The sequence below is a fragment of the Amblyomma mixtum genome, chromosome 5 (genome assembly GCF_055824585.1).
Source record: "Amblyomma mixtum isolate Tamu chromosome 5, ASM5582458v1, whole genome shotgun sequence".
Classification (NCBI taxonomy): domain Eukaryota; kingdom Metazoa; phylum Arthropoda; class Arachnida; order Ixodida; family Ixodidae; genus Amblyomma; species Amblyomma mixtum.
Window position 1 is genome coordinate 92263421 of NC_143016.1, and position 121429 is coordinate 92384849.

Here is a 121429-nt window from a genome sequence, read left to right on the forward strand (position 1 = left end):
CCAGGTTCGATAATATTACTATTCTCGCCAAGCATTTCTGAAACAGCCTGACGTATACCTAACTAATCATTATCATCAGCCTGGTTAAGTCCAACGCAAGACAAAAGTCTCTTCTCCACCAGCGGCAGCCATGCTATCGGCGCAAATTTCTGATCTCATCTGCCCACCTGACTGCCTCCCCATCCCTCTCCTGAGTTCTCCCTCACCGCTAACTCTTTAATGCGTTTCTTTCCCGCTACTTTTCTTCGCTTCATTTCTATATCTAGGCTAATTACTGTATCTCCATCATCGTATGGCCGCTACATCTCGCCTTGCCTTGCCCCGGTACCTGCATCATGCCGGGAGCTCATTATGGAGTTTATTTTACTTTTACTCCCAAATTCGGTTTCTATGCCCATTTACGGTTCTCGCATTGCGGAAAAGGGGTATCCACAATTTCTATATAATTTCTTTCTGAAAATTTTTTCATTGGTTCTTCCCTTCCATTCGTGGCACCTATTCTATCGATTCTTAGTGTCTGCTTACCTGCCTGCGCAGTTAGAAATGAAGGAGCGCTGAGAGCACCTTTGGGTAGTGCAAATACTTCTTCGACATTCCACTCCTTTTTCTAGAGTCGTCGAACTCCTACAAAGTGCACGGCCTCTGCAGTACAAGATATGATCTATCTGTTATGAAACTCCAGAGGGGGGGGGGGGGGGGGGGGGGGGGGAGCTGTAGCTAAACAAGTAATTGAGCCGCTGAACTTTGTGTCACGAAGCAGGTGCGCTACCTCTTGACTACCGCTGGAAAAAGCGTCATTGCTTTAGAACAAATACACGCATATATGCCTCATTTTGAGGCCCACGGTACATTTTTTTTTTTTTTATTCAGTTACCCTAAAGGCCCGTGTGGGCATTACATAGGGGGGTGGGGGGGGTACAATAAAAGTTTAGAATACGGAGAAAATACACAAACAGGCGAGTGCACACAAAATTCGAACATGAAGCAAACAGGTAGATGTATGCGGCTCATACAACATTCACAGCCCCAGGAAGCACTTCAGATTGTCGACAAATGTGACGTGGTCAGTGATGGATGCCACGTTTTCCGGGAGCTGATTCCAGTTGCGAATGGCAACAAGAAGCGGTGACTGAAAAAACAGATTTGTGCGGGCGAAAATGGGCTGTACTTTGTGTTGGTGATCCAGTCGCGGAAATACTTGGTTAGCTGGTACTACGTGTAGCGCAGAAAATGGTGAATGACTATGGTAAAGTTTGTGAAAGAAGGACATGAGCTGAAGCAACCTGCGTTTCTCGAGCAGAGATAAGTTAAGGGACTTTTTCATTTCAGATACGCTTGCTGTGCGTGAGTAGTTCTTTACGATGAACCGGGCAGCTTTGTTTTGAAGAGATTCAACTTTATTTATTAGATAGGTCTGATGTGGATTCCATATAAGCGACGCGTATTCGAGTTTTGAGCGGATTAATGCAGTGTATGCCGTAAGTTTTGTAGACGAGTTGGCCAGATGCAAGTTGCGCCTAATGAAGCCAAGCGCTTTGGATGCCTTGCTGAGCGTCATATCTATATGAAGGTTCCATGACAGGTTGGATGATAAATGAACGCCTAAATACTTTATGTTGGACACTGATTCCAGCTGGGCATCGTTTATACTATAAGTATAGGACTCCGGCTTGATCGTCGTGAACGTGATGGCTTTCGTTTTTGACACATTAATCTCCATTTGCCAGTCTCTGCACCAATTACCGAGATTTATAGGTCCCCTTGTAAACAATAAGCATCCGTAGGGTTATTGATTTGTCTATATACCACGCAATCATCTGCAAATAAACGGACTGTAGAGCACAGGTTATTACTGATGTCATTTATGTAGACTAAAAACAAGATTGGTCCGAGCACAGAACCCTGTGGCACTCCAGATTTCACGGAGGCAAGTGGAGATGAATGGTCATTAACGAAAACGGACTGGGTGCGGTTTGATAGAAAATTAGATATCCACTTGACAACCTTCGTGTTTATATTTAAGCATGCAAGTTTTCTAATGAGGCGCTGATGTGGAACCTTATCAAAGGCTTTTCTGAAGTCGATAAATATCGCATCTATTTGGCACAAAGAGTGGACGGCATGATGAACATCGGTAATTAATTCAAATAGCTGTGTTTCGCAAGATTTACCGCGCAAAAATCCGCGAACATCTCGCGGAAATTTCGCGAACATCTGCGCAGCTCCACAGATCGCTGCCGAGTTACAGTTCGCACAGCTCAGTAAATGGTGGAACAGACTAAGTAATAGCGGCACACCGCGGAAAATCTTCTCTCTGGAAGCAATTCCATGGTGCATGGTATACTGAAGATTATCCCTTCGTTGACGAGATAAATGGTACCCTGTTGCATGATTAGTTGCAATAAAAACAATGTCTAGCTTCACGTGCGCTCTCGTCGAACATACACACCGTAGTAGCCCTGCAATAAGAAGTGTTCATGCTTGTGTTCCGCGGCGAATCGCGAACGTTTACGAGGGTATGACAGAAATGTTTTCTTTGAAAAGAAGCGCCGCTCTTCCTGCGAAGCATTTTTCCTTGGGAGATGGCTGTTTTGAAGCAGATTTACGCAGTTGTGAACGGCTCCTTGGGAAGGAATAAAATATTTTCACTTAGCGATAGACCTATAATTTTTTCTGGGAAATTCCGACAGTTACAAGACTGTCTCTTCTCGTGTATGGAAGTGCATGCTTTCACTCAATGGTACTTGTTTAGAACCTTCGCTCAGGCATATCCTTTTTTCCAGCCACACAAAAGAAAGCTGTCTCTTTACATTCATTTCAATAATAATAATAATCACACCCGAGATTTATTAATCGTAAGGATGAATTGGGCCGGGGAAAAAAAAGTCTTAAGGGCTTGACGAGCCCTCGGCCCCTGCATGTACAAAGGCATCTGGGTAACATTGAGTAGAAACGAGACGACAACATCACAATGACATCAAACTTGTGATGCCCACATTATAATAATATCAATAATAAAACAACGTACAACCAGACTATTCGTTGAAACGCAGGAATTACTTCAAAAGCACCTGTATCGGCGTACTAATTACATCAATATTTTTATGATGTAGCGTATTTAGGTGTGTCGGCAACTGGTAAGCGATCATTTGTAGTCCATAATTTGTCCTAGGTGTTTTAACCTGCCACTGGGCGTAATACCTCGTGTGATACCGTTTTTCGGTAGGCGCTTGGCTTAAATAATCATCGTGACTAAGTCTCTCCTTTTTATACCGGAAAAGCACTTAAAAACTATAGGTATCAAAAACCTTTACAATGCATACGTCGTCAAAGTACTGCTTTGAACTCTGTTTAAGATTAAAACAGAGCATAATTCTTCAGATTTTATTTTGAAGCAGGTAAATTCATTTAAGACTGTTAGAGTAGTCCGTCTGCAGACAAGATGACAATAGTTAAGATGGGAAGAAAACAGCAATTTACATATATACAAGCTCTTTAATCCTCGCTGGAAGTGCCGTTTTGACGCGATATAAGTGGCCTACGACTCGAGCGAGTTCAACAAGATACTATAAACATGATGATCCCATGGTACTGTTTCGTTGAAGACAACGTTAGGGGTTTTAAATTTGTCATCTATCTCAGTTTCTTTTGCATCGACTAGTTGCTCTTTCTTCGTGTGCAGAAGTTTGTCTTTTGGTCACACCTAAAAGCCTTGCTTTTCTTTGTATTTATTATTAACCAATTTTGTTCTGTCCAGGTGTTTAATTGAGATAAAGCAATGTTTTCTTTGTCTGTCAGTGTACCGCAGTCGCTAGACGAAAGGAATATACTTGTGTCGCTTGTATAAATAAGAAATGATGTTTCGCGGGTGATGTTTGCAAGGTCGTTATTGCATTGGTTAAAGAGCGGAGGTCCAAATATTCTGCACAGCGGCACTCCACATTTAATATTCTTTGAGAGCTGGACTAAAAGCTGCTAATACTTGTATACTGTGAACGATTCGAAATACAGGATTTTAATAGTGGCAGTGGAAGGCCTTTAATATTGTACGTCCTCAACTTTCTGATTAGCAAGTGATGGTTTCAAGAGTCAAAGGCGTTCCAATACTATTAAAATACCAAGTACATTATGCTCCTTTTCAAAACTATTTAAGATGTACTCTTTTCATGGGGAAGCGCCAGTTCAGCTGATTTATTTTTCCAGAACCCAAACTGCGACCTTGTTGCTATGTCATTTTTTCTATGCATTTGTCTAGTCGCGAGGAACTAAGTTTTCCTAAGCCCCTGGAGGAGACAGGAAAATGATAAATAACTCTGTAATTTCGGAGGGAATCCTTATCACCTTCATTAAAACTTCTTTTTGGGTGAGTTGGTGCAAAATGATTTCCTAAAAGGTTATACCGCAAACATAGACAACCACTGGGGGACTGAACACATGCACGGGCGCTTGTGGATGCGCTACTCCTCCCTGTGGTTGTCCATGTTTGCCCCATAGCTTTTTGCGACTATTTTAGCCACTATATAAGCCTTTAACTGCGACTATTTTAGCCACGTGCATTTTATTTCCAAATACACTACTTAAAAATACAGGTCAAATAAATAAGTGGCGATAATAATATGTCTATTATAAAGTTGACTACCGTAATCTATTATTAAGTCAAAGGTACTTTTGTTTCCTTGTTTTGCCACGCCTCTATTGCAATATCATCATCATTCACCGACTGCTGGGCACTCTCTGCAAATCTTTTGGCTTGGGTAAACCTGTCCTAAAAATGTAAATATGTTTTCTGGAAAATACAGGAGTTTATTATTATTATCTGAAAATCATCCGCATCATAGGCCAAACGCCTAGTTTGGTTTATTAGGGTTTAACGTCCCAAAGCGACTCAGGCTATGAGGCTAAAATTTCGCCTCGATCGAAATTCAGCCGCCACGGCCGGGATCGAACCCGCGTCTTTCGGGCCAGTAATCGAGCGCCATAACCACTGAGCCACTGCGGCGTGGCCCCAACGCTTGGAGAGACCCATAAACGTTAGTATAACCTAAGCTTCAGAAACAGAATACCTCAGGTTAGCCCAGTAGGTTAGCCCAAGTCAGCGCAAAAAAAAAACGGACGAGGGACTTCTGACTTCGCTGACTTCTTCATTACATGCAACATCAACTAGCCCGGTAGGTTGCTGTCTTGAAGCTACTTTGTATGCGATCATTGATGTGTGGATAGGCAGTATAGTCACAAGGCATGAATGTCACGTCTCTAAAGAAGCTGTTAAGAGCATTCGACATCGTGGTCCCCATCCAACACGAGTGCACTCCAAAGGAGACGTGTCGGATTCCCGAGCAATGGCGTCAGAAGCTCTGGGTCCCTCCACTCCAGCGCAACATGGACACACATGCATGCGAAGGCAGACGAGAGGCGCGCGCTCGGGCCCTCGAACACCAACACGGATCCAAACAGGGTGTATACTACGTTGACGTGGCAGGTCCGTCGCCCACTGGATTCTACACGGCCGCAGTAGTTCACCAGGACCAATGCGTTAACGGCCTGTCCTTTCGAGCTCGAAATTCAGCGCAGGCCGAGGAAGTAGCCATTGCGCTTGCCACCTCGGAATTGAATTCGAAGGTAATCGTGACAGATTCGCGTCGAGCCTGTCCACACTACCTGGCTGGCGAGGTTTCACTTTTAGCCTGTTGTATATTAAAGCGCACAGTGAGAGAATCAGACCCTTCGCCCAAACGCATAGTTTGGACTCCGGGCCATCAGGGCATTAGAGGTAATCAGGCTGCGGACGCGGCTGCCCGAGCGCTTACCTACCGGGCACCTCATCCAGGCTCTTCCGGCTCAGAGATTGTGCAACCGCTTCTGCGGTTCAGGGAAATTCTGGACGACTATTGCGAACGCCATCGGCTTTTCGCGGTCCCTGCTAAGGGCCTGAGTAAAGCCGATGAGTGAACACTGAGACGCCTGCAGACCAACACTCTGTTGTGTCCTGCAATAGAGAAACATTTCGACCCCGAAATTGATGGGCGCTGCCCTCACTGTGGGGAAGTATCCGATACCTACCACATTGTTTGGGCCTGTCAAAAGAATCTTTCCCCTTTCCGAGAGGAATGGTAGGCAGCCCGACTCAACTGCTCGGGGCTGGAGTCTCAACGGGCTCTAGTCCAACGGGCGCGAGTAGCGGCCTCGTCCAGCGGGGTCTCGGACTAAGGATTCCACCTATGTAAAGGGCCAATTTTGGCCTGCAAACTCTCCTTTAGTTTATTAAAAAGCTGTCACCACCACTACCGTGAGCACACTGTCGCCACTTGTTACGCTTTCACAGGCGCTCCTTTCTCGAGGCATTCAACAGGAAAATACGTTATTCCATAACATTATTCTTACTTCCTTAAAGTATTCAAAGAAATACCGATCTTCAGCAGACATGAGACCTTTGTTGAGCTAATTCGGTTAGGCACTAAATTAAATGAACAATTGAGGGTCCCTGCATTTACTGCACGTGTTGTTTATTTGGTTCCCTTCCTTAATTTTGTTTAATAAATCATGTGTAATCAATGGCTTTCTTATACCTTCCGGTAGCCATTTGGTTATATAGGAAACATGTTGTGCACACACGTTTTTCAAAATGCCGACAAGCGATCCGTAGGGAACATTGAAGTCTTCCGCAGAATAAAAATCAGAGAAATCTGTCCTGCGAATATCATCTCGGAACGCGTCAAACCTGGAGTACCCGGGTTCGAATCCGACCCCGGCGGCCGCGTTTCGATGCAGGCGAAACGCAAGAGGCGCCCGTGTGCTGTGCGATGTCAGTGCACGTTAAAGATCCCCAGGTGGGCTAAATTAATCCGGAGACCTCCGCTACGGGACCTTTTGCTCTCTTTTTTCTTTCACTCCCACCTTCATCCCTTCCCTTACGGCGCGGTTCAGGTGACCGCCGATATATGGGAGACAGATACTGCGCCACTTCCTTTCCTGAAAAAACAATTTACCTCTTTTCACAGTAAATCTGGGTAGCATGGAATGCCCTTGATTTTTTACAGCATTTCGGCTTTTCAGCCAAGTGAATTATACATAAGTGGTCGCTAATCTTCCAAAGAACTACTGCTTATCGAAGATATGAAACATTAAGAATTCTAATAAAAAGATCAATGAGTGTTTTTGAAGGACAAATAATAAAATAATACGAGTAGGTTTCGACATGACAATTTTAAAGTTCTTGCTTTCAATCACAACAATAAAACGCCGAGTATAGCCAATGCTACACATTGTGCCGAGATTCAGATCACCTTCAAGATCTTTCAATTTTTAGAGCGCAGATCTTTAGCGCATAAGCGGATATTGGGGTATCTGTTGTTTCAGCCAGCGTCTTCGCTTTGGCGGACGCGGTTGTTATGACGCGCGTCTCTTCATTTACACGTTCCACTTATCTGTTAACCCTGAAGGAATATGTGTGAAAAATAACAAGTTGTTCGTAATTGTACACACATGTCTTGCTCGAATTGTTTGCCTCAATCTATCGAAAAGCTGGTGGTTAAATATTTTAATGAAATAGTTTAGGAGGTTGTAGCGGCGGTTGGAGCTCTCAGCTCGGAACCCCATTGGTGTAGGCTGCTGTCCGGGCTCTTTCGATGAGTTGCTGAAACAGCTGGTGCGCTCAAATTTTGCATTAGGAAGTAACGTAATCGTCGGCAATTTTTTTTTTTCGTTTATAAATAGAAGAAACTGATCAGTAAAATAAGTAAAGATAAAAATATTCTCATCGGGGGTCGGAAGATTACAGTAAGAACCATGACGCCATGACCTTTAATATTTCATAGTCATCACTAAAAACACAAAATTGGGCGAGAATGTCACATTTCAGTGCGTTATTGACGAGCAAAAACCCGCCGCAAGAAAATGGCTTTGGTAACGTCGAAAAATGAACGCGTCATTATCACTCATCCAAGTTTCTGTGAATATAACAGCATCATTGTTTAAGACAAATGAAGACAACAGTAGAAGCTCTATTTCTGAATGTTTGGTATTTAGCGGCCATGTGTTTATATTAAAGCATTTAAGTAGTGCATAAACAGTGACTTCGAACCATGAACGTGTTTCAGTTTCTTAGGAAGCAAGTGAGAATAATTCATTGTTTGTTTTCCGCATGTTTTAAGAGTACTGCGTCAGTAACAGCCTAGGTTGAAATCTTGTCAAGGTCACCCTCATCTTTGATTAGATAGGCGGTTTTGCGCTTTCCTTCCTGACATAAATTCTTCCATGTCTGTAGCATGCAAAGCAGAATGCATGCAGAGCAAAATCCACCACGTTGCATGCTGCAATAACTGCGGGTTCCGCTTTGTCAGATTCTCGTTCAGATAAACAGTGCACTTCTTGTCTGTTCATAGTTCGTTCCTATTCTTGAGCCACTTACCAGGCGTATCTTTCATGTCAAAACGAACCAAGGTTATGAGGATATTAGCACCCTTTGTTAGCAGTGCGTGCAAGGCATTAACGCCGTATTGGATCAGCACTGCTTCCTTTATCTTTATATTTATCTTAGATAGCACGTTCTCTTCGGGCGAATTTTCAGCTTCATGAATTTCTATGTTGTCGGAACGGTTGTGCTGCTCTATGGCATTCAAGTCTCCTTTTACCTGACGTATCTTTGTCTGCTGACCACCTTTCACCCTCTCGATTCAAAAGAATGTTGGAAACAGCTTGGAAAAAAAGCCGCATATCGAGACCAGACGTCACATCGATGACCACTAGTGGCAGCATTGCTCAGCTGTTAGAGCATATACTAAAGCAGGTTACTTGAAGAATCGTGGTCACCGTTCCTTATGCAAGCCAACTATGAACAGCATTCACGGCATTCGCAGCTCCGGAGAGCTGTAGAGAAGAGGAATATTTTTGCTTATTGCATTCTGATTTAAAAGGAAACTCCATCATAGCCTTGTTTATCATTTTCACAAAAAGCAGATGCGATCTAAGATCCTAAGGTAATTTTTACTTGTTTTTATACAAGCACATTGCTTCCAGTCGCTTATTTCCTCTTGTTTAGGGCCGTCTGGTCTTTCTTACGTTAACAGCAGTAGTGACAAACTGTACTTGATGTTCAGCTACAGGCGAACGACACTAGTTTTTCGGGACGCATGATCAATGCCGATGCATGTATCACTTGGGCCTTGGATGACATACGGTTCATATGTATCCGACGTGCGCATCTAGCAATATCTTCCAGGTGTAACCTCGAGCATGATATACGAAACGTATTTCATGGAAGTCCAAGGTGATACGTGCGTCAGCAATTCATTCGCCCATCTGATCGGCAAAAACATCTCGTTGAATAGGCACTAGTGTACACGCGCACATTCTTTATCTGGCGCCTGATGTCACCAAGCGAGCCTTTTATTTTTAATTGGCCTTTTTTTCCCCTCTTATATCTCTCGCGCTCTCTCAGTTTACATTTCCCCTTCATGCACAATAAAACATCAGTCGTAGTTCATCCCAGGGGTGCCTACAAAGAGTTTATGTTCGTCTTTTAACTAGCGCTGTTCGCACTGACACGAAGCAGTTAGCTCATCTCAACACATTGGAGATGATCAGCGTTAACGGTGTTCACCAAAAGCAAACAGTCAGATTTTTCATTCCAAAAATAGTCGCTCTTCATTAAAGATGAAACCGCCAGGCTGGCTCAGTGGCTGTAGCGTTCGGCTGATTAGCGCAAAGAATTACACGCGCTAAGAACGAACTAAAACGAGAACGAAATAACTCACACACAGCTCTTATTTTGTCCGATTTTGGTGCATGGTTCAATATGTACCACCTAGTAGGGCAATCTATCCCTCTTTGAGCGATAAAAAGCACCCCGTGTTCTTAGACTTCACTGCACGTCAAGGAACCCCAGATGGTCGAAATGAATTCGCTTTTCCTTACTGCAATGCACGGAATAGCTGACAGTGTTGCTTTGAAATGTAAATCTCTCTAACCTGTAACCGAGTAATCGATAGTTTCAACTTTATTTCGGCCAACCTCTCGCAGTCAACCAGTTTTCCTCAGGGTCACACCAGAAATCGCTCTGTGAACCGCTGTTTAGTAGCGCCGTAACAGTGCAAAAAACAAACAGGCGCGTCTCACATACCTTGAGGAGCGTTTACAAGAAGGAGGACTGCACATATAACGACGATAATATTCGATCTTCACAGCGGTCAAGACGTACATGACAGACTTCGGCACGCAGTTGATGCGCACAACAGATACTGGTACTCGTTCCGACTTTTCTTTGTTTCATGCTGAATTCCACTCCCAACTACGCGATAAGGTTTCAGTTTTAGTTGCTCGCAAAAGAAATAGCTTTGTGGTCCCACCAAGGACCCCGAGCGCTGTTAATGAGACTTTACAGGAAAATATTTCGTAGTTACTTCGTTGCAACCATGGCTATCACCTTGTTGCGAGTGAAATCAACTCGAAAGTAAAAATATCTTTGGAATATTAGGGCATGCTTCCCCATGCTTGGTGCCATTCGACGCATACATCATTGTAATGTTCCATCAAGCTAATTAACACATGCGTCGAAATATGCGAAAATATGGGCTACAATAAAATCGCTAATTCGCCTACTGCGCAAACTCGAATACTTTGTGACACGGCCTTCTCCCCATATAAACAAATCATAATTTTAACAACTATTACTTACACGCTGGACACTGATTTATTTTCAAGTATGGCTGCTCCATGTGAACCTTCGCTGACTAATTATAACGAATTGAGTTCCGATTTTATACGCAAAAGTTGTGATGACGTAATCTGTATACTTAGGTTGTTCAGGCTATTAATGCCTCGGTCCTAGACGGCATTCCGCTGTCCACAGCGAAAAATAAAGTGGTTTCTTATCTACTACCTCACTCTCACTGTTTAATAAAGCCTTCTGTAGAGTACCTAACCATATAGTTAAAAGCTTGTCAGTGTGGTTTATATTGTAACGTGGCGGCCAGCCGAAGAATGAGGCGTGGTGAACGATGGCTATGAGATGATTTAATGGCCGCTGGCCTAGCGCGGGCGCTCCGTCCCGCGCCACTGCCAGCTTCGTCTTCGTCACACTACCCGGGGCCTCCGAGCGATCGTCCCGATCGGTGACGAACAGACGGCGAAATGGCGATAGTCTTGAGTGGAGGATCGAACAATATGTAGAAGATGGTGCAGTGCTGGCCGCCACGATGAGAAAGATGAGAGAATGATCCCGGTCCACGAAGCATCCGCGCCGTAGGGTGCCAGGAGCTGACGGCCGAGGTCTCTGGACGCACCGAACGGCAGGGGCAGGGGGGGCGGTGTCTTCATGTTTGGGTCTTGGGTCAGTGGGGTCTTGGGTCGGTGGGGTCTTGGGTCGGTGGTGTCTTGGGTCGGTGGGGTCTTGGGTGCGTCGGGTCTTGGGTCCGTCAGGTCTTGGGTCGTCGTGTCGTGTGGTCTGGGCGGGGGACGGGGCTGGGGTGAGCGTCGAGGTCGGTTCAGGTCGGGCGGGCTGGGGCACGGCCGTGCGGCGCTGACCAGGTACTCACAGCCGACGTCCAAGGCAGGCCCAGGACGCCGAAGCTCCGTGACCAGGATGGCGATGAAAGGACCCCAGCACCTCACACCAAATGTAACGTGTCGGCCAGCCGAAGAATGAGGCGTGGTGAACGATGGCTATGAGATGATTTAATGGCCGCTGGCCTAGCGCGGGCGCTCCGTCCCGCGCCACTGCCAGCTTCGTCTTCGTCACAATATCTACGAAATTAGAATTCCTAACGAATTTGGAAACTATATGTCCAATCCAATCTTCATCTGTATTAACGTTCTTTTCTAAAAAGCCCTGACTCGTAGAATTACATAATTCGTCAGCAAAAATAACATTCTGCCATCATTCCACCTTGACTTCCAGAATAGTGTATCGACAACTACGGCCGGGCTTTCCGTGGCAGGGAAAATTAATGAAGCACTCAGCAATAACAATATTTCTTTAGGTGTATTTCTGGATATTAAAAAGGCATTCGGCGCAGTGGTTTTCAGAATTAATTGCGAAGAAATTAGAACTATAAGGGTTTAGGGGAGTGTCACTTGTTTTCTGCGAAGGCTATCTGAACGGGCTACCGCATTGTGCTATCACTGGCCAACACGCTTCAAGTTCGCGGTTTATTGTACGTATTGCGTATGGTTCAGTCCTGGGACCTATACTTTTCGCGCATTCCATAAAGAATCTCTCTGATTACCTAATACCCATGCCACTATGTTGGCTCACTGTACCACTCTGGTGGCTGCTGCAGAGTCCGTTGAAACTGCCGCGCAAAATTTAAACCCAGACCTTCAGCGTGTGAGTGAATGGTAGACGTGTGCGAATCTTCGAAAGTTTCTAATAGCGAATCGATTGCTCTCTTCCCCAATTTGTCGAACGAAAAACATAATGCATTTAACAGAACACCACACTAGCATCATGGATCGGATCCATATTGTTTCGCACGACAATTTGTTACTTTTATGAATATTCGAGTAAGTAGTGAATATTCTTCACAATATTCCATTCGTACTCGATTATGTTTGGGAAAAGAAGTACTGGCACATCCCTAGTATATGGTTCTCAACACACCCTCTTGCCAGCTGTTTGTGAGTAATGAATTATTGATGGTATGCAGCCTCGAGATATCGATGTTACGCTACTTCTGCCAAAAAAACTCTCCGGTGTCTCCCTTTTTCATTCGAAACGATTTCATGCAGTGACGACTAGCAGTCGCTCACCACCACATGAAAAATTCCTTGTTCACATATCTCCCATTGACACGACCAGCGTAGCCGCCACAAGGTAGAGGAGAAATTGTGGAAAAAGGTGCTTTGCGCTCACGCAGAAACAAGTAATCCTTCGGTTTCGTTAAAAGTAACTGAAGTACAGTACCAATTGCTTACAGCTTTTTTCCAACCGAAATTGTTTTTATTGCCAATACTGGGTTAGTTACAGGAACTTATAAACGACTGTTTTAAGAGGCACGTTCTTTCTTGTGTAATTAATGATTCTCTTTTATGAGACCTTTCTTTATATTGTGTCATTCGCCCTGGTTTACTTCCATAGCTTTACTACCGCTTCTTACTCGGTTTAACCAAAGCTAAAGCACCGTTAATTTTTTCCGTGAGTTTAACGGGCTGTGATCCTAAACCGGAATATTCCGTTCAATTTTTCAACTGCAGTTCAACCTTGAATTCATGTCCGCAGTTCGTAGGGCGGCACACGTTCTTCAAAAGATTAGCACAGGCCCAGCCAACCGTTCGCAGAAATAATGCGTTAAGAGTGCGCGATTGCCCAACGATAGGAGAGGAGAAACCCCAGAAGAAAAACAGCCTTTCTAGAATGCGTTTCTTTTTATTCAGACAAAAGTCGCCCAGAAGCCACTGCAGTCTTCCACTGATGACCTAACCCTCAATCCGTCCGGTCTCCTTTTTACATAAAAATGTTTATTTTCTCTCTAACCCCAGTTATAGTGAACAAAAACTAAGGCGGAGACATGTGTGCATAGCTATCGGGATAACTATTAAGCCAACACCGCAGGAAAGCTGGACATGCCAAGCACAGTCATTCTTCTGTTGGCGTGCGACAAATCACGAAGATTCCTAGTACGAATAGTTATGTTCTGTATATACGCTTTCCTGTTGCTTTAATACATAACTTCCCATTTTTTCAACGCACTTTCAAAACTTATCACTGAAGGAAGTTAAGATTTCAACTAAAGGCTACGGTTTGAAAGGAAGCCAATGTGCTTTGAAGCGAAAAGTAGGAGAGCAGTTCATTAACACTGAGCCACTTTGTTTACGAGATTCGCGTACTAGTCAACAAATAGCGCAACTCTTAAAAGTTTGCAAAAGCAACAACTTCCGTAAGAGATGCGGCGTCAATGTCACGTGTATTGACTTTGCGTTGACGAACTGCACTACACATGAAAGGGCGCATTAAGGAACACTCCACCTTTTATTTGTGTCTCTAAGAATGCGTGACAGTAGATTTCAGTTTCTTTGTCTTCGCTCATTATGCAAAAGTTGTCCATTTCTTGAAACTTTTGGTGACTTGGTTACCATTTATCGGGGCCGTGGGCTCTGAAAGTATAGAACAATAAAGATGGCATTAGGTAAATCCGCCGGCGTTGTATCGAAAACACAAAATATATCACCTCTTCCAACGGTGCTATTTTCCCCATCCTTCATATATTAAGCAGCACAGGGTAACACGTATTGCGGCCTTTCTCATTGAAGACACAGTTTTAAAAGTAAAAGGGCGTCCTTGCATTTTTTTTGTGGGTTTTGTTGTGTTTGTAAAGTCATTGTGCGTTAAGAAATTTGTTAGTGAAATTGTTGTCGCAGCTTTAATCTCGGTATCTTTGTTGCAGCATTCGCATTGAGCTCCTTCATGCAACCTACTATTTTATAATTCAATTAAAATGCCTATTTTGGATCAAATTCACATTAGTAGGTGAGCAAAGCAAGTTGCTGAAGTCTCTCTGTAACCACCGCAGCAATCTACAAACATGTTCGCATATTTATTTATATATGTTTTGCCGAAGAAATGAACTTCGGTGCCGCCTCGGTGGCTCAGTGGTTATGGCGCCCGGCTCCTGACCCGAAAGACGCGGGTTCGGTACCGGCCGCGGCGGTCGCATTTCGATTAAGGCGAAATGCTAGAGGCCCGCGTGCTGTGCGATATCAGTGCCCGTTAAAGAACCTAAGGTGGACGAAATTGTCCGGAGCCGTTGACTGGTGGTGGTGGTAGTAAAACTTTATTTCCCACAGTAGGGGTCCTGAAGGACACTCGGCTAGGCGCCAGGTGTAGAGGGCAGCTCCCACGTAGGCACAGAGAGCCCGAAGCTCTCCGCCGCCGCGCGGGCCTCCTCGACAGCCCGAACCTGGTCGTGAAGTGAAGCACTCTTTAGTACTTTGTCCCAATGTTCCTTGTTCTGGGCGTAGGCGTCACTTGATGCACAACCACACAGCATATGGGTCAAGTCTACACGTTCACTGCACTGGTCACACACATGTTGTCCGTCGTAGTCTGGGTCGATGTGCTTCATGAGCCGTTGACTACGGCGTCCCTTAGAGGCTGAGTCACTTTGGAACGTTAACCTACCCCCCCCCCCCCCCCCCCCCGCCCAACCATAAAACTTAAAAATGAACTTCGATAAAAATTCTTGCTCAGCAAATCTCTCCTTGGTGATTTCCCGAGTAAGGCTGAGTCGGACATAGTGCGCCGTTGCTTCTGCTTAGCAGTTTGGCGTTGCAACACAAGGAGTTATTCCCTGATTTCACCCGGCGCTAGTTGTGAAGGTAACCACTCCTACAATTTGTGTATTTCCCGTCCTAAAGGGTAGGCCTGGCAGACTGCCTTTTTACGCGGTTCGTTTGCTTGTTTGTTTTTTTCTTTGTTTAAAGCCTTTCTGCTCTAGAGCCTTTCGTTTACTATTGCGCATAACCATACGTACTTCACTACTTCGATGCAGAGGGCTGATCAAATTGTGTAGCTCCCTACGCGTGAGAGCCATTGTGGTGGTGTTTTAAAGCGAGTGCACTCACAGAAGGCTTTCTAGACATAAATGGTTGATAGCGCTTCAATGTATCTGTTGCGAGAATTAATGTACGAATGGGAGATGTAACGAACGCTTTTTCAGACAGCCTGAAACTGGTTGTACACCGCATCGCTGCCGTACAATTCACAGAAAATTCAATATAATTTATGTGCGCGAAAGAGCAACACATATCGCTAGAGCTCCAGACTGAAGTTCTAAAATAAATTTTCGCTCTCTCTTTTTCTCAATACCTTTCTACTCCTGCACACGCGATGTCTAGAACTTGGAGCTTATAGAAGAGCAAGCGCACCTTTCGCGTTTCATCCTCGGAGATGTGCATGTAGATGGGGCGATAATGCCTCATTGCTTTCCACGCCGCTGTCACCATGGGGTAGATCTCTCTTTTACACAAACCCGAGTAATCGTCCTCGTCCAACGACCATATGAAGATGCCGCCCAGCCAGTGCTTCCGGAACCACGTTGCCTTAGAGCACAAGGAAAAAGAAAATTGAAGTGTGAATAGCTGGCTACTTCAATCCAAGTACTGCATTCTGACGAAAGGAACAGCTATTATAGGAGAGGCAACAGTAATGAGTAACATTTCTTGAAGGTTACCGTGGACGCCGCCGCGGTGGCTCGTGGTTATACGTTCGGCTGCTGACCCGCAAGACGCGAGTTTGATCCCGGACGCGACGGTAGAATTTCGATGTAAGCGAAATTCTAGAGGCCCGTGTATTGTTGGAAGTCAGTTCACGTTAAAAAGCCCCAAGTGGTCGCAATTTCCGGAGCCCTTCACTACGGCGCCCCTCGTAGCCTTTGTAGCTTTGGGACGTTAAACTCTAAGAGGGTTAACGGCTGAGCTAGTTGGTTTTCAGACATAATAAATTATTTTTAGCGCAACGGGGACACTATAAAGACGACAACAGGGGCGCCCGTGTTGTTGTCTTTCTTGTGTTGTGTCCCCGTTGCGCTAAAAATCATTTATTACGACGTTAAACTCCCACACACAAATCATAAACCAAGATTACTATGCGAGCATTATTAAAGCTCACCCAACACTTGGATTGATCGTTTATAGAATTAAGGACAAAAGATGGAGCAGATTTACTGAAGGGAATAGGGGAGGGAACGAAAGCTGTGGGGTTTGTAACAGGGGGATAAATACGTTCTCCCCCGGTTAACCGCGCCTTGCTGTTCAAAACTGCGCGGACCCCACCCGGTGATCGCGCACACACCGAGCGCGCGCCGACCACGGCGGGCCTTGCTCTCAGGGAACAAAGGAACGACATTCTGTCTTGCACGAACAAGACATGTATTGCTACAACAACAATAACCCCAGCTAGCTACAGAATACGCTAAGGAATCGAGGACGCCCGACTCCCCAGCAAGGTTACGAGCGAATGTTTGCCACGCTACCGCGGCGGGTGGGACAAGATGCGGGAGAACGTTCCTCCCCACGAGGCCTCGTCACTTTGGAACAACTACTGACGTCTTATGTAAAAAAAATGAATGGGCTAGAAAACGCATGTTAGGTAACATGGGCAGCGAGCTCCCATGCGGTTCTTCCTTTTTGTAAACATTTTTCTGCTGCAGTGACTGTGCAATAGTCCCAGCGCTCTTGCAAAACAACGAATTTGTGTGTTTAGCCAGCCCTTTCTGGTGTTCGCTTTAAAAAAAGACAGAAGGCATACCTTCACGTCGACGCTGTCTTTGTCGTCGTAGCTGACCCACTGGTCCTTGTAGTAGATGTAGGGCGTCGCCGCGTACTTCACCCATTCTCGCTTCCAGTGGTAGTGGTTCACCCGCTGGCAAGTCTGGGAGCAAGTCGTAACTTTGTGCAATTGAAATTCAGCTAAGACCTCAGGCGTAAATTGACGAGCTTCGCTTCCAAGAAAGTGAAAATGAAAGTGTGTTGCGTTCTCATTTACCGCACGGAGGAGCAATGAGATGTAATTAAGTATTTTTGAATGCTCTAAGCAATAATCGTACATTGAGATCCAGCAAGTTTACAATCTTCGAAATATTTGTCCGGAATGAATACCTATGAAATCCCTCGCCGTTTTCCTTCTTCTGTGTAAGATTTTCTGCTAAACAAGTTAAACAGCATTAAAAAATCCTCACAGATAGGCACTTAAGCCTTCGCCTATCTGAAGAATTATGAAAACTGTGCTGCCCCTTGCAAACTTCATTCCTTCAAGTGAGCCCACTGCGAAGACACATTTGCGGAGCTCGCACCTGAATGGTGATACCATATTCAATGGCTCATTGTAAGTGAACAGCAGGGTTAAGTTGTTCCCCAGGTGTCTGACCTCTGCAATTGTTTATTTTAATCGGCGTCGTCATAGTATTAGTATTATAACGGAAACGCTTTTTGGTAGAGCTGTCCATACAAAAACGCTCTTGTAAGGGATTATTATTGACTGGCAGTAAGTGGATAATTTCAGGTTAAAGATCAATCGGGTGGCAGAACATATGCACAGAACCAGGACGTGCAAATGAATCAGGAGCCTTCAGCTAAGGCAAAAAAAATAGCAGTGTTTCGTTTTGAACGTAAGATTCACTAAGTCGAGAATTTAATTAAACCAGCTGTTGTCAAATCGGCTTTCAAAGCACATGTAAAAGAAAAAAACGTAAATATGCCACCACAGCTATTCAACCTACATACTAACACAGAAACCAAATTTTGAGAAGCCTTTGAGTTGTGTTCATAGTAATGAGGCCTACGACAGCAAGCCCCTTTCCAATGTATGCTGCGGCACGTGCACCTGTATTTTACATTGCACTGAGAACTCCTGAACGTGTACAGTAAGCAGAACGAGTCGTCGATATAAAGAAATGTTTTAGCCCCATACGGCAGAAAAGCGTACTAAACATCAACCAATTATTAAAGGAAGTTTTGTGTAGAAAATTTTTTCGGAACACCGATTCAGTGCTCTCACTACGAGATAAGACTGACTGTTATACAAAAGTAGAAATCTTCTGACTCAATTTAGGCTTTGTTGCACGTCAGGGAAATACTATGCATACAAGCTCAACATTCTCTAAAAGAAATTTTGAACATTGTAAGACACTCTTATAAAAAAATTGAAGGTAATGGTCCATTCTTCCGGTGTGTAACAAAATCTTTATTTTAACCTGTTTTCATCGATATTATCGAGCAGTTAAGACTGTCATGGGAAGCAAATGGGGAACGCTTCTCAGACCGCAGAAATGTTAGTAGAAAAAAAGTTTCACTGCCATGGGGTGGTCTGCGGTTATACCGATTGTTGTGCTGATATCTTGCATTACATTAACAAATGGCGTTCATAAACTGTTTCCCGCACAATGTTTTTGTCCAGAATTGTTGGGTATGCGGTGCCACTCTGTACGCAACACCTCGGATCGATTAGTAGTTAATATGTCCTCAGTGTCATGTGTAACCTTTCATATTGGCCCTATTTCTCCGAACTCCTTTCACTCTCATTCCGAAACGCAGCATCAGCAGAAAGGAGCGGCGCATCCCCGTCCTGCCCGTCATCCCTTCCCACGACCGGTGTCCCTTCCCCACCTTCACCTGACCCACTGAAGTGTTCAGATAAAGTTCTTCAAAACCAGCCGATCAACCTCCTCTCACCTCGACGTAGTTCATGTAGCCGTCCGTCTTGGTCAAGTTCGCGCCGTAACCTAGCGGGTGGTTTTTGTTGAGCTTCGCATTGACGCTGTTGTTTGCCGGGTCACTCAATGTAAAGCTCCGGCCATAAGAGGCGATTCCTGGTATGATCTTGTATTTTGGCACCCCTGCATTTATCCACCGGCCTAAGCATGACTCCTGCGGAAGGGAGATAAATGTTGTCTTTAAAGCAATGCTGAATATCACTTGAGTAGAGAATGGAAAAAAACTTGGTGGGGCTGGGTCCATCGACTTAATTTTATCACACATGCTACGAGTCTAACGTGGTGCTAGTGCTCAAATTATTGCATGAGCTTGTCGGTTATTCATGATGAACATCGACACAAAGGGCCCAAGCATGAAACGACCTCCGCAAGAACCGTGCTTGGGGAGTCTGTTGCATCTCTGTCCTGTCTGTCTATCGCATAGCTCTTTCCAAATTGTTTCTGTAGGCTCTTGTTTGAGTTTTGCGGTCAAATAGAAGGGCCACCTATATGACATCGGCGCCCGCAGTCATTAAGGCGCCGCGGGAGCACTGCTTCAAGATCTTGAAAAAATGTGGTTGATGTGGGCAGTAACCACGAGCCGAATTGTTGATACACGGGACCTGCTCTCGCATGCTTAGATTGAGAGAAAGCAGAAAAAAAATGAAGTTCAGGGATGTAGCGAAAATCTAAATATTTTCTGCTTTGCTTACCCGTGCTTAGGAAGAAATTTATTCGAAACATCACCCAGACACTGTGCTGGTTTCAAGGTGTTTCTTGGGAAGGAGGAAGACGAACCTCAGCGCCTGTCAACTAATCAATGTAAAACAAAGCATGCAGGTGACACCAGGGCGCTATTAATGCGAAAACGCTATATTTCCCATTAGCACAAAAGTCGACTGCTGCCGCCTATGGCCCAAATTTCGGATTATGCAGTACGCCGGTATACGATGCCGCAACACACGTAAGCGAACATGTACAGTCGTGAAAGATGAAACATAACGTACTATGACCTGTAGAAGTCAAGACTCGTAGTCATAGTCATTCATGACTCATAGTCATTCTGCAACCTCTCATGGCTCAGCACTTCTGCAGCGTAGCATCACTCAATAATTTAAGGTAACGTAATACAAAGTGTATAAAGTTTGTACAAAGTATGCGTGGCCATGCCTCGTAGTCGCAGTTATGACTCATGACCATTCTACAACGTAGCATGACTCAGCGCTTAACAAGTAGCGTAATGTGAAGGATACGGAGCTTGAACAATGTATGCATAGCCACGCCTCGTAGTCATAGTCATTCTACAATTCAGCATTTTAATGATATCGCATTCTCAAATTGAAAAGTCTTAAGTGTCCCTGCCGAATTTCTTTACATCTGAGTGATCGAGTTTCATAGGTTAACACGTACTACATATCTGAGCTCAAACTGCAAGTTCGTTCTGATATTTGTCGCGTTAGTAAATGTCCCATGTGATTCTGCTCCGTGACGCGTACGGATGCGCGAAATATTGCATCTTGTGCGATACACTCGTTTGCTCATAGCGGTGGCTAGCTTGACCTCAGATATCACAGCGGCAAGTTAACGTCTTTCAACAGAAGGTATCCATGAGCCATGAAAGGGGGAGGTAGACTGCTTATTACCGCACTGCGACTGCCTATCTCGATCGATCGGATGATCGGTCGGAACATCGGTCGGATGGGTGAGGAGTAAATAGAAAAATAGGGAGAAATGCAGGAGGTGAGAACTGCCAGCAGTTGCATGTATGAAAGCAGAGTTCAGCTATGACACAACGTCCGTGGCGTAGTGCACGAATTCTCAAAATGCTGAGCCGACCGTTGCCCCGCGGTAGCGACTGTCCCGGCGACACATCACCTGCTCTGTAGCACAGTTTCACTGCTGTGGAACTATAGGCAGTCGAGGGTTTCTACTTAGCTTCGGCAGCGCCACACACATTATTTATTTACCCCCCGAGGCGCAACAACAGCAGCGCCGCGAAGACGGAGCATCTTCATTTCGCACATAACGCGGTGTCGAGTACTCGCCTTGTCCAACGTCGCTGGAACCGCTGCACGATCGAGGTTCTAAAACGAGTGGTCGGTCTCGAAAAACGAAGGCCGCATTCCCTTCTTCATGGCTACACAGTGTATCAAAGCAGAGACGTGCAAGACATTTGCACCATGCATTTTCTGTGCTTGCTTAGAGAAAACAATGGGATGCAGGGTGAATTTTCTTTAGCTTAACAGCCCTCCCCAAGCCTTTTAGTGAGAAAGCACTATTCGCCTCATAACCTGGGAAATGTCAGTGTGTGATGAAGCCTCTCAAGTTAGTCGCGTGTTGCAGGAAATGGCGAGAAATAAACTGGACTTTAATGAGGATTACCTTGGCCAACCTGGAGAAATAAAGTAAAAATTTACGGGACTGGGTTGCAAGCCCGAGGCGGATCAGATAAGCTTCGCTGGCCACTGCACAAGAGCTCTATCACGCCTCGTGTTAAACCCCAGCACATTGTCTGCAGGCTCTGCATTCCACGTCGTCGTCAAGGTAGATGTACTATGGTAGCGTAGGCTGCATAGAAGCCCATACGTTCAAAACATGGCGGCTCATGGTGCGCAGCCAGCGCCGTCTTCGAAATGCGTGGACAACTAAAAAGTGACGTCATAATTAAAACAAAAACGCGACGTTGAAGTCACGTGTTTTAGTGACGTCATATTCGTGACGTCAGCGTCACGTGCCGCTTGGCGGGAAAAATAAACTGCTGAACGCCGCGACGCTTCAGCGCGACACCCGACACGAGAACGAAGAAAGAAGACACGACGAGTGCCGACCACCAACGCTATTTTAGGTAGTCAGTTCTCGGTGTGCCCTTTTCCTTCGTCCTCGCCTCAGGTGTCGCGCTGAACCTTCTCCACGTCCTTGGGAAAGCGATGAAATATGACGCCGCCAGACAGGTTATCGCTCGCACATCGTGCAACCGCACACCTCTTTTTTGCGTACGGGGGCCCCATGGCCACAGACGATGCCCTTTTGGGGCAAAAGCGACAGAACCGCACCCAACCGAACGAAACTACACAGAAGCGCTGGCAAAAGGGAAAAGCGGAAACTGTACACGAACGATGCGCACCAAGAACTCGAGCAACAAGCAACGAGGAAAAATTAGGGCTAGCAGAATCGAGTTTCAAACAAAAGCAAGCAGAATGGTCAAAAGATATGACAAGGGTATGACATCAGAGCACCGTCAACCTTGGCATCGACCCCCTGGCATTGCCGCTGTTCTGAGCGAACGCTGTCATAACAATTTTTACAAAGCAAGCGCTATACTTTCTAACAAAATGCACACAACTAAAACATTTTAAAAAGGAATCACTGCAATTGTTTTCGATTGCTTTTGAAACACAAAATATGTCCTAATTATTTTCCTCTTCTAGTCGTGTTTGTCCACTCATCTCATTTTGGCGCTTTAGTTCCACCACTAATTTGATGTCGCTAGCACTTGGTTCTGGACCGCATACAGGCTCCGGCTTCGCGACCTATTTCAATTGACCTTGTCGTCGTCTTCATCGACTTCAATCTGTGCGCAAATCAAGAATGGAAAGTAAACGCTTTTCAAGTATGTAGCGTTGCTGTCCACCTGCAAAAAAACCTGTTTCTGCACAATATTTCGTGGTTATAAATGTTAAACTACCAGCAATTTTTTTCGCTTAAATTCGGATCGGCAGACAACAACGGCGGTACACATCTCCTGCAGCCCGTCTCGTGGCTATCGGCCGGCTTTTCTTCAAAAATCAACATGCATCGCCTGCTTTTGAAACCGCTGAACTGTGGCATGCTCCATGAGCTCGTTCGTCGGTGCAGCCAGAGTTATCGGCCAAAACATAATAAGCTACCTGAGCCCAGGCTCGAGGGTCACCTCATAGTGGCTGTGCGTCATGCATCTGGTGCGCTCACTTTTCCAGAGATAGTGAGGTAAATAAGGTGTTTCCGTTTTGCACTTGAAAACAGCATTTTAGAAACGGATGTTTTCGTGCGTGCTCAGACGCTGCATGTGTTTAGAGGAGGTGTATCAATCAAAGTAATATAGGCTCAGATGAATGACTGAACTGCTAACTGAGAATATCCATAGCTATCGAAAAACGATTTCCTCTCTCATCTGGGCTACTCCAAAGAGAACGAAAAAAGAGATTAAAGCTGGAAGGCGCGAAAGGACGGACTTTGAAATAAGCCGAGGGTTTTGCTGCCTATATCGTGAGCGCCCGTGTGTTGCGACCATGCTGCTTCTTTACTCCTGCGCCTTTGCCCAAATTATGTGAAGAGTCCCTGGCCATTCTAGTTACGTTCCGTCTCTGTCTCAAAGTGTTTGTTGCCACTACCTTCTCGAACTGACACAGGCAGTCACGCTTTCTCTGGGGAGCCGCGCGTCTGTCAAAAGAATACGGTAGGCAGCTCTATGTTCCAGTGTTTCAGACGCCGTACCAGACTAAGGTTGATGCTTATGAGAATATGGCAGTGTCATCAAAGGTGTAAAATTTAGACACGCGAGCAATATCTTACGTGATGAGAACAAATGGCTGCATCACCAGGTGTCATCCGACGGGGAAGAACTGTGCTCTCTGCGTGGTTTTGCTAGCAAATTTTCCACTTTTAGTACGTACACTTTTCGCATTCCTTCTAATCAAAAGACGGGTTATCATGTGATACTGTTCCAAAAAAAGTCACTATTTTATTCGCAATACTTTTGGCCGGTGACTGCTTTTGAGTTTTCAGGGATAAAAGCATTTTCTTGTGCCTTCAAGAACCTCCCACGAAGTCTTTATTTTGCGCATAAATTTTTTTAGTCAAGACAGCTAAATCTTACACAAAACATGAATTAAACCCAATGCCAGAACTCTGTATAGAATCTTATTTTAATAGTAATAATGTGACTATATAAGAGCAATTGAATAGGCAAACACAGAACAAAACACATTTGGTTTGTAATCGAAATCACGCAGTGCGATCAATAATGTCAAAGTGGCTTACCGACTCGGTGGTGGTACGGTTGTCTCCTCCATGGTAATACAACCCGCTAGTGAGCTTCGTTTTAGATAGATCATCCAGCTTGTAATCGAAAGTCATTAGGAAAAAATAGTCGAAGTGCCTGCGGTGGAATTTAAAAATACAAGGTGTCCTTCCTAGTCCATGTGCTGCTCCGGGACTTCAAACACCGCATATCAATATTACCGGCCTGTTTACGCTCTGAACAAATTTAGATTTTCCAAACATTTGCCCTGAATTTCGTCTTTGTGGTCAGTGTACATATTTGAGCTGGACTTTAAGCTTTTTCTTCCGGGAGCCTTTAGCACTAACAGACTCCAGTTTTTACTTTCTGGATCCTGTGCTCGGAGTGGCACGGCGGGCGGCGCATTGGAGGGGGGGGGGAGGGGGGGGGGGTCGCGGTTGTGGTGCTGTCCTGCATGCGCGGTCGAACTTCACTTGCAGTATAACACTTCGACATAAAGTCATATTGCGATGAAGAAGACGAAGCTGGTAGTGGTGCGGGACGGTGTTCTTGCGCTAGAACAGCGGTCATTAAGTCACCTCACTGCCATCAGTCATCTCTTCTCATTCTTCGGCTGGCCGCCACGTGTCCAAAACATTCCCGCCACCAACTTCTTCCTTCGCATAAAGCTTATTCAGGCTGCTCAACAAATTTGCGAAGAGACCTTCGGCTTCTTTAATTATCTTACATAATGTTAACGACATTGCCCTCTTTAACTCTTACGGATTACACCTAATTTTTGCCAATGAGTAGCCACTTCTTGACCGCTCTTAGGCCAACTTCCTGCTTTAGAGCCTGCTCTATCCTCTCCATGTTAAGCTTCCTTATATTATTTGTTATACGCTTATTGATTATCTTCGATAGTTCTCCCAGCGATATCCTTTCTATGGGGTTAAAGAATTTTACTTCAACGTTTTTAATATGTTTCTTTTTTTTTACCGAGGGAACTACCCCGTAGCTTGTCGAGCCACGCGACCTCCTACTTATTTTTGAGACTGTAATTCATCTCCTTAGTACAGAGGTCATCATCCTCCGATAAAACGGACTGTCTGTTCTCCAGCGACGTCTTGAGTTCCTCTACTTTCCCTATTGCGCCTAACTCGTTGATGTACTTGTTATCATTGTCAGATTCCTCTACTTTCTGCTGAGACCTCACAATCCTACGGTCAATACATCTCACTTCGCCTAGCTCCTCCACATGCTGTACTACGCCAGGATTTGCCCACAGTATGAAATCTATTTCAGTTATGGTCCCGTAGTTTGGGCTCTTACAAGTCTATTTCCTGTCCTTCCGTTTGCGGAAGACGGTATTCGTGATTCATAAACTATTTCTTTCTGCGAACTCTACTAATAATTTCCCCCTGCTATTCCTAGAACTCAAGTCCAGGCGGCCGTCAGGAATGTGTACGGCGTGTTTCCTCTAAAGAAGAAGGGTGTAGAGCTAGGAGAGTTGGTAACAGTTCATTGTGGGCGGTACACCACGAAGCATACGAAATAACGAAAGAAACAGACCACTGACAGCGCTAGTATGTGATGTCTCTTTCTTTCGTTCTATCGTCTTTTTTTGCATTGCACCACCAACAATGTGTTTACTATGCTTATTGCAGATTCCGCGTGTTCAAGTACCTTGAAACTATCTTATCATTGTGACTGAATATAGGCGCTTAGGCCTGTACTACATTCAATTTGGAGCTCTTATTAACCCTAATCACGATAGCTGCCGCCTGCTCGTTACTGCTATAGAATTTCTCATTGACGTGGAATCCCACGACTACCTCTCGTCTGACCGCTAAACTCAGGTAGAATAGTACGTGCCCGCTCTATAGCACTCTATACGCTTCGTATGCCCTCCTAATTTCAATAATCCCTAAGACAGCCCACTTATTACTCGCTAGTTCCTCGAACAACACTGCTAGACTAACATTACTGATAAGGTTCTAGCGTCAAACGTTGGCAGGTTCAGTTCGCTGTGGAGGCCTGTACCGAGTCAGAGATTACTGGCGCACTCTGCTACGCCCCAGGTATGACCGCAGCTTTGCTTTGACGTCCCCCTATGGACTGAGGGCCGGAGCTTAATTGGTGTATTTGTACACCTGGAGGTGGCCAAATACTACACCAGAGGGGCTGAATCCTGCTCTGGCAAGAGGGTGCGGTGTCGGCTTAGAGTACCGTGATCTGGCTGCGCCCCTGGTCACCTTATAAAACGCCATCGACATTCATTTTTTTTTTTTGTAATCTGGTGGAGAATCGTGCAGGACCGGGATTAGAACCGCGGTTCTCTTGCCTGTGAGGAAGATGAACTACCCCCACTCCGTTGATGCATCGGTGCTTTCAATAGGGGCGAAAGGCAAGCAGGTATTGCAATGGCCTTGCCCTGTGTGAGCAGGCTGTTAACTCGAGAGTGTAATACAAAGGCTTAGCTGAGTAGCGCGCCTGTGGTGACATACAGGGAAATCGGCACCGCCTGCGTTATTATTTATGCAGAAGTTTACAAGAAGTTTGGAGGAAGCTAAACTAGGATGCAGCGATAAACTACTTTGGGAAGGGTAGATCTTGCTGAGTGGTGGAGTTGTAGTTAGTACTTAGTAGATTTGACGAAAGGAAATAGCACAATAACTCTATGACTGCTCGCTGAACACCTCAACCACGCCGTGAAAGAAAGGAGCAAAGTGGAAATTAAACAAAACGTAGAGAAAGGCGTACTGTAGTGGAGGGCTCTGGAATAATTTCCACCACCTGGGATTATTTAACCTGCACTGACGTCGGACAGCACACGGGCGCCTTTTCTGCTTCGCCTCCGTCGAAATGCGGCCGCCCCGGCCGCATTCTAAGCCGCGTACCACGGCTCAGTAGCCGAGCGCTCTAGCCACTGAGCCACCGCGGCGGGCGAGCGGTCAAGGGGCCCAGTTCTCTAGCATCTAGAGAACCATGCCTCTCAACAGTATGGCTGCAAGTTCGAATAGTTTTGGGAGCTAAAAGCATGCATGCTTTTGTCGCCTTTATGATGGTGTTGTGAATCACTCAGCACAGACAGTTGATCACATAGCAGCTACGGTTGCAAGCTCGTATGAGCCTGCACTAAACACGATTACAGTGATGAAAACTTAAGGTGAATTTAAGCTCATGAAAGTAGCATGGATTTTATCGCCGAGGGGTGCTCATCTGCAATATTTTTGTGCGCCAGCTAGACGGCTTATCTACAGAATTTCTCCAGCTTTCAGAAAAGCACACTGAAGCCGCAAAAAAAGAACCCCAAGTGTTCATATTACTAAGTATTTTCCTAGTGTCTTCCTTCGGTGCTCTCTGCACCGCAATAGATTACTCTTAAGCTCCCAGTATTAAGTGATCCAATTTAGCGTTCCAGTGAGCTTGTGTCTTGTTTGTTTCCCATCCACGGATACTTAGATGACACGTTTTGAATTAAAGGAAGGTAAAATTTTATGAAATTGTCCGATTAGAAGCCCACCACTCATGCCACAACAAAATTTATTAGCCAGTTAATGACGTTTGATGGCAGAAAGACTGGGTTGTACAGTAAATATTTTTGTACACCTGTATCGGTAACTGCTACTACCATAAACTAAAATCGGCACCCTTACCTGCGTGCTCGCTTTTGCAAAAATCTCTGTACTCTTCGCCCGCAAGTGCCTACCTTGTGATCCGTCGGCTCATCAGCCCGTTGCACTCAGGATTGCGGCATGCAGGAAGCTGAAGTGTGATGAGGGTATCATTGAGAACCGCTTTCCGCAGCTTCTGCATAGTTCGCAAAAAGAAATGCGCCAGAAAGCAGCTTGAGATAACTAGGCTTATGAGAGCTTCATCCTCCCACATGACATTTTCCTTTCCGTTCGAAGGCCTTCTTGTGAGCGAGTTTTCATTGCGCGCGCCCCAGCCCTTCGCGGATATTGGTGTACGTGCCTATTTTTGTTCGTCGTGCGTGACTGTTTATATTTTCTATGTACAAATAGTCGAAATTCATTAGGCCCACCTAAGCCTTCATTTATTTATGCTTCATGCTTGTAATAAGTCAATTTCTGTGCTGATTTCTGGCTGCTCAAAAGTGCATTGCTCTCATATGGATTTCATTTCAGATGCATGATCTACTTATTTCTTATACGTTCCACCATACTCGGCTAGAAGTTATGGCGTCCCTTGCTAGCTTCATATAAGACATGGAGCGCTTTGAAATCAGCCTGATTACAACTGAGAATATTTCGGTTAATAATCACCTGAAGTGAAGGCTGAAAGAGCGGTGCATATTGACCCCTTTCAACCCCGCTGAACGCCAACATTAGGCCTGTCAGAGTTTGTGACACGAAACTAAAAATTGTACGGCAAAATTCACGAAAAATAATCTTAGACGAGGCGCGCACCTCTTCTAGCAAATATTAACTAATTCTATGAGGCATCTGTTCGCTAGTAAAAAAAAAAAAATGCCAGTTCGGAGGAAGCAAGAAATAAAAGCTTTATCGTATTATCAGTTCATTTGAAATTGCATGCTTCAAATCTTCACACTACACATTGCGTTCGGCAGTTTCAAACAAAGCTGCTGCGAGCCAACGCACCCACCGTGAATGAGAAGCGGGTTTTCGGCTTTAGTCAAAGATGTTATTGCTGCTTCTCCGTATACAATTCTAAAATATGACGTTTATTTTGCATGTTACGCTCCTTTATCGTCGATCTTTGTTCACGAAATATTCTGGTTACTGCATAAAAGCTGGCGCACATAATGCAATCTAGTGCGTAGAGGAAAGGTTTTTTGCGAAATTTTGAATTGGTCTTTGCAGTAGCGATAAACGCTAGCAGCTCCCAGCGGACACCAGCTTCTAGAATCCTTCAAAATATCCTCGCCAGAAGGATGCAACTTGTACAAGCAGCGTTAAACGGCAACATCAGCGCGTACATGTGTCATCGTACTGATACCTCAGATAACGCTTTTTCGTGAAGCCCAGTATTTTCGTTCCAACATCGCGACTGGGCATTGTCACTTGTAGCTCCCTTTTTGTCTGTCATGGTACCTGTCGTTATGTGTCCGCGGACACACGTTCGAAATGCTACTGTGGTCGCTTTGATGCAGATCACATTCAGTACAGACAAATATGTGCCTGTATTTGATCTAAAGGCGGTGGGAGCTGCTGCTCAACCACCGTGACTCGAGACGGAGGTGGCATTTGCAGTAATTTGGAGCAAGAGAGCGCACCCACTTCCAGCCGCGTCATTTCGTACGTGTCCACTTCGCAGATGCTTAGTGGCCTCAAGTCAACACTGCTGCAAGGACAATACGAACGACCCTGTGTGTCACCTCGATGAAGTTGAGTATTGCCTTGATCTCTGCAGGCTTGCAGACGGGAGGTCCTGGTCCCTCCAGGTGAAAGTTGATGCCGTCGATGCGCAGTTCCTTCAGCCAGAACTTGATCTCGTTGATCAGATGCTCAGCCTTAGCGTCATCGCGAATCCGATTCAGCAGGCTATGCACGTGCGCGCCACCGCCGTAACTGACGAGATTGCGCAGGTGATTTCTGCCCGTAGCGAGCTTCAGATTGCCCATTTCCTTAAGTATGTCTGCAAAGCAAAAATAACAACTAATATTAAACTCCATTCTGCAATTACTTCACGGATGAGGTATTCAAGGGCGCAATGACAACACATCTAAGGTTACGGTCCCACAAAATAGTTCGCGTATTTTGCTGAGTTGCATGTTCGAATGCCACGAACAAACTATCCTAAACATCCTACTCAATCTTTTTGCGTATGTACAGGACGGACTGATGTATGTCATAATTTTTTTTATGAACAGCACCCTTAACTAAATCCAATTATTGCGGCAGAAACAATTCGCGGAAGCTAGCAAAAGCCTTCAATATCTCCTCTTACGCACTAGAAGTGCTTGGAATGCGCTTCCAGGGTTGCTGCAGGCCCGTGATGAGTAAAATGTCAAGACTGACGCCTAAAAAATAAACCTGTGTCCTCTCTGCTGTCATGAGCTTGGTGCTAATTTATCAGAGCGACTCATTACACTGTCAAACACAACGCGTACTGCAGGCCTTAGTGATGTCACACTGGTGCCCTATCAGCGAAACCGCACTTGTTCATTGCAAGCTACGGCGTCAAGCAGCGTGTCACGCTCTTATGTAGTAATCAGCTCGGCTTTTCGTGTAGCATCAAAGAATGCATTAACTGACTGGAAGAAAACAACGGAGTTGAAGGGAAGCAAATAAATAGCAGCGTCGGCTAACCAAAATCTAGTGTTAGGTAAAAGTGGCCTATAGAGTTGCGAGGCAGCATGCCGAAATTTGCGCGCGCTTAGTACCACGCAGACTGCTAGCCTTCTGCTTGAACAAGGAATCATAGTCCTTGTCTACACCCTCTGCAGACACTGGTTACATAGAATCAGAAATTTCACCTGCAAAACTTCCCAGCGCATGGCACCCGTCATTGTCTTGAGCGCAGACGTAGCGGCCACAGATGCTCGCTAGTTTTGCTAGTTATAATGTCGAAGATGAATCTCGGTTACTTCCAAAGAGCTTCCACGGGTGAAATAACGATATAATTTCACGCGTACCTGTGCAGCCAAAGTGCGGCAACATGCACTTAGCCCTAAGAGCTTTTGCAAAAACGTTGCGGGTTAATTCCAGGCGGTCCCGCCGTTAGAAACCGTAAGGGCAGAGGAGACATCTAGTAAAAAAACCTGCTTCCACAAAAGAATCGAGAAATGAGGTCGCTTCACACCATTATGATAGCTGGCCCGGGGGGCATCTTCTATAACATAAACCACTACGCTTCACGCCGTCCCACTTGGTATAACAGACTAGCATGCGCTCATGTTTTTCCTTGTACTCTTCACCGCTGGTATAACTAACTTAACACTGTCAATTTTGTTCGCGTTCAGCTGAGAGAAACCGCACATATCCGCGCCAGCCCTAGCACCTTTTCAGTTCTCATAAACAAATTTTTCAGATGTCATGGTAAGACGACGGCTCCATTCTCTGTATCCCCGTATTAGTAAGCATACAAGATACAGCAATGTCTCGTAAATCGTTTGCAAAACATTCACGCTTAAATTTCTGCCAGGTAATTCTTGCCGCGAATGAAGGACACAGGACTAGCATACTCTTCTCTCCCTTGGAGCCTCTCTTGCGGAACAAGAACTTCCCCGTCTTGTTGTCCGTCTCCAGGTAGGAGTAGACGAAGTGCGTGCACTTGTCCACTGGCAGACTTTTCAGACTGAAGGTCCTTGTGCCCGGTCGCTGAAAACGCTCGCCACGGATGAAGCACACGACGGGCGCTGGTGCGCTCAGCTCGACATCTTCGCTGCTTGTGTGCTCAGTCGTCCCTTTTTCACCCGTTCTATCTGAAGCCTGTAACGAGACAAATTAGCAGGTAAGGGGAGGTCTTTAGACTTTACGGTCTGCTTTTGAGTCACGTAGTGGGCCATTCATGACACCCGCGAAACTCAAAACGGCTGAAAGGTGAGCAAAAGCCTTTTTTTCACCTCTAAGGACTTCGGTGGCTTCGTAGACACCGGAAGAGCCCGACAGCAATGTACAAAATCTTACCCTGTGCAGCGAGTTATGGAAAGGAAAATGATAGGTGTAATGTTGAGAGACAGGAAGAGGGCAGATAGGGTCAAGGAAAAAACGCAGATTAGTGATATGCTGTTCCAAGTAAAGAGGAAGAAATGGGCTTAAGCAGAGTACTGGCCTACACTCCTTTTTGTCTCCTATATTCCATTCCCCCTTTCTCTTTTTCAAATAGGCTGCCGCCCTTCCCCGGCCACGGAGCAGGTCTTGGTCCTCGAGATGCGAGCGTGCCTGAGACGCCTCAGACATCTCTGACCTTGTCTGACAAATGCGTATTAATTTACGATTGTGCCCGCAGGCCAAGTCCACTAGAATTCAGATGTCGCCCCAGAAGTGACATTCCCGGTAGAAGGAGTCCGGATCTATGGCTTGTCACTTGAATATATATGGGAATGTCCGTGTTTGCAGGCGTCGAAGGTGTGCTCCCTATGCTTTAACGAGGTCTTAGCCGGAAGAAAATAGTTCCGACGTACTAGTTTATATTATACTGTTATATTCATGTAGGTAGTGACCACATTACAGTGGGTGTGTTCGTTAGGACGACATGGTGATGGTTCCAGGAATACTTTTTATGCGAAGCATACTACTTTAGCTACCACTTCAGCCCTTCACCGTGGTTATGCGCCTCCAAATCACGTGATACATGACGTCACACCACGTGACACGACGACGTCACGACAGTAGAGAAACGGGGGCCCACCTCGCGCCGTCGCTGTGGTTGTGCGCCTCCAAATCACGTGATACATGACGTCACACCACGTGACACGATGACGTCACGACAGTGGAGAAACGGGGGACCACCTCGCGCCGTCGCTGTGGTTGTGCGCCTCCAAATCACGTGATGCATGACGTCACACCACGTGACACGATGACGTCACGACAGGGGAGAAACGGGGGCCCACCTCGCGCCGTCGCTGTGGTTGTGCGCCTCCAAATCACGTGATACATGACGTCACACCACGTGACTTGATGACGTCACGACAGTGGAGAAACGGGGGCCCACCTCGCGCCGTCGCTGTGGTTGTGCGCCTCCAAATTACGCGACACGATGATGCTTCGCATTCTCCAGGCTTACCCAAGTTAAGCCTCAGCCATCATTTTTTACTTGTGGCCATGACACAAGGTTCAATTCTATTCATCTTCAAGCGAACCCGTGGCCCTCAACACTGTGGCCATCCTTACAAAAATGACGAGCAGTTTTGTGAAGCTTTACCTTCTTCAAGAATGGTCAAATCGTGGCTACACAAGAGATAAAATCTGATTGATTAGTCCGAATAGTGAGACTGCTGGGTGGGAGCGAAGGATGATTGTTTATTTTTAAAATTAGAAGCTCTGCAAAGTAATTGCGACGCTTCTGTGCATTTTAAATGTAAAGACTACATTTGTAGCTTCTGAAAAAGAGATGGTTAACGCCAGCCTTCCTCGCTTTTTATATAAGATGATTACTGTAGTCCGTAATGCGCAATTTGAGCGCAGCTCTTCATGCTGCTTGCCATCACTGGCAGGGGTCGTGTTACGGTGCTACCCAGACTCCGAGATCTTGCCTTGGAAGCCACCTTTCCGGTGGCGTTTTGCTCTGCTACTTGGGCAAACGGATACGCCAACAACGCCGACGACTGCACCAAGGCCAACAACTACGAAGACTACAATGACTACGACGGGGAAGGCAGGAATGGGCGAACGAGAGCTGCGCTCTAAAATACACCTCGAAGAAAGTACACAGCGAATTCCTATCAGCGCTGACGCGGGATTTCCCCTGTCACCTGCAAATAACCGGGGTACATTATTAATTCACACTCAGTAATTAAGAAAAACTCCGAAATCTTTCAAGGCCCTAAATACTAAACTAAGCCTCTATAGTTTGTTTTTGTTCTTTGCGACGGTTGTCGAGTGGTCTTCAGCGAAAAGGTATATTCAAATTCAGCTTGTGTGTGCCAGCCGTCACAAGTTTACTGGGAACGAGAGTCATAAAAACGGAAAAGTTCACCCCAGCCACTTCATTTTAGTGCGCGCTTGTGCCCACTAACCTGATCAAGCCTCTTCGTTAGTGCCGGAACACGGTGTATCACCTGCCATTTCCGGAAATTGTCTTCCTCAGCTATTTGCGCGCCCCGTAAACATTTGACGCCAGGTGCGCATTTCCACCACAAGCATTTTACTTCAAAGCTATATTTCCCAACTCGGTTATCGGTGAGTGCTTCACCTTGCGAGCATCAGTGCCGTTGTTGTATGGACGATATCCCTGCAGAGCCTTCCATGCCGTGTCCACCATAGGAAAGACGTCACCGACGCAGTCACCCGAGTAGTCATCCTGGTCCACAGACCAAATGAAGACACCAGCCAATCGTTCCGACCGGAACCACCTCACCTGCAGTAGAACCGGTTGAGCAGAGGGTCTGAAACTACAGCAGATTGTTATGACCACTAAATTTCTCTAAGCAACAAGGACAAAAGTAAACCACGTGTTCAAGATAACCTTCACTAGTAAGCGAACCGAATTTTCCTGCATTTCAGCAGTGCCCGATCGAAGAAAAGTTTGTTACAATAATCAACGCGTATTACACAGAATGGAAATATAGGGTACATACTGAGCGCCGCGGCCACGCATGAGGTAAGAACTGTTTTGTCAGCCTAGCTACTGCGCTCGGACTAGACACTGTCCTGACCTTGAAGTGCGATTTGCCATCAAAAGCTATTTCATTCCAAGATTTCGCGCACTTGAGCTGACGCAGCCCAGGTCCAGCAGCAGCATCAGCGTCCTCATTGCTGATACTATGAAAAGCGGCAATTAAGACAGAGCAGCAGCTATGCGCCACATTATCTAATTTTTTACGCCACATCTTCGTGCCTTCAAAGAACTGCGTACGCACTCGATTCATGTGCGCCGTTAGCGCCCCGACGGAAGCGGCGCATGGCATACTGTAACGCTGTTCAAACATCTCAAATGCACTAATAGTTCCCGCGTCCATGCTCCAGGATCTAAACAACCCGGATGTGGAATAAGTTTCTTGCTGCCCTGAGCATCGGTACATGCCCAGCTTACATGCGTATAAATACAGGATGGATGAGGGATGGCTCCACCAGTAGTGACCCGCAGAGTCAAGAAAGAGTCGTGTTGTATTTGCCATCTCGAAAAGGCACTGTGCAGTAAAATATGTAAGAAAGCCTAGTATTCAATGTCTGTAAACCCATGTGCGGTTTGGTTCTTTTGGTAGATTCATAAATGCCCAGCGTTAGTAGAGTAATGACTGGGTCAGAAGAGTCCAGGACGTGCAGCCGCGGCTCAGATGCATCGCTTCGTCCCCAGCGCCACCCTGTGATCTCAGAACGAAGCGTCCATTTTCACACCAGGAGGGCGTGTGCTATGCCTCTCTTGGGCTTGGTGCGAAAAGCAGCCCACTTGGTGGGTCGGCAAGCTGGCGCGCTTTCCCGCTTGCGCCGCTACTCTGGTAGGGTGTGGGTAACCTGCATTTGTTTTAGTGCGCTAACACTAAAGGCCCCCCTCCCACCCCTCGCCGATTTCACCGTTGTCGGTTGTCCGGTCCATTCAAGCAGAACAAACTGCCCAGCATAGCAGGTGGCACTTGAATTATTGATTGGCCGCGAGGCGACCAATCAGTAATTTGGTCCATGACCTAATTTGGGCGAGATTCCCAGAATCTCACCCGAATTAGGACATGGACCAAATATCTCATGGGCCCAAGAATCTAACCCGAATTAGGTCATGGACCAAATATCTCATGGGACCAAGAATCTAACCTCAGAAGAGCCGAACACCAGGCCAGGGGAAACCTTGTACCCATTAGAAAAGCGGTGAGTACCCGGCGGCGCTGATAATCGAACCCAGCACCTCCCGAATGCAAGGTGGGTGCTGTACCACAAGGCCACCGCTTTCACAATCCTGAGCGCGCCTCACAAGCACCAACAGCGTCGCATTCCAGTTCAACGCAAAGCCGGTGAGCGCTGCGCAAAGGCAAGCAAAATGTGACCTGTGGCCGTGTTTCCTAAAGCTACCTGTAATTTTAATATGATACGGCCGTGAATTCATTTGGAACGAAAGTAACAGAATGAAGGAGAGCCAACTACCAATCACAAGCACAGCAGGCTTCGATGCGGCGCGGCCGCATCGCCAAGTCATAAGGACCGTGATGCGCCAACATGTCGCACAACCACGCAACCACAGCGCAGGGTTTTTCCCCGAGGCAAGAATAACTGCGACCAAGTTCATCAGGTGCGCGAAGGGCATCTTCGTGCGCTGGTATTCGTCAGCTCAAGCGTCGGTCCGTCAGTGCAGCGTGGGCATGTCATGTGTTTATGCATGTAGGTAGCATTATGGCCGCACTTCCGCCAAACCAGCGTGAACTCACCCCCACAGCCTAAGTTACTGAGAGCAGCGAGCAATGGCAGAGGAGCAGATGAAAAGAAAACAAAACAAAACATTACAAAATATCGCATCCTGCTTTTAGTTAGCAGCTACTCCCTCGGGAGGCTGCAGTGATTTGCTCTTCCATTTCCGATTAAGAGGAAAGTGTAGGAAGAATGCGGTGAGGAGCAGCCAGACGTACTTTCGCATCAGCGCTTTCCTTGTCGTCGTAGCTTATCCACTGGTCCTTGTAAGTTATGTACGACATCCCCGCCTCCTTCACCCATTGCCGTTTCCAATGGTAGTAGTTGAACCGGCGGCATGTCTGGAGAGATACGTAACATACGCAATGTTTAGTAGAACGAACGAGCATACAAGGTGTTCTGTGTGCTCGAGTTTGATCTTTAGTAAATATTTCTCCTCTCTCTGCACGTAGCAGTAACAAGCCTGAGACTTCAGAATGCACATAACTAAAGAACTTAGTCTGTCAATTTATTCAGTCAGCCCTTACTTTTATCATTTCCGTCCTCAGTTCATAATTTTGGCATGGATTTTTGTTTTTATTCTACAAGCGTCAAACTATTTAATAATATTAAACTCGGACACACAGGCTTTACTACATTGTTGCACCTGATTTCAGCCTCGCATACCCAGTTACACTTGCAAGCCTCAAATGTGGGAAAGGAGCTGTTTTTTTTTTGCAACAGGGCCGGATAAAACACGTTCCTTTTAAAGTCACAAGACGAAGAATGGAGCCCACCTCTACGTAGTTCATGTAACCGTCCGTTCTGGTAAAGTTGGCACCGTAGCCCAACGGATGCTTTCCCTTGAGCTTTGAGCCGACGCCGTTGTGAGCCGCGTTGTCGAGCGTGAAGGTGCGTCCGTAAGTGGGGATTCCGGGAACAATCCTGGATTTGGGCGTGCCAGCTAAGATCCAATGTTGCAGGCACGATGCCTGCATGAGCCGGTGGAATCAGAACGAGATGCCTTGTATGTACCGCGGGGTACAAAGGTAAATGCAAAAACGCAGTAAATGTCCGCCGCGGTGGCTCAGTGATTATGGTGCTCGCCTGCTGACCCAGAAAACTCACGTTCTATCACGGTTGCGGCGGTCGAATTTCTATGGAGTCAAAATTCTACAGGCCCGTGTACTGTGCGATGTCAGTGGACGTTAAAGAACCCCAGGTGGTCGAAATTTCCGGAGCCCTTCACTACGGCGTCTCTCATAGCCAGAGTCCCTTTGGGACGTTGAACCCCATAAACCATAAACCAAACCAGCAAAATGCAGTAAAAATGCAGAAGTGTTGCGGTTTTCATAGGCTGCGAAAAAGGAAGGCACCTTGAATCTAATCGTTACTCTATACTGAACCAGAAAGCATGCTATAACAAACCGCCTTGCGCTCAGATCGGTGACCTGCTAGATCCACAGCTGTTTTAGCTCTGCGCCCAGCAATATCAATGCACATAACGAGATGCAAGCGTCTTTGTGATGCCTGGTGTCCTGATGTATCAAGGGTAATAACGCAGCGCTCTGCGCGTAATTTACTTAATGTGGGAAAGCCTGCAGCCATGCAAGCGGCAGCGTCAACACTGCAGACTCTAATTCTATAGATCTCTCGTGACAAGCACTGAAAAAGGAACATCGAAAACGCCGTACATGTCGTACATCTGCCCCTTCCCCTCCCCTCCCCCTTAATAGGCGCCATTGTACTGCCACCCCTACTCTTACAGAAGCCTATTCATTCAAATTTTTACTTGTTCCCGCGTTTGAGTTTCTTATTAAATACTCTAGAGCTTGTTCTATTAACGCAATTTATATATTATTCTGATTTTTTGCTCGCGTCAGCGTCAGTGCGTGTTCTTTTTTGTACAGTCCTCATCCTTTATATTTTCTAGAATCGAATGAACACGACAGCTTGTCCCTGTTTAGGTCAAACGCCAATGGAATAAACGCGATGAGCATGACACGTTAAGTTACTCTAAAACCAAAGGCCACTCTCTTGTTTAATTTTATAATATGCATTAGCACCCGACGGTTATAATTTTCTGTTTACTAAAATAATTCATTTCATTGCACTGCCACATCAGCAATGCGCTGTTCAGCCAACAGCTTACGGTGTCTGAAGATGGGCAGCAATTTTTGCTGCTGGTGTTCTTGCCTCTGAAGGAATTATTCCCAAGTTTTATCCCACTGGTGAGCTTCGTCTTCGAGAGGTCGTCCAGATTGTAGTCGAACGTCATCAGAAAAATGTAGTCGACGTATCTGCATTGATAGAAACAAAACGGGCGCTGGATATATTCAGGCCGCACTAAATAATTTCACTTAAGTGTTGCCGACCATATCGATGAAAGGGAACGAACAAAAAAATCAACGCCTATCCTTTTGCTCACACGAAGCAACGACGAGGTAACTGTTCGTATACATAAATTTACAGACTTCAAGTTTATATTTAATTAAGCCTGCATTCGGTAATAAAACAAACAGGCAGTATACGTAAACATGACTTCGGCCATAGCCTCCTGTATTATTCATGCCTGTTCGTTCACTCCGAATCCTCTGTCGCACTTTCCTTCTCTACCATTCTGGGATGCAAGTGCAGGAGAGAACGTTTCGCCATGCACCTATTGGCTCTTGCTGTGCTGCTTGTTCGCGCATTCCAAACGTTTTGTCCTGGCCTACGGTGCAAGGTAATTACCAAGTAGTAATTACCAGCATACTGCCTTCATAAAATTGCAAAATGACTGAATAGGTTTATATGGGTACGGGAGGACTATGGGAGAATAAGTTACAGACTGTGCCACCATTACGTTGAGCGGTCGAGAAGTGCCCACCAACGAATGAAAACTGAAATCAGACAGTAGCCGATGGCCTTCCGGTGAAGTACTAGTAAAGTATTATTCCGTAAGGCAATATCCCAGCTCCGTTGAAGCGTCGCGGAACCCATAAAAGCTGACAACGCCACGCGAAACCAAGTGCAAAGGGCGGAGCGAGTAGTCTTCGATGATAGCGCCTTATCGCTCTCAGCGCCTTATTTAATACGATGAACTCCTATTTTAAGTGCAAAAGCACTACTTCAGACTTACCAAGCTCGAGCAATACTCCTGCTTTTTCTTGTGCTCCGAATTAACCCAAGTATACCCGAATAAGCTCAGGTAAGCTCGGAAGAGCGCCACGCAAGCGGCAGACAATAGGAAGAAGCTCGGGTAAGTTCGGAGGACCACCGCGCCATCTGTACCCAATGGGAGGAGGGCGTCCCGCCGCCTCGATCACGCAACCTTGTGGCGTCATCAAAACCTGCCCTGGCAGGAGGTAGTTAAATTAATGATTAGTCGCGAGAGGTTCCTCGGGAAGAGCAACATGGGTGGCACAGTCCTTACATTGGATGCGATAGAAACAGCCACTGCCAGCGCAGTGGCGCATCGCTTACCCGCTGCGTCATTGCGCTGGTAGAGGTATGATGATTCGCCGCGATCTATGACTGTAAAGTAGGCAATGACCAATTCTGCATACATGCATACATTAACCCACTAAAGCTGCCGCGTCACACGTTTAAGGCGGATCTTGAGGGTCCTCTCCATTTGAAGAATGAACATCTTTCGAACGTCTATTCTGTTTACCGACGTTAAACCCCTACCACTTCTTTATACAAGTTACGGCGCTCCCCGCGATGAGGCGCTCGGATCCTAGATTACATAAGACTACAAGTGCGACGGCCGGCATCCTTTGAACTCGCATCCTTTGAACTTGCTACCATCCTTTGCTAGCATCCTTTGAACTTGCTACCACAACCACCGTTCGCCATCGCAACTCGCCCTCATGAGCGAGCAGAATTCTCAATTCAACGCATAATTATAGTTACCGTTCCTACTGGCATCCAAGTAGTAAAGAGTGTCGGCGGGATGTACTGCCCTTACCTGGCTAGGTCACGCTTCGGTATCGAGTCGCACAAGGGGTCCCGGCATGCGGGCATCTGGACTGTCAGCAAGAAGTCGCTGTAGATCTTCTTTAAGCGGAGCTTCTGCTCAGCGAAAGCAAGAAGAACGAAAAAATGCCACAGCGATTACTCAAGTCACGCAAAGAACATTGCAAACCAGGGCGTGTGAGAAATGCATTTACATACCACCAAGGCTCACCTGCTCAGTTTCTAAGAGACACGTTTTATTTGACGAGGACTCTTGCCCTAGAATAGAAGGCTATTTATTTTTCTTCACCTGTTTAAGGGCAATAAATAGGTGAAACTTTTCTCTAGCTCACTTTTCAAGCACTAGGTAAATTATTTTTTGTCAGCTCGAAAAAATGGGGATGCTATTTTGCCGCCGACGGAGGATGTAGCGTACGCGCTCTTGCATGCAAAAGTATTTCTCGAAATATGACAACACAGCTACGTGATATATTAGCCTATACTCCGCTTTAGCAGTGCAACGATGGTTGTGTTGCACCTGGTTGTCGATCTGCTTCTCTAATCAGAGAAGTCAAACTCATTGTCACTTTGTTAAAACTGAAGGCACAGCGCAACGAAAGACAGGACTAAGGTAGGGACAAACACAGCGCTGACTTGCGACTAAAATGCTTTATTGCTCGCACGCAATAAATAGGCGAAAAAGGAGCACAATCAACAGATATAGCATCAGTGATGATTGTACCGACTTGTACAATGTACAATGTACAATGTACCGACTAGCCCAAACAAATACCTTAGTGCAATTCATTCTCACTTGCTTATTATTATAGGCCATTTATTTTCCAACTGAGGGAGCAATACACCACATAAACCCTTCTCTGGAATCTACAAAAGCAATATGTCGGTGGTTTCTATCGTGGTGAATTTTAGTCAAGCGCGGTGTCAGACGACGCCAGGGAAGTCCCAGGGTTCATTCTGAACAAATATTTATACGTTTCGGCTTCGAACCAACAGTTAGTTCGTAAAGTAACTTGCCTGCTTACGACATAAAACTTCGTACAAACTGGTCATCTAAACGTTAAACCAAACATACAGCGCAGAAAAAGTTTTATAAATTTTTTATGCTTTCCTGCAATGATGCTTCTTTAATGTGGATTGTTTTCCTAATAAAATGCGGCAGTGGTCGGGAATCTGTCGGCCGCGTCAACAAATCAGCGGCCCCGAGCACGCTAAAGCGCTTTATGACTGACACATGCCCGTGACGTCAGCAACACTGATGGCTCAAAATGTATCGACCAGTGCGCTAACAGACCATTACCATGAGCCATGAATCTACAGCATATGGCTCCTGATGTCGCAGAAGTCAGCTCTAGCTGCCACAGCCGCAACAAATTTCTCAAGAGTGGACGCTACCACTTAATAAACAAACATTCCAGTCGAGCCTGAGTTGTATTGAATTGTGCATTCTTACTAAATACCTGAAATAGTTTGAAGTAACATTTTTTGGAGCAAGCAATCTTTTTTTCGCTTCACAGTCACTATCTTCATTTCAAACTCGGCAGCGGAACCAAGGTGACTTGAAAGGTTACTGAGACATATAGCGCGCAAGAATCGGTTTTGAGCGGTTGAAGGCACATTGCTCATCGTTATTCAGATGCCCGACTTTATGCTCCGTTTTTGCTCAAAACGCCATGTTTTTGTTGTGCCGCTTCTTTCGCTATGAATTATCGGTAAGACAACAGAAAAATCTTTTCCTGTAAAGGGCTTCAATAAAACCTTAATCTGCCCCCTTTATCTTATTTTGCCGAAAATCAAGCCTGATTTTTAAGGCAGGAGTAGGGCATCATATCTCAGAGTGATCGTGAGCGAAAGCCCGTGGGCGAAATATAATTTTATGGCAGGTATTATTAAGCATTATGGTCACCTTTAAGAAGTGCAGAACCCGGTCGGCATCTTTCTTGCTGTAGACAGAAGGACCGGGTCCCTCCAGGTGGAAGTTGACACCGTCCAAGTGATTTACTCTTATCAGTGAATTAATTCGGTCCACTAAATTATCGGCGTCTTCCTGAGTGCGCAGACGGTTCAGTAGGCTGTTCATGTGCGCGCCGCCACCGTAGCTGAAGAGAATCTTGAGCTTTGGGTTTGCCCTTTTTAGCAGGGCCATCTTCTTGAGCACAACTGTCACGAGAAAGATAGGAAAAAGAAAGTAAGCAAACTACGTTTGCTGTGCGTAACTACTCACATGGGTATAGTTACCGTTAGTGACTCAACGTAGCTGCACTATAAGCACATGCTCGATATCTTAATGAAGAGCGAAGAGATAAGGGGGAAAGGAGGCCGGTTGTTTGAAGGGGTCCAATTGGCTATTCTGAGGAAGGGCACGCTAAGTGAGGGACGGGAAATTCCAACAAACAACATGACTGTCACCACACCACGATAGGTAATCTTCTCATTTTCAATCGTAATTGCTCTACTTTCACCGAGGCATGGACGTCCACATGGGATAAACGAATCCGGGAATCGTCGTTTTTTTGTGACGCAAGCGTCCGATGTTTCAGTAATGGCGCTAGTCGGTGCAACAGATTAGCCACAGCTGCAGTGAGGCAGTTCTAGGTTCCTGACGTTCAATAGACGCTCACTTCTAAACCGCAATAAAAAAAGAAAATGTGAGAGACCCCATCGATAAAACTGGGGGAAGAGCCTTCCCAAAGAAAGCGTGGAGGCTCTGCTAGACTTCGGCCTCTAAGAGTGTAAGTTAGTCCTAAAGGTATGATCTTACTACACGCCAAGTATAATACCGTTAAAAAAGCTCCAAATCATCCATGTTAACAAAAGCAGTATTAAAACAATCATTTTGTACACACTGCCATGCGCACCTCAGCAATGCTTTTTGTCTCGCGGAGTGCGTATGGCCGGAAAGAGAAATACATATACGGACCAACTTTCTGTTGGCTTCTGTCATATTTACCACGAGCCCCTCATTCCCCTTCCTTGTTTGCTTAATTTCGAATGACAGGTAATTTTACAAAGCTGATGCCTGGTTCTGGTCACCGGTGACGTAACAAACGAACAGCGTGCATGCTACGAGCAGCGAAGTACGAAGACTGTCACGGGCCTTGGGAAAAGAATAAGTGTGATTGGGGGAGAGGGGAAGAAGAATTCGTTTTCGGGCTATATCAACGAAGCAACTCTTGAGGAGAAGGAGGAGTTTGGGCTCCTATATTTCAAGGTGCCAACCGTTCAAGACAGTGTGCTGCAGTCTATATAAAGGCATTTTTTTTTCGACGATACTTACGAGTTGCTTTACAAACGCTACGAGTTAATAACTCTCAAAAAATTTCTCTTAAACAGGATGGGCAAAAATGCATGTAGCTGTCTGAAAGACTGAAGGCTCTCCTTTTCGTTTTCGCATTCTCTAATGCCTTAATTAATTCTAACATAGATCTTTTATTGCTTTTTCTCTGGCCACTTCTGTTCTGTCCAGCCGACGGAGGTTAAAATTACTGGATGGTGGGCAAAGCAGTCGGATTCGCCATAGGTTGTGACTAAGCGGAACCAGCGGCATTGCTTCCCCTCCTTCTTCAGAATTTCATCCCTGTTCTTTCCCTCATTTCATCTCATATCCCGTCTTCTTTTTCCCACAGAATTTAGCCAGCCAAAACCCCGTTATTTTCACCACACTGATCTGCATTGTGGTTTTCTCTGTCTCTTGCCTCTATTTTATTTTTATGCAATTCTGGAATGACTAACCTAAATTGCTGTCAAATTTGACGGGACAGCCGGTGTTTGGAAATTAATACTTCAGTGGCACTATGAATTAAAGAGTTTTTCTAAATAAGTTGCATATCTTCAAAGCAGTGAGCAGGGAAATGCTACAATCCTTCTAAAAACGTCAGATCCGCTTCTCTGTCTCAATTCATTCGGTAGGTTTATGATTTAATGCGGATTTGATTCCGTTTTTAAATCTAACTAATGAAAGCGTTTTCAAAAATGGGCCTTCATACGTCTACTTATTCTCTTTCGCACCATGTAGCATGCTCCAATTATTTGCGCCGCCTTTGGTGAAAGGTTGCTACGTCGACCATGTTTTCTTAAATCGCGCGGTATTAAACACTATAGTGTCGACCTAATGATTGACGCTGTCTAACATGCTCCTACCCCGACAAATGAACGGGCGACTAATGCAGCTTGTTTACAAACAGTTTCACAGCGGCTGTGTGCGTGTCAAAAAAAATGCATCCATGTTAATTCAACCACCCTTCTCGAGGTTAAGTTAAAGCAAAGTCTATATTTTCCTCAACAGGCAATTTCTCAAGCAATTCCGTAACATTGAATAGAAACTCACCATGACTGTCACTGCCCTACGTATAACTTTCTCAGCATGAACGTGGTGTGAAGCCAGCTACGTACCTCTGTCGTTCACCAGACCCTTCTTGCGGAATATAAACTTCCCTGTCCTGTTGTCCGTCTCGAGGTAAGAGTAGACGAGATGCGTACACTTTTCAATGGGCACACTGTTCACCACGAAATTCATGATTCCATACTGCTTGAAACCTTCGCCGCGCAGGAAGCAGACCAAGGGTGGGGGTTCCCTTGAGCGCGTAGTGTGGCGTAATCTCTCATCTTCCCGAAGGAGTTCTTCCGGACTTTTCGTTTCAGATGGCGCTCCAATTCTCCCCACTGTGTGCAAAGAAGAGGAATAGTGAAGCCAGGCTCTCATATTCTTCAGTGCAGTGCCTATGTTGAGCTGGCCTTATGAAGCCAAATCAGAGGTCTTGAACAAAGCCCGTGCGCTAAAATCGGTACCTAAAATAGCTTTTACCATGTCAGGAAGTTCTGTTTACGGGGGTGAAGATAGATTACTTCTTGAAAGCCTACAAAGCATACTAGTTCGGAGAGAAATATCGGTGTGTGATCTTGAAATTCAAATTTCGGTATAAGTCAATTCTTCTCTCTGGGAAAAGATTTTTAGTAGCCTGTACTCTCTCTGACAACTGGCACCAGAGAACAGGTCATAGCTTGTCATCAAATCTAGGCCGAATGCGCTAAGCAATCCAGGCGCAAGAGAGCAACGTGTCTAGTTCGCTTCCGTAATGTTGGTGGTCACGAGAGCACGGTCTACGGCAGCCAAAACGCCCGGCGAACGAATGAGGTTCAGCAGACAAAGGTTTCGAGGTTTCTTGATGGAAGATTCAGCATCCACTTCAGTGGTACTGAATGACATGACAGAACAAATACCAAGTTCGTTTTCTATGCATAGAATAGAGATGTTTCGCTATGAAATCGAGGACCATACGGGTGAACTTATTTTGAGCCGATTATTTTAGCTGCAACGAAACTGACAATTTAACGACCGAGATCGAGCGTCATTATGTCTTTGTTTAAGACGGTTTAAGAAGAAATAAGGGCAGCTTTGCGCCCATAAGAATAGTTTGTGGTCTAGAAGGCGTTTCCGTATTTGCATCCAAAATTCATCTTTGTTATGTAACTCTTGTTTTTGTTGGGATTTTTCAGTTTTTGTGCCAAAGCTGAGCTTCTCAAGAAATCGTGTGTCGCTGCTCACCAGGACATCTTTAAGGCGTATTTATGTTAAACATAATATTGATGCTCTCGTTCCTCACGTAACGCGGTTAACATTAGCATACATATTTCCATTTGTGGCATTATTTTATCTACAGAGACGAAACGAAAAAAAAATATGTTCGTCGACGACATGCCCAGCCTCATCGAGGTATAAGGGAAGGACGACGAAATTCAATAATTTATATTTCTTGTTATAACCTGAAGAGCGTTCCTAATTGTTTTCTAAAACCGCGACGAATTTGGCGCAATAAAATATTTATATATCTTTTATGTTTCTTTATTACGCAAGGCCGCAAACTCACCCCGGTTTTTTGTTCTGGCAGTGTCGGTATATCTTGCTACGTCACTTTCCTCGTGATGCCATTTCTCGTTACTGCCACTGTCAAGCTCTCCTTGGAGCCCTACGACACTTTTGGGCCTCCTGTAATTTTCCTCGCCGTAGTCTGTGTTAAGAACAGTCACCCCGACTGCGGTGAGCGTCGCGAGCAGCAGCGCCGCTAGTGCTCCCATGGCACCTGCAGAGAAATCACGTTGCGTGTGGTGGTCGCATCATCTTGGTGTCGATCACAGCCGAAAGAGCGCCATTAACAGACTGTGCTGCCGAAGATTGCCACCATTTTATGTACTATTTGTTCATCCCTAGTAAATCTGGAAATCTGCCCATTGCCAAATTTCGGAGCCTCTACTGGCGTTTAATCATAGGACATAAATTTTAAGTTTAACCAGCTGTTCTAAGCATATTTAAAACCTAGTTTAGAAGAAATTTTCCCTTCAGCCGTGTCACATCAACACCCTTAGGTAATAGCTTGAATAATTTCATAAATCTTGCACCATAAACTTCACCATTCATAACCACTTTAAAGCCCTTATGCTTAAGGACAGTTAGAATCCGTCAGCTTTACAATACGCATGACGTTAGTCAACTCCATCCTAAAGTTCATCACTTATCATCATCATCATCATCATTTATTGACCCTTAAAGGCCCCTGGATGGTTGGGCATTACATAAGGGGGAGGCGTTACATAACAAAAATACACCAGGTCACGATCAGTGCTATATACATGTACTGGCAGGATATAAAGAAAAAAATGTACATGAACCCATCACACAGAGTGGCCAAACATTTATGAAACGGTAGTTAAACACAAAAAGAATAATCAACATCAGGTTTTTAAGTGCGAGAGCAGCAATATGCGGAACTTACACGGATCTCGTTCGATCACAATGCACTCGGGTAATGAATTCCATTCTTCGATGGCAACGGGTGGAAAAGACTTGTTAAATGCGTTAGTGGAGCCGTGCACGCGTAGAATGCTCATGGAGTTAAAGAGACGGCGCGAAGTTCTGAGGGGCGGAAGCAAAAAGGGGCCCCGAAGTGATGGAAAACAATGGTAAAGTTTGTGGAACAATGACAAACGGGCAATTTTCCGCCTGTGCACCAGAGGCTCTATGTCGAGAGACAATTTTATATTTGTAACGCTAGAGTTGGTGTGATAGTCGGATGAAATAAAGCGGGCTGCACGGTTTTGAATAGCTTCTAGTGTGTCGATTAAGTAAGCTTGGTGTGGGTTCCAAATAGGGGAGGCATATTCTAGTTTAGTGTGGACGAAAGTATTGTAGGCTAGTTTTCGGATAGAAGGTGGGGAAGAACCAAGGTGCCGTCTGATAAACCCGAGTGATTTCGAAGCATCAGCTGCTAGCTTCGTAATGTGCTCCGACCACGTGAGGTTGTTGGTGATATGAATTCCTAGATACAGGTATGAAACGACTTTGGAAAGGGTGGTTGAGTTCAATGAATATGCGTAGTTGACAGTGGTGCGCTTGCGTGTTACCTGCATGTACTTACACTTGGAAACGTTGAGCTGCATTAGCTATGTGGAACACCAATCTTCAATTCTGCTTAAGTCATTTTGAAGGATTAGCTAGTCATTTCAAAACATTCATTTCTACACAGCAACGACTACTCAGGAAGCACATGAGAAATATCTAATGTCCAATGACATGATGAAATAAAACAGCGCAAGGAACGGGACGAAACACGAAGGAGCAAAACACAGACACGGGCGCTTCGTGTTTCGTCATGTTCCTTGCGCTGTTTTATTTCATCATGCAACACCAACTAGCCCGGCATCTTGCACTTCTGAACTTCGTCCAATGACAGCTGGACATAAATACGAAAGGCGCTAATGAGATCTTTGATATTTGCCCCCACCTGTTTCTCGTTTCTAACGTGCGACCTTTGTTTTTCTTCGTACTACGTGAACAAACGTCATAAAATCTTTATAATTACTCCCAACTCAAGCACCTGTCCTTTATTTGCGTATAGGTCCCTACCCTTCTGAGCATATTTGCTCTTGATATTAATTGATAACTAAGGTTACCTTTGCATGCGTTTCAGCCACCTTGCGTTTTCCACTGGGACAATATTTATGCTTCAATACTGCGAAAGGAAAAAAGTAAAGGATGCAAAACTTTTCCATCCCCTCGTTCACTCTTTTAGAAGATCCTAGTCAATTGTACGAAAACGCGATATGTTATGTTACCTTCCTTCAAATTAAACATAGAGCACACAAGAAAATGCTAGCGAGATAGTTTACAGGTATATCAGCCGAACCTAACCGGACTGAGGAAGGTATATAGAGAGTCAGCTGTCTCTTGCTCGGGCCACGAATGAAGTACGGTATACTTCACAAGCAGCTCTAGTAAGAAGAAGTAAGAAGCGATATGAAAGAGAAGAGGAGAGACGTATTAAGAGAAAAAAAGGACAATACGCGATAATTTCACGTTAAAGGTTCTTGATGTTCAACGCGGCATCCAAAATATGATATTGACCATCTAGGCACGGCCCGGCAGGTGAAGAGGACGAGGATAGTGAGGAAGAAATATAAGTTAACCTATATCGGCTCATTTTTGGCGTGTTCGAATGTCAAAAGGCTATACTTATAATAAAGACACATATTTATGCATCACGAAACATAAAAAAATTAAATACACGAACCTTTGCAAACTAACCACGGAGTAATCAGTTTTTTTTTCTTTGTGAATCTCTCAGACTCGTGCTACCTCAACGACGCAGCAAGGACGGGTCGAAACGCAAACTCAGACAAGCACTGACTATGAACTGATTTATTGAAGAAACAGCATAAAGTATACGTACATATAATGAAAAGTAAAAAAAAAACAAAAAAGCCGGGACATGAAACTTTCATCAGCCGTCCTTCCGTGTTTTTATCAGAGAAGGGACATCTCGCTTAACGTATATCGATGCATGATTGTTTCGTTTTTTTTGTTTTTTTTTCGGGCTATATCTACTTTGTGTTGTTTGATGGTCAGCGCTTGTATTTGCCTCCGTTTCATCACGTCCGCATTAAGCTGCTGAGGGAATATAAATACGCACTAGCTCATCCAAATTTCAGCTTTTCTCTGAAACTCGGGCACACAGACAACCACTTAACTCGGTGATCGCCAAGCCACTTTCATCACTAGCGCCAAGCGTTGGATGTGAGAAATGAAAACCAACGTTGGGTTTTCAATTCCAGTTTCCTCACCAAAACACTTCTCTTGGTAGCTCACAATGCACAGATTGAGCTGGCCGCCGACGCCCAAGTCGGTAAGTGCATCAAGAATAGGGTCATAAAGGTTTATAGTTTATTATTTATGGAGTTTAACGTCCTGAAGCGACTCAATCTCTGGGTGATGCTGTAGTGAAGGGCTCCGGAAATTTCGACCACTTGGACTTCTTTAACGCGCACTGACATCGCACAGCACACGAGCCTCTAGAATTTCGCCTCCATAGGAATTCGACCGCCGCAGCTGGGATCGAACCCATGTCTTCTGGGTCAGCAGCCGAGCACCATAACCACTGAGCCACCGCGGCGGCGGGTCATGAAGGACTTGGTCGTAAGCCCCTACGATATGCAAGAAGACAGCACCTACGAGTTGGTGGCGGCGTTTTTAATGTTTCACAGTAGTAACGAAGTCGATGACGCTGTCGATTGAAGACCACGCCCGTCGAAACCCGGACACCATTGTCGGATAAACAGAATTCCTATATAGAAACCACGGAAGCAACGCCAGAACCATTTGCTCCATAACCTTTCCAACAAAGCTTGCTAGGGAACCTGGCCGATATGTGGCGAGTTTGTAAGGAGTCATTTAAGGCTCAATAAGGTTCTGGAACGTTACCGAAAGTCGATGTTTAATTTTAAGAACTGAGCAGTGCGGTTCGACCATCCATACCAAGGTGAGAGAGAGCTTAGTACGAAATCCGATCAGGACCAGGCGTAAATGAATGTTTACAAGAGGCAAGAGCGGCGATAATTGAGGCATCAAGGAGAGCAAGTTGGGCTGGCCGTTTTGCGTAGGTTTCCGAACTCTGAACTGGGTGATGCCGCCTGAGTCCTGCCCACAACAATTTTGCAGAAATCAACTCAACCTCTACTTCAAATTCAGTGAGGCGTTGGTAAAGGTCTAGGACAGTGAATAAGTCCCTTTCTTGCGGAGGTGAACGCAAGCTTTTGACATCATGTCAAATAAGCAACGACTGCTTGCGAGGATCCAGCAATAAGCAGAACAGTCTCCAGTGTTGCTTACGTAACCTCCCGCGGGGACACTTTATTTGACTTTCCATTCTGCGACAACAGATGAAGTCGCACGTAGATTTGATGCTTCTGTATTTCCTTTCGGCGCGGCGAAGTACTGCGCGTACTCTGTCGAATTCCCCGTCAATAGTAGACCTCGGCGTAAGTGCACATATATACCGTATGGCCTCATTGAGAGAAGACGTAATCAAATCCTCCATTTGAGATGATTACTTGAGGCCCTCTACAGACCCTATAGAAGGGGACACTATGGAAGTGCCCACGGATGTTCTAAAAGCTGGCCAGTTTATTCACCGCACGCAGTTGAAGTGGTATGCGCGAACCAGTTGACGCATGCATAAGTCGGTATATGGTCACCCTCACCTGTCTCCAAATCACTGCATCAGGTAACCGATGGCTGCAGACTTGTTGAACAAACGCAGATCCAAGCAGCTGCTGTAGAACGTTCTATGCGGAAACGTAGGTGAGCCGTCGTTCATAATGACGAAATCCTGGCAGCGCATGAAGTCGGCCCGGTATCTTCCTCGATTACTTGTTACGGCACTTCTCCGCTGGGGTGATGAGGAGCAGTGCAACAATGGATCGCTGATGATAGGCACGAAAATGTAATGTCCTCTCTTTATGGAATTTAGCCGCCCATTGCATAAAGCCTCGTCCATTTAGTGTTAATGTCAGGTATAAAGTGGTTCGTATTGTGTAGCAGTAGAACTTAACGGACGTGCGCAATGTCTTGGCGTATGCACACTATCACTTCGCTTATTTCGCCTGCTTCTCGAGTCTACAACAGAACATATCCAGAAATTCGAAATTCAGCAGGCATGTTGGAATACCATGTGACAGCCACAGGGAATCAGAACTTCTGGACGCGCTGTCAGAAGTCACACACACTACCAAGCAGGCCTCGGCAATTCCACTGCACCACTACACTGCGGTGCATGCGCATTCTCAGAGAGGAGTTGTTTATTTGTAGCGCCAGAGTGAATTACTGCAGTGCCGCCAACAGCGGCTCAAGTGCATCATAAAACTGAACAACAATCCGTGCTGTTGGGCTGTTCATGACAGAAAGCAGCACACGCACAGAATTACAGGCTGTTTCAGCACATAATAATAATAATAATAATAATAATAATAATAATAATAATAATAATAATAAACACCTTTATTTTCAGAGAACAAAATGCAATTTTTAAGACAAGTGACTTAAGCCGCCACATTCGTTATGTCACTCGAGTGCTCACCCGAAAAGACGCCGGTTCAATCACGGCCGCGGCGATCGCATTTCTCAGCAGGTGAAATGCTAGGGGCCCGTCTACTGTGCGATATCAGTGCGCATTGAAGAACACAAGGTGGTCGAAATTTCCGGAGCCCTTCACTACGGCGCCCCTCATAGCCTGAGTTGCTTTTGGACGTTCAACCCTCTTAAACTAATATATTTTAACTGCTGACTTTCAGGCTTCTCGATATTATCAGCTGGAGTGGCAACCAAACTGGGACGTCCATGCCGACGGTCTTTGATGGTAAAAAAGGCCATTCAGTATAAGAGCAGGCGGATAATACAAACGCATCTGACTGAGCTTTCGCCGTAACACGTTACACTGCAGCAACTGTCGAGTGATTTTTCCGGCGTTAGCGTTAAAGGTTTCTTTGTCAAGAAAATGTGGTGTCGACGTTGTGGGCGTCGGCATCGGCGTTGTGAGCGAAAATCACGATCATGCCTTTGGAAGGTGGTGCCCAGAGAGCAACATAGAGGCAGGTGGGCCACATAGGTCACCTAGCCTTGCGGCGTCTTCGCTACCTGCTCACCGGATAATGAGAAAACTGCCCACCGTGGCAGGTGGCAGTTAAATTAATGATTGGCCGCTCGGTCGGAAAGAGCAACCTGGGCCGCACAAGGTCCACCGCTGCGAGCACCTGCTATCGTAGGGCAGTGGCACGTCACTTCACCGCTGCACCATTGCGTCAAGATTGGTATAAGACTCCAAGGGATCTATGAATATAAAATATACAATCACATCCATGTATAGGAATTAACCAATTACGCTATCGCGTCATACCCTTAACGCGGAGCTTAAGAGGCCCGCCAATTTTTTCGGCTGAAGCTCATGTGGCAACTGAGCTGCCGCTAGCTGGGACGTTGCTTTATCCAGACTTCGTTTGCTGTGTGACTTTGCGCGTCGGCGACGGGAATGATGTTTGCGGGGACGAACAGATGCGGCCGCTTCATAGTGAGTGGAATTCTTTCGCCATCAGGATGATTCTCTCGATCTTCAGTTTAGGAAAGCCTTCAGCCGTCATTTTTCCAACGCACCGTACTTATAACGTCACCCTGTGGTAACAAACAACGTATTTAAATCAGCGTTCACGCCATATAAATGTGAGATTTTGCTCGGCTGCTCATTCTCCCAAGGGAAGGGCAACTTGCATATGTTTTCTTGCAGAGTAATGCATTTTTTTTATTTTAAATTCGGTCGTGCCTCAAAATTTCGCACAGATATTGCATGCTAACATTTCTCTTGCATCAGCGTATTTCGCACCGTTACGTCGTTACTGTCAAGTATATGCTGGTACTTGAAACCGTCAGTTCAGACAATCAATGGGGTTTTGTTGCCATCTGTCGCCACCTTGGATAATGGAACGCACAGTAGACCGCACAGATGCCATTCATTCCATATAGAGGGCGGCACCAATCCACGTGACCAGCTGCAGCGACACACTTCTGAGGGTAGATTTCAAACATGCAGGAAGAAAAACCTTGATTTTCAAGGTGTCGGTGACTTTTCCTTTGGTACAGCTCGATATACACGGGTAATGTGGCGACAGGCGTTGCTATATTTAGTACACATAACTCAGTTTTATTCGTACGAGATAAAAGTGGAATGAAACAAGCAGCATGTGACAAAAAAGTTTTAGATATGCCCGGATGATTACGCCTATTGACACTGCGGAAACGTTGGCGGATTGTAGTTGGTTATTGCACGACTGGGTCACAAGTTTCTTCCGGGCATCGAAAGGCTCCGCATGCAACCTTTCAAAATTACGAGTCTCTGAAGCGTAGCACTGTTTCAAGCTTTGCCATTTGCAAGACTAAAAATCTGTACACATCGAATGAATACAAATCCTTGTTTATTGTCGATGCTCCATAATAATTTGGAGCAGTTCACTGGATTTACGACACCGAATGCCTTCTGCACCCCGTGTTTTGGAATTGTAAAAAGTATCTGTCCAAGCGCTCGTGGCACTGCGCTGGGGTTAGACGATAGGCTAGTGTTATTTTCTTGGCGCTTTGTTTATGAACTGGAAAAAAGAGCAATTAGACCAGCTGTCGAACATCGGCTACAAAATACCCCTATGCATTCACGTTGCATCGCTTGTAAAGTAAACCAGCTGTCTCTTCTGCAGCTTAAATGTGGGAACCGCCGTTTACTGAGCAACCCAACGTGTCGCGCGCTACGAGCGACTTACTCTCCGCGAGACCGTAAATGTCGCGAGTGCATGTTGCATTTATTTTTCGGCAGCGCACCCGACTTCGGTATAGAAGAACGCCCCTTTGTTAGCGCCCTGTGCCTTTCCTCGTGTGACATGCCATTACAAGAGACAGGGAATGCATTTATGCCCAGCGCTTTCTCAGTCCTCTCTGCAAGAACAGCTCGAGCGCACTTTCCCTATGGAATGAAGAATTTCTGTCTGGAGGCTTCGGTTTCAGTGATAAAGTGAAGTCGTCTATGCCTTGCTGTTCCTCAAGGTGTGCCCTTCTTTTTGACCGCATGTTTAATTGCTTTATTCTTTTTCACCATAGCCTACAATTATCTAGCAAGCCTCCTTATTCTGTACAGCCTGTAGTTACGGGCGTTACAACATGCTGGGAAACATGAGGAGTGCATAGCGCCCAATGAGGGCGGTTTGCCACTTTCGTCATGCGCCGTATCACCGAAGATCGCAAAGAACTCTTTTCAGGTCTCCAAGTTCGAATCGTTCAGCATCACATTATTCAGAATAGGCGCAGGTATTAAGCCGCAGATAATTACTTCTCACTGCAACCGCGTCAGGTGTTCGTATAGCAATGTGACTTCTTTTCTCGTGGAATGGAACTCTTTTGAAGCGAAAATTCCTACTTCTAACATACTAAAGTGCAAAATCTTGTAGTTATGCAGTTAATAAATGCAGCCGAAGTGCAACTACCGACGCCATAGAAGGGCTGTCAAAGAGTTTCCATTTTGAAAGATTCTCCTTCACCACATTTCTTAAGGTGGAAGGCGCAGATTTCCTCCGGCGGCTTGTCTAACTGTATCGCAGGTTGACCTCAGTCAGCTCGGCCGTAACCTGTTTCGTCATGAGTATATCGGGGCCGCCGTGTGGCAGAATTCATACCACGGAAGCTTTCGAGAGTTCTGCTGCTCTGCCGTTCGCGAGGGCCTTTGCTTCGGCCCAACGGGTTAACTTGTCGGTCGCTATCATCAACTTGTTTCTAGACGTAGACGTTAGGAAAGGGGCGAGTAGGTCCATGCCAATGTACTGGAATGGTCTTATTAGTGGTGGTATCATCATCATTCTGACTACGCCCACTATAGGGCAGATGCCTCTCCCATGCCCCTCCAATTAACCCTGTCCTTTGACAGCTACGGCCACCGTGTCCCCGCAAACTTCTTAATCTCATCCGCCCACCCAACGTTCAACCGCCTCCTGCTACGCTAGCACTCTCTTGGAGTCCCCTCTGTTACCCTTAAGGAAGCGGCGGCAATCTTGCCTTCAAATTACATGCCCTGGCGAAGCCCATTTCTTCCTTTTGATTTCTATCAAGATGTCATTAACCCGCGCTTCTTCCCTCACCCACTCTGCCCACTTCCGGTCTCTCAACGTTGCATCATTTTCCTTGCCATATCTGGCTGAGTTGTCCTCAACTTATGCTGATCCCTTTTCGTTAGCCTACAAGTTTCTGCCCCACAGGTGAGTGCTGGTGAGATGCAAGTTTTGTATACTTTCTCTTGAAGGATATTGGTACACTTCCATGCATGATCTCAGAAAGCCTGCCGTATGCACTCCGCCACTTTCTTATTCTTCTAGTTATTTTCCTCTCATAATACGGATCAGCGGTCACTACCTGCTTTGAGTAGACGTATTCCCTTGCCACTTCCAGCACCTCCCTATCAATTATGAACGGCTATTCCCTTGCAAGACTATTGAACATTACTTTGGTTCTCTGCGTGTTAATTTTTAGACCCACCTTTCTGCCCTGCCTGTCTAAGTCATTGATTAAGCTTTGCAGCTCATCTCCTGTGAGACTTAATAAGCCAATGTCATGAACGAATTGCAGATTACTTAGGTATTCTCTATTACTTCTTATCCTCAGCTGTTCCCAATCGAGGCCTGAGAACAGCTCCTGCAAACAGTCGGTGAATAGCATGTGCGACATCGTGTCTCCTTGCCTGACACCTTTCCTTACTGTAAATTTATTCCTGGCTTTATGGAGGACTAAGGTAGCTTTGCAGTCGTTATAGATATCTTCCAGTATTTTCACATAAGACTCTTCTGCACCTTCGTTGCGCAATGTCTTCATGACTGCTGAGGCTTCCACTAAGTCAAATGCTTTCTCGTAATCAATAAGGGCTATATATAGGGGCTGGTGATATTCTATTTATTTCTTTGTCACCTAGTTAACAGTGTTAGTATGGTCTATTGTATAGTAACCTTTAGGAAAGTCTGCCTGATTATTTGGTTGATTGGCAAAGACTTCAGAAATTCTACTGGCTTGGACAGTGATTTCTTCAGTAGCTGTCAGTCTCGGCAAGTTTTTTACGTACTTGTTATGTCGGCGTATAGTCTAGGTGAGTAACATTTGATTTTACTAGGTCGTACGGTGCAGGCAAATCCGAGGTGCCCAGCTGTCAGTTAGTCGTGTCAATGATTAAGAATTTCTTCCCGAAGCCAAATGAAAGCAACAGCTCAAGAGACAAGGAAGTGACACTACAACGCAGGCGCTGAACTCAACAGCGGAAAGAACAACGAAGCCACCTTTTTTATCGGATTCAACCAGCTTGAGATCGGCTTGCGGAAGTGATTCCGCAACTGCATCGACCGAAACTTCCCCGAAGACTAAGGAATGACGAAAGGGTAAGCGACTTTATTGGGCGTGACACTGTTCTTCACGATGATTCCATTTTGTAGACAGAAGTAGGGTAACGCACGTCAGAACATGGGAGGGTCGAAGAGGTCCTCACTTCCTGGTGTTCAGTGAAATAGTGTAGGTCGAAGTCCGAGCATTGCTACTGCACAAAAGAGGTGTTGCTGATGAGTCCATGGAAGGCGTCGTCATCATCGTGTCTAGGAGGTGCGTGGTCAGGGGCTCGGGACAGGCGGTCGGCGTTGGTGGGCTTGTGCCCAGACTTGTAGACCACGCTGAAGTCGAACTGTTGAAGCCGCAAGTTCCACTCAGCTAGGTGGCTGCAGGGGTCCTTAAAATTGATAAAGCAGCCCAGTGCATGGGGATCGTAGGCAACCTTTAATGGTCGTCCGTGCAGGTGGGTGCGAAATTTCGATGTGACCAAGATTATGGCGAGATACTCTTTCTCGGTGATCGAATAGTTAGCCTCTGCTTTGGATAAGGAACGGGTATCGTACGGTATTATATTCTCCAGCCCATTGCTTTTCTGAATACAGACGGCACCTAGACCTACGCTGCTTGCGTCAGTATAAATTTGTTTCGTCATTTTCGTCCCAGTGCCCGAGGACCAGAGGGGTCTGTAAATGACGTTGAAGTTCTTTGAAGGCTTCCGCTTGAGGTGATCTCCGTTTAAATGACACATGTGACTTAGTCAGGTGCGTTAAGCTTTCGACGATGCGCGAAAATTTCTAAACAAACTGTAGGTAATAGGAGCACAGCCAGTGCCTCTCAGAACGAAAACGCTTCTGCACTACTCCTTCTGCGACGTCACGCACCTTGCCCGTTTGACCATAACACGGCATGAGTTTAGAACACAAAGCTCATGTCGCGACGGGCGCCAAGATCGTTACTTTGCAGCCATTGCTTCTTGAGTTTTGTACTGAGGCCTTCTCTTTCTAGGATGCACTGGGCAGCCCTAGGAATTTACGCACAGCTTTTTCGTTTGCCGGTCGCGAAAACTGCGCGATATCACCTCTTTTATGCGAGTCTAGGCTCATTTCATCTTTGTTTATGATAGGGCCAACGAACACCAACTCCTCGTTAGCACAGCCGCATTCCTCTGTCTTTAGAGATAGCTATCACGACTTGATTGCCTCAAGTGCTGTCAAAAGCCTTTTCAAGTGATCTTCAAAGTTCGAGGCGAACCTTCAATTCGAACAGCCCATGTCAGGTGACGAAGGCGGTCTTCTCTCGACCCCTTTCATCGAATTCAATTTGCCAATACCAGCTCTTTAGATCTGTGTACGAGAAGTACATGGTGTCGCAAAGGTAGGCTAAGGTGTCGTCGTTGCAGGGAAATGGATACACGACCTTTTTGGTTATGCTATTCAATTAGCAGAAATCTACACAAAACCGAGAACTTCTGTCTTTTTTTTGACCAGGACTACATGTGCTGCCCAGGGGCTCTTCCATGGCTGCATGACAGAGTCGCGGAGCATTTCTTCAACTTGGTGCCGGATGCCTTGGCGTTCCAAGTCCAACTTTCTTGGACAAAAATTTTGAATATTGGAATATTTTAGGGTACTATTTTGGAAATATTCTAGGTAATGGTCCATTCTTCTGATGCGTAGCAAAATCTTGCTTTTAGAATGTTTCCATTTCATCCAATAGTTAAGGCTGCCATAGAAAACCCAAGGGTAATGTTTCTGACGATAGCAGAAATCTTCAAGGCAAAAACCTGTAGCCTTGCCGAGGGAATATCTGCGGATGTATTCATTTTTACAGTGAAATCTTGCAATACAACAAAAAATGCATTCATAAACTCTTTCCTGTTGAAAAATGCTTTTGTCCGGAATTGCCGGGCATGAAATTACCGGGTGCTTCGACACAGAGTAGGGGCTCTGGCGCAGATGACGTGTGTCTTCAGACATTTACATGTTTGGCAGCAAACTTTCGTCGCACCTTTGAAGAGGCAAAAAAGCAGTCGTCGTAACATCCAAGTTCTGCAGAAGTTGTCGTCTGTGCTGTGGCAGGAGCAGGATGATGGCGACTTAGGCTCCGACGATATAATCAGTGTGATCGTTGACGTCGGGTCTAATATTGTGAATTCATTGGCCACCTCGGGTATTTCTTCCAAAAAAGCAGTGGTTTCGCTCTTGTTCAGGCATCAATGCTCCTGGCTGAAGTTTATCGCTATCAAGGAGCCTTGTTCATCCGAAACTCGTTTATTCCTCTTGCAATCGCGATGCCTCGGTCAGCAGTAGCTGCATGTTCTCTTGGACGACACCGTCAATGTTTTCTGCAGTACCAATGGCTGTGGTGACCAGAATGTTTCAACGTGTGGAAACTCTCATTTCTTTGTCGAGCATACTGACGCTGCGTAATCCTTGTGGTGAGTTTGGAGGTAGGGCCTCGTCCGTCGAGAGTACGACAGACTTAGACTTGAGATCGATGGTAGCTCAGTGTTTCTTTAAAAAAGTCCATGACTTAGAAACACGACACGCAAGCACCCGTTTAAGCACCAAAAAAATTGCAGGCTACGTGTGTCTTCTCCCTGTAACACTTGCAGAGCACTGACCCGATTCGGTGGTGAGGTGGCCATCAGCTGCGCGTAATTCTGGGTCGTCGCAAGCGGTCTTCACCTCCTTCATTTGCGCGGAGAAGGGCCCAGTTATCACAAAATTGACCCCTCCCTTGTTGACTAGAGCAGCAACTTATACGGCCCACAATAGCCGCATCCAGACCAGACATCTTTGTTCTCGAGTTGCATTTCGGTCCCGGTGTCGGGTCACGGCTTCGTCGGTTGCTCTGATCGCGGCTGGGACATGTCGTTGTTTTTCGGGGTAGCAACGTCATTCTGAAGTCGCATCTCTTCGTGTGCGGTGTCATTTTAGCGGCTGCGGCGCGGTTTTGTACCGTCGGCGATGGAGGCTAATAGTCGTTTCATCTTGAGGCAAGCTTACCTCCAAATGTCGCTCTCCTCACTTTCCCGTACGAGTTCTGCAGGATCTTCCCCGCACTGTCGCTGTGTAGCTACGGCTTGACGACGTGAAGTGCGTTCTTAACTGCGACGGCGACCTCGAGTAGCGGCTGGGCAAGTACTCGGCCTGTAGTCTTCGATTTGGCTGGGTCGATGTCCGGGTCGAGGTCGTGATGCGGCCAAAGAGAAACCACGGAGGCATATGCGCTTGTACAGGTGATGTCGCAGAATGTGGCCGCCTTCCCGCAGTGGAAAGCACAACGGCCGGTCGCCGCGAATTCCTTTAGCTGGGCGGGCGGAGGCTAGAGGGCGGTGCCTAGCACTACTAATTCACGTCGAAGAAGACTTCGAGTGTCTCGCCGCGCGGCAGGATTCTGTATTGCAGCGGCATGCGTCATGGCTTGAGATTCCGTACCAGTTGTCGCTGACTTGGAGCCATATGCATACTGGACTTCCCGCGCGACATCCATTAGAGTCGCTGCTCGAGGAAGTGCAGAAGACTGCAGCAGTCGACGCAGTTCTTCGCGGACCGTTTCCAGCAAAACTGCCCGTAAGCTGTCGCACGTGGTGATGGTTGTGTCCGGGTGGGTTGAATTCCACAGACTTGTTGCCGGGTGGTCGTATTGCCGAGTGCGAGCGCCGAGTGTCTTCGCGATGGTCAAGGCCTCTTGGGTGAGTTCAGTGCTAGTTTTCGGCGAGTTTCGTACGAGGGCGGCAAAAAGTGACTGTTTTACGCCCAGCATCAACACGTTTACTTTACTTTGCTCGGCCGTATTGAGGTCAGCTTAGAGGAACAGGCGTTTTATTTATTCCATGAAAGGAACCGCGCAATCGTTCGGTGGCCGATGCAGGACTCAAGGAATATCACTTCTTTCTTCCGGGTATTGGTTGAGAACGACTTGAGAAAGTCGTTCACTGGAGTTGTTCCAAATCACGAGAGAAACCTCATGATTCTCGTACTAGGTCCTAGCTTGGCCTTCTAAGGTATTCCTCACCTTCGCGGCATCGTCATAAGATTTAAGGCTAGCCTCACAGTAGTGCAAGTGCCCAAAGCATTTACATTAAGTGGTCCATTGAAGGTCGGCGGCTCACGCGGCTGTCAAAACACAATGTTTCTTCCTTGAGCGCAAGGGTTTATCTTGGGGCATGCCGGAACCGCAGGTCAGCACCTTCACCTAGATGTCACGTACGGCGAAGGCAGAACGACAGACAGGTAGAAGTTGAAAGGCTTCTAAAAGAAACCCTTTATTGAGCTGACTTGCGCCACAAAGAAAGAACCACTCGGCGTCGGCGTTACCCGCAAATTTGTTCTGCCGCCGACGAAGAACAGAATTACGGCCGCTTTCGGCCGCGCTAAGTTTAAAGCGGGCAAATAAATTTCGAGATGCGGTATGCGAAGCAACCTTTACTACCTCGGACAGCGTAGAATCAGCGGCCCGTGGCTGCTATCATTCGAGATAAATCTGGTCGCATCTCGCGTCACAAAGAAAGTGGTAAAGACGGCTGCTGGTGGCTTTCAACATAAACAAAGAAACATTTACACATAGTTGCGACGGTATGCTCAGGACTGAGCCATTTCATCTATAAATCAAAAATCGTGCGTGCGAAATTGCAATGAACACTTGATTTGAACAGCTGTTACTGAACAGTTGAACTAGAGCATCATAGTCTTCTGTTGAAGAAAGCCATGACAAGAAGAAAGAATCCCAGGTGTTTGTCTACACGGATAGTTTTTGAAATGGCATTTTCTTCCTCACATCCAGAACTTTTCTTTCTTATATAATGTCTTGCTTTTCTTGTGATTTTGTAGTTTGTGTGCCGCAGTTAAGCTCTACCTGAAATCTTTGCTCTCGTTGCTCAAGACGCCTTCTCTTATGTCTATTTCTCACGCAAAACTGCAACATGCAGGACGAATCAGGAATGACAGAAAGCTAGAAAACTACGGGGGTTCCCAAGTTGTCCCAGCGGGCGAGCGGAAAGCAACCAATTTATACCTCTTATAATGCAAGGATCACTTCTACTTCTCCTAATGCGTGTATCAATATGTTCATGCTCGGACTCCCTACGTAACGTATTTTCTTGTTTATTCACTACACGATACTGAACGCCTTCCCCAGGCTCTCAGAGGGGTGGAATGTTGCAACAACATGGGCATAAAAAAACAGCCATGATGTTCCGGAACATTGTTAGAAAACACAGCACAGATAAATCCTCATAACAGTAGAACGCACAGCTGTTTTGGGGGCGGCATTATAGCATTTGCAGACTAAGCCAAAAATATTGAGTTGGATGAGATTTCCAGCTTTATAGACGCAGAAGGGAAGTGCGATTTAATCTACGAATTTCTAATTCTTGTAATAACCCTAAAAGCGTTCCTTATAATTTTTCACAACCACAAATAGAAGTTCAGAACCTCCGCAAGAAGTATTGTCCACTACTGGGTGCAATAAAACATTTCATCTCGAGTTTTATCATTGTGGTGACCAGATTACTCACCCAACTATTCCGTTCGGGCAGAGTCGATGTCCCTTGCCACGTAGTTCTTTATGTGATGTCATCTCTTGTTGCTTCTAATCGCAAAAACTCCTCGGCCCCTAGGTCCCTTTTCAGCCTCATGCATTGTGCCTCACCGTAATCCCTGTTAAAAGAAATAACTACCACAGCTGCGGCGAACGTCGCTCGCAGCAGCGACGCCAGTGATCCTATGCCACCTGCAGAGAAAGCGCGTTGTTTGTCGCATCATCTCGGCGGGGAGCGGTAGCTGGCAGAGCGCGACTGCTCGAGCGTTTACAGGCTGTGTTGCCAGAGTGTCACCATGACCTGTATTATTTGTTAGTGCCTTAGTGCCCTGTAAATGTCAAAATCTGCCCACTGCCGGAGTTTAGAGCATCTGTTGGCGCATACTCGAAGGACACCAGTTTTATGTTTAATCAGCTTTTCTGAACGTATTAAAATCATAGTTGAGAAGAAAGTTTCACTTCAACCTTGTCATAGGTCGATTATTTTAGTAACCAGTTATAAGCCTCCTAAATCTACCCGCCGCGGTGGCTCAGTGGTTACGGCGCTCGGCTGCTGACCGGAACGACGCCGGTTCGATCCCAGCCGTAGTGGCCGAATTTCGATAGAGGCGAAATTATAGAGGCCCGTGTACTGTGCGATGTCAGTGCACGTTAAAAAACTCCAGATGGTCGAAATTTCCAGAACCCTTCACTGCGGCGTCTCTCATAGCCTGAGTAGCTTTGAGACGTTAAACCCTAATAAACCAATAAACCAAACCTCTTAAATCTTGCATCACAGACTTCGTAATTTATAATCCTTAAGGAGCGTTCACCTTCACCAGCTTTATAATACCAAGGATGTTGCTCAGGTCCCTGCTTATCACTACGCACAGACAGTAATTTCAAAATATTTCAAGCAAAAAAAAGATCATTCAAGAAGTACACGAAACATATTTCATGACCAGTGAGAGGTGGACATAAAATGTGGGAGTCTGTAAGAAAATATTCGATATTTACCGCCTCCTATTTAGAAGTTCTTATGTGTAACACTTGCTCTTCTGCATCCGGTGTAAACAAACGTCACATAAAGCTTTGCAATTGCTCTGAAATAAACCAGGTGGCTTTTATTTAAGCATACCACTCTACAATTTTAAAAATATTTTTACCTATAACCTCATAACTAAAAGATGAAACAGTTACCTCTGATGTTTTTCAGCCTTGGGGTTTTTGCTATAACAATATTTAAGCTTCTACACTGTGAAAGTAAAAAAAAGGCAATAAAGCCTTTTCTTACCTGGGTTCACTGTTTTTACCACATCCCATTCTGTTTCGGAAAAATGCGATATTTTGTATTACCTTCCTCCAAGTTTAACGTTAAGCACAGAAGAATATTTTAGCGCTATGATATCAACGCTATCTATCCGTACTGAGGGGGTATATCGAGAATCAATTTTCGCTTGCTGGGGTGAATGAAAGTCAAGCTTGAGCTGTATCCGACAATAGAGCAGTGCGCGTTTTCGATGACAACATTGCTGCAGAAACGCGTCACTGGAGCATAAGCCGCTGGCGCACACTAGGTGAATTGTCATTGATGACCAAAAAGTTGAAGACCCGTATAACTGGCTGCCTGGGTCAGTGGACGCCTCATTCTCAATTTCAGGTATGTGGCGGTGGTGTCCACCCGCAAAAAACTGCTTCGGACATTATATTGGGTTTAGCAATGCTAAACCGCCAGGATTTTTAAGGCGGAAGCCTTTAATGCCTCATCGTTGTAACAGGAGTTGTCGACAGAAATGTCACGGTTTTCAATTGGTCGAAACGGTCGTGACGTCACTATTCTGATTCCGTGGCACGCGTTGGGGTTGCGGCCACTCCTCAGATAGATGACAGGTCGCAAACAAAAGGAAAATCGAACATTTATCCAGGCATTTACAACTTGTAAAGACGCGGTGCTGCCACAGTCGTGCAGCGCGGTAGAAGGAACGAAAGAGTCACCAGTTACGTAACATGACACCTCCGGAGGGAGGTGTAAAGAGGGAGAAAGCACGCGGGCGAGAGGGAATGCGCGCGGGGAGAAGGAAGAGAAAGAGAGGGGAGGAGAGAAGTCCAGTGTTCGCAGATGAGGCTGGCGCACGGCCGGGAAATTCAAACTGGACTCGGGACATCACACTCCCCGTCTGGTTATACATATAACCACTATGTGATGTGTTCAGTCCTCGCACGGAATAAGCAGGACTGTCTCAGTGACAGGACGGAGAAAGGTCTTTATCACTCCCCGTGTCGCCGTCTTGATCTCGACCTTTCGCACCCTGCCGTCCGCACTCGCGATGGCGTTCACAATGAGTCCCATGGGCCACTCGTTGCGATGAATCTGGCTGTCTCTCAGGAGCACGAGGTCACCTGCCTTGAGATTTCGAATTGTCCCCTGCCACTTTCCACGACTCTGCAGGGTGGTAAGGAACTCGCGTCGCCAACGGCACCAAAAGGCGTCGGCCAGCCACTGAACCTGCCGCCACTGTCGCCGATACACATTCTTTTCACCGAAGGCTGGTGGCACTGTGTTGCCGCCGACTTTCTGGGTAAGGAGTGTTGAAGGAGTCAGCACTTCCCAGCACTCGGGGTCTGTTGAAACAGGAAAGAGGGGTCGGGAATTTATGATCCCCGAGACTTCCGCCAAGAAGGTTACGAAGACTTCGTGAGTAAGGCGACGAGAGGTACTCTCAAGAAGCATGGAGTCCAAAATTCGCCGTGTGACTCCTATCATTCTTTCCCACACTCCTCCCATATGAGAAGCTTGAGGGGGGTTGAATACCAAAGTGCATCCTTGGTCTGACAGGAATGTCCCTAGCTTCTCGTGGTCTGGGCCACTGGTGTCCAGTTTTAGTTCTGAGCACGCTCCAACAAAGTTCGTACCGCAATCGGACCTCAGCTGCTTTGCCGGGCCCCTTATGGCGAAGAATCTCCGGAGAGCATTAATAAAACTTGAGCTGTCCATGCTCTCGATCACTTCGTTGTGAACAGCGCGGATACTCATGCAAGTGACGAGCACGGCCCACCTTTTGCTGTTGGCCTCACCGCCTCTGGTCCGACGAGAAGCAACTTGCCACGGGCCAAATAGATCTAGTCCGACATAAGTGAAAGGCGGCTCGGTGCTTAGCCTTTCTGCAGGCAGGTCTGCCATCTTCTGCTGCAGCTGCCTTCCTCTGAGCTTGCAACACGTAACACAACTGTGTATGTATGAGGCGATGCTACGCTTAGCTCCGACGATCCAGAACCCAGCTGCCCTGACTGCTCCCTCAGTGAAATGGCGGCCTTGATGTTTTACCAGCTCGTGGTAATGCCGCACAATCAGGGTGGTGACGTGGTGCCATCCTGGCATGATGATGGGCTTCCGCTCTTGCTGGTCAAAATGGTTTGCTCTGTCTAGTCGGCCACCAATTCTCAAAAGACCGTCGGAATCAACCCATGGGTCCAGCCTCCACAGAGGGCTTGACTTCGGAAGTCGCTTTCCTCGTTGCAAGCTTTTCAACTCTTCTGAAAAGGCTTCTTTCTGGACAGACAGAATAATGACTGCCTTCGCTCGGGCTAGGTGTTCTGTAGAAGGTCCTATTTGTCGAAATGAGCTGTTATGCGGGCAGTCTGACACGTTGTGAGAGGTGCCCCGAAATTTGCTCACCAGCCGCACGAGCATTGCAACTACGCGAGTCAGCTTAATCCAACTCGAGAAGCGCTCGAACCGCCTGCTGCCGAGTTCTTGCACGTCTACACTGGTTGCGAGAACATTTGCCTGGGGCCGCACCTCCGTGTCGGAATCAGCATCGACCAAGTTGAACTTGCCCTTCAATACCCGCGAGCAGTGTTCTTGATGATACAAAAACTCCGGGCCTGTCAGCCAGGCCGATCCTGCCATTTGGGCTGCTGGCACAGACCTTGTTCCGAGGTCCGCAGGGTTCACGTCTGAAGGAACGTAGTGCCATTGCTCTGGCCGTGTAGAGCTCCTGATGCGTTCGACCCTGTTACTGACATACACATAAAACCTCCGAGTCTCATTATGTATGTAACCTAGAACCACCTTGCTGTCAGTGTAGAAATTTACAGCATCAAGCTCCATATCTATTTCACGACTGACGAGCTCTGCTAGCTCCACTGCCAACACCGCGCCGCACAGTTCAAGCCTTGGGATGGTGTGTTCCGGATGTGGTGCTAGCTTAGCCTTTCCTATGACGAATCCAACATGACACGCACCATCTGGATATGTCACTCTGAGGTAAGCCACTGCAGCCACAGCCTTGGTTGATGCGTCGGAGAATAGGGGCAGTTCCTTGCGCTGTGCGGTAGTGAGTGAGGCAGGGGAATAGGTGCGAGGTATGTCCAACTGCTCGAGCAATTGCAAGGAGTCTTTCCACGTCTCCCACGCGGCCCTCTTGTCTTCAGGAAGTGGACAGTCCCAGTCGCATGTCCCAACGACCAGCTCTCGGAGGAAGGACTTCCCTTGAACGATGACTGGAGCCACAAACCCAAGTGGGTCGTACAGGCTATTCACCACTGACAAGACACCGCGTCGAGTGAATGGCTTCTCTTGGATTGGAGTCGTAAATGTGAAGACATCCTTCTTCAGGTTCCAAGAAACTCCCAGACTGCGTTGGATTGGCGGCGTGCCATTGCACAAGTCAAGATCCTTCAAATTCTTGGCACGGTCTTCTTCTGCAAATGCTTCCAACACTGTAGGGCAGTTAGAGGCTATTTTGTGGAGCTTGAGGTTTGACGCGGCCAACATCTGTTGTGTGCGGCGTATCAGGCTGATGGCTTCCTTGTCTGTAGAGAGAGACTTCAACCCATCGTCCACATAGAAATCCCTCTCGATGAACTGCCTGACGTCGCTGCCAAATTCTTCCTCTCCTTCTCGTGCTGTTCTCCGCAGCCCATAGGTTGCAACTGCTGGTGAAGGACTATTTCCAAACACATGTACCTTCATTCGGTACTCCACCATGTCACTGCAGATGTTGTTGTTGCGGAACCACAGAAATCTCAGATAATTTCGGTGGTCGTCTCGTACCAGGAAGCAGTAGAACATGTTCTTTATGTCCACAGTTATGGCCACGGGTTCCTTCCGAAATCGGATGAGCACTCCGAGCAGGCTGTTGATCAAGTCTGGACCGGTAAGCAGCACACTGTTTAAAGACACGCCTTTGAACTGTGCACTGGAGTCGAACACAACTCGTTTTTCGCCGGGTTTTCGTGGGTGACAAACACCAAAGATGGGGAGGTACCAACACTCTTCTCCTTCTTGAACCGGTGGAGCTTCTTCGGCATGGCCATTCTTGAACATGTTGTCCATGAAGCTCGTGAATTGTTCCCTAAGTTTTGGCTTTCTCTTCAAGGTCCGTACGACAGCTGTGAGCCGCGACTCGGCCAAGCACCTGTTATTCGGAAGCCATGGCCTTGGAGAACGAAAGGGGAGAGGCGCTATCCAACTGTTGGATTCGTCCTTTGAGAACTCGTCGTCCATCAGCTTCAAGAACTTCCTGTCCTCGACAGAAAGTGAAGGTCTGTTGTCATCCTCCGTTGTCTGGAACAGCGTTTCAGCGATCTCATCGTCATAGCTGTGTTTCCTAGCAGCGTGCTGAGCTGGTTGGAAGCAGTGTGTCGACCCCTGCATGGCAGTGAGCTTCTCCTTGACCAAGAAGTGATTCTCACATGGCTCGAGAAGGGAGGGACGTCCATTTTCGAGGACGTTTGTTTTCAGGTTGCTGACACAGTCCGGTGTGCGACTTCGACTTATGCAGACATTTCCTACGATGACCCATCCCAGATCCAGTTTCTGAGCAAATGGCGCATCAGCCGGTCCGTTGCGCTGTTGTCGAACCTTGTGTATTCTGAGTATGTCTCTCCCGAGGAGAAGCAGAATCTTGGCCTCCGGGTCCAAACAAGGAATAAGTTTAGCGACAGCTCTGAGATGAGGGTGATGCAATGCCACTTCCGGTGTTGGAATCTCGGTCCTGTTGTTAGGCATTTCGTTGCATTCGATAAGCGTTGGCAACGGAAACTTCACGGAGCCATGTATGTCTTCTATGAGAAAGCCAGACGCTCTTCTTCCTATTACCTCCGTAGTTCCAGCACATGTCCTTAGTGTGTAGGGGGAACTGTGACCATTGAGTCCGAAAATGTCGAAGAACTCTGTTCTTGCAAGGGACCTGTTACTCTGGTCGTCTAAAATGGCATACATTTTTGCAGTCTTGTGAGGCTGAGTCGGATGACTTACTTTCACCAAGCAGATCTTGGAGCAGGATTTGACACCGTTGTTTTGACCGCAGACCTCTGTGCACTTGGATGACACCTCAAGTGCAAAATCCTTGTCTAGAATTGCATCTTCAGCATCGTTCTGAGCTACAGGAGGCCTGTGGCTGACATTTCCAGCATGAAGCGCCGTGGCATGCCGATCGCTACCACACTCGTCACATCTGACAACCGTTTTGCAGTCTCTTGCAAAGTGGTCTGTCGAAGCGCAGCACCTGTAGCATATCCCAAATTTTTTCAGCAAACATTTTCGTTCATCCAGCGGCTTTTCCCTGAATGCGCGACACTTCCGGAGGGGGTGAGGCTTCCTGTGCAGAGGACAATACTTGGTTGCATCATGCCACTTTAATGCGTTTGAGGGCGGATGGTCAGTGCTTGCTTCCACGTCCGTTATTTGCACTGAGATGGGTGCTCTTCTCGGGCTTCCATCCGTTGCCCATCTGTCTACTCTTGTGAGCCTTGAAGGGGTGCCGCTTGCGGAGCTGAGTTTGAAGCTAGGATCGTTTCTCGTTTTCGCTTGGTCCCTGATAAAGCTGGCAAAGAACGAGAAAGGGGGAAAGGCGACCTGATGATTCTGTTTGTACTTGGAGCCTTTCGCGATCCACATGTCTTGCAAGCGCTGGGGCAGCTTTTCTACAATGGGGTTTACCCCTCTTGCGGTGTCGAGATAGGAGAGCCAGTCAGGTGAGGGTCACATTTTGCTGCCTCAACTTCAAGAAGGAGGTCTCCCAGCTCTCTCAATTTCTGGGTGTCTTTGTCGGTCAGTCTGGGGAAGTTCGAAATTTTTCGAAAGATGGCCTCTTCTATAATTTCTGGGCGACGATAGCATTCCTCAAGTCTTTCCCAAACTACCTTTAACCCGGCCTCTGGGCTGTCGACGTGCACGGAACGCAGCCTCTTCGCGTAGGTTGACGATTCGGTCCCAAGCCATTTCACGAGAAGGTCAAGTTCCTCGCTTGCCGTGACTTCGAGAGTCCGAGTCATTCCCTTGAACGTAGATTTCCACGACCGGTAGTTTTCAGGGCAGTCGTCGAACTTCGTAAGCGAGGTACTCACAAGGTCGCGCCGAATCAGATACTTTGCCATGGCGGTCAGTTCAGGGGCGTTAGCTTCATCTCCCTGCTGACTAGCAATGTTCTGCGTGATGCCTTGGTTGCGAGTGCTTGGTGTGCATGGAGCGCGGTCTTCAGGTGCTTCATTGGCGTTCTGACAGACGTAATGCTCCCCGCCGTCATGCTGCTGCGATTGCTGGCGCGGGCCGATGCGCACGTGAGCCTGGTCAAGCACGTAGTCAAAAGTACGTTGAGCGCGGTCTTCGGATGCCTCGGAGACAGTCCGACAGATGTGATGCTCCCCGCCGTGCTGATCTACGGCAGCCTCCAGGACGTCCGCTTGCGCTTCCGCGGCGGCCGCTTCTCTTTCCAACTGCATGACTTGTAACTCTGTGTCTAGCTCGGCTTTCTGGCGTTCGATTGCCGCAGCCGCACTTTTCTGTTGTTCTTCCAGTCTGGCCTTTTCCAGTTTCACCGCGGCTTCCTTCCTCTTGAGAGAAGCCTGTACTAGCGCCGCGGCGGCCTCCGCTCTTGCTCTGGCGGCCAGCATGCTTGGCGTTGTCGAGACGGCCGAACGCTCCGAACGAGCTGAGCGCGACGAATGCCGTGACTGCACATAGCTTGCTGTGTTCTCAGAGCATGCAAAATGAGACTGGTCCGGACTCACTTGAGCAGCGGGCGACTTGCGGTCTTGTCACGCCATGTCGTCCGTGGCTGCGATGCGAAAACGGAACTTCTGAAGAGCGGAGCCAGCCAGCGGAGCCTAGGTGCTTTCGAAGATTGCGCGAGACACCGACTCGACGATCGTCGCGTTTTTACTATTCTGATTCCGTACGCGTTGGGGTTGCGGCCACTCCTCAGATAGATGACAGGTCGCAAACACAAGGAAAATCGAACATTTATCCAGGCATTTACAACTTGTAAAAACGCGGTGCTGCCACAGTCGTGCAGCGCGGTAGAAGGAACGAAAGAGTCACGAGTTACGTAACATGACACCTCCGGAGGGAGGTGTAAAGAGGGAGAAAGCACGCGGGCGAGAGGGAAGGCGCGCGGGGAGAAGGAAGAGAAAGAGCGGGGAGGAGAGAAGTCCAGTGTTCGCAGATGAGGCTGGCGCCCGGCTGGGAAATTCAAACTGGACTCGGGACAGCACAGTCACACTGCGCGAATTTCAAACAGGGCCAATTGTACTTTGGCTAGCAACCATGCAACCAATTAAAGGGATCGCATAGTGATAATACAAGTAAGTGGGTACTGAGTTTAGTTAATTGCTGAATTAGCGAATTAGTCTAAATAACCTTTCAAGTCAGGCCAGATAAATAAATAAAACCGAGTAGGAAATTGGTCGAGTTCGGGAATCGAACCCCGGTCTCCGGAGTGCGAGACGAGCATGCTAACCACTCCGCCATGCCACCTTTTTTTTCTTTATTGCCTTCAAAGGCGTGGGAATACAGTGCATTACAACATATGTGGCTATTTACATGGCTATTTACATGGCTACAGCACTCCTCGCTTCCAGCGACCATTCCAACTTCTTCAGTTGGGATAGATTCTGGAAAAGGGATACAATTTCTTCGTCAAAACCTTGATTTTTTAACACATCGTAAATTTTCAGGACACTCTCAACAAAATATTGATACACAGATCTGGCTCCAGGATCGCAATGGCGATATGCCATGGCACTACGCCACACTGCATGCAAGCCAAGCAGAAAAATTGTGTCATATGGAGCTCCATCGTCTTCGACAGGCAGAAACCTAATGCCGTGCGGAGTGAGCGGCAAATCTTTCTTTATGGTTCGCTGCAACACGTCCCGAAAGAAGATTGCATTATTACAGTCGACAAAAACATGGTCAATTGTTTCCTCCTTCCTACACAGAAGGCAATGGCTGCCCCACGGGACGTATATGTCTCTTTCATGTAACCATCTTTTAACAGGTAAGGTACCTGTGTGCAGCTGAAAGAAGAAAGTTTTTCCTGAAGGCGTTACCCACATTCTTCTTACCCTCTTTCGAAGGTCTGGAATGAACAAAGCCGCGTCTAGTGAATACGGCGTCTTCGTTCACTCCCATCTTCCTCCCTTGCCGTTACGGCGAGGTTTAGGTGTCCACCGAGATATGAGAGACAGATATATTTACTTTCCTCAAAAACGAATTTACCGACGAGCAAGGCGTAGAACCGAACGAGCGACGGCGTTCTATGGACTCCCTGGCAGTGTTGCAAGACGCTGTCGTGTTTCACTCTTAGAGGCGAAGCCTAACATCTTAACAACGCCTTAGTGACGCAAGCAGGAACACCACGCTTAAGGCTTTCGCCTCACCGCACTTCAGGTCAACAAAGTGCCCCCCTGAATTTTTTTTAAACATTGTCTGTCGTTGACATTATGTGCAACATAGTGACGATTCTTGATATGCTTTGCGAAAGCAACAAGTTCATTACAGAATAAGTCATTGGAGTCATATATCAGGGCTTTGCTTTAACGAACGGCACGGCAGCCTAACGGGACGAAATGAATTTAGTTAACAAAGAGCACTGCACAGTTTATTGGCATATCTAAAATTGCGTGGCCGTCGTTGCGTGGCCGTCGTTGCGTCGTTGCGTGGCATGGTCGTCTTCCTGTCAGACGTAGAAGTCGCTTGTTTCTTGAAATCTTGTACAATTTGGGTACCATTTTTCAAGGATCTTCGTCAATGTAATCTCTGAAAGTGTAGCACAAAAATAAAGCGTTAGCTAAATCTGCTTGCATTGTACCTGAAACAAAAGCGGCATCACTTGTTCCCATGCAGCACTCTTTTACGTTCTTCGTATGTTAAGCAGAACAGGGTGTATACGCTTGCTACCTTCCACATGTAATCCAAAGTTGAATACTTAATAGGAGACACTGGGAAGAGCTTTCGAGAAATTATTTTGTTTGTAGAATAATTTCAATTTAATAACTGGGCTTCTTGTCAGATTCTTGTTTCTGACTGGCATCTCCGAAATCTTGTAGCATCATCCGTTTTAAAGTAGTAAATTCTAAGTACATAATCCATAACTCATAATAAAGACGACGTCAAGGACTTGAGAAATTACTGACCGATTTTCTTGCTATCCGTTGACTATGAGGTATTTACTAAGACAAAGGCTAATGCAGTCAGAATTACCTTGGACCTCAATCAACATAAATCTCAGGCAGGCTTTCCTAACGGACACACGACAGTATACCATATTTTCATTATCAATCAGGTGATACAGAAATTCCCATAATATAAAGAACCCCTATGTAGAGCCCTCACAGATTACGAGAAAGCATTTGACTCAGCCTAAACCTCAGCAGTCATGCAGACAATGCGTAGTCAGGATCTCGAAGTTTCTTAGGTAAAACTACTGGAAAATATTTATAAAGGCTGTACAACTACCAAAGTCTCTCATAAAGTCAGCAATGAAATTCCAGTGACCTACGTTATACAGCAATAAAGATGGCTTTTTTGAGCTGCACATTCAAATCTAGACTGCCCAAAGTAAAATGTACAAGCCTCGCTGTAACTGCCCTCAGCAAAGTAAAAACAATGTGTTTATAAATGTATTTGTAGACTTTGCCGAGGAAATGCACTTCGATAACATTTCCTTGTCAGAAAATTCCTTTGACATTTCACTGTCATGATTAGGTGAAATGGTATGCACCGTTGATATCGTTCAGCAGTTCTGCGTTACAACACGAACAGCTATTGACAAATTTCAGCCTGGCGATAGTTGTGAGGAGCACCCTTTCTACAATTTGCGTATTTCCTGTCCTAGCGAGCACATCCTTCAGACTGGAACTTCCACTCGTTTTTCAGTTCGTATTTTGAGGCTTTTAGCTCCCGAGCCATTCTTTCATCATTACGGATAACCAAACATACTTCACAACTTCGGTGGAAAGGACTACTGCGGATGTTCAGCTTCCTCCGCGTAAAAGGCATTGCACTGGTGTTTAAAATCCGGGAAACACGCGGCCTACCCTTTCGATTCCATAATGCATGAGAATGCTTCAATGTGTGTGTTGCGAGAAGTTATGTACAAAGGCTGGAGATAAGGAACGCGCTTTCATACAGCCCGCAACTGAATGTAAACCGCATCTCTATCGTACAATTCATGCAAATTTAAATACAAACTATGTGTGGTGACGAGCGATAGACATGAGGCTAAAACCTCAGACTAGATTTTTAAATATATTTTCGCTCTCTCCTCTTAATCCCACTGCACTGTACTGTTGCACACGCGGCATCGATAACTTAGACATTATACAAGGGGAAACGCACCTTTGGCATTTCGTCCTTGGATCGCCGCATAGGGATGGGCCGATAATTCGTCATTGGTATCGATGCCTCTGTCACCATGGGGTAGAGCTCGCCTGTGCACTCACCCGAATAATCGTCCGCGTCCAACGACCACACAAAGATGCCGCCCAGCCAATGCTTCCGGAACCATGAGGCCTTAGAACATCAGTAAATAAAATACAAGTGTCAATAGCGCATTACTTGAGTTCAAGTGCTGCATTTCCGCGAAGGGAACACCTATTATTGAAGAAGGAAAACTGATGATCGTTCAACAAGGGATTCATCACCATCACCAGCCTCACTACGCCCACTGCAGGGCAAAGGCCTCTCCCACGTCTCTGCAATTAACCCTCTTCTTTGCCAACTGCCGACACCGTATCCCCGCCAATTTATTAATCTCATCCACCCAACTAACTTTCTCCCGCCCCCTGCTATGCTTCCCTTCTCTTAAAATGCACTCCGTTACCCTTGAAGACAAGCGCTTACCCGGCCTTCGAATTACGTGCCCTGCCGAAGCTCATTTCTTTCCCTTGGTTTCGACTAGGATTTCATTAACCCGCGTTTGTTCCCTCACCCACTCCGCCCGCTTATGGTCTCTTAACTTGAAGAGCACAGGGGCCGCGCAAACTCGCAACTGATTTTATTCAGAACGGCACACATACTTATATCTTCATGCCTACAATATTTATTGCCGGCTACGCGTTATAACTTATAAGCCATGTCATCTTTTGCTGGTAAGAAGAAAAGCATTGAGGTGAAGCCGTAGGCAGAAGGCAAGTGAGCTTGCTGAGACTTTTTTTTCATAAGCAACGAAAGAGACGGTTGGCAGACATGAAGATATAAAGATGTGTGTCCTTCTGAATCCACGTTTGTGTCGTGTAACCCCTTAACCCTTGCTTAACAATGTAAGACCGATGCGGCCAAAAAGGTGCACTATTAAGCAGTAATGAGCAACATTCCAAAAACTGCTAAATGTTGATGGATTATTTATTTGAATAGGAGTGAAAGATGGGGCAAGTTTGTACATAAGAACGGGGGGGGGGGGGGATTAAAAGCGCACGGGACCTAAGCATAGCAGTACTGACAGAACTTTAGCAAAACGTCATCACCAATCATCATTTTTTTTTGTTAACTATATTCGGTTCACTGTTCACAGTTAACTATATTAATTCTGTTTATTCTGTTAAATATATATTCTGTTAGCATTTGAAAAAAGAATAACATGATTTATAAGAAAAACAGTTGGCAAAAAAATTTTTTTACTTAATGTGGGTAGCTAGCTCCAATTGGGTCCTTCCTTTTTAATTGCACTTTTCTTCATACAGTCACTGTACAATAGGCCCAGTTTACAGCCCTTATACCGAAACGCTCTTGCAAAACAGATAACTTGTGGATCTCGCCAGCCCTTTCTTGGCGTTCTCGTTGTAAAAAAGACAGAAGGCATACCTTCACGGCAACGCTGTCCATGTCGTCGTAGCTGACCCACTGGTCCCCGTGGTAAATGTAGGGTGTCGCCGCGTACTTCACCCATTCTCGTTTCCAGTGGAGGTCATTCACCCGCGTACAGGTCTGAGAATAAATCGAAACTTTGTGCAGATGAATAAGCTGAGAGATCAGTCGAAAAATTGTAAGCAACGCTTACAGGTAGGTGAAAATGAAGATGAAAATGAAAATGAAGGTGTTCTCGCTTACTTTACAAAGGAACAATTAGATACACTTACGCGTCTTTTTTTAATGTTCGGATCAAATAGTATGCATTGATATCCAGCACGTTTAGAATGCTCGAAAGATTTATCCAAAACCCACAACTATAAAATTCCTTTTCATTTTCCTTTGCGAAGCTGAGACCTGGACGGCAATAACACCTTCAATGGCACATTGTAAGTGTCGAGGCGGTTTCTGTTGTTCCTCAGGTGTCTGAATGCTGAAATCTTATATTTTAGTCGATGTCGTCATCGTATTAGTATTAAAACGAAAGAGCTTCCTGATACAGCCGTTGGTACAAAATTGCTGCTGTACATAAGGCCGTACCGCTGACAGACAAAAGGCGAATATTTCCTGGTAACGGATCAGTGGGATGCAATGACATCTGCAGAGAACAAAAAGGCCTAAATAAATGAGGAAACCTCAGCAATTACATGCGTGTATTACATAAGCGTTCATTTTGTGCGCAAAACCAATGAGCCAAGAATTCAATTCAACCAGCCATTGTCAAATTACTTTTTTCTACGACAAGGAAAAGAAAAAAGACGCTAAACGCAAAGATGCTCCGCAGCTCCGCAATCTACCTTTGAAAGTACAAAACCGAATTTGAAGTAGCTTTTCCGTCGTTCTCATAGGGGTGGGGCGCACTACTACACGCATGGAGTCCAATGTATACTGCCGCAAATGGAGCGTATTTTACATTGCACTAAGAACCCCGAAACGTATACAATCCACAACAAATAAACTGGCGATAAGAAATAACTGTTTGTAGCTCCATACGGCAGGAAGGCGTCCTTAGCCTCAACGAAGAGCTAAAGCGTTATTTTAAAAATTTTCCCGTGGTACCAGTCATGTGCCTTCTCTGCGAGATTAGACTGCCTCTTAAACAGAAGTGGAAGTTTTATGACCCGATTTAGGCCTTTTTACATATCTAGAAGCAATTAATGTAAATGTTGGATTAAAGTCAGCGCTGCCTTTCTGTATGACAATTCGAATCAATTAATAGCTAATAAGTCATCAGTGGGAGATCTAACCTTTTATCTTGGTCCTATGCACCCGAACAGCCTTTCAGTGTCACTCCGCTATACAGTAACAAAAGCACCGTCGCTCACCTCGACGTAGTTCATGTAGCCGTCCGTCTGGGTGAAGTTCGCGCCGTAACCTAGCGGGTGGTTTGCGTTGAGCTTCGCACTGACGCCATTGTAGGCCGGGTCATTCAATGTAAAGCTACGACCATACGTGGCGATTCCTGGTATGATCTTGTATTTGGGCACACCTGCATTTATCCACCGGCCCAAACATGACTCCTGCAAAATGGAAATAAAGGCGGCCTTTAAATCAAACCGCAAATATCAGTTTTGTATGGTGACTTAGCAGACCCGTTTGGTAGGATCCTTCAGCCTGGTTGTCTCGTGCGAGTTAGTCTTATGAGATACGAGACACCTATTGTTCACATTGTTCCCTCATCTGATTGGTTATTCGTGGTCAATGACAGCGGCACACAAAGGCATGAGCAGAGAAGAAACAGACGCAGTGAGTCCAGTGCTTTGTTTTCTCAGCTTCCTCGTTTTATTTGTGTCGTCCCGCAATAGTGACGGTGGTCCAACAGTTACGAAGACATTCAGCAAGACAGTCTGGGCAATATTTTGTATATTCAAACCAGGCTATGATGGCATATTGTAGTATAGGAAGAATTAGTGAAGTATAAGCTGGCATCTTGAACAAATAAACATAAACAAATAAACATTACAAGCATTTGCGGCACTATGCTGTAGCCGCTGACCGCAGCGCTCGCAACATGCAAACAGAAGCATATTTAATCTCTTTTTACAGCTTCTTCTTTGTTTTTTTTTTACTTTCTCGCAGAGCAGCCACCTGTATGACGTCGGTACCCACAATCCATGTTAGTGTCACGTAGAAGACGACGATGAACGGGCAGTGCCACGGAAGGGAGCGCTCGCGCTAGGCGAGCCTGCTGCGCATACATACACTAGACGATTCTGCTAGGCTGTGAACCTCCGGATTGGTGCTTTGGCACTAAAAGGTACACAAGGCAGCTACAAGAGGTGCCAGCAGTTGTATACATGTCAGCGACGTTGAGTTCAGATGCAACAGCAGTGACACAATGCTCTTCTGAACTTGCTCAGCCGACCAATGCCTCACAGTTGACGTTGTCGCAATGATACATGAGCGCTTCGACGAAGTTCGCTGCAGAGTAGCGCGCTTGTAACTGGAGATGATCCTGTATTTCTACTTCTGCGCAGCAGCGGCCCGCACTCTTTTTCTTTACGCGGGCCACACCCATCCGAAACGCAAGCTTGGTAACTACGGCCATGAAGAGCATATTCAGTCTGCACACCAAACAGCGTCCCGCGCCCACATTGTCCAGGAGGATGCCCGGTCGGGGCTCTGAAAAGCGCTGTCGATCTCGAGAACGTGGGCCGCATTACCTTCTTCATAACCACTCAACTTTTCAAAGCGGTGACATGAGAGGCATTCGCACCATGCATTGTTTGGACAGCTTTACGGAAAAGACTTGGGATGCTGTGTAGATTTTTCGTGGAAAAGGAATGCCTTCTCAGCTCTCCCCATACCTTTCGGCTTACATCCGCCCGTAAAGACATCCCCATAAGTAGAACTAGCTCCTGTGGCCCAGTCCGTGGAAATAGGATTGCTTCTCTGCAAAACTCCGTCAGCTCCGCCTGCTTTTTAAATCCTTTAAATTCAATTTGTTCCATGAGATCGGGCGCTGCTGCAGCCAGAGTCATCGGCTGAAGCATAATAAGCCCCTTGCGCCCAGGCTCGAAGGCAGGCTGAGTGTGCATGGCTGTGCATTATGCATCTGGTAAGCGTTCGCTCTGTATCAGTGGCAAAAGCTTCACCGATAGCAACGCTGCACTGAGAGAGTTAAGTAAATAAGACATTTCTGTTTTGTGGTTGCAAACAGAATTTTAGCACGAATATTCTTCTGCGTGCTCAGACGCTGCACATGTGATGAAAAGGGCTATCATTCGAGGTCATATATATTGAAATGAATAGGACTGAATCGCTAGTGAAGAATAAATCTATCACAGTAATAACAGTTCCTCTCAAATCCGGAGTACTTTGAAAACCACAAATAAAGATCTAAACGCAGGAATGCCCGAAAGGAGGGACTATTGAAACAAACCTAGGGTTTTGCTGCCTCTGTATAATACGCCACTTGGCTGCAATGAGGCTGCTTTTTTACGCCGGCGCCGAGGCCCAAATTAAGTGTAGAAGAGACTACGCCAATTTGAATTGCATGCCTTGTCTGCCTCGAAGTGTTTGCTGCCGCTTTCTTCGGGGACAGCCATAGGTGCTCGCGTTTTCCTTCAGTAGCCGCGTGGCAGTCAGAACATTCTTGTAGGCAGTTCTGGGCTCGATTTCTCTCATAATATGTGGGGCACTAACTTTACCGCATTTCATAACTTGGCACTATGTGAATAATAATAAAATTTTGAGGCATGCGTAATGTCTTCAGTAATGACAACAAAACGGTATCTATCAGGAGACAACATCTCGAAAGAGAAGAAGGTTGCAAGCAAATTTTTCGCGAGCGCATACACTTCTTGTAACTTGCCCAATCATCTGAATGTTTGTCGTGCGGTTGTGTCCTAAAGGAAGTTTATGGCCTTAATTCACCCTTCTTTGGGGCAGGGGGCGCTTTTGCGTTCTCAGTGATAATAGCTTGCCGCCTAACCCATGCTACACCTAGACATTACCACCCAGCAGCAATTCATGCGTGCTGCTCAATGATTTCATCTAATCCTTAGACATGCGACAACACAAGGAGGGTCGTCACTATAGAAATTTATGCACTATTTTCGTTGCGTCTCTCGTAAGCACCCGTGTTGCAGCAGCGATGACTGAGAGGTCTACTTATGAAAGGTGTATTTAGAATCCTCGGCTTTTACTGGCGTCTTAACATAAGCATTTCTTTTCGTTTCATTTACTCCCATTAGTGTCACACGTTCCAGTTGAGGTCGGTCTGGGGGATGCAAGCAATGAGGACGCTAGGGATTGGCAAAAGTATATTAATATAAATATGATTATTACGCAATGCCTTTGTCCATGACCATTTTCCCAAGCATTTCAACCCTGAAAGGCCCAGCAACAGGCAAGGGAAAAGCTTGCACCCATTCGAAAACTGGTGGGTACCTGGCGACTCGGGGGATCTCACCCAGCACCTCGTGGATGCGAGGTGGATGCTGTACAGCAACCAAGGCGCACGTACATTTATAGACATTTTGTGCTCGCGACAAGCCAAGAAGACACAAAAAACCTGTCATGATCGAAAAGAAAAATGGTCCCCGGCGGTTGCGCAGTAATTATGGTGCTTTGCTGATGACCCGAAAAGCGGTGGTTCGATATCGGCCGCGGCGGCCGAATTGCGATGGAGGCGAAAAGCCAGACGCCATCGTGTGTAATGTTAATGCACTTAATAGGAACCCAGGTATTCGAAATTACCAGCAGCCCTCCACTACGACGTCCCTCAAAGCCTGAGTCGCTTTTGGACGTTAAACCCCAATAAACCAAACCAACCAAGAGAGAAATTCAGACTCTACAAGCATGTGCGACCGCAGACAAATACATGCGCGAATAACGCAACGAACTCTTGCACGAAGATCACAGAGACCTCGTCACAAACAAAGCCTCACTGTCTGTCCGTTCCAATAGAATAAAAAGCTTCAATGTTTTCAATACTCTCTTCGGTCATCCATTGGGGATTTTCTGCGAAAGCAGCAACGCTGTCTGCTCGCTGCGGTGCAATAATCGCGTGCTTTATTTTTTTCCAGTTTTCTCTGAGTTCGGATGGGCTGAGGTAGGGACAAATAGAAGTGAATTATTCGCCGTTAAACGCTTTCCTGCACTAAAAGCATTTTCTTATGCTATCAGGTATTTTTCCACGATGTGATTGTTTTGCGCCTACCTTGTTAGCGACGGATTAGCGAAATATTAAGGATTAGCGCGAAAAAAAAACCAATCCTAAACTATTCCTAGGAGCCCATTTTGATTCTGACAATCTAACTTTATAGAGACCAGTACATCAGCAAAACGTAACGTAAAAACTAATCTGCTTTGCAATCGAAAGAATGCAGTGAGTAACAGCAATGCCAAAAAGACTTACCGACTCGATGGAGGTACGGTTGTCCCCTTCGTAATAATATAGTCCGCTAGTGAGCTTTGTTTTGGAGAGGTCATCGAGCTTGTAGTCGAACGTCATAAGAAACAAATAGTCGAAGTGCCTGCGATTAAATTTAAAAACCACCGATGTTTCTCTCATAGTTCACATGCTGCTTCGGAACGTTAAACACATCATACCAAAATAACCGAGCTATTCAGGCTCTAAAGCAATCTATGTTTTTCATAGACTTGCCCTGGATTTTTTTCTGCGGCCAAGATAAAAGTGTGACCAGCGTTTCAAGCCTTTGCTGCCCAAGGTTAACACTAACAGAGTCCAAGTCTTACGTGTACGGATCTGTACTTCAGACCGGACAGTCGGAGAGGAACAGGTGTGCAGGATGACCTGGCGGGTTGGTGTTATGACGTACGGTTATATTAAGATAGCTTAGACTGAATTTTGCATTGGAAGGATCGACATGACAGTACGTTTCGCTTTTGTTCTTTCTACTCCTGCTCCAACCTCCAACCGTACAGCACCCCAGTTTGTAGTCAGTAAACATTAAGAACTGATCTTCTGTTCATAGTTCCACTTTATTGAACTCTCTTCCTATACGAAAGTGTAGTGAGGGAAATATTATTGCAGAAGGATGCCCTGTAGGTAATCTGTCTAGCATACTTCCTATTAGAGTGAAGCAATGACAGTAAAATAAATGACAGCTTCAAAAGTACCCGCAAATATTGTTTAAAACAGAATACAGATGTACAGTAAACCGCTAGGATGCGGTGGTCAACATTACCAGCAAAATGTGAAAACCAGAAAGATGGGACTGGTATTTGAGCAATTTCCCTATTATATCATCATTAGACCCTAGCGAAAGGTATGTTTCTTAGCGTTGAGCTGAACAAATTTCAAAAGTCCATGTGCTCTCATGAATGCAAGGAATTTTTTTTTTCACTTCTAATTGAGAAAAGGCTACAAAGAGCGGTGAGATGGTGCGCGAACATGTTGAAACTGATGGCCTACTCTTCTTGCCGACTGCGAAACCTTGCTTATAAATTATTCTTGCTCTCGTACTCACTTCTTTCGACGGCCGTTCAGAATCGATGGGATGCAACAAAAGTTTAAAATTCCCGGGGTAATTTTCAGTCTTCAGCGCTACGATACACGTGGTAGAAGCTTAGCGTTATAAAGGCGATTGTCCAGATGTCCTAATTACATGACTTTTCGCTTGGAGAAAACTTATGATGCGTTGAGTGAATTGATACGTGCATCAAAATACCGCATATGTACAAGTACATACGGCCATATGAATCATTTGTTCTGATATTCCCTGTAAGCTATTTTCTTTTTTGATTAAACGACTCCGATGTCTGCCTCATCTCTCAAGTGCTTGATATGGAAGATGACTGAAAGCAAGCTCCAATGTTAGTGTCGGTGTCTTTCACGTTGAAGACCACAAGGGCACTAGCGTTGGAGCTCGCGATGTCATGGTAATGCGCCAGCTATTGGCGCATTACAATATAAAACTAAGATTACTGCGCATATTTAATTAATAAATCAAATTTTCTGCATTACATAATTAGAACCGGTTCGTGTAGAGCAGACAGCCAAACGCCAACGCCATTCCTTTTTTTTATTGCACCACATACACACTTTCCCAGTGGGCCGAATTGCGTTTTGAATTAACCAGGCTATACCGTACAACAGGTTACTCCACACAAAATTTAACAGAATGATTGATTTTCTGGACCGCCATCAGCATACTCTTTCTCATATTCCAAGACAGATACTGACATCAAGTTCTAGTGGCTCTGACCCGAAACACGCAGGTTCAATCCTGGCCATGGCGGTCGCATTTAGATGGCAGCCAAATGCTAGGACCGTGTACTCGGCGATGTCAGTACAGGGTAAATAATCCCAGGTGGTCTAAATTATCTGGAGCCCTCCACTACGGCACCCCTCATGCCCCAGTCGGTTTAGGATGATAAACCTCATAATATCAAACCTATTGCTCTGCTAGTCACGTTCGATTTGAGCAACTCTCAAGTGACAGCAAGAACAAAGTCTGCCAGCCTTGTATGTGGTAAACGTGCGCATATTAAATGCAAGCCAAGAAAGCCAACTTTACAATCTCCTGCTTTTGTTTCAATGTGGCCCACGATGCCGACAGTGAAGGTAGGTAGTGTTCATGCGGCAAGGCAAAACGGAAAGCAGGAGACGTTTATACTTTATTTCATGCCGTTTTCATCTCATTTAGTCCAGACGTCCATCATGAAGAAAGGAGGCTGAGAGGCGGAAACTGACGACCAATCTCAGTCATGGAGGGTTTGGACACGGCTCCACCATCAGCCACCCCGCTGACAGCGCATCCAGTCCTGACGGGCCATGGGCAGATGCTCCGGCACTTCTTCGCACAACCACCCCTTGATTTCTTTCCCGAGACTAAGGTATTCCCTATGAAACTCATCAGGTATGTCAAGTGCGTCGCCGTACTCCGTCATTTATCGGCTTTGACACCGGTCTGCTGGTGCGACATGGGCATGAGCGTGTTTCCGCTATGACGAGCATTGGGTCATCCCACGGCATACGTCACCAGGAGATTGACCGACGTCACAAAAAAAATAAAAGGAAGAGCAACGAAAGGTAGTAAGCATGGTGTCTCCTGTCATTTAGGAATAAATTATACATTATCAGTGCGGGCAATAGGGGCGAAGGGAAAAAGATATTGCAAAGAACTGGTCTCGCTTTGACTCAGCAGGCTGCTAACTCCATAGTGAAATACAAAGGACAAGCTGGGAAGCGCGGCTGTGGTGACATACAGGAAAACCAGTACCGTCTGCGTTTTAACTCTGCACAAGGTTCGCAAGCAGTTCGACTGCAGCTTAAAGGTGCACCAAAGAGGATTCTGAGCTCGTCGTTTTACTGCGGGATCTTGATCTACATGCTCCGAGCATTCTTAGAAGCTTTGAATTATTGTCCTGTGAGGCCGATTGCCGTATTAAATCAGATTAAACGTCCCAGACCCCGCCTTTTTTTTTTTATACTGACCTCCAAAAGTAGGATAAATCATTCACCGCGTTGAGTGCCTTTCACCCAGTCGCGTGTCGGCTTCGCTTTCGCTTTTATTTTTTTTTTCTAAGTTTACGTGAATGAGTAGTTTCAGTCGCAAACAACATAGCCGTAAATTAGGCCCACGGGTATTAAAATACACATGGGCTCTTTGCATTCACAAAATATTACGTGTATTACGTATTACGTGTTTCCTGCCTTATTCATGATACCCCATGCTCCATATTCAGTATATTAGATTAGATTAGGGCCCGTAATAAAAAGATTAGGTTGCGCACTAAACATGTTTCTACGTGCGTAGCGGACACAATTAGACTCATCAAACGAAGGTAGGCACCCCGCTTGGGCGGTGGCTTTCGCAAAAATCGCTATACCCTGTGCCCGCAAGCGCATACCTTGCCATCCATCCACTCATGAACCCAGTGCACTCGGGGTTGCGGCAGGCCGGAAGCTGAACTGTGATGAGGGTCTCTTTGAGGAGCGCTTTCCGTAGTTTCTGCGGATTGCAATAAAAAATGCCGACAAAAAGCACTCTGAGTTAACGTAGCGTGGGGTAACTTTTCATCCAACATGCTGTCGTTGTTGCTTCAGTTCAAACGCCATCCTTACGGTGAGTTTTCACTGCGTGTGCGCTGTTCGCGTGCGCGTGCGCCAGAGAACTTGCAGTGCAGACTTTCAAGTTCAGCCTCTAATTTGCCAATCGGAAATTTCCCTAATTGTAACCACACGTTACACTCAATTAATTTACGGTGTCCTATCTTCTGTTTACCTGATCCGCACCTAAAATTTCACATATAAATAAACAAAATGCTCAAAAATACAAGCCACACAATGATTGCGGTAGTTATCTCAGTGCCCGTAATCTGAAAGCGTCGTCTGCGTCAACCACTTAGAGCCTCAAATGTGGAGGTAACATCTGTGTGACGAGAGATGGCCTTTCTTTCCTGTTACGTCATCACGACTGAAATTTCAGGTGTCATTGCGTCAATAATCGTAGCGCAAAAATTAATACTGAAAGCTTGTACTATAATTACATAGAATTTGTGCTAATGGTTTCGAAAGCAGAAACAGGCGCCTGTGTTTGTGTTTGAGGCGATGAGAACTTCTGCGCAACTACAACGATCCGAGACGACAGTAGCACTTGCCGTATTTGGGAGCAAGAGAAAGCAGCAGTGCCCTTTAAGCGACACCAATTTCGACATGTCCACTCAGAGCTTACAGGCTCAGCGTTATACTGCTCTAAGGACAAAAGGAACAAATCTGCCTGTCACCTCGATGAAGTTGAGTATTGTCTTGATTTCTGCAGGCTTGCAGAGGGGGGGTCCGGGTCCCTCCAGGTGAAAGTTGATGCCGTCGATGCCGAGCTCGGTCAGCCAAAACTTGATCTCACTGATCAGATCCTCAGCCTTTGCGTCGTCACGAATCCTATTCAGCAGGCTTTGCACGTGCGCGCCCCCGCCGTAACTGACGAGACTGCGCAGGTGATTACTGCCCATACCGAGCTTCAGATTGCCTATTGCCTTAAGTATGTCTGCAAAATAGAAGTTTAAAAAATTACGGAGTTTTAAAGCTGTAAAGCGAGTATGACGTGAGAAAGCACTTGGTTTCCAGTTAGCTTGACTACTGCCTAAACTTGTGTTCACTTCTTCGAATTCCCTTGACTCTTTCCGAGACATTAACTTGCAATGTCCTTCAGGGCGATTTCTTTTAAACTTCCGTACCACGTCACCTTCCACTACCCACACCGCAATCAAGTCATCTCATCTGAAAGCTCAAAGATGGAGTGTCATATCAAATGAGGGACAAATGTCAAATGTCAAAGCTCAAGAGTAAGAGGTAAAGGGTCATAGGTAGAGGATTCAGAGACTCATCGGCTTTTTCAGGATTGCTAGTGAAGAAGTGATTTTGCACTAAGCATTAAGCAAAATTCTGGAGCCGGCTCAGACTTTCAAGAGCGCCGTGACAATACGTCTGAGGTTCTGGCCCCACAAAAAAGCTCGGACTTGTATGACATTTTTCTTAAAATACTACATACAAACAAACATATATAATTTTCTCGATTTTTCTCCGCGCATTCACTCCTCTGTAACTAAATCCATTAGCTACGATCAGAATAATTATCAGACAGTAGCAGTCGTGCTCAGTACGACCTCTTGCGCACCAAAAGCGCAGGGGATGCACTTTATGTGTTGCTTCATACCTGATAGTGTCTAAAAGTTACGAAGCATGATCGACATTGAAAATTAAAACACTGTCATCCCTGTTGCCAAGACCGTGATGTTTGATAATCACAGCGCCATATTCTCTGTCAAACGCGATTCGCGCTCTGCAAGCTTAAGTGGTGCTAAACTGACTACCGGCTGAGTGCAAATAAAATGTAGCGTGTCCCTTAAGCCGTCGCAGTTTCATGTAGTAATAGGCTTGATTTTTGTGCAGTTTCACAGAACGCCTTAATTGGACGCGGTAGGTATTGGTGCTGAAGTGAAGCAGAGGGGCATCAACACCAGCACGCCTGTATAGTAGCTTTAATAAAACTGACATTGTGTTACGAAGAAGAGTGCGAAAAGCAGCGCATGCTTTCTATAGAGTAGAGTGGTAGCCTTCTTCTTGAAAGCAAGTGATCATATCTTGTTTACATCCTTTGCAAACACTCACTAGAAAGGAAGAGAAACTTAGAGAATCTTTTAGGGGCCAAACTCACCACGCGCTGCATAAAATTGCAGTTAGGAGCGCTCTGCCATTAATGCACCATTCGTTCTAAAGCTTTCCGGCCCATAGCGCCCGTGGCCTTAGTGAGCATGGAAGCTCTGGCCACTGATGCTCTCTAGTTTAGCTAATATGGATATCGATGAGGAATTCGAATTATTTCCAACGAGCTCGCACAGAGTAATTAACAAAGTCGTTTCTCTCATACATCTGTGTGCGCAATGTACGGCGACCTGCACTTCACCCTGCAGCTTTTTGAAACAGTGACACGTTCATTTTATGCGGATTCGCAGTTTGGAAACGCGGAGACAGCGGCGACATCTATTAAAAGCCTGCTAACGGAAAAGGACCAAAATATATAGTCGCTTTGTAGCATTATTATACGAGAGGGGAGGGGGGGGGGGTGCGTCCTCTAAAATAACGAAGTCCCTTGGCTTCGCGCCATCCCACTAGGTATAACGGGCTGGTGTGTGCGTATGTTCTGCCTTGTTTTTGTCTCTGGGACAATCTAACAGCGTCAAAATTGTGGAGACTTGCCCCGTTTCCTCCCCTTTGGTTTGCTTCCCCGAGATGGGTCCCTTCTAGTTTTTAGTTACTTTAGCAAGGGAGGGTGCCGGCGTTGTAGTGACACAAGGCTCACGGACGTAGTGACTGCTGTGCGCAAAGGATTGAGCACTCCCTCTTCGGCTCGGGAACGGGCCGCACACGGACGTGTCGGCGTGGCGCTCCGCTCTCCGCCAGCGAGGCGAGGCGTAGTGTGAGAATTTTCCCGCCGCTCGTCCCGTCTGGCCTTGGAGCTTCTCCCCTGCCCTGGCGTGGGCGAACATTCGCTGGTAACTTTGCTGGTGAGTCGGACGACCTCTGTTCCTTAGCGTATTTTATTGCTAGCCGGCGTTATTGTTGCAGCAACAAATGCCTAGTTTGTGCAAGCCAGAGTTTAGTTGTTTCGTTCCCCCTCAGAGCAAGACCCGCAGTGGTCGGTGGGCGCAAGGTACAGCTCGCGATAACGAGGTGGGGTCAGCGTTTTAGAACTGCGTTAGCCGCGGTTAAGCGAGGAGGGCACATTCATCCCCCGATTAAAACCCCATAACATGGATCATTTTCTGCTCAGAGCAACTGCACCAAGCAGCGCAGTCCTACCACAGTTTCGGTTCTTCAAAGCAACTTTTGAAGATGTCATAATGCAACTGCTTCATGCTCTGTCTCCCCGTATCAGTGAGCAGTGAGCGTTACAAGATACAGAAATGTCTCGTAATTATTTCGGAGCGAACGCTCCCCTTCTCGCGTACAAACCTTCACCATCCTGTTACGGCGCAGATATGACTTTGAAGTGGCCTCAATTAGCAAAGAAAGAAGAAAACTGTGGTGTAGGTGGTAATCGAGCCCGGGCCTCCGGCATGCCCCCGGGGGCGGCGACGCTCCACTCCACCATAGCTGTTTCTTTTCCGTCTTCTTTATTGCTCCGACACGGCTGTTCGACTCTTGGAAGTGAATGAAGGTGAATCTGGTAAATGTACAGGTGTCTAAGAAACGTATCTTCTAGATACGTACTGATGCTAGCATGAATAATTTAATTATGAGCATGTGAATTACAGATATCCCAATTAAGCGAGTAAAGAAGTCCGTTTCTGGTGAATTTCCTTTGTGCATGGCGTGCAGTCGTAGCGCCATCATGCGGCACCCACTGACACCGCAGTACACAATGTACGGCGATGGTCCAGCAGATGGCGTACGTCTCCTGAATGCACAGATGTCTTAGAAACGTATCTTCGAGTAATGTACTGAGGCGTTCGTGATTAATTTTTTTGTGAGCGTGTAAATTACACATGTTCAACCGACCTTTCGCCCCAAATAACCAGCCTCAGTCGATTTGAACCATAGCCGAGTTTTTCATTTAAATACGTTTAGGCTAAAATTTCCTTTCAGATAACTCTTGCCACAGGCGGGAATGGACGGCATAAGCTTAACGTACTTTTTTCTCCCTTCGAGCCCCTCTTGCGGAACAAGAACCGCCCAGTCCTGTTGTGCGTCTCCAGGTAGGAGTAGACGAAGTGCGTGCACTTGTCCACTGGCAGGTACCTCATGCTGAACCTGCTTGCACCCCGTCGCTGGAAGCCCTCGCCACGTATGAAGCACACGACGGGCGCTCCTGCGTTGTGCTCAGTATCTTCTTCGCTGCTTGTTTCCTCAGTTGTCCCGCCTTCACTCGTACTAGCTGAAGTCTGTAACGAGAGAGATTTGCATGGCAGGCCAAGTCCCCTGACAATGGGGTCTGCTTTCGAGCCTTGTAGCGGCCCTTTTATGTCAAGTGCGAAACGCAATAAGTCAGAAGGGTAAGCAGGAGCCTCTTCCTCACCCTTGTGTACCTCGGTGGTTTCGTTGACGCTGAAAGAGCCCGGGTGTAATTTTCAAAATGAGGCAAATGGCGACTTCTAGCGCAGAAAAAAGAATATACATGTCGGGTGGTAAGAACAGAGAAAAAGCAAAGAGACACTCGATAAGAGAGGGCAATGTTCAGAAATGCGGTGTCGTTGTGGAGAAAGCTGAAAGCTAGCTACCCCGAGTTATTATAACCATCCTAAACACCATCATCAGCTCTATTACTTCCATTAGCTGAAGAAGGTCTCATTGTTGTCCATTTATCCTCGCTTGCTTTCCTTTTCTTGCTACGCTTTTGTTAGCATGGAATCCACTGTTACTCTAACAGACCATAGGTTATCGCATCGGTACGCCAATTAATGCGAATACAGAATGAATCCCCGAATTTTTCTCTTTCTCTTTTAAAGAAGAAACGACAGCGAAGTTTTACCTCTATCGATTGCCCGCCTTTCCGATCGCGCACACCCATTTACCCACTTGAACCATACGACCAAAGATCGCGTCGTCTTGAAAGGTCTCCTTCGAGGTTTGTCAGATATGTACATTGTATGTCTTATGACTCAACGCCACCTTTCCGGCATTATCTTTTGAAGGCATGCGAGTGCTATAATGTTCAGTAGCGACACGCTATCATAGCAGTGGTGTTTGTTCCACAAAATCGTTCGTAGTCCTGTCGCCGTAATGCATTGATTGTACACAGTCAAACCACTCCCGAAATCAGAGATCAAGACCACTTTCCAATATCATGAAAGGGAAGCTACAAATCTTTGGACATTTTTCCCTTCGTTCAATGAATTTTGTACTGCTAAAAGTGCCCCTACAAACCTTGAACTCATGCAGATTTGCAAGCAATTGCGAGCGCAATCGTTACATGAAAGTCCAAGAATTTTTACTGATCTATTACAGGGTAGTTTAAAGAATACTCTTTTGATTCTGACATCAACGCAAGGTGCAGGACTGCTAGTCTTTAAGCGAACTCGTAGCCCTCAATATTGTGGCCATTTTCTGAAGAATCATGCGCAGTTTTGTAAAGGTTGCCATTTTTCAAGCATTTTCAAATCGTGGTCACAGAAGTGAAAATAAATCTGCGCTATTAAAGTAGCCGTGATGGGGGGAGGGGGGGGGGGCGTAGGCACTAAAGATGACTAATTATTCACCCGACTAGAAACATGCAGCGTCTATGTTCAGTTCAGATGCAAAGGCTATCTTTGTACATCAGACATAATTTCACCAGCGAAAGAACGAGTCACCAGGAGAAGAAGAACACAGGACAACGCTGGACTAACAACTGAAGTTTAATCGAGAAGCGGCCAACCTAGGTCACCAGAAGACGCATGCGTATCAGACACACTGAGCAAAACAAACAAAAACATAAGTGCAGATCACTGAGGAGTGCATACACGCTCCAACACTGGGAAACAACAAAATACGGATAATAGGCCTATCAATCTTGCACGCGCACACTTCTGCTTAGGAAATTAACTTCCTTGCTAGTGAGATGCAAGGACGGTGCACTAACGCATGTGTCACTGCCTTGCAGCCTAATATGAAAGGCCTCAAGGATTTCCCTCTCCTCTCTGTTTTTTCCTTTCCGATAACTGAAATGTTGTTGAAACCTGGAACACATTTTTTACAACTCCTGCAGTGACGTGGGAGAGTATTTTGATCTGACGAATTTTTCAGGGAATTATTATGTTCGCGGGCCCGGTCATTAACGCATCTGCCAGTTTCGCCCGTGTACACCCTACCACATGACAGGGGTATCTTGTAAACGACCCGAGTCGAACAGCCAACGAACTTGTTAGCATGCTTATTAGCATGACCGAACTTGTTAGCATGACCGGGCCCGCGAACATAATAATTCCCTGAAAAATTCGTCAGATCAAAATACTGATATGTTTTGCCGGGCTAGTAGCGTGTTCCACCAGGCATCGGGTCCAGGAGCACCGCCGCAGTGCCGAAGGAGGAAGGAACGTGGGCCGGAGACGGGGAGTAGGGGAAGTGAAGGAAAAACTGTATTCACATATTTACATGATTATTTACAAAAATGACAAACAAGGTAAAAACTGAGAAGTCTCAGGGAAACGTTGTGGGAATCGCTCAGGGAGTCGCTCCGGGAATGGCTGCTCGATGAACGTGTCGAGCGCTTTAAATAGACCCTCCCGAGATTTTCCCGCCTTTTCCAACCAATCGTAGGGACTTCGTCCGGGTGCTCCAAGGTCGTTCACCGCTTCGTCGTCTTCCTCGGCTGAGGCCCCTAGATACTCGGAAGTGGCCCGTCAGGCCAGGTGGATTCCATATCTTGTTTCGAGGAAATGCCCCAAAGGCGAACACCTGCAGCGTCGTCACCCCGCTGTTGACAAAAGAGCGAGGTGCGGTTGAATGGCAGACGCTCGTCTCCGCAGGTGGCAGCAGGCATTGAGTCGTGTCACCCTGGCAGATGCACACACAAAGTCGCAGGGTCAATACTGCTGCAACGGGTGCCGTTTAAGGGGGGGACTCCGGAAAACACGTCGTGGCAGTTAGGCACAAGTGGTGGTACGAGGAATCCAGGAGTCGAATGCGTCCCTCGTGTTCGGTTCCACCTGTCAGGAGGTGGCATGGGAGCGCGTGCATGAAGAAAGACCACCTTCGCAGAACCACACACTGCCTCTGGGAATGGCCTATGTGGATACAGGTGTGACGGGAACACACAAAGATAGTTAGGGGGGGGGGGGGGGGGGTAGAAACACAACAATACTCTCCCACGTCACTGCAGGAGTTGTAAAAAATGTTTTCCAGGTTCCAACAACATTTCAGTTATCGGAAAAGGGAAAAACAGGGAGGAGAGGGAAATTCTTGAGGCCTTTCGTATTAGGCTGCAAGGCAGTGACACATGCGTCAGTGCACCGTCCTTGCATCTCACTAGCAAGGAAGTTAATTTCCTAAGCAGAAGTGTGCGCGTGCAAGATTGATAGGGGTTCTGACCTTTGACCGAGTCGGACGTGTTTTTTGACGCTCCTTCGACTTCGGCCGGGCCTAGCTAGGCCGTGCAGCAACCGGGTTGGGCCCGCATCGCCTGCACGTACGACCCGCAGGCAACGGACCTGGACCTAGGATAACCACCTCCCGTGGCCCCCCGGCCATGGAGCCCCACCAGGAGGCCCGCGGCCGCGGAATGCGCAAGCCTAGGACTGTGCCGGACGGACCTCGTTCGCAGAGCGCACGCCGCGACCGGTCTATCGATTCATCTCCGCTGCTAGAGAGGTGGATAGAGTGCGTGCAACGCGCAACACAGCGCGCTGCCCTGACTCCGGAGACGGCGAAGGCAACGCTACGCACCTTGGCCCTTCCGCCACGTGCTGCTTGCGATGGCGGCGCGCGCGGACCAACACGTGGGAGCCGCCATTGCCAGCCCGGTCCTGCAGCCACCACTCGGCGGCGGCTACATTCCAGCAGCGGTGGAAGCAGCTTTAGAAGAGCCAGAGGGGGACGACGCCATGGATCAAAGCACCCATCGCAAGCGGCGCCGTTCCACCCACTCTGATGAGGGGGAGGGGAACAAAGGCAGCGGGGGCGAGGAATCTGCTGCTAAGCGCGAAGCGCTGCAGCTAACTGCACCTGCCTCACCTCCCCCTACGCGTCCAGAGGGAGCGACCACAGGACAAAGAGCCAGGGAGGTGACAGCCGACAATGGCGTGTCTGCCAGTGCTGGCTGCTTTCCCCCTGCTCTCGCCGGAACGCAAGCCCCCACCCTGAGGGACCAGCTGCCGGTGACGACATCGGCTGACGCGGCGCAGAAGCCAGCAAACCCAGCACGTGACCCAGAGGCCGCTGCTGCGGCTCTCAGACGGAGCGCGGCGCACGCTGCCAGCGTGCCTGACAGCAACGAACGCCACGCCCCCCTAGCATCATCATGCTCACTGGAGACCGCCAGCCTGATCCCCTGGCGCCAGGCTTCAACCCGAGCACAGCGAAGGCGTAAGGCTGCCCTGCAGAGAGCTGCTGCTTCTGTGGCGGTCCATGAGGAGCTCCACTGGACAGTCCTGTTCCGGCCAGCGGAACGCGGCGTGGCCATAAGCAGGGAACTGGGCTGGGATATTGCTGAGGAGCTGGGCCCGCACCCTGGCGTGCTGGCGGTTCGCGTTAACACGCGGCGGAACGTCGTGGCGGTGGACACCGGCTGCGCAGCTACCTTCGGCTCGCTTCTGGCCACGACTGTCATCCGTGGCCTGGCCGTGTGCGCCAGGGAGCCAGCTCCTCGCAACCAGTCCAGTGGGCTCGTGTTCATCGTGGACGCGCGCCGATCAGCGGACCAGCTGCTTGCCGCGGTGGAGTCGGCGGTGGCAGTGACGTCGGCGTCGCTGTCGGGAAGCACGCTGCTTCTCCGATTTGCGGCGCCGATCCCGCCGCCGCATGTGTTCATTTACAGGCGGCGCCTCGCTGTCCGGCCCTGCCGCCCGCGCCCACTGCAGTGTTCCCGCTGTTCCAGCCTGGGCCATGCCACCGAGGCCTGCAGAGCTGCTGCCCGCTGTGCCCGCTGCGGTGCACCACACGACACTGGAGCACCAGCGGAAAATCGCGCTGCTCAAACTGCGGCGGTCGACACCCTGCCACGGACCCTTCATGCCCCCACTGGCAACGAGAGAGGCATGTCGCCACGATTTTGGCTTCGTCAGAGGTGCCTCTCTCACGACGGGCCGTGCGCGCGGTTGTACGCGAAGAAACGGCTCCGCAGGCTGCACAGCAGCAACCAAGCAAGCGCAGCTATGCGCAGGTTGCGGGCCACAGCAAGCAGCAGCAGCAGCAGCATTCTCAGCAGCTCCGGCCTCAGAAGCAGCGGGGGCAGCATCCCAAGCAGCAGGCCGGTTCCCGCACCGCACCAGTGAGGCCCGCACCGACTACCTCCGGTGGCTCCCCTCTGGACGCACGCGACGCCTTAATCGAGCGCCTGCAGGCCGCGCTGCGAGCATTAAGCGTGCTCCTGCCAGAGGGCTCCGAGGGTCGCCGCATCTGTGAGGAAGCGACAGGCCCTCCTGCACTAAACAGCCAAAACCATGGCTAGTCGCCGGGCAGTACCCCGCATTCCCACAGTCCTGCAATGGAACGTCCGCTCCCTTGCAGCGCGATACGCTGAACTCCGCTCACGCATAACATCCGAACAACCAGAGGTGATCGCGCTGCAAGAAGCTTACGTCCGGCTGCGGGATGGGGATCCCCAAAGGCGGCTGCCCGGCTACATCGGTTACCATTCACCAACGAAGTGTGAGGAGGAGTCATGTGCATCAATCCCCTGCGGCAACCCAGCCCATCGGCCCGGAAAATCGCGGGCCTCCATTTATGTGCGACGCGACGTCCAGCACGCGCTCGTCGGCACGGCGGCGGCGACGAGTGACGTTCAGGAGTGCGTGGCAGTGACAGTGCGCGTCGGGGGTGTTGACACATCAGTGGCCAGTGTTTATGTGCGCCCAGCTGTGGCGTGGAACGCGCTGTGTTTTCGCGCAGTGTCGTCGTGTTGTGCCCCGCGCCAGCTCATAGTTGGTGACTTCAATGCCCATCATTGTGCGTGGGGCAGTGCGCGCAACGACCGGCGCGGCGACGACCTGCATGACACAGCAACGCAGCTGGGACTCACTCCTCTCTACACTGGCCAGCCCACCTTCCGACGGCGTGGATCGTCAGGCTCCTGCATCGACGTTGCGTTCGCGTCCAGCGGCATCGAGGCGACCTGGCGTCGTGCACCATCACTCTGGGGCTTGGATCACTTCTCCATCACCATAGAGCCCACTGCTAAAGAGGCGCGCCCCATGCGTACGTACGCAATCGTGAATTGGGGCCGCTTCCGCCAAGAGGTGGACGCCGCCGCTGCGTCCGGCGCCGATTACTTCACCAGCCTTGTCCGGAGCGCCCTCGCAGCCACGCGTCGCGCAGAGGTGCGGGCAGGTCAGCCAACACCCGACAATAAGCTGCTCGATCTGCGCGACAAAAGGGACAAGGCGGAGCGCAGGGCGCGACGGACGGACAAGCCAGAAGACTGGACGGTCTACAATCGGCTGGACGCAGCGGCAAGGCGTCACTCCAACAAGCTCTATCGACGGCAGTGGGCTTCTCTCTGCAACACGATGGAGAAGGATCGCAGCTCGCGGCGGCTCTTCACCACCCTGCGGCGCATCACTACACCTCAGGCGAACCCTCAGCCCCTGGCCGCTCTCGCCATCTCGAGCGGCCAAACAAACCAACAGCTGGCTGGGCAGTTCGCTGACCGATTTGCGCCACAGCGTCCCGCGAGCAGTGCAGTGACGACATCGGGCCCCAGTTTTGACGCCAGGTACTCTTCCCCCGCCCCGGATGACGGCCCGTGCAACGCGCTCTTCACAGCGGCGGAACTGAACGACGCGCTGCACCACTGCACCCGCCGCTCATCGCCCGGGCCAGACGGGGTTACGTACCAGATGCTGCGCAACCTGGACGCGGAACAACGTCAAGTCCTCCTGCGGCAGCTCAACCTGGTGTGGGAACGCGGGGTGCTACCTGAGGAGTGGCGCACAGCGGTCGTCTGCCCGATACCGAAGCCAGGCCGCCCACCCACGGAGCTCAGCGGATACCGGCCAGTGGCGCTAACGTCGGCGGCATGCAAGCTGATGGAGCATATGGCGCTCCAACGCCTGCATGCGCGGGCCGCGGAGGCAGACTTGTTCGACGAGCGTCAGACAGGGTTTCGCGGGATGCGCTGCGCGGCAGATTCAATCGCGGACGTTGTCTCCGCACTCGAGCACGCCGTGGCGGCGCGGCAGGTAGCACTGCTCTTGCTGCTCGACGTGTCGAGTGCGTTTGACAACGTCCACCGTGCGGTAATTCTAGCGAGGCTGGAAGAGGCGGGCGTGGCCGGTCGTCTGTTGCGTTATGTGCAGGGGTTCCTCAACGCGCGCACTATTCGCGTGCGCGTGGGAGCGGCTCTCTCTCAGCCCCGCCCGGTGGATCTAGGCGTGCCGCAGGGGTCGGTGTTGTCCCCGTTCCTCTTCAATGTGGCGATGTCGGCGGTGCCGGGCTGTCTGCCCACAGGCAACCGGCACCGCGTGTACATCTCCATATACGCGGACGACATCGCTCTGTGGTGCTTGGGACCTCCGGGCGAGGCTTCCCGCGTGAGAGACTGTCTCCAGGGGTCCCTTGACGCTATCGGCGACCGGTTGCGGGGCCTCGGCCTGGCGCTTTGCGCGGAGAAGACCGCAGCCATGGCCTGCGCAGCTCGCAGATGCGCCCGCCTGGCGCCACTGACGTTGGCTGGGACGCCGCTGCCGTGGAAGAGCTCCGTGCGGTACCTCGGCCTGGAAATCGACCAGCGCCTCTCCTTCCGCCCCGCGGCGACCAGGGCCTGCCAGCAGATGAAGAGGACTACAGCCGCTGTGCACAAGCTCACCGCCCGGGGCCAGGGGATTTCTCAGCAGGCTGCGCTGCGCCTCTACAACGCCGCAGCCTTAGGGGCGATACTCTACGCGCTGCCCCTCGTCACGGTGCGCAAACCATCATGGAAGGCACTGGAGGTGCAGCATCGCAAAACGCTGCGGACCTGCCTCGGTCTACCCGGAAACTCGCAATGCGAGACGACACTGGCCGAGGCGGGCGCGTGGCCGCTGCAGCTACAGGCCACGCAGCGCTCGCTGCACCACATTGACCGCCTTTACCGCGCACCAGACGGCGCGGAACTCCTGCAGCGCCTTCGTCACTACCCGCGCTCAAGAATGGGCGCGGCACTGCAGGAATATGACCAGCTGACGCGCGCCACGCCCCCCTACGGCCTCTGCTCCCCCTGGCCCCTCATGACGGAGGTACAGCGAGAGATCGTCGGCATCGCGGGAAAACGCAGCACACCACTATGTGCAGTGCAGCAGCTAGCCGGAGCCGTCGTCTACGAGCAACTGCGCGACCATCTGCTGGTGTTCACTGACGGCTCCGTGGTGAGCGAAAACTGCTCGCTCGCCGCAGCGGCCACCATCCCCGCCCTGCAGCTGCACCGCCAGCAAAGAGTGGCTTACCTGGGCTCTTCGACCACGGCGAAGCTACTGGGTCTTCGCCTGGGCTTGGACCTGGTGCTTACCCTTACTCCGCCGCCACCCAGGTGTGCTCTGCTGTGTGATTCCCGTGCCGCCCTCAGCCGCCTGCAGACTCCCGGCCGTGGCACCCCGTTGCTGTGCGCGTTACGAGAAGCGCATTGAGCGCCTCGCGGAGCGCAGATACAGTATTCGCGTGCAGTGGGTGCCCGGTCACTGCGGCATCCGCGGCAACGAGCAAGCCGACGAGCTCGCCACCGCCGCACATCAGCTTCCTCCCAGCGACGAACCGCTCGCCCTGGAAGACGTGCGTGCGGTGATCTACGACCACCTCCGTCAGCAACACCCGGACCCTCGCATCGCGCGAGGAGAGCGCATTTCTCTCGTCGGCGCGCGCTCACTGTCGAGCCTCCAGCGGGCGATGATCATCCGAGTGCGCGTCGGCTGCGTGTGGCCCGGGGAAAGACGGGTGCGCCACGGACTTTCGTCGAGCGACGCGTGCGCTGACTGCGGCGCAGTGGAGATATTGGAGCACATGCTCCTTCGCTGTACCGCTTCTGCAGTGCCGCGTCGCGAGATGCTCGCGGCCTACAGGGCGCTGGGAATCATCCCGGACAGTCTCGAAGCGCTCCTGTGGCCGCGCGGCAGTGCGCGCACCCGTGACAGAACAATGGTGAGCCTCTGTGCGTTCATCGAGCAGGCGGACTTGACTCCCCGCTTGCTCTACGCCAGGTAGTGCACGCGTGACACGAACGCTCCGTGGGTGCTACCTCGGACGGTATACGCGGCCGGGCGCCCCACCCCGGCCGCTAGTGCAGTGTGCCGCGCGCGCGATTAGTCCGAGACAGGACTCTACGTGCGCGCGGCTATGTACATACAGTTTACTTCTTGTGTAAGTGATTGTGCGCAGTGGCCGCTCGCGCGCACTTATTTTCGGACAATGCTTGGACATTAGCGAGCGAGCGGCGCGAACTTGATTACTTTTGTATTTTGTAAATAGTGTACAAAGCTCTCCCCTGTCCTTTCTTGCTGTCGCTCCCCTCTACACTTCTCCTCACTATCCTTTCCCTTTCGTTTCCGCCGGCTGCAGCTCGGGTGCTTAAGATATTAGATAGCAATTGCCGCGGCCGGCAACACTCTTTTGCTTCACTTTTTATTTTTTTAAATAAACCACTACCACCAGATTGATAGGCCTATTATCCGTATTTTGTTGTTTGCCAGTGTTGGAGCGTGTATCCACTCCTCGGTGATCTGCCACTTATGTTTTTGTTTGTTTTTCTCAGTGTGTCTTATACGCATGCGTCTTCTGGTGACCTAGGTTGGCCGTTTCTCGATTAAACTTCAGTTGTTAGCCCAGCGTTGTCCTGTGTTCTTCTTCTCCTGGTGTCTCGTTCTTTCGCTGGTGAAGTTATGTCTGATGTACCTCCAACTAGCCCACATGGGTAGCTTGTTACACTATATTTGTACCTTCGGCGAAAGGAGGAGGTTAACGACGAACTTTCCCGCGTTCTAAAAAAAATTACGCCGAAGCCAGGTACGGAGCGAACTGCTATCAATTCGAAAGCGACCTGTGGTCGGACAACCAAAAAAAACTAAGCTGTATTATTAATCAATTGACACTCAAGACTTAAGGAAATCTCCGAAATATCGATCAGAACTCTTAAATCTAAATTACGCCGCTGCACTTTTTTTTTACAACTGTTCCGGGTTGTCCATAGCAAAACGGTATATTAAGATTCACTTTGTGTGCACCAGGTATGGAAACACGAGTCACCAAAAGAGGAAAACCAGTGCTTCGCCATTATATATTAATGCGCGCTAGTGCCCACTAGCATGCACTAAAGTGTGCGTTAGTGCTGGAACACGGCAAACCTGCCGCAATTTTCGTGTTTTCCGCAAATGCTACACATAAATAGTATTTCTCAACAATTAACACGCCCAATAAACTCTTGGCGCCGGGTGCGCATTTCCAGCTCAAGAATTTCGCTTCGAAGCTCGCTTCCCCACCTCTGTTGTTGATGGATGAATTTCCTCGCCAGTATGAGTGCTGTCGCTGTACGGATGGTAGCCCTGGAGCGCCTTCCAAGCTGTGTCCACCATGGGAAAGATGTCGCCAACGCAGTCGCCCGAGTAGTCATCCTGATCCACAGACCAAATGAAGACACCGGCCAATCGTTCCGAACGGAACCACCTGACCTGCAGTGGAATCGGTGGAGCAGAGGGAAACTACAGTATGCTGCTATAATGGCTAAGTTTATCTAAACAACCAAAGTAAAATAAAGCCCATGTGGATGAAAAGTTTCACTAGTAAGAGAGCTACATATCTTTCAGTTTAAACAATGCCCGATCGACGAAAGGTTTGCCACGATAATAAAACATTGTTTGAAACGTACGCGCTTTTATAGACCTTAGAAGGATAAGGTATATGATGACCTCAGCGCCGACTCTTTAGGTAAGGACTACTTTTTCGGTCCAGCTTCTGTGCTCAGATTAGACATGCCTTTAAAATTAATGTGCGCCTTCCTTCATAGACCGTTTGATTAAAAACATTTCAACAACTCTTGCTAATGCAGCCCATGTGTAGAAGCAACATTAGGGACCTCATTAAAGTTTATTGGATAACCGGCAGGCCGTACAAAGTAGCCGGCATTCGCAACATTCCATCAGCTTCCATTGCTAGTCCTTAGATACTGGAATACAAAGGGCGCAAAATCCGTACAAGGAATGCAGTGCAAGAAATAATCGTGTGATATCGTGAAACTGCAAAACCTCCAATTGGTCATGCCACTGGATTTTATTCTCAGCGTTCAGTTGGCTCGTCCAACCCGTTTCAAGAGCAGTTCTAGTACAACGTTCTAGGGAACGTTAGAACTTTGTACTTGCCACAAATGCAACGGTCACTGACCGCAACTGACTGCAACCGTATTACTCCCTTTACCAGCGCTTGAAAGAACAGTACATGCGCTCGATGCATGTGCGCTGTTAGCGCCCCCACGGTCGCCGCTGTGGTTCAATTGCTATGGCGCTCGGCTGCTGGCCAAAAAGACACGGGTTCTATCCCGGCTGCGGCGGTCGAATTTCGATGGAGGCGAAATTCTAGAGGCCCGTGTGCTGTGCGATGTCAGTGCACGTTAACGAACCCCAGGTGGTCGAAATTATACGGAGCCCTTCAGTACGGCGTCCCTCATAGCCTGAGATGATTTGGGACGTTAAACCCCCATAAACCATAACCCGAACCAGTTAGCGCCCCCACGGAAGGGCGCATGGCACACAATTACGCTGTGCCAAGCTCCCTAGTGCTCTAAGAGTTCCCGTGGCAGTGTTCCTGAATCTAAACAAACCGAATACGGCCACGTTCCTGAATCTAAGCAAACCGGATGCGGCACAACATTCTTGCTGCCCTAAGCATCGGCATACACAATGCGTAAATGTGTATTCCTAAACGTTGAGATAGGGACGACTGCGAAAGGCAGATATCAATAATTACCGTGAGAGTCAAGAAAGCTGCTATGTGTATCCTATCTCGAAAACACATCATTACTTAGAAAAAATAAGAGAGCATGTATTATAAGAAAGCCTTATATTCAGTGCCTGGGATCACAAATATACTAGCCCGGTTTCGTTTTTTGGCCGATTCATAAATGTCCAGCGTCATTACATGCTCACTGATCGTAGCCGGAGGGACGACAGCTTAGTCCCTATTCAATACCAAAAATACATATTGCGCGCGAACACGAACGAACAAAGCGATGAATCGGACGCAAAGCCTCATTTCTATGTCAACATATATCAGCTTAAGAACCCGAGGAATGGAAAGCCCTCAATGATCTATCCCTGACATTTTTACTAAAGCGACTACCTCATGCGCTGGCCACGACTCGATAGCGGTAGCGGGAAAAATGTGACCTGTGACCGCGCTTTCTAACGGTTCATTTTACTTTAATTTTACATGGTCGCGACTTGAATTGGAGCAAAAGCAACAGAATTGGGGGGCGCAAGCTACCGATCACAACCGCGACCGGTGTGGTGATGGTGCTGTCGCTATTCACCCTAATGCCGCCGCATCCAAACCGGCTGAGTCATAGGAGTGTTATCCGCCAACTCGTCGAAGCAACACCGCTCAGCTTCTATGCCCATACAGAAAAAGCTCCGATCAAGCTCGTCAGGCGAGCCAGAGGCGTCTTCTTGGACTGTTATTCGTCGGCCCGCCAGCGCAGCATGGCCGTGCCGAGCGTTTATGCAAGTGGCATCGTGGGCGCGCTTCTGCAAATACAAGTGTGACGTCACCCCACGACCTACGTTAGTGAGAGCGGCAGCCAATGGCACGGGACCAGATGAAATGAAAACAAAATGAACTGTTAAACAATACGGCCCCTGCTTTTGGTGAGAAGCTACTGCCTCCGTGGGCTGCAACGCTTTCCTCTCCGATTTCTGGTTCAAGGGAAAGTAGGAAGAAGGCGGTGAGGAGCAGCCAGACGTACTTTCGCATCAGCACTTTCCTTGTCGTCGTAGCTGATCCACTGGTCCTTGTAAGTAATGTATGACATCCCCGCTTCTTTCACCCATTGCCGTTTCCAATGGAAGTAGTTGAACCGGCGGCATGTCTGGAGAAACAATTAAAGACATGTTGCAACCTCTGCTAGCAGCAGGGAGAAGACGTACTTTTCAATATGTTCGATTTTACGCTCCAGCAAACATTCCTCGTCAGGAATAGAATGTCTAAGTTATTAGATTTCAGAATTCACATCATAACGAAGGACGGGAATCACTCCATTTATCTCCTCAGCGTTTATTTTTATTTTCAGAACGCAGCTCTTAGGCGCCCGTTCCGGGTTGAGCAGCGTGCCTTCGTTGCCGTAACCGAGCACGGAGAGCAGAAGCAAATGAAAGACAACGATTGCGAAGAGACCGCGAGGAGGAAAGGGGAAGAGGAAAGTACAGCAGCAGCGCAGTAGTGTGGAAAGAGGTCGCGCGGCGCCGACTTCCGGCACCAGACCAGAGCGCGCCTTCATCTGCTCGCCGATGACGTCATCGGCAAGGTACGCGTCGTTTGCCAATGATGGCGCCAAAGTAGCACGCGCTGTAAACACGCTGCACGTTCACCCAATGTGTGGCTCAATCTCTGCGCTCTCCAAGTCGAAACCCATAGCCGCCTCCGTTCGGCACTGCGTCTTCCGTACGTATGCTGTAGCCTACGGCTCGAGTACCTGAGCGGCTGCTCTCGAAAATCGCATTGCCGAGAAGCGTAACCATCGGCTAATTTTGTGCATTATCTTTTCATAGTCTTCTGGCTGGTCAAATATTTAGGGGAATCCCCTAAGGTGGAGTAGATTTGTAATAAGGGAGTAATTACTCATTGACATCCACCCGAGCGCAGCCATACGGCTACAAAGGAAAACTAGACAGCTTTCTCAGAAACTTCGTAGTTAAAAAAAAATTCTTCCAGGTCCGGGGTTCATACCAGGAACCACCGCTTCACCGAAGCAGTCGCTCTACCAATTGAGCTAACCAGGACGGCAATCTTATGGTAGGGCGAGAGCGGACTGATCAATAACTCGAATTGGGAACTGTAGAGTGACTGCTCCGGTGAAGCGGTGGTCCTGGGTTCAAACCTCGGACCAGGACGAATTTTTCTTTAGCTACGATGTTTCTGAGAAAGCTGTATAGTTTTCTTTTGCAGCCCTATGGCTGCGCTCGGGTGTATGTCAATAAGTAATTACTCCCTTATTAGTCTCCTGGCTGTAATATTTTTAACTCTACAAGTGTCAGAACTTGTGAATAGAAATCAATCCTGACACACAGGCTTTGCAGAGTTGTATTTGATTTTTGCATCGCATACCCCTTTAAACTTGGAATCCTCGAGTGCTATATATGTGCTGATTTTTTTCTTTTTTGGGGGTGGGGGGGGGGGGGGGGGCGACATAGCTTGGAGTAACACCTTCATTTTACAGTTACAAAATGAAATGTGGAGCCCACCTCGACGTAGTTCATGTAGCCGTCCGTTCCAGTGAAATTGGCACCGTAACCCAACGGATGATCTCTCTTGAGCTTGGAGCCAATGCCGTTGTTAGCCGCGTTGTCAAGCGTGAAGCTGCGGCCATAAGTGGCGATTCCGGGAACAAGCCTGGACTTGGGGATGCCGGCGAAGATCCACCGTTGTAGGCACGATGCCTGCATGAGCCGATCGGATCGGAGTGAAATGCCTCGTAAGTACCGCGGGGGCAATTCGGTTTCTTGTTAACAAACTGATCAAAACTACGATAGCTTAACATGCAACCATAAAAGCAAAATAAAGTGAGAATTCAGAAGCGCTGCGATCTTGATGGGCTGAGAAAAATAAAGCCAACACTGAAAGTCAACGTTACTTTACATTCAGTTAGAAGCGCGTTTTAACAAACCCGCTTATGTCCGATTCGTGGTACCTATTTGATCCACAGCACTCTCTGAACTCTGTGTGCAACAAAAAGTTTTCGCATAACTAGACGCAAGCTTCTGTGCGATCCCTGGTATACTGATCTTCCAAGGAAGGGGCACAGCGCTCCATGCATTATCTTGAGGCGGGAAAGCAACCAACCAAATGACAGAGTCCCTAGTAAAGCCTTGAGTTCGAGAGGTCCCGCACAATAATCCCACAACAGGGAGCCAAAATTACATCCTGATTATCACATATTCGCCCCCTGCTCTCCCCACTTCTAGTCTTAAATTCACCCACTGATTCAAATCTTCACTTCTTGCCGCCCTTTATTTTCTTCTTACGTACTCTTTTTGCTACTGCTTTTATATAATTTGTATGTTATTCCAAATTTTAGCTTGCTTCGTAAAATGGTCATTCCTTCAAGTATCCTAGACTTTAACGATAACCACTGCTCGTCTCCCTTTAAGCAGCAAGAATTGAATGAAGCCATTGGACATAAGGCATCAGATTATTCTCAAATCCAAGGCTTAATCTTTTGCTTAATTCTTTCAAGGTCCATTACACGCATAACTATTGTTATAATAAGGGAGTAATTACTCATTGGCATCCACCCAAGCGCAGCCATACGGCTACAAAGGAAAGCTTTCTCAGAAACATCGTAGTTAAAGAAAAATTTGTCCTGGTCCGAGGTTCGAAACCGGGACCACCGCTACACCGGAGCAGTCGCTCTACCAACTGAGCTAGCCGGGACGGCAAGCTTAAGCTGTGGTTCCGGGTTCGAACCCCGGACCAGCACGAATTTTTCTTTAACTGCGAAGTTTCTGAGAAAGCTGTATAGCTTTTCTTTGTAGCCGCATGGCTGCGCTTGGGTGAATGCCAATGAGTAATTACTCCCTTATTACAAATTTACTACACCTTGCGGGATTCCCCTAAACATTTGACCATAACTGTTGTTATTTTCTTAAAAGAGAGGTCAAATTCCTTTGTAACATTGCCCATGCATAGCATTGTCGAGCCAACAGCTTACGGTGTCTGAAGGTGCGCAGCATTTTTGATCCCTGGATCTTATCCCACTGGTGAGCTTCGTCTTCGAGAGATCGTCCAGATTGTAGTCGAACGTCATCAGAAAAATGTAGTCAACGTATCTGCATCGAGAAAAACAAAACGGGTGCAACACGTAATCAGGCCAGAACAAACCATTTTCGTTAAGCCTCTCCATGAACACTTCTCCGAACCGAAGGCAATAACAGTCCAAACTTCTCCCTCCCCGCACACAAGTAAACGACGAGAAAACATGGCCAAGACACAAAGGCGCACGATTCATGCTTCCTATTTTAAAATAAATATTCATGCGATGTATTAACATTAACTTGCAGTAAACATCAACATGACTTCGAAAGTAGTATAATATATTCTTCGAAGTGGTGTGTGCGTACGGTGTAGTGGTGCTTGCTAAGCAATTCACCGAGTGACCGGAGAGCCAAGTGACTGCATGCACGCTGCGCAGACCCTGCATCCTTTGTAGTCTTTAAACTTAAAGCTAGGCGATGCAAAATAATTTGCGGCGCTGGAAAGAGCACGGATGCTGTAGTCTTCTCGAGGCAGTTTCCCTATGCACCTATACCAACTTCAAGCCTCGGCGAATCGTCTTTGTCAACGACCAGGCTTTCTGGTCGTACTTCTCACTTCTTAAGCACAGTTCCCCTTGATGTGCGAACAGAATTCTCAATTCAAGAAGAAATTAGTTGACGTCGGCACTGACATCCAAGCAGTGCAGAGTGTCAGTGGTATGAACTGCCCTTACCTGGCCAGTTCCCGCTTCGGTATCCAGTCGCATTTGGGGTCCTGGCAGGCGGGCATCTGGACTGTCAGCAGAATGTCGCTGTAGATCTCGTTTAAGCGGAGCTTCTGCAGAGCGAACGCAAGAAGAACGAGAAAATCCAAGAGTGATTCCTCATCGTACGCAAAGACGTGTTACATATGCGTCGGCCAGATACGCTTCCATATCACACGGCAGCGCCCTCTCAGACACGTTATGAAGGGCGTAGATTCTTGCCCTAGGTGAGAAAAGTGTTTACTTGTAGTGTATAGTTGTAAGGCCAGCAAAAGGAACGAACCTTCAACTTACTGAGTTTTTGAGCACTAGGTCGATTATTTTCAGTGAGAAAAACCTTGAGACGCCGTTTTGTCACGGAGGGAGACTGTGGCCTAGACGCGTGTGCGTGAAAAAGTATTTCATGAAATATCTAAACACAGTGACGTGATAATTAGCCTATATTCCGCTTCAATAGTTAATCGACAGCCGTGTTACAGCTTGTTATCGACTTCTTTCCGTGATCGGTGAAGTCAAACTCAAAGCTACTTACTGAAAGTTATGGGCCACTTATTTCCCGATTTAGGGATCACACGAACACAAGCACTTCCCTGTAACCTATGAAAGCAGCATGTAGGTGAGTTCTAGTGCTTCGAATCTTAGGCGAGTGCACTGACGGAGGAGGGAAGGGAAGCTCCAGGATTTTATCCGAGCAACTGTTTATTTGTTTCTGTTTCGATCCAACCTGAAAGTCGGAAAATAACTTCTCTACTTAGGACAAAGAATTTGTAAGTGATACTTAAGCTGCGCCTTAAGGGTACGACGCGATAGCTTAAGGGGGGGTGACGCCCATATATGCGGAATTGGTCATTCTCTATTTAACATTCATAGATCCCTGGGAGTCCTCATACCACTCCTGGAGCGGTGGCACGGCGTTTAAGCGATGGCCTGCGATCCCAGGTGCTGCGATGCCAGAATAAGCTCTTTCATTCTTTAGTTCTTTGACTAAAGGGCGCTTCTTTCATTTTTGCGCTATTTTATACGTGAAAATTTGGTTATTTCACTCAAGTATGCTTCTTTAATATTTATACATCTCTCAATGTAGTGTGGCAGCGGTGGGGAAACTCCAGTCGTGGTCAGCAAACCGGCGGCCCCACGCACGCTGGAGCTCTTGATGACTGGGTCATCCTGATGACGTCAGCAGCCATGAAGGCTCAACGTTCAACGGCCAGTACGCCCACCGACCATATCCCCGAACCATAAGTGTACAGAACATGGCTCCTTCTTCCGCCAAAGTCGGCCTTAGCCGTCTTAACTGGAACTAAATTTTCATAAGTGGACGCTGCCAGTTACAACTAAACAAAACAATCTAAGTCGAGTATGCGTTTATTTGCCCTCGACTCTCGTAACTTCTGTAATTATGTTTTTTTTTTTATGAGTAGCCAAAATATTTTTAAAGTAGTATTTTTTGAAGAAATCAATCTTTTTTTGTTTTCGCTTCGTAGACGGCATCTTCATTTGCGACACGACAGCAGAACCGATGTCACTTGAAATATTTCCTAGAAATATAACGCGCAAGAATCGCCTTCAGCTGCTCAAGATGCTCTCTTGTTTGTTTTTTCAGATACGTTATTTTATGCGGCACTTTGCTCAAATCGCACTTTTTATGCAGTATCGTTTCTATCGCTGTACAAAACCTGAAAGATCAGTAGGCCAGTAGAAAAATATTTTCGTCAATAGCCCTTTCAAAAACTTTATTCTGCCTTTAAAAAATCAAGGCTTATTTTTAAGGAAGGTGTTGGACTTCATATCTCAGAGAAAGTTTTAGCAGAAGCCTGTAGCTTAAATAGAAAAACCAACGTGCAATCTTAATAGAAACGCTGGTCACCTTGAAGAAGTTGAGAACTCTGTAGGCCCCTTTCTTGCTACAAACAGAGGGACCAGGCCCCTCCAGGTGGAAGTTGACGCCATCCAGGTCATTTGACCTGATCAGTGAATCAATCGTCTGGACTAAATTATCGGCATCTTCCTGAGTGCGCAGACGGTTCAGTAGGCTATTCATGTGCGCGCCGCCACCGTAGCTGAAGAGGACCTTGAGTTTTGGATTAGTTTTCTTGAGCAAGGCCATCTTCTTGAGTACAACTGTCAAGTGAAAGACGGTACGAAAAAAAATGACCTTCGTTTGCTCATTGCAACTACTTATGTCTGCATAGTTCATGTCATTAAATCAATGAAAGTCGACCACAAGCCGTGGCTCGATATACTAAATGAAGGGCGAAGATTAAATGAGAAAGCAGGCAGGTTATCAGGTGCAGTTTTGGTTGGCTACCCTGGGAAAGCGCACAGAAGTTCGGACAGAAAATTCTAACGGGAAACGTTACAGTCCGCACTGAAAGTTAGGTAAGCTACACGCTCGAGTCGGGACAGTCCTACCAGCACCGCCGCGTGGGGTGAGGGTGCATGCTGGACAAAAAGAAATTAAGGAACCGTTTTTATTTCCTTTCGTTTATTCCTTCCTTAAGAGCCTGTAGGCTTTTCATAGGAGGAGTCAAATTAACATGTTTAATGTTCTTTGAACACGCTAGAAAAAGAAAACAACAACATGTGACGGGAAAAAGGTCAGAAGAAAAAGTAACCGCAAACTAATGGAATATATCTAAAAGAAATAACAGCAAAGAAGCCGTAAAGGAAAGCATACCAAATAGTACAAAGGGAAGAGCTGCAATTGGTTCAAGGATGATGACGAGTTAGCTAATCTAGTTTTTTAGCCTATCGTGTATTTTGTTCTATCTATGCATGTAACAATATTTTCAGGCTGGGAATTCATAAGAATACATAGCGTGAGGGAAGAATTAGCAATTCATCGCTAGATTGCGAATAGGAATGCGTGTTGACTGGCTCTCAAATAAACGGCAAGATCTTCTTATAGGTGTTGTCCGTAGTGCGTATCTAGACGGCGCAAGGTAATAAAACTTGTCAATAAGGCACAAACGATATATGTGGCGGCGCGTTGCGAGGGACACTTGTGCAAACTTTCATTGCAGTTAAGTGACGCTGGATTGTTTTTCAATGAGTTTAGGTGACTAATTGTGTAACGAAGATATGGATAACCTCAACGTTAGTTCTGGCGATGAATTCCTAATATATCACGCGTAATCAAGCTTCGGTTTGGTGAACGTTAGATATGCCACTTTATGTCTGGGGACGAGTCGCTTAGATAATGCGCAAGCAGCCTTTGGTGTGCGAGGCTTCGGAGCAGTTGGTTTTATATGCGTTACCTAAGATAGCAGTGATCTCAAGTGCAGACAGAGATATTTGTATGATGTCGTGTAGGTAAGAAGGGCAGAGTTGACTAACACTACTACGTAGTGCACTACGTAGTTCACACTGCATAGTGTGCACTACTGCGTAGTCTTAATCAAGCTGAGTAGGAGAGAACACGTCGTCACAGCATTTGCATCAACATTTTTTGCGACATAAATGTGAGCTTTTTCCGTTAATGGTGCTAGTCACAGCATTGCCTCAGTCGAAGCCGCAATTAGGCAGTTCTGTTTTTCAGGTTCGCTAGCATAATGGCTTCTCGTCTCGTAACCAAAACAAAAAAAAAAAGGAAACGCGAGTGGTCACTTGAAAACTTTGGGAGAGTCTCCACAGAGAAAGCGTGGAGGCTTTGCTCGAGTGCCACCAGTAAGCGCGTTAAGCTGAAACGCCTGACTTAACTACCCGCCAAAGTTTCTGCCGTAAAACACGCTTTAAACCATTCTTGTTAAGATGCACGGTGATAAAACACAATCGCACTGCCCAGAGCGCCTCATGCAAGCATTTTGTCTTTCGCAGTGCGTAGAGCTCAAAAGTGAAATTTATGTTCTCTAGAAACTTGAAGCAGCGACCCGCACCTGGATCACGAAATAAAAGTTCCAACTTTTCGCCCCTCTCGCTCCTTTTATGCCCTTCCTGGGACGTTACTCGCCGACCTTCGAAGTAGCAGTTAGATTTGCAAAGCACTCATCTTGTTTTAGTAACCGGTGATGATAAGAAGTGAACAACGCACATATATACGAACAAAGCGCGAAGACTAGCAGACCATAGGAACAGAGAATGCGTGATTGAGAAGAAAGGAAAATTCGTTTTCTGGCTGTGTCACTTTTGAGAAGGAAGAATTTGGGTGTCTGTATTTCAAAGTGCCAATCCTTCAAGAAGGTGCGTGCCTGTTACCCTAGGCACATTTTTTTTTTTTTTGCGACGACACTTATCACCGCTTTACTACAGCCAAGATTTTTAACCTTCTAAATATCCTTCTTAACCCAGACATGTTGACAACAAATGGCGTCAAGCATGTTTTCTTAAATCACGTTGTATTGACAAAACTGTCTACTTAATGACTGACACGTGTACTGCGTGCACCTGTTCTGAAAAGCCAAACTTCAACTATTGCAATCATTTTACAATCAATTTTACTCCGACTGTGCGTGTCAAAAAAAAAATGACGGCACGTTGAGCAACCGCCCTCATCTATGCGAAATTAAAGCAAAGGCTAGCATTTTTACACAGTAGGTAGTTTCTCAAGCAACTACGCCATCTTCAGCACAAACTCCACTTGACTGTCACTGCCCTCCTCATCACACTTCCTCAGAATGCACGCTGTTCGAAGGAAGTTACGTACCTCTGTCGTTCATGAGACCCTGCTTGCGGAATATAAACTTCCCGGTGATGTTATCCGTCTCCAGGTAAGAGTACACGACGTGCGTACACTTTTCAATGGGCACACTGTTCACGACGAAGTTCATAGTTCCATATTGTTTGAAACCCTCGCCGCGCACGAAGCAGACCAAGGGCGGGGGTTCCCTTGAGTGGGTCCTGTGGCGTAATCTTTCATCTTCCCGAAGGTGTTGCCCCTGGCTTTCCGTTTCAAAAGGCACGCCGGCTCCCCCTCCTGTTGGCGAAGTAGAGTAACAATGAAAGACAGCACTCACAATTGTACTGCATGTCAAGTACTCACCTGACGAAGCCAATACGGAGGCCTTCACTCAGAGCTGTTGATCTGAATTCGGCACTTACAGCAGTCCGTACGAGGTCATAGATCTGATATCGACCATAGGGAGAGGGGGGGGGAGTATCGATATCGTGCAGAGACCTTCCAACACGGTCCCTGTTCGCCATTCTTTGTAGGTTTCAAGCAACAGTCGCAGGCAGCGGAAAGTTCAGTTTACAGGGGTACAGAAAGATTATTCTTAAAAAACCCTACAAAGCTTATGAAACCAGAGTCAAGTATGGCCTATGATAAAGCTGTTAAAATTTGATATTAGGCGAGTCTTCGCTTTGGGAGCCCGTGTTTTGTAGACAGCACAGTACCCTGTCTCACAATTTGCTGGCAACAAAGTAGCGGTCACAGCGGGCGACTGCGCAAAGCAGCTCACACGCAGCAGCGCATCGTGTCTAGATTCCGTCCATAAGGTTGGTCGTCACGAGAGCATGGCGTACGATGCTCAAGACGCCGGGCGATCACAGGGTGTTCTAAAAGACAACGGTTCTGATCTCTGCTGAAGGCAGATTCAGCTTTCACTTCAGCGGTATTAAGTTACTTGACACAACATACACGAATTTCCCTTTCTATGAATAGGACAGAGGTATTGTACCATTAAATGGAGAGCCATGCCCGCGAACTTGTACTGAGCAGCTGATGTTAACGAGAGCTACAATGAGAAGAAATAAGCTGAAGTTCGTGCTCATAATGACAGTTTTTGGACGAAACGTCTTTTTGTTGCTTCCATCCGAAACCTGTCTTCTTTGTTATATAACTGGTTTTTGTTGTGGTTTTGTATTTTCTGGGGCCTCGTTTGATCTTTACCTGAAATAGTATCCTGGATCAAGAGGCAAGAGAGAGATGTATTTTTTATACGTTAAGTGCATGATCCTATTACCTACGTAAGTTAGTCCACATTTACATGCATATTTCTGGGAGTGGTATACAGCGTTCGGAGAAACGAAACTAAAAATATATTTTTCGATAGCATATGCAGCGTCATAAACGCGTAAGAGGTGAACCCAAGAACTGATATTTCTTCTAATAACCCCAAGTACTTTTCATGTTTTTCTACCACTATGAAGGAGGCACAATAATATATTTAAATATCTTTTGAGTTAGTTTATTACACAGAGCAACAAACTCACCCCAGTCTTCCGTTTGAGCAGTGTCGCTGTCTCTTTCCTCGTCGTCCGTCATGGGATGCCATCTCCTGCTGTTGCCATTGCCCGGCCGTCCTTTGTCCCTTACGTCCCTTTTCAGCCCACTGCATTTTGCCTCGCCATAGTCCGTGTTCAGAATAACCACTACAGCTGCGGCGAGCGTCGCTTTCAGCAGCGGCGCCAGTAATCCCATGTCACCTGCAAAGAAAGCGTGTTGTATGTACATGTCGCATCATCTTGCTGGCGAGTGGTAGGTTTGAGAGCGCGACTGCTGAAACTTCTACAGGCGCTGTTTTCGAAGAGCGCCGCCATTTTCTGTGTTAGCCCCACTGGGGGGGCACAGTGGTTACGGCGCTCGGCTGCTGACCCGAAAGACGCGGGTTCGACCCGGCCGAGGAGACCGAATTCGATGAAGTGAAATTCTAGAGGCTAGTGCAGCGTGCGATATCATTGCCCGTGAAAGACCCTAAGGTGGTCAAAATTTCCGTAACCCTTCACTAAGGCGTCGCTCCTAGCCTGAGTGGCTTCGGGACGTTGAACCCCAATAAACCAACCTCTCCTGCATCACGTAATTGTGCGTGCCCAATAAATATAAAAGTCGCCCACTGCCAGAGCCTGGAGCCTCTCCGGACGTATACATAAGTCATCAGTTTTATGTTTAACCAGCCGTTATGAGCTTAACAAAAAGGTAGATTAGAAGAAATTTTCACTGAACTGTTGTCACTGTTTGATTCACGTAAAGACAAGCCAGAACAACCTCCTAAACCTTGTGTCATAGACTTCTTCCATAATCACTTGTAAACACTTGTGCTTGAGCCCTTTAATAGCTCTTTATGGTGATGAGAGCTTGGTGCGCTGCAAAAAGGGCCACACGTCAGGGCTGGCGGGAATCGAGGAACAGGCTCTAGTTAGCGGCGGAGCTAGAGGCAGTTCATTTGCATAGAAAGCGACGCCCTAGCGCTTGTCGTTTCCAAGTTCTAAAATTTTATCATAAGCAGTGTGGAAGTATGTGAATACGTGTGTTTTTGTGCACAGGCGAGCGAACAAAGCACCAAACAGAAATAGGAGTCACTTCTTCATTTCCCGTTACCTTGAGTTCAGGAACTGACCATTAAGGCCGGCGGAGTATACGGCCGTTCCGCGTTCCCAATCCCGGTCGTGTTTAAGATCCGAAGAGGTAAAGTTTGCGTCGCTCAAAGGCCTTCTTTTCCGTAGATACAAGTGATCCCCTCCCCCTCCCCGTAAAGAACTCAGCAGCTGGTCGCTCCTGCGAGTATTCAGAAGTTTGTTCTACAAGTGGCAGTGGAAGGAATTCTCTCGGTCACTAGTAGATCCGACGAACGGCAGATCGTGGGTTTGGAGAGTTCTACTAGCCAGGTGTGCAGGCCCTTGCTAAGTGCCTCGGGAAATCATTCGACATTTGTGAGCGAACTGTCCCTACACACATTGTCAGCTGCGTTCAACTCGGTACCATGCACTTATTGAGACTCGCTTCAAACGGAGGTCATCGATATCATCTGTCCCTTGTCTGCGACACCGGCAAAAGGCAACAGCTGCGTGCTTACCATGGTTGACAGTGCCACTCATTACATGGACCCGGTCGCTCTGCGAGTATCGAAATGGGGCGCATCGCCGAGGCCCTCTTCAAAATCTTCTCGTTCACGAACTCGTGGGAGGACACCTAGGTCCACTCTGATGAAAGAGGTCGATCGACTGCTTTCCTTCCAGCAGTGGCCCACTACTACGTACGACCCCATGGCCGACGGTCTTGTGAAACGCTTATTTGGATTTTGAAGCATATGGTCAAACGAATGTGCCAAGAGAGCCCCAGAAGCTGGGACCGATATTTGGCTCCACTCTTATTCGCTCATCACGAAGTTCTCCAGGCCACTCTAGGATTCTCACCATTCGACCTGTTATAGGGCAGGTATGTCAGAGACCCAGTGGCTATTTTAAAAGACCTTTAGAGTGGGGAGCGGCTGGCTGACAACGTCACGATATCATATGGCCACAGGATCGAGCTGTTCCAATGGCTAGAGGACACATAAGGGTAAGCTCAAGGAAGCTAAGGTGCAACGAAACAATTTTATGATGAAAAGTCCCGGTCACGTCCACTTGTTTCAAGCGACAAGGTCCTGTTACTACTCCCATCGCATCAAACAAGCTTATCCTAAAGTTCCTTTCCCTGTGGATACAATTCCTCGTCTGCATTCAAGACAACTCTTCTTTACTGTATATAGTCTCGTGTCTGCGAGACTTCTAAAATGTTAAATATGTCCAGAAGAACCGCGCTTTTATCGCGTGAGTATTTCAGGCAGCATCGATCATCGATCTCGGCTCCACTCTCTCCTCGATCAAGATTATAGAAAAAATGCGTCATGCCACTTTATTAAGTTATGAGACTGGCACGTAATAAACCATTTCCCAAAGCTGACCGGTAAATAACGGATAGCCACAATAATCGTACACTTGTTTCTGGACCGTGACCTCAAAGTAAGTACCTCAAAGTAATACGTCGTTTGGTATTGCCAAGTTCATGCCACCTTCAGATCTGCAATACCGCGATCTGTTTTAGATCCCAGGCAGATTTCTACGGAACTGTTTTTACTTTTTCTCGTGAACTGAAGCGTTCGTTTGGCGCTATACCAGTCAAGCGGGAGCTCCACAGGAAACGTTTTACAGCTTTCCAGCGTTATGGGTTGAGCATAAAGTAGCACGAAATGCGATTCAAGCCTAGGCTATGTTAAAATAGAACGCTGGTTAATGAAACTGTGCCATCTGCGTTGGTGTGATTCTGGTAAGCCTTACTCATTTGGGTGCATTGTGTAGCTTTGTAGTGGGCGCCTGCCTTATCTTCCACCTGCGTACGCCTGACTCAGATGGATGTGCGGTCTTGCTTAGCCTGATAGTAGGCGCTGTCATGAGGGTAGGGCAGCTAAGAAGATATCTGCATCAATTAGGGTTAAGGTCAAGCGTAAAGTTAAGTTAATTTCAAGGCCATAACATTAGAAGCTTCCTCCGGGAAAGAGACAAACACAGCGTTGTTAGTCATAAAATTCGGTGACTGGTCGTCAACAGGTCACGTGACATGGTCTAGCGCTGTCTGGTCAGTGGGTTGTGTGAGACCACGTGACATAGGTGGTCACGAAAACACGGCGTGGTGTAGCATAAAACTTGCTGTTTGGTCCAGTAAGTGGCGACGTCACAGGGTCACGTCACATGGTCGAGCGCTCATTGGTCGACGCGGTGTGTGGATTCATGAAACCACGTGACAAGGAAGAGTTGGCAGTTGCTCTGGTCGCATGGTACGGCCGAGTGCCGTGGCGGGCTCGGCGGCAAACGGCAGCTCCGCTTGGTTGTGTTTGATTTGAAGAAAATAGCGCCAGAGCATGCAAACCACGAAAAGACAAGGACGAGACACAAAACGCTTTGTTGGTTGGTTGGTTTATGGGGTTTAACGTCCCAAAGCGACTAAGGCTATGAGAGACGCCGTAGTGGAGGGCTCCGGAAATTTCGACCACCTGGGGTTCTTTAACGTGCACTGACATCGCACAGTACACGGGCCTCGAATTTCTCCTCCAAAGAAATTCAGCCGCCGCGGCCGGGATCGAACCCGCGTCTTTCGGGCCAGCAGCCGAGCACCATAGCCACTGAGCCACCGCGGCGGCACAAAGCGCTTTGTGTCTCGTCCTTGGCTTTTCGTGGTTTGCATGCTCTGGCGCTATTTTCTTCAAATCAAGTATGCACCAACTCGCCCAAGAAGAAGTGTTAATGCTTGGTTGTGTGCAGGCCTGTCTAAACAGCTCCACGTATCAGGTTGGAATGGAGCCAGAATCAACGCCACGTGTGCCTCCCGCAGTAGAAAATCCCCGCCAGCGGAGACGGAGACCACGAAAGTACGTCGCTGAAGATGGGGCATTGGTGGCTGCACTGGCTAAGCGCATGCGCCGAGTAGCAATGACGGAGGAAGACAAGCAGGCCAAGTATGTGGAATGCTGTGTAGAGCTGCAGAGCGGTCGTCGGCGTGTTGAACGAATGTTGTGTGCCTTGTGCGTGCAGTGTGGGTGCCTGTGTGTGCCCGCGAACCACCCGCGCTGCGGTTTCCGCTGGTAGTGAAACCTCGTTGCTACATATCATGCGTGGCCTTTCAACACTTGTGCGATCGTAACTGCTGTTGAATATAAATTCCATTTTTTTAAGCGATTGCGCCTTTGTGAACGGCGGGGGACATGAGATGAACGGAAAACGATATTGCAAAAGAAAGCAGGCACGCTCGCATTGTTCTCATTATTAGAACCTTGCTTTACAGCTGCAGACCCGTTTGAAGTGTCTAACGAGCTATTCGTCTCTGGGAGGTGCCGGGCTCAGTATATTCGTTCTTATTGGGGTCAAGTCTGGATTTTTGGTCGCGCGCTATTTTTATATCAGTTTCTTTTAACAAATTTAGTAATGGTGGTTCTGGCTGGCTGTAGTCAGGGTCAGGGTCAAGAAGCGTCGAAAAGGCGAAGCATTTTTTCAGCTTATGACAGCGAAAATGTTGTAAACTTCCAAAGGAGTATCTGCGTTTCGTTTGCCGTCCTTCGTGTATTGTATGAACGTTATCTCTCTGAGCTTTCTCAGTGTAATAAGGATTTAACTGCATTTGGAGGTCTTTTCTCACAGGTATTTATCGGGCGATGTCATGTTATCGTGTTACTTCTGGTAAAAAATACTTAATGAAATGAGAATGCACATATGCATTGAATCTGAATGGTGCCTGTGGTTACGTTGAAAAAAAATAAATCGAAGAATTCATTGTAGCTACAATAAATACACTTTCATTTTCTGTATTTCGGATCACAGGTAAAGTGTGCTACTCTGCAGTGGCATTACCAGCTGGTATGTCACCAAATGAAGAAAATTGGCAGAAAGAATATTGGGAGAAAGCTGCCGGCACGCCGCTTTATCGCTTTGTTTGTGATGCAAGACGCGACCAGATTCGTCTCGACTGATCGCATCTAGGCGGAGCCGATTGTACGTTCTTCCAGAATGTTGTTTTGCACGCTTTATTTCGAAAGTTCGCTATCAGCTTTAAATTGAGCACAGCCGAGAGTGGCGGGCATTCTGTTTGACGACCGCAGGGCACACTTGTTGCTATGCCGCTGCCGAGTCATTCAGTCCATTGTGGGCGCATGTCAGCCTAATAAAGAGTTTTGCTTGGAAGCCATTTTCGCCTTCCCTTCCTGCACGCCAGACTTTCGTCGCTACTATACTTAGATGCGGGGTATCAGAGAAGACTTTTTCGTCGGAATGGTTCGAAACCCACCCATTACCGTTCTCGAGTTAACAAACGAAGCGTCTACGATCGAGAAGACCCTCGACATCAGGGTTCAGCAGTACGACTAGATAGCACCAGCCTTCTCCATGAGTCATGCGGACACCTCAACGACCACCAATGACAGCCTACAGAACACCATCCGTGAGATCATCCGCGAAGAGCTACGACGACTGCTGCAATCCTCCCCATGAATCCCCATGACTCTCATGAATGTCGTGCTCTCGTGAAATGCAACTGGCACTTCGCACCCCGACTGCGACGACCACAGAACAACAGGCCATGAACGCAGTCCTGCGCCCCGACGAGACCCCCCAAGCCCTATTCGACGGGAACCAGCTCAACAAGAACGACGGCCCCAAGCTACCTCACGCCCACCTTATGAGCGACGCAATGGCTATAGGAAATGCGACGAGTGGAGGACTACCGACCACTGTCCACTGTGCTTCCAATGGGGCTATGCCGGTCAGATACTGCACCACTGACCCCACAGACGCATCGGATTCAACGGCTTCGCCATCGACGCCCTACGCTACCCGGCAAGCGCCCACGGGGAATCGACAAACGCCAGCGCAGAGGGGACTACGTCTCGTCAAGCCGTCTGTCCCGCTCCCCATCACCGTCCACCAGACGTTTTGCGTCGCCTCGCCGCAGCTACGCAGCAGCTGTTCATGGAAGGCCCCCCAGACACCGCAGGGGAAATTAAAGAAAGCAACCTTTGGAGGTGAGGTTGCTCACCAGCGAAACAACGAAAATCCCCCAATGGCCATGCTGCTTGAAGACTCCACCCCGACACGCCGATGCCGCATACAATGGCAACCTCAACCACGACGCTCATCGCCTTTAAAAAGACGCCGCCACTCAGAAAGCCTTCCACGACACGCCCTGCCCACGATTCACACCCGACGAAGCCGCGACCCCACGCCGAGGACGACGTGCAACGCAAGAGCCAAGACATCCTAATTAGAACGGTTATCGACGGCCGCAAAGTTACCGGTCTAGTCGACACATGAGCCGATTACTCGGGGATGAATGGAACATTCGCTGCGCAGCTGAGGAAAGTCATGACCGCTGGGGACGGTCCAGAAATTCGCTCCACAGGAAGCCACCTCATTACAACATCAAGATGATGCACAGCGCGACTGACTGTCAAGAGACATACCTATCCTGCAACCTTCGTTGTGATACGGCAACGTTCCCGCGAAGCCACCTTGGGCATGGATCTCCTTAATGAGCATCAGGTGATTATCAACCTGTGATCCAAGCTGATCACGCTTTGGACCGACGAAGCCATCCCTTCAATGATGACCAAGAATCAGCATGTGGCCTTGAGTGTCCTAGATGTACAAGTGTGTCACATCCCGATGAAGCGTCATGGCCACCATAGGTGCAATGGATGCCAAGAACATGGAAGCTCTCATCGAGGAGAACACGAAGTTGATTCTAGAGCGAGGAATCACCATCGCAAGAGGCATTTTACGCTTCCGCAATGGCCAAGCTGATGCGCTGCTGATGAACTTTAGCGAAGAATACCGGCACGTTAACAAAAAAGCTACGATCGCTTTCTTCGACGAACTAATCGACGTTCGCGACGTCTGCGCCCTCTCCGATTGAGCGCCAGAAGATTCACCTGAGGAAAATAACAAGCACGTCTTCGACATAAACCCAGGCCTGCCCCGGAAAAGACAAGACCAGATCCTCAATCTGCTTCGAAGCTACAACGAGTGTTCCTTGTCATCGCTGAAAGTCCGACAAACGCCGATTGCCAGGCATCGCATTTTAACCTATCAGCAGTAGGTTTCTGCGAATGGATTGCTAAAAATTGTTTTCTTATTGTTCAACTAAATCTTAAATTTCTTCTAGGCGTCACAAAAGCTTCGCATACAGAGATACGAGTTTTCGAAGCGTAGCGCTTTTTCAAGCCTTGCCATTCGTGCGTCTAAAATTCTGTACCCGCCGATTGGACAAAAAAAAGTTTCTTATGGTGGATGTTCTGTAATAATTTAGAGCAGTTCACAGGACTTACGACATGGAACGCCTCTTGCAGTCCGTAGGTATTTTGGGATTCGACAAACGGTCTCAGTTCAAGCGGTGCTGGCGCTGCGTTGAAGTTACTCGATAGACTAGTATTTTGTTGGCGCGTTGTTTATGAACCGAACAAAAAAAAAGTGAATTCGTCCAGCTCTCGAACATAGTCTATAAAACACTCCTTTGCACCGACGCTACATCATTTATAAAGTGGGCCAGCAGTCTCTGGAGAAGTTTAAGAGTGGGAACAGTTGTGTATTGAGCAACCCGATGTGTCACGCGCCTCGCACGATTTCCTCCCGTGGATCGTAAATGTCGGCAGCGCATGTTGCATTTCTTTTCCAACAGCGCAGCCAACTTCAGTATTGACGCTCCTTTGCTAGCGTCTCATGCCTTTCCTCGTGTGACATGTCATTACGAGAGACGGGAATGCATTTCCACCTAGGACTTCCACTGTCCTCTCTGCAAGGACATCTCACGGGCACTTCTCCCGAGGAAGGATTAATTTTAGTTTGGAGGCTATGGTTTTAGAGATAAACTGAATTCGCCTAACCTTGTTCTTCCTCAAGGTGTGTCCTTTTTTTCGAATGCGTATTTTCTAGATTTTATTCTTTTTGTGCCTTAACATGGAATTACCTCGTTATTCTTCATAGCCCAGAGTTACTGAGGCTAGAATGCGCTAGGAAACATGCTAAGTGCTACGCTATCATTGTTACAGATATAATGCGTTGTAATGAAGTCACATGCGCCATTCGCGATTAAACAATTTATGTGAGAGCGGCAGCGAAGGCAAGCGAAGGAGTTTAGAGATGTAAGTAACAAACGCTTCTCTCCAGCTAATGGCAACCAGTTAACATAGCACTCATGGAGCCGTGAAAATTTTTAAAAATAAGTGGTATGGTTTTAGTGGGGTTAAACTATGCAGACGTGCGGAAAAATGTGTTTACCCTGGTTGGCTCATGGTTGTGCTGTGTGTTTAGCTTGTGTTCAGTTTAAAGTGGAAAGTGAAGTTCTGCTCGCGCCCCTGCGGGTTCGAAACCCACTCGTTCCAATATTTATTTTATTTCTCCAGGTTGGCCAAAGCCACCACCAAGGTTAAGCTTCATTAAAGATTTTAGGTTGGAAGCGCGTTAAGCAATGCTTTCGCAATAAAATTTACCCCGACTGACCTGTCTAAGCCAAATGCGACGTAAGTGCGCTAGCACTTTTGCTTTTGTTTAGCTTTGCTATTACGAAAGGATTAAAAAGCTATGTTGACGCTCTTACCGTCCACAAAAAGTGTCGTCGGAACTTGGTTTCCTGTGACATCAATAGGTATGCGAAGTCAGGTAACGAAAATTGTGACCTAGGTGGGAATCTAACACGGGGCGGCGGCATGCGAGACGGGGACACTGCCACTCCTCCACGACACCTCGACGTTCGAAGCTGAATAAAGACACGTATGGAGAGTGCACAGTTCTATAAAACGTACCTTCGAAATATGCACTGAGGTCTACGTGAGTAATTATAATCGTGTTAATTACATATGTTCCAATCAAGCGAGTACCAAATTTCCTCCGTTTCCGGGTAAATATCCTCCGTGCTTGGCGTGCAGTCGTAGCGCCATCATGCGGCACCCACTGAACCCCCCCCCCCTTCTTTGCATTGTACGGCGCTGGCCCAGCAGATGGCGCAGGGGGCGGACCGCTCGCAGCTTTCGCATTTCAGCAAATAAGGAGACCTATATATACTTGTAAATTTTTTATCTGTGTTTAGCTTTTGATAACCGTGAAATTTCCAGTTGCACCCAAATGTTCTTGCAGTTGCTCCTTTGCTTTCCTTTTGCGGTAAGCCACCTGAGCTTCTCGTTGCGATTCGAGCTGCCGTTCACTCTGTTCGGCTGTCTCTAAAGTCAGTTGTACACGCCTCTCCTCTACACGTTCCTTTGGTGACTTCATCCTTCGCTTCTGGTCACGCATTCCTACACTTTAGCCCAACCCTCCTTCTTACAGTGTAACCCTCCTCGTTTCAGGATAACTACCCTCCGGGTCGTTCCCATGGCAACCGACATCCGCTTGCGTCTTACCCGCTCGCTATACCCTCCTCTTTCTATGGTAATCATCATCCGGCTGAAGATTCCTCCGCTCTTGCGACACCCTTCTTTCACAGTAACCGCTTTCGAGGCAGTTCCAATAGTAACCACCTTCCGGTTACGCCTTCCTAGGAACTCGTCATACCCTCCTCTTTCAAAATAACCCTCCTCCTTCTTGCATGATAACTACTCCGTGTGGGTCCTGCGGCAAACACCCACCGTTGCGCCTTCTTATGCTCCTATCCCGGTGGCCACCTTCGAGATGGTTTCGGTAGTAATCATCCTCTAAATGGTTCCCATGGCAACGCGCCCCCAGGTTACGCTGATGGACACGACATGCTACGTCATGCTAATACTACTACTACGAAGACGACGCGAAACTCAGGAACGCGCCACTTCACAGCTTTCGCTGTATAAAAAGTGCAGTGTGCGGCATATCTAGATATGCATATGTAGACATGTGAATACATATTTACATATATATTGGCTTCTATGTCCCCACATCATCTCTGCATCGTCACTGGAGCTGCGCTTCTTGTATTATGCCTTCACTTCAGTTGACGCACACTTCAGTACTATATCTGAATTTTCAATTTTGACTCCAATGTTCTCCTGCGTCAAACACAGCATCGCCATATTGAGCTTGCACTGAAGGAAATTGCTCTTTTTAAATGAGTAAGTATACTAACACAGACACATTGCATGAAACATTTTTTATTATATTTCATGCAACAAAGATGCAACAGCTGATATTTATGCAATCAACGAATGAAGCCCACGTACAAATACTGGCACTAATGACGTGCTTTCTGAGTAGCTTCTTCTTGAAAATAATGTGGCGTCACAACATTTCTTAAAGGTTGAAGAACAGGAAATAACCATCATTGGGTAAAAAATAAATGCGTCATTTCATATTAAAATCAGATTATACAATGACTGACATTCACGTATCGAGCCAACATTTCCACATGCAAATATCACCATAATTGCACGCAACTGAAAAAAACTCAGTTATAGCAATGGTGCTGAAATAGAATAAAACATGCATTACTTATGTTTGGAGCAAAGGCGGCGCGCTGACTACGTAACTGTGAGACGCC

General features: G+C 47.3%; 3 protein-coding genes across 3 annotated transcripts; all 3 read right to left on the reverse strand.

The window, feature by feature from the left end:
• Positions 1-919: 919 nt before the first annotated feature.
• Positions 920-1741, reverse strand: LOC149343040 (uncharacterized). Its single transcript, XM_089542284.1, has one exon. It carries the CDS (start codon positions 1718-1720, stop codon positions 1019-1021), a length of 702 nt encoding a protein of 233 aa, XP_089398410.1. The 5' UTR covers positions 1721-1741; the 3' UTR covers positions 920-1018.
• A 12329-nt stretch (positions 1742-14070) lies between these two features.
• Positions 14071-67837, reverse strand: LOC149343041 (putative chitinase 10). Its single transcript, XM_089546881.1, has 18 exons — positions 66484-67837; positions 66070-66327; positions 64147-64446; positions 44475-44744; positions 41989-42242; positions 40078-40181; positions 38278-38425; positions 36923-37117; positions 36365-36487; positions 34003-34167; positions 31331-31577; positions 29522-29781; positions 27872-27972; positions 24201-24318; positions 19162-19356; positions 17240-17362; positions 15859-16032; positions 14071-14088 (listed from the first exon to the last, which is right to left on the reverse strand). The coding sequence occupies exons 1-18, from the start codon at positions 67835-67837 to the stop codon at positions 14071-14073; spliced, it is 4407 nt and encodes a 1468-aa protein (XP_089403007.1).
• A 538-nt stretch (positions 67838-68375) lies between these two features.
• Positions 68376-112503, reverse strand: LOC149343042 (putative chitinase 10). Its single transcript, XM_089546882.1, has 20 exons — positions 112482-112503; positions 110902-111114; positions 109394-109663; positions 106619-106872; positions 104722-104825; positions 103945-104062; positions 102479-102673; positions 100984-101106; positions 98562-98698; positions 97933-97957; positions 94777-94837; positions 88066-88239; positions 84659-84918; positions 83783-83883; positions 80322-80439; positions 76285-76479; positions 74915-75037; positions 73451-73624; positions 69082-69369; positions 68376-68429 (listed from the first exon to the last, which is right to left on the reverse strand). The coding sequence occupies exons 1-20, from the start codon at positions 112501-112503 to the stop codon at positions 68376-68378; spliced, it is 3009 nt and encodes a 1002-aa protein (XP_089403008.1).
• Between the last annotated feature and the right edge of the window lie 8926 nt (positions 112504-121429).

Coding starts and splice junctions, on each gene's coding strand:
- LOC149343040 (XM_089542284.1), bottom strand. CDS start 1,720: ATGGAGATTAATGTGTCAAAAACGAAAGCCATCACGTTCACGACGATC.
- LOC149343041 (XM_089546881.1), bottom strand. CDS start 67,837: ATGCCTAACAACAGGACCGAGATTCCAACACCGGAAGTGGCATTGCAT. Junction 66,328..66,483: donor GGATCTTGACTTGTGCAATG/GCACGCCGCCAA, acceptor TTGTGGCTCCAG/TCATCGTTCAAGGGAAGTCC. Junction 38,426..40,077: donor CCGAAGCGTGACCTAGCCAG/GTAAGGGCAGTA, acceptor CTATCAATGCAG/ATACGTCGACTACATTTTTC.
- LOC149343042 (XM_089546882.1), bottom strand. CDS start 112,503: ATGAGTGGCACTGTCAACCATG. Junction 111,115..112,481: donor GAGTGGCACTGTCAACCATG/GTAAGCACGCAG, acceptor CTTTCTTTGCAG/GTGACATGGGATTACTGGCG. Junction 76,480..80,321: donor ACCGTACCTCCATCGAGTCG/GTAAGTCTTTTT, acceptor TCCATTTTGCAG/GAGTCATGTTTGGGCCGGTG.